General features: G+C 49.0%; 2 protein-coding genes and 2 long non-coding RNA genes across 11 annotated transcripts; 2 read left to right on the top strand and 2 right to left on the bottom strand.

The window, feature by feature from the left end:
• Positions 1 to 2,102: 2,102 nt before the first annotated feature.
• On the bottom strand, positions 2,103 to 8,968 carry LOC127030182 (uncharacterized). The gene is made up of 2 exons (XR_007768325.1): positions 8,624 to 8,968; positions 2,103 to 4,296 (listed from the first exon to the last, which is right to left on the bottom strand). It is a non-coding gene; the product is annotated as an uncharacterized LOC127030182 (long non-coding RNA).
• Positions 8,969 to 23,903: 14,935 nt separating this feature from the next.
• On the top strand, positions 23,904 to 64,738 carry LOC127030137 (zinc finger protein 883-like). Of its 8 annotated transcripts, XR_007768301.1 has the most exons (7): positions 23,904 to 24,008; positions 25,275 to 25,361; positions 26,048 to 26,174; positions 31,576 to 31,689; positions 32,031 to 35,478; positions 61,966 to 62,030; positions 64,654 to 64,726. XR_007768301.1 is itself a non-coding variant. In XM_050916167.1 (5 exons), exons 2-5 carry the CDS (start codon positions 25,320 to 25,322, stop codon positions 33,497 to 33,499), a joined length of 1,752 nt encoding a protein of 583 aa, XP_050772124.1. In that variant the 5' UTR covers positions 23,904 to 24,008; positions 25,275 to 25,319; the 3' UTR covers positions 33,500 to 42,313. The 8 variants fall into 8 exon arrangements, 1 of the variants encoding a protein (XP_050772124.1); XR_007768304.1 differs by lacking the exon at positions 61,966 to 62,030 and having other exon boundaries at positions 64,654 to 64,738; XR_007768299.1 differs by lacking the exon at positions 64,654 to 64,726 and having other exon boundaries at positions 61,966 to 64,183.
• Positions 64,739 to 65,137: 399 nt separating this feature from the next.
• Positions 65,138 to 109,237, bottom strand: LOC127030179 (butyrophilin subfamily 1 member A1-like). Its single transcript, XM_050916243.1, has 18 exons — positions 108,844 to 109,237; positions 107,858 to 107,968; positions 99,953 to 100,063; positions 96,160 to 96,507; positions 94,573 to 94,851; positions 86,668 to 86,772; positions 84,249 to 84,269; positions 82,163 to 82,183; positions 79,847 to 79,867; positions 77,428 to 77,448; positions 76,136 to 76,156; positions 74,050 to 74,070; positions 73,782 to 73,802; positions 72,009 to 72,029; positions 70,789 to 70,809; positions 70,066 to 70,086; positions 69,920 to 69,946; positions 65,138 to 66,462 (listed from the first exon to the last, which is right to left on the bottom strand). Exons 2-18 carry the CDS (start codon positions 107,874 to 107,876, stop codon positions 65,951 to 65,953), a joined length of 1,611 nt encoding a protein of 536 aa, XP_050772200.1. The 5' UTR covers positions 107,877 to 107,968; positions 108,844 to 109,237; the 3' UTR covers positions 65,138 to 65,950.
• On the top strand, positions 69,103 to 81,359 carry LOC127030186 (uncharacterized). Its single transcript, XR_007768329.1, has 3 exons — positions 69,103 to 69,971; positions 79,959 to 80,223; positions 80,777 to 81,359. It is a non-coding gene; the product is annotated as an uncharacterized LOC127030186 (long non-coding RNA).
• Positions 109,238 to 141,246: the final 32,009 nt, after the last annotated feature.

Genomic DNA, 141,246 nt, shown 5'->3' with positions numbered 1-141,246 from the left:
AAACCCATTGGACATGAATTTTCATGTTCATATCAAGTGTTATTTTTAAGTTATGCTTTTAAAAAACCCACAGAAATTCAGTTCGGATACACTCAGTGAAAGGCCTTATCCTGCATCCATTGCAGTTAAGGGCACAACTCACTGAATTCAATGGCCCTAAATCACTGCCCAGTGGTATTGTCTCAGTTCAAACATTGTCACAGCATTACTGTTTAGCAAGTGATGCTGAGTTTAGAGGGGCAAATAAATCCATAACTAACTTGGATTACACACTTAGAATTATATTTTTGGAGTCATGTACAGACTATTGTAGTGCAATGCTATTGTATTATACTAAATTTTATGCAATACTAGCCTGTTGTAATATAACTAATTTAATTTGCCTCATCTGCAATTCCATCTGTATTAAAGAGTTGAAGTTTTAGAGTAAAATGTAGTTTTCAAGCAGAAAGAAACTGCAATAAAAGTACTTGGACTGCAAGTTCTTCCAATGATTAACAGCAAGACTTGCTTGGCAATTAGTCTTTGATCTCCTCTGTTTAATTGTAGCCCTAGGTGAAACAGGGTTTTGATTTGCAGAAAAAGGAGAATTTGCTACAGAAAGTTTTAAATTTCAGTAACAATAAAATTTCCCGCAATAATCATTTCATATTATTTTAGTTCAGAAGTGCTACAGGTTGATTTGTGTATGTGTGGGGAAAAACTACAGCAGTCAAGTTACACATTTAAAACTGGAGAAAAAAATTCTAATACATTTCCTGCTTTTGACTAGGATAAAAAGTTGATTTTCTTCTTATAAAGAATATAGCAAACCCACCCCCCCACACACACAAATAATGTGCATACTGATTAATTTTAAACCATTTACAAGTTTCACAAAACTACTTCCTTTGTGACTACTTCTGACAATCGGTAACTAGAAAACTATAATAGCATAAATTTGAACAATGGTGGAAAAAATAGTAGAAGCTACAGGAAAAACAGCATCCTGAAAATATGGCTTGAAAATTTGTTTCAACAGCTTTTCATGGGCTATTTTCAGCTGGACATAGAGAATGCCACCGACTGTATGTTACTGGGGAGTTAATAATTAAGGCCTGTTCTTAAACACCTCTGAGAGCTTTGCTTGGTTGGGCCCTTTTCAGATTGTGTCTCCTTGGGAGGCGGAGAGAAACCTCTGAGATGGGGGAATCTCTCTTCCCTCCTGTGTGCGATTGAGCTTCTGTAGTAGGAAGGGGGAAGATGAATGCATGTGTGTGGGCAGTAGGAATGTGTATGTATGCAGGAGGAGGGTGAATGTGTGTGTGTGTGTCTCTGTTCAGGCAGGAGGGGTGCGTGTGTGTAGAGGCAGGGGGAGGATGTGCGTGTGTGTCTGTGTGTAGGCGGGGGAGAAGGAATATGTGTGTGTGTGCAGGGGGAGGAGGTGTGTGTGTGTTTGTGTGCGTGCAGGGGGAGAATGAATGTGCGTGTAGGCAGGAGGGTGTGTGTGTGTGCAGGAGGAGGGTGAGTGTTTGTGTGTAGGCAGGGGGAGGAAGACAAGCACTACTCACTGACCAGGGCACACCGCTTACCCCATGTCTGGGACCAGTGGCTACCCATCCCCTGGTTGTGTCCCTTACATGGGAGATCCCCCACCATGTCTCCCCCCCAGACCCTGCCATCCCTCCGCCTCATCCCTCCATGCTCTGCCTCATCTCCCAGACCCTGCCCTCACTCGCCCTGATCCCTCCATGCTCTACTTCTCCCCCCAGGACCTGCCCTCACTCCGCCTCATCCCTCCACCGCTCTGCCTCCTCCCCCAGGACCTGCCCTCACTCTGCCTAACGCCTCCACCGCTTTGCCTCTCCCCCAGGCCCTGCCCTCATTCCACCTCATCTCTCCACCGCTCTGCCTCTCCCCCTAGGCCCTGCCCTCACTCTGCCTCATCCCTCCACCGCTCTGCCTCTCCCCCAGACCCTGCCCTCACTCCACCTCATCCTTCCACCGCTCTGCCTCTCCCCCAGACCCTGCCCTCATTCCACCTCATCCTTCTGTCAGGGACTCTAACCCAGACGGCAAAGTTCGTTGTCTGACCGCAAGAGAGACAGGCAACACCAGCAAGGTCCAATCAAAAGCTCTTTATTGACAAGTGCACGCATCAATAGAGAGCAGCTCGTCTCCAGAGAGAACCAGCCTGCTCTTTACATTTTAGTATAAGCCTATATAGACAGTTCCGTCGCGTCATAAATTATTCACTGGAGCAACCCACCCCCTTCTTCTAACAACTAGAAACTAGACACCTTTAGTATACATGCATGCCTAAAGTTAGAAATGTAGGGGAGTTAAAAACAAACAAAGAACAAAACCAGGGAGCGAAAACAAGGAGGCTGGGAAACTAGGACTCTTATCAGTTCTTCGAAGGAGCTGCCCGAACACAGCACATCTGGTACTATGCCAGGAATGCAGCTTCTCTCTTATCTCACTTTTTCCCAGCGCTTGTGAGACATGCTGCTGCTTCTCAGTGTTTTCCACTCAGGGATTACCCACAAACCTCTGTTAGCCTGACTTTGGTCAGGTTGGCATACCTGGTTTTGTCTGCTATATCTTTATTCAGGCCTAACAATCCCCCCTTTGTCCCTAGAGGACCATAATGGGACTCTTGGGACACATATCCATTTAACAATTGTACGGGGGAGGCTAGTAAACCATGACCCAAGGTCTGAGTAGAGGTTCTTAAAACTAAAAGTGTGATCAAGAGATATAGCATGGAAAACAACAGCAACATTTTTAATAGCTTGTAAATCTTTGTCAATTAAGCCAGAGTGATTAACAGCAAAGCAACATTTTTCCCCAATGCGAGCACAAGCCCCTCCTTAATTCAGCATTCATGGCATTTAGCACACGTCTATTTTGCAAAGTTACTTCTGCTACTTCATCAGTCTTTCGATGCAACTTTTGGAAAGCGTTTATTAATGCATTAGCTGTTTTTTTTTCAAGCTCTGCAGAAATATTTACAACTGCTCTCTTGAGCTTAGCCACCCACAATCCAGGAATGAGTGCACGGACAAAAGAGTGGAATCCTGTTTGTCTGACAACTAAGGGATTGGGGCACTGACTATAAATCAGTTAGGTATACCAAGTGGTTTAATTTCCCAGATGTTTCGGTGAATAATTCAGTCCCATGTGCATCCTCCCCATGGACCCGTCAGGATTCGGTATGTGGAAGCCCACACCCCCCAGTTCAAATGCTTGGAAGGAGCACTGTAAATGTTTACACTTTCACCCAGAAAGTCTTTAGTATATCTCCATGACCACAGATTAGATGGTACTCCTGATGTGTCTGTAAGGGCAGTGGGCCAAGTCTGGTACTCAAGATCACTCCAAATGGCCATCAGCTGGTCATTCAGGAAATTCTGAATCTCCAAACATACTAGATCCCACTGCAATGCCTTCCCAGCCTCAGTGATATTTAATACCATCTTTACTTGGTGTAGTACTATATTACATTTGTTATTTAACTATTTTCAGGTACTTTTAAAAGGCATTGACATTAATAGCATAGGAGGGGGTTACATTATTAGTCACTGGAATGGTTTCAATACAGGTAAAATTTCCAGTGGCAGAACAAACTCTTCGGGTACTTGTTATTTAAAATCCAATTAGAGAGAGCAATACATGCTGAAGAATTTATCCAGAACACAGGGCACAGCCTGTAGAATAAACCCCAAAATCCAATTAATACCACATTCCCAAGCATGGGTTCCACAAATTTTTTCTGCCAGTGTACAATTCTTTGTTTCTTCACCAGGGTCAGTTTTTAATGTTCTTTTTAGTCAGGAATTCCTGGACTTTAGCAATTTCAGTGGAGTGAGTGTTTCTTCTTCTTTCCCAAAACAGTCGTGGTGCCGCATCATATAGGGGAGAGGTTACTAGCATATCACCCTGTAATGGTTTTGCTTTTTCTAGAAAAATTCAAAGGCACAGTAGATCTGTCAGTGGATAAGGGAGAGGTTACTAGCATTTCACCTTGTACTTTTTCCCTACTGTCCAGAAGGCACAGTGGAGCTAGAAGGTGAAATAGGCTAATCATCAGTAGGAGAATTCTCCCAATGTGGAGGGGTCTTTTTGCAGTGAGAATCTTGGGTCCAAGCAGTCAGTCTTTGGCACTTCACAACGGTGTTGGTAGTCATCAGGACTTAAGGGCCTTTCCAGCATGGAGCCAAGGCAGTTTTTTGTTGGTGGACCTTTACATCAATCCCGTCTCCTGGTTTCAAGGAGTGGCAGGGCTGCTAGGGTCTTTGGGTAGCGCTTCCTTACCTGTGAGAAAAAAAACTTAACACATTTCATTAGTGCCTGGCAGTGTTTTTCAGATCTCATAGCTGCATGGGCAAATTCAAGCCCTCCTTTTCCTGGTTGTTAACCAAGTCTTAACAGTGAGCAGTGTCCTTGAATGGAGTCAGTGTCTTATCTATAGCCTGAGCTTGCTATTTTATTTTATTTTATTTTTTTAGTTAATTCATTCTGTTCTTTGTGCTTCTTCCCTTCTTGGCTTCTTTTAACCTGCAAAGGAAACTTTCACTTTTTACTTATACACCTTTTTCCCAACAATGAACACCAACACATTGTTATTATACAGTACATTAGTTTTATTATTCAATATATACCACACACCCCTTTTACTAAAATAACCTTATTACAGAGCTTTCGAGCAACAAGCCAGGACAAGCACACCCACTTTGAGGAGTTCACTTAATACAACCTTTAGTCCAATAGCCTTCCACCATCCCCAGCCCTCTGGCTAGAAATTTGAGGTAGCCAGAAAGATCCCATGTACAATATGGGGAGTGGGTTAACTTTTCATGTCCTTGCTTTCAAAGACTGTTGGTATGCAAATTTTAACAACAATTTTTGCAATTAACAATTTGACCAATAAAGTTTCTTTTCCTTACTTAAGGAAATGCATTAGACTTTAGTATATCACATTCTCCTGATTTATTTAAACACTTTGTATTCCAAGTTGAACAAAACAAGTATCTGCATTTTAATTTAACCTTTTTGTTTGATTTTAAACTAGATTATTTTATAAAAATATTAAACACAAAAATTCCGGCCACAAGACAAACACCACAAGACAGAACATAGAACACAAAACATAATTTTTATTGTGCCAGTAAATGCATGTTACGTTGAATGCTGTTTAGCTGGCATCAGTTTTCTTTGATTATCTGAAAGACAAAAAAACAGAGGTCTACCCCTTCTGGGCAGACAATCATTGCTTAAAATAGACAAATTCCCTTGTTGATTTCAGGAAAAACAGAGGAATTATCCCATATTTTATGTGTTTCATAGGCAGCCCAGGTTTCAGTGGCTCCTACCTTATCAGTTAGATAATTTGCATGAATACAGATGCTTTTTGTTTTGCTTTTTACTTTTAACTCCTGCTTTCAAACACTGAAAGAAAACATCACTACTTATAGTGCCCTTACAGCCTAATAAAATTTTAATTACATAGCACTATATACATTCTTCAGCTAATTTAACTAAATTTTAAATGATTGCACTTAACAATTTTTTTGCCTCAATTTATTTACAAACATTTCAAAGACACCAAGAACTTTCCTCTTTAGCATTTTTACAAAGTTCAACTGCTGTTTCCTCCAGCAACTACAGAGTTAACTTTTCACTTTTCCTTAAATTACTTGCTTGTTTCCCAACAGCCACTTTTATTAACTCAAATCACCATTCCAAGTAAGTTCTGGGTATTTGAAATTCCCATGCTTACACTTACTTACTCCTTCCTTCCACTACACCCTTAAAGTTTTTCAACCTGTTTTCCAATCTCTTTGTCTGTTGCCTGCCCGCCTGGGCCCGATCCTGCTTTTCTCACTGAACCGTCCCTTCCATAGGCACCAACTTATTCCACTACCAGTTTAGCTAGGAGGGTGGGCTTCTCAACTAGCCTCCCACCCCTCCTGGTCTTTTCCCTTAAACATTCTTACTCACAAGACTACCCGAGTCCTCCTTCATGAGGCTTGCCACCTAGACGAAAACACATGGCCCATTGGGCAAAGGCCATTTACTTAACATATAATTTGAAGGACTATTCTTAGAGGGTTTACCCAGAGACTCATTTATCTGTTTGACACTTAAACAGAAAAGAGAATTACACAGAGAGCAGAGGGAATTACAGTCTAAGCCAGACTTTCCCACTTCTATACACTGACCGCTACAGGGGACAGGACAGAAGGATCTCAATTTAACCTTAGAGCTGTCTTGCACACATGGCTTCCACTCCGAGGAATTACGAACAAGAGGTTCAGTTCCACCCACACTCCTAACACCCAAATGAACAGAGAAAAAAAACAACAACAGTAACTGGTTAAACAGAACAGAACCAGAACCAAATAGTGTTTCCTTATCCTATTAGGACTCACTTTTACTTATGCAGTTCTCAGCATATAACACCAACAGTACCAAGCAAAGCAAACACAAAATAACAAGGATAAAACAAATAGATGGTGTAAATTCTGCAGGGCTCCCCCCTTCTTTATTGCTCACCAAACTGTGACAAATTTCTGTTACCAATCTATCCCTCATGTCAGATGATCAGGCTGACACTACAGGATCGTTGGGGGAAGATAAAGAAAACACACCATATAACTGAATTTTAAAGCTTCATTTATAAAATAATAAAACAACAACGGAGAGTGTTGGGAACGCTCTCACATCACTCAGGAAAATATTAATGCCCCAAGCCCGAAGCTCCTTTCATACTTACACACGTACGTCCAGACTGGCCACTTCTGTGTATAATGTTCAGAGGAGGGGGAGAGGTGGAAGGGAGATTATCCTGTATACAGCTTGTCCAGAATTTCCAACATGCTTCTGCTCTTGGGAGGGCTGTTCTTTTACACCCTGGAATCTCCTGCGGCGTCTCTTTCAGAGATTTCAGTTCAGGTTGGCTGCCTGTGGCTTCTTTGGTATCACCAAGCCACACCGACTCCAGGGTCACAAAGGCACACTGTTGGATCTTACTGGACAGTTAAGCTTTGCAAATGTAATTTCAGTTCTGTAACTTGTATTTCCTTTGCTTCGCCTCTGTTTATATTTTTTCCTTTACAGCCAGCTGGGGCCGAAAGCAGCCCCTCCCTGCACCAAGCACAGTTCGCGCCGATTCCTGACCCTGAACGCAGAGCACCCCCCTCCTTCCATCCCGGGGCCGAGATGATTTTTAAATTAACCCGTTCCTTATGTCTTTTTCTTTCTTTTTTTTTTTTCCCATTAAACATTCTAGTAGCAATGCTAACTACTTCAGACAAACTTTTCCCTTGCGTACCATCTGGATGCTTTCTAAATCATTTTGCAATATCCTTTGCACATTGTGACATGAAAACCATTTTAACCATCTCCTTTCCATGATCAGTTTCAGGATTTAAATTCCCATGCTTTTTAACTTCACAAATCAGTCGAGCACAAAAGTCAGAGAGGTGCTTATCTGGATGCTGAACACAAGCAGTCACCTTGCTCCAATTTGGAGTAGCCTCCCCTGCATCTCTAATACCATTCAAAACAGCTTTTAAAAATCCATCCAACTTTGTCTTTTGAGCTGGATTATTGGGATTCCAGTTAGGGTCAGTAATTAGCCAAGGTGCATTCAAATGAGCTGCAGATTTTTCTTTTACTTTTTGTTTTTCATCTTCTGTCATGAGAGTATCTAATAACTGATTTACATTTGCCCAAGTGGGCACATGAGTGAAAAAGATTGTGCAGAACATTCTTTCCACTGCCTCAGGATTGTCTCATAAGTGAGGCATAGTGCACTGCCAGTTAAACAAATATGAAGTTTCAAACAGGGTATGGGTAAAACCATCTCATGTTCCCCAGCAACCAGTAGAACCAGATAAGTTCTCAATGAGGCTTGTAATATCAGAGGTGTCTCAGAAACATTCTCCCTCATGGAGTTAAGTAACCTAGTGGGGGTCCAGAAGAGCAAGGACAAGGGCTGCTGTAATATTGGGGGTGTTTGAAAAGCAGTCCCTGACCAAGTTTGCAAAAGGCTGGCTGGAGGCTGCACAGAGGGGGTGAGGCTGCCTGATTCTTCTGAAGATGAGGGAACATCACTCTGAGCTCCCCCTTGATTCTCCTCTGTCCCTGAACTGTCCCTAACCTGCTTTTGAATCCTTGCACTCCACCAGACGGGGAAGAACAGGAACAAAATTGTCCTCCTCCCGGTGCGGCTCTGGTGCATATGGTGGGTGATTTTTTTACAAGAGCTCTCCATACAAACAGCTTTAAAAGCTACCCATCCCTCCATGGGTTTATAATTATACCATACAAACAAGTAATTCATTTGTCCCGGCCTAAGATCAACCAAAATATCCCTTAAGGAGTTCATCCTATCTGTGGAAAAGGTTTCACCCACCGGCCAGTCTCTAGTTGGGGACAAATGAAAGGTAAATGATGGCCATTGGATCCAACACAGATTTCTCATTTTAAATTTAACTAGATCAGCTGTCTCAAAAATCTCTTTCCAATCTCTAAGTATCAGAGACAACGGGGCATCCCCCGGGCACTTGCTGCCAACTTGTCTCATTTTAATGAAGGGACTCTAACCCCCACCTCCCCGCGTCGAGCACTCGCTTACCTCTCCAGGGACTTGAACACCTGGACTGGGACTCAAACCCAGGCTGGGACTCTAACCCAGACAACTTGGATCCTGCGCAAACCTGGACTGGGACTTTAACCCAGACCTAAGTAGTCAGGGACTCTAACCCCGACAACCTGGACCCTACTCAACGGGTAGGTGGACGTTGCTGGATTTCTACGAGTTTCAGCTGGTTCACAGAACACGCCTTATTGCCAACGCAGAGATCAGATCACCAGGCAAGGCTCCTCTAAACTGGAGGATGCGCGCTGCGTTGCCTCAGGGTCCGATCCCCCACTGGAGAGTCAGACGGGTCCCGGCGGAGTCGCCAAAGATGTCAGGGACTCTAACCCAGACGGCAAAGTTCGTTGTCTGACCGCAAGAGAGACAGGCAACACCAGCAAGGTCCAATCAAAAGCTCTTTATTGACAAGTGCACGCATCAATAGAGAGCAGCTCGTCTCCAGAGAGAACCAGCCTGCTCTTTACATCTTAGTATAAGCCTATATAGACAGTTCCGTCGCGTCATAAATTATTCACTGGAGCAACCCACCCCCTTCTTCTAACAACTAGAAACTAGACACCTTTAGTATACATGCATGCCTAAAGTTAGAAATGTAGGGGAGTTAAAAACAAACAAAGAACAAAACCAGGGAGCGAAAACAAGGAGGCTGGGAAACTAGGACTCTTATCAGTTCTTCGAAGAAGCTGCCCGAACACAGCACATCTGGTACTATGCCAGGAATGCAGCTTCTCTCTTATCTCACTTTTTCCCAGCGCTTGTGAGACATGCTGCTGCTTCTCAGTGTTTTCCACTCAGGGATTACCCACAAACCTCTGTTAGCCTGACTTTGGTCAGGTTGGCATACCTGGTTTTGTCTGCTATATCTTTATTCAGGCCTAACACTTCCACCGCTCTGCCTCTCCCCCCAGAACCTGCCCTCACTCCGCCTCATCCCTCCACCGCTCTGCCTCTTCCCCCTGACCCTGCCCTCACTCCACCTCATCCTTCCACCGCTCTGCCTCTCCCCCAGACCCTGCCCTCATTCCACCTCATCCTTCCACCGCTCTGCCTCTCCCCCCAGAACCTGCCCTCACTCCACCTCATTCCTCCACCGCTCTGCCTCTCCCCCAGACCCTGCCCTCACTCCGCCTTATCCCTCCACCGCTCTGCCTCTCCCCCAGGCCCTGCCCTCACTCCGCCTTATCCCTCCACCGCTCTGCCTCTCCCCCAGACCCTGCCCTCACTCCGCCTTATCCCTCCACCGCTCTGCCTCTCCCCCAGACCCTGCCCTCACTCCGCCTCATCCCTCCACCGCTCTGCCTCTCCCCCAGGCCCTGCCCTCACTCCGCCTAATCCCTCCACCGCTCTGCCTCTCCCCCAGGCCCTGCCCTCACTCCGCCTAATCCCTCCACCGCTCTGCCTCTCCCCCCAGGCCCTGCCCTCACTCCACCTCATCCCTCCACCGCTCTGCCTCTCCCCCCAGGCCCTGCCCTCACTGCGCCTGAGGCTCCACTCTCACTCCACCTGCCCCTTAGCATGTGCCACCCCAGGCATGTGCTTCCTCTGCTGGTGCCTGGAGCTGGCCCAGCCCCCTCCGCACGGAACTCAGAGTTGCCTGCCTGGCTAAGAGTTCCCGGCACCTGCATGTAAGTCCTGCGGCTGTGGTGCATGGCTGGTGGTGGTGGTGCCCCTGCACCAGGGCCAGGGGGTGGAGGCCTGGAAGGGGCAGTGGGAACACAGACTGGGTGGGTGGCTGCAGCGCACCCGAGAGGGACCCCAGAGTGTGTGTGTGGGGCAATGGAAGCAGAATGAGGGGTTCCTGCCCCCTGGAAAATGTGGTGGGGAAAATCGGGGGGGGCAAGGATGCTGTTTTGGAGGGAGAGTCTGAAATGGGGCGGGGGGGACAGAATCTTGATCTAATGAAGACTGGGGTGTGTGGGAGCCTGGGGGGGGGAACTGGACAGTACAGAGCACTTGGGGGACTACTTCGGAGGGGTCTATCTGGGCATTGGGAGTCTGGGGGGAGGTGCATGGTGGCCCTGGTAGGGGTGGTGGAGGGCATGTATGGGGGCCTGCCTGGGGGGAGTGCATGGGGTCCTGGCTGGGGCAGTCGCTGTGGGAAGCCTATGTTCCTTGCAAGATCCTGCTGCTGGGGACCCCGAAGCCCGGTCTGCAGCCGTGAGTGGGGAATCTCCAGCCGGGCCTGTCCCACTTCTCCCCCTTCCCAGTCCCTGCTCCCAGGGAGGGCCCCACTTGAGGAGAAGGGAAAAGAGATCCCCCCCCCAAGATGGATTAACATTTATTCGGACCCATCTCCCCACACCCCTTTCTTCTCCTCTTTCCCCAAGGTCACAACCGCTGGCCTGACTGACCGTGGTAAGAGCTGTTCAGGGAGACCAGGACACCGTGCGGAGCCCTGGCCCCTTCATCTGCTCTGAGTGGCGCACCCTGGGGGGCAGGGATATGGGGCAGCAGCTGCTCTCAGGCACCCCAGTCCCCCACCCAGAACAGGTGGAGGCCCATGGGCTCCCCACAGCTGCCTGGGCTCCCTGGGTGGCTTTTACCACAGTCTAGGGCAGTGATCCCCAAACTGTGGGGTGCCCTAGCTGCACCTCTGGCTCCATACGGGGGGGTGGAGGAAGGGAGGGGGGCTCGGCCGGCTCCGCGCAAGGGGTGGGGGGGAAGGAGAGGGGGCTGCGCACGGGGGGGGGTTGGAGAAGGGAAGGGGGGCTCGGCCGGCTCCGCACGGGGGGTGGGGCGGAGGGGGCTCTGCATGGGGGGGGGGGGGAGGAGGGCTCGGCCGGCTCTGCGCAGGAGGTGGGGGCGAAAGGGGACTGTGCACAGGGGTCCTGGGGGGAGGGAGCGGGGGCTCGGCCGGCTCCGCGCAGGGGGTGGGAGGGAGAGAGAGGGGGTTCTGCACGGGGGGCTCAGCCAGTGCTGCATGGGGGCTGGGGGGAGAGGGGGCTCTGCGCTGGGCGCTCGGCCGGTGCTGCTTGGGGGGTGGGGGGGAAAGGGAGCTCTGTACTGGGGGGAAGGGAGAGGGGCTCGGCCAGCTCCACGCAGGGGGTGGGAGGAGAGGGACAGGGGGCTCCGCACGGGGGGATGGGAGAAGGGAGAGAGGGGGCTCGGCTGGTGCTGTGGGGGGGGGGAGAGGGGGCTCTGCACTGGGGTGGAGAGAGGGGCTCCGCGTGGGGGGGTGGGGGGAGGGCAGCCCAGCCCCTCTGCGGCCCAGCCCAGCCTGTATCCCACATGGAGGAGGGGTGCTCAGGCCCCCGCTGCCAAGCACACGCTGCCCCCAATGGAGAATGGGGCAGTGGCAGAGGGGACAAGCCAGCCTGGGCCTAGGGACCAGGTGTCTGACCCCAAAATATGCCCCCAAGCCACCCAATCACATCTTACCACCCAAAACCATCCAACCCGCACACCTCCAGCAGGACCCAGCCCTCCATACACTCACCTCACACCCACCCACACCCCATACGTCCTCACCAGGACCCAGCCCTCCACACACCCCCACTCACACCCTATACACCCCAAGGGCACACCCACCAGAACCCAGAGCTCTATGTAGCCCCACAGTAACTCCACACCTCTGTGTAACTCCCATCCCCACAAGAACCCCAGTTCCATTCACACCCCTTGGCACTCCAGCCCCCCTGGCACCCCACGCCCCTTCATCAATTCATCCACTCCCTGTTCCCTCCCCTCTGCCCCGAACAGAACCCTGCACATCCCAGCCCATGGGCCCCCATAGACACCCAGCCTACCCCCCCTGCACACGCACCCACCAACTCACACAGCTTCTACAGCCCCTGGGACCCCCCATAACTCCCCCCCCAACACCTGTCAGGGCAGGTATCTCTAGCCGTGGCCCTGAGAGCTGAGCCAAAGCCTGCTCAAAGGTGTCCTGGCAGGTGGGGACGCCCCCCCCCCACACACCTTCATGGAGACTCACTGCTCCAAAGAGAACCCCTGAGCCCCTCTCCACTGCCTGCTTGGGGCTCTCACTTGCCTATCACACCTCCCAGGCTCTGACTGGTGAGCCAGGGAATCCCGCCTCTCCCTATTGCACTTGGGAAGGTTGTTTAAATGGGCACCTGCCGTCTCTGATTGGCCTGTGCAGAGAGTACCTGGGGCTGTGGTTGGAGGCTGGACCAGGAGCTCCCGTCCCTGCTAGGCTGTGCCAAGGTCTCAGGAGCTCCCCAGCCCCGGGGTGTGGGGGGGTGTTGAAGTAGGTGGTACGTTCCAGCCCCATACCCACCGCCCGCAGCCCCCGCTCTCCACTCTGCCTTCAGAGCTGGGGCGCCGGAAAGCAGCGGCTGTTTTGACCTTTGTGTTTAGAGGTGTCGCTGAGTGCTGAAGCCTGGAATGTCCTCGCCTTAGTAACGCTGCCAGGAACGGCTCAGTCAGTGGAGGGGACTGTCCACTGCCCCCTCGGCTCAACAAAGAATTAAGGCAAAGTGCCCCGACATTTATATGCTGAAACAAACAACTAGGATACACAACTACCACCCCACCGTACGTATGTGTCCTGACGGCCGTGTGTTACCTCCCCTTCTGCCTGATATCTTGGACTGAACATCCCTCTCCAATGATTTGTCAAACCAGCTTGTACTAGACTGGGCAGTATCTGTGTGACATAGAGTTATGTAAGGCTCTAGTGCCTGGTACACTGGCAACAACTTTGCCAAGTTCATGTACTGGGCAGTGAACTTGTGAGCATCTGCTTCAATACATGGCTTGGCTTGGTTTCACAGCCTCTGGCTCAGGCCTCAGATCTGGCACCAAGCTCACTGCTCCAGGCTTTTTCTCTCAAATACCCCAATCTATGGTAATTGCTCAGGGCAGCAGTTCTCCTCCCAAATTGAGGGACTCTTACATTAGTCAGTAATTAGAGACAGAACAAATCTGTGAACACAGAGGAAAGTTTATAGCCATACTTGATAATTAAGAGAAAGTGAGGAAAAATCTGAGATTTACACAAACTGGCAAAGCAGACAGGAAAAAAGCAAAATCTGAAAGGTTTCATAGCAAGCGGGTGTTTAAAGCAAAACCACACAATCTTTATGCAGAGATTATATCAGTAACCCATCCAGCGAAGGAAAGTGATCAGCGGGGGGGGAGGGGGGAAATAAGTGAAGAAAGGGGGGAATCTGGGCAGCAATATTTGATGATTAGAGAGAAAAGCAGCAAGATTGGAGGGTAGAATATCTGCATATTAAATCATTCTGAGGTGGAGCAGGAAAAGTGGAGGGGGGTATGTCAACTTTACCCTCAAAATATTACAGTAAAAGCCTGTTCTCAGCGGCGCACAGTTGAGCAGTCCCAGTTACCATTGCCAGAATCAAGGATGTCTGGGCCCGGTTAACTCAGCCCCCATGCGTCTGAGCCTTACTGTATAATCTCCAGTGACAGGATCACACGCTGCAGCGCTCATTAACACAGGACCCTGCCTCATTCAGGGTACATCTACCCTGCAGAGCCCCCCAGAACAACACAAAAACCACTGCAGCGAGTCTCGGGGCCTGGGGCAGCCGACTCAGGGTTATGGGGCTCCGGCGGCAGGGCTAAAATAGCAGTGTCAAGGCTTGGGCTGGAGCTAAGATCTGAGATCCTCCCCCCTTGCCAAGTTTCAAAGCCCAGGGTCCCACCTGAACCCAAACTCCCACATTGCTATTTTAGCTCCAACACCAAGTCAAATGGCCTGTGCTCTGAGATCCCTGACTCGGGTCTTTATTTGCAATGTAGACGAACCCTCAGAATTTTAAGCTCTGAAGTCTCTGAGGGAGCAAACATGTCTCTGGAATTCAGTGGCTCCCCTTGACATGCCCCAGGGCTGTAATGGGGCTGTGTGTGTAAAAGGCAAATCACCCCCAAACAAACACTCTTCCCTCTCTCTGTCTCACCCTCTCTGCTCTGTCTTAATTACTCTGGGCAAAACACCCTGATTCCCTCCGACAATCTGTGTGTGGGGTTAGTTACATTGTCTCTCTCTGTGCCCCAAATTGTTCCTTTTCCTTCCCCGTTTGTGGTGCTGGAAACTTTCAAACTGAAATCCATGTTCTGGGGCTTCCTTGCAGCCTTGTCTGGTGTCACGGACTTACAGATTGTGTCCACTCGTGGCCCTGTGCGGTCCGTGGGGGGTGCCCCTTTCAGTGAGACAGCCCTTCTCGGAGGTCCACTCTCTCTCGGGGTCAGGCCCCTCCACCTCCTGGAGCCACACCTCTCTGAGCCTTAGCACACCTGTTTCTCGCCGTGGGCCTCTCAGGGAGTCCACAAACTCTGGACCCCCCGGACCTCCACCTCCAAAGGGGTTGATGCCCCCCCCCCGCCCCGCCCTGTTCTCTAGACCGGAGTGACTCTCAGCCAGCATAAAACAGGAGGGTTTATTGAGAGTTGAACACAGCACAGGAACTCTCAGGGCCTCAGGCCTGGCCTCTCTCAGCCCAGCACATCCCAGTCTCCCTGCATCCAGGTGGGCTCTGCCTGCTCCCCCTCTCCAGCCCAGACCCCCCTGCTTCCCATGTGGGCCTCCGATATCCCGACCCCAAGCCCCCTCTGTCCATTATCTTCTCTACCGGTAACCAGGGTCGTAACCAGGGTCACCTGGGTTTCCTCTCCTCTGGCTGGAACCAGCTGGTCAGGTCATGCGGGTCCTCTCTTCACAGCCCATTGTCCTTCCAGTGGCCAGAACCGGCTGTGACCGCAGAGCTGGGTCTCCAGGTCACCAGTCACTGGGGTCTCCATCCTCCAGGCCATTGGCTGGGGTCCCAAGTTCCCTCTCCGGTCTTCTGTACCAAGAACTCCCTCTCCCTTCACCTCGTTAAACCAGTAACACCCAGGGACACCGAGTCCCACCCCCTTTGCATGCAACCCACTGGAAAACACGGAAAAACCAAGAAACCCCCTACTTCGTCACATCAGGGCTGAGCTGTGACCTGCAGACCTGGAAATAATAACACTGAGATGTCCCATGAAAGATAAAATCCTTCTTCAGTTCAAGGCTCTGCCACATCCTGGGTAAAGTCCAGACTGGGCAGAGCAGACATGCCAGCTGTCGTGAACTGATCCCAAGAGTCACAATTTCTGAGTTAAATTAAGCCTCCCTCAAAGATCTCCTGGTAGAACTCTCAAATGGCAGGATTTGTTTTCCACCTGAGGCACATTCTTCAAATGGGTTTCCAGGCAAACAGGAGAGACCTGCCCTACACAAAGGAATGTGCTTCCTCCATGAGGCAGTTCCTGCACAGCATTTGGAAAGACAATGAGAAACCTCTTACAAGGCAGGGAAACAAAGCTAAGGGCGGGGGGCTTCAGCCGAGAGAGAGAGAAGGGGGAGGGGCCAATCCTCAAACAAACAATTTAATCTACTGCAAAAAAAATCCTGACAGTGCAGAGTTCTAAAAGTGAGGCTTAAATGTTACTTTGCAATCCTGTCAGTTGCCCCAGATGAGACAAGGCTCCAGCTGCCAGGCCCAGGTGGCTGGTCTCCTGCTGTCCTGGGTCAAGGAAAAGGGGACCCCAGTGCAGCCCCCCCCCACCTTCCTGGGAAGAGTGAAGAACTCTAAGGAGCAGAGATGAGGCTGGGGGCTACAGGGGGCTGAAGTGAGGCAGGTGGGGGCTGATGGGGCGGGATGGGGGGGCTGCATTGATGGTGGGTTCTGAGCAGATGGGGTGAGTGCTGGGAGGGTGCACTGACTGCGGTGGGGGACTGGAATGATGAGGTGGTGGTGATGGCGACTGGGGGATTGAACTGGGGGGATGAATTCAGGGGTTGGGTGGGGACAGAATTGATGGGTTGGGGCAACAGGATTAATTGCTGGGCAGAAGACAGGCACTTGTGGGGCCGAGAGCTCCCACAGCAGGGACCAAAATCACCTTATCTAGTATGTGAGGGAGTGGGCGACACTAATTCTCACATCGCACACCCTGAACTCTGATGGGCAGAGGAGGGGAGTTCAAACAAGACTGACCTACAAACTCAGTATAAACTTTTATTAAAGTCTCATGATTTCTGGGCCAATCTCATGATTTTTGAGGGTTTGACTCATGATTTTTGGTCTCCCCAAATTGGCAACACTGCACTGATGGGCAGAGAGAGGTAGCAAATTATGACAGGACACAGTTGCCTGATTTTAGGAGGTTAATATTATGAGTTAGATAATATGGGTTATAGGTTTGCCAATTGATCAGAACAGAGGATAAGAAGTTTCTTGTCCCAGAATCAGGCTACACAGAGTTTGTGAAGACCCAGGGCCGTCCTTAGGCATAGGCAGAATAGGCAGCCGCGTAGGGCCTCACTCTCCCTGGGGGCACCACTCTGCAGGCAGCCCAGACAGTGTAGAAGCAGGGCTGCTGGGTCCTAGAGAGAGCCGAATGCAGCATAGTCTGAGGAATGGGATTGGCTGCTGGGGTCTCTGGAAAGGGGCGGGGGTAGGGGTTGGGAAAGGAGCTCACCTGTGAGTGTGACTCTTTCCCCCCAGCTGAGGTGAGGCGAGGCAGGCTCTGTGGCACCCCTCTCTCCCTCCTCCCTCAGGGCTGGGTTGAGTGAGGTGCTGGGGGGGAGAGGAGGCTGCCTGCCTGCTTGCTGAGGAATGAAAGTGAAAGTAACTCACTTCCTCGGCAGGCAGCCAGAATTGGAATGTCACACAGGGCTGGGTTAGGATTAGCCGGATGTGTGAAAAATCAGGATAGGGGATTGGGGTACAGTGAGCAGATATCCCTATTTTATAGGGACAGTCCCAATTTGGGGGTCTTTTTCTTATATAGGCTCCTTTTACCCCCCCACCCCCACCCATCCCTGTCCTGATTTTACACACTTTCTGTCTGGTCACTCTAAGTGGGGGTAATTGGTGCCTATATAAGACAAAGCCCCAAATATCGGGACTGGCCCTATAAAATCAGGACATCTGGATCTGGCCACTCTAGCTGGGGAGTGCCTCTCCCCCAGGTTGGCAGCTGCCAGCGAACCATCTCATCCGGGGGGAGCTGCAAAGGGCAGGATGAGCTGCTGTGGCTCCATGGGTGCCCCGTCCCTGAGATCAGATGCTATGCTAACTTCACCATGGTCTGTTGGACTGGCGGCGGTGCCCATTGGCGTGTGATTGGACCTGAGGGTTTGCTGCTGCTGTTGCCACTCTGCACCCCAAGAGGTGGATTTTGGGGTCCTGCAGTTTTCCACCTATCTCCTCCTCTGCTGCAGCTGTTGGACCAGCAGGCTGGGGGGTGAGCCAAGCATGAAAGCAGTACTGTGTTGCCATTTAGATTGTCATTTAACAACTTTGTTTGCCAAAAATTCTTGCTAACAATCCTGAATCCAATTTCAATATTTTTTTTAAAAAATCAATATCTTAGCCAAAAACAGAAAATTAAGTTGTTGACAATTATTAGTGACAGGTTTGGTTTGAGACAGGGAGTGGGTCAGTTTTCATCAGAGAAACAAAAAATGTTGACTGACTTTCCTATAGCCTGTTACTCCTGATAAGAGCCCTCCAACAACTGTAATATGCTCATCTCCTTACTAGTGTATAAAGCAGGGGTCGGCAACCTACGGCACACCTGTCAAAGGTGGCAGGTGAGCTGATTTTTGATGGTATGCAGCAGCAGGCTGAGCGGCTCAGCCCATCACTGCTCTGGGGTTCCAGCTGCTGCCCTATTGCCAGCTGGGATACCAGCCATCAGCCCCACTCAGCACCTGCTGCTGGCCTGGGGACCCCCAGGAACCCCAGGCTGGCAGTGGTCTGAGCAGGCCAGCTGAACCACTTAACCTGCTGTCAGCCTGGGGTTCCATTCACTCAGCCGGCAGCGGGCTGAGTGGGCTGGTGGCGGGCTGAGCGGGCTGGTGGCGGGCTGAGCAGGGCCGGCGGGGGGTTGAGTGGCTCAGTCTGCTGCCAGTCTGGGGTGCCAGCAGCACTCAGCCTACTGCTACTCTGGGGTTCTGGCTGCCGGCCCCTTGCCAGTCAGGAGCTCAGCCGCCAGCCCCACTCTTCCTCCTGCCAGCCTGGGTGAGCAGAATCCCAGGCTGGTAGCGGGCTGAGGGGGGGTTGGCAGCCGGGATCCTGGCTGGCAGGAGTTGGTGGTCAGAACCCCAGACCAGCAGCGGGCTGAGCAGGGCCTGGGATCCTTGTCTAGGGTTCCAGCCACCAGCCCGCTGCCGGTTTGGGGTTTCATTTACTCAGCTGGCAGTGGCCTGAGCAGGACCGGTGGCCAAGACCTCAGATAATAACAATAGTTTATTTATATAATATAGACATAGAGAGAAACCTTCTACAAACATTAAAATGTATTACTGGCACGAGAAACCTTAAATTACAGTGAACTTGGCACACCACTTCTGAAAGGTTGCCGACCCCTGGTATAGAGTGACCATATGTTGTACTAAGATTCTCCTGCTCTTTTTTTCCCTTGTGAGTCAGTATAACTTTTGCCAGCCCAGAAGTTGGGCAGCCAATGTTTTACGTTTTCACAATGTTTTCTCCAACTTTCATAAAGTAAATACATAGTTAATATGAGTTTAAAAGGCCAGGGACACTTCTTTGTGAAGAATCTGTACAGCAGATCATGCCCATAGACGATCCAGAAAAGAAATTTGAGGTTGATTTTTTTAATGTTGTGATGGATAAACCAGTATCTGCTGTTGATGAAAGGTTTAATACCTTGCAAGTACACCATGAACAGTTTGGATTTTTGTATGACATAACTAAATTCAACGAAATAGGAAAACAAGAGCAACTAATGACAAAGTGCAAGAATCTAGAGAGCCTCCTGAAGCATGGTGATAGTTTTGATTTAAATGGACTTGAACTGTACGAAGAATTGAGTACACTGTCATCAATGTTGCCACATGCAAAATCGGTGATGGACATTGTACAGTTTATTCATACCCGCAAACTTGTTGACATATATCCTAATGTGTACATTGCCACTCGTATTCTACTGACAATTCCTGTAACAGTAGCATCAGGAGAACGGAGGTTCTCAAAACTAAAGCTCATTAAAAACTATCTCCGCTCTACAATGAGTCAGGAACGCTTGACTGGTCTTGCGTTCTTGCAATCGAACAAGACACGACTTTGTCTTTGTCATACGATGACATTATTACTGATTTAGCAGCCAAAAAAGCCAGAAAGATTGCTTTTAATTAAAAACAAATCTTTGTTTCAATACCTCTTCATATAAATTTCCAATAAAATTTTGATAAATTAAAAAATAGATATTATTTGCATCATTCTGTCATATCAGAATTTTTTCTATAGTGCTGCTTCTTTAGTGCTAGTCCATCAGCATTACAGTTTGCTTAATTAAGTTTAACTGGTTTTAATAACGTGAATGTGGCAAGTTTTCCAATACTATAAGCTTATGTTTGTGTTGCTAAGAGCAGATCAGGCACAGGGGCACCAGTTTAATAATCTCGCCTAGGGCACCATAAATCCTAAGGCCGGCCCTGTGAGGACCCTCAGGATGTACGACAAGGACACTCACACTGAGACAAATGTAGCCTTAAAGACTTCTCCAGAGATCAATGGAATAGTAACCAAACAGCAACCAAGTGATAAAATGATCAGAGTTACAAAGGCAACAATGTTGGTCTAGAGAGATAAGTGATATTATGCACTATCATGCTTTTGATTAATATACTCACAGTCTTGCACTATAACTAGGGCTGCTGACAGAATTGCCGGGCCCCTGGACAAAGTGGGGGATGGCTTTTGGCCCCCAGAAGGGGCGGGGCCTCAGGTAGAAGGGGCGGGGCTGCAGGGACTAGCCTGTAGCCCCCCTTTTGCCCCCCTCCCCCTATCAGCAGTGCTGAGTGCCCCATACGGCTGCTGGCCTGGCCAGCGATTTAAAAGCATCCAGGAGCCTCGGGCTGCCAGGGGCACAGCTACTGTTCTTTAAAAGCAGCAGGGAGCCCCCAGCTGCTGCTACCCTGGCAGCCCCGGGCTCTTCTAAGTCACCCAGGCCCCTGGGCAATTGCCCCCCTTTACCCCACCCCCAGCAGCCCTGGTTATAACCTGGAGGTCAGAGACCAAGGACCAGCCTTGCCTCTAGCACGCCAAGAGAGTCCAGGTCCCTCAGCTCTCGAGTGGGAAGGACAGAGTTTAGGAGATGCGAGAACGCTGAGAGCTGGAGAAGACTGATCAAGATAACTTCAGAATTTTACTGAACTGACTGACTTAAAACTTACAATTCAGAACTAACAGACTAATGAACCAAAGGGCAATAAACAAAAAAGTAAGAAGCCTCTTAGGCATGGTGGGTCCCTCTTGCCACAGGGCATGAACACCTGAGCGCTCCTTCTATGTCCAAACTTCATTTCCTCTCCCACAGAAATGCTGGGGTGCCCTCACTCCATGGGCTGGTGTGTCTGATAACATATACCCACATATTAATGGCATTAGCTCATTCTCTGATTTCTGCCCTACCTGGTCATTTCGGTTCCTCTCCAAGTTGAGGCGAACCTGGTCAGTTGAAAGAGGGTATGCACTGAGGTAGCCCCCCAGACCACTCTGCTTCAACACATCCTTTATCTAGCTCTGTTAAAGGTTGCAACCATATATGGACCTTATGCTTTTACTCATCACCACCTATCTAGGTGAAAGGCCCTAAACACATGTACACTAACTTTGCCTTAGAACAACATACAGGATGTAGCTTGTAGGTCCCTTGCGTTGTGGCCAAAAACACTCTAATATAAATCTCTAAACATATTATAACCTGTTATAATAAAACAAATAGTCAAACCCATGAGAAAAGATATATACACAAGTAAGCAGGCTAGCCCTATACCCCCAATCTATCTTCAATATCCCCAATCTATCACAACTCTCTACCCCTGGTCTAGGAGATAGGGGAAGGCAGAGAACGGGGAAAGGTCATTGTGCCGGGAATGTCCCCAGCCATCAGAATTTACCAGCCCTGGACCAAAGGATGGCGAGAGGCGGAGGTGGGAAAACGATGCTAGACAAACCCCATCCACCACAGTCTGTAACCCCGCCGGGAGCAGAAAGCGGGGAAAGGTGAGAGGTACCAAACGGTGGCGGGAATATCTCCACCCATCACAACTTACTGCCCTGGGGTTGTAGGGTGGGGAAAGGCAGAAGCAGCAAATTGTGACAGAGCTGCAAAGGAGGGACACACAATGGTAATAACAGCTATCAGAGCAAATTGCGCAGGCAAAGTGACACTGGCAGGGGGAGCAGCAGGGAGCCCTGCGGGGAAGAGGAAGAACTGGAGGGCTTTTCCTACAGCCAGTGGCGGGTTGATTTAACCCTACAGCTAACACCAGAGGAACCTGGAGGCAGAGCACTGGCCGCTCCATGGCCTGAACTAGGGGAGCGACCCCTGCAGTTCAGCCCAGGGCTCAGACAGTGATGTGCTGTGGGGAAAAGAGACCCAGGGACTCCAGCTCGCCAGGGCCCCAGAGGTGCTGGGCAGAGCAAGCCCGGGGCCCAGCCCGGCAGGAGGGCTGAACTAAGGGTGCTGCCTCGCCAGCCCCCTGGGTCTTGGCTGCTGCCACTGGGGCCCCCTGAGCCCTGGCTGCGGGTGGGGAGGCACATTGCCTCTGCCCCCACCCGAGAGACTCTCCTCAGGCAGAGACCCCAGCCCAGTCCCTCAGCAGTGCCCCACATGGGGAGAAGGGGAGACCTGCTCCCCCCAGGAGCTGTTCCCGGTGCAGCCTGTGAGGGGGCCCCATGCTGCTCCCAGTGGGGTGGGCTGCGAGTCCCGGCCTTGGGCAGAAGGAAGCTGCTACAGCTCCCAGGGTTTGCAGGGGGTGGGGCAGCGAAGTGTGGAGAGTGGGCGGGGGTGGGGGAGTCAGAAAGGGGCAGAAGAGGGGCTGAGCAGGGGTGGCCGAGGCAGTGGGCATTGGGGGGTGACCAGGGATGTGGGAGGGGGCAGGAGGTGGAACAGGGATGTGGGAGGAGGAGGGTGAATGGGATGTGGAAGGGGGCAGGAGGGGGAAGGGGGATGTGGGAGGGGGCAGGAATTGGGGAACAGGGATGCAGGGGGCAGGAGAGGGCCAGGGGGATGTGGGGCGCTGGAGGGAGGCTGGGGGAACACACAGGTATCGGGGCAGGGGGAGAATTCTGGGGCTCAGGGGAGCAGAGCTGGACTAGAGGGAAACTCTGAGTGTCTGATAAAGGGAAGAAAAGGGGGGATGTGAGCGAGGGGCTATGGGGGGGGGCTGGAGGGAGAATATGGAGCAAGCAGAGACTGGCTGGGGAGGGCAGAGCCAGGGGGCAGGCGGCAGGAGGGGGATGGGGAGAGATACAATGGCAGCTCCCCCCAGCCCATGGGGTGGAAGGGGGCTCCCAATGCAATATTACTGTCTTCCTTTTAAACAAATTAAAAAGAATGGCAATGGCTGTTGAAAATAGCAATTCCAGTCCTAGTTCGCAGTAGGGAGACACCAGCATTTGTTGCTCAGTTTTATCCTACTTTTCCTACAGCATGTTACAGTGTCTCAGCATATGTAATTTGGGAGAAATGAAGTAACAGCAGCTCAAAGTGAGCTTGAGCACTGCTGAATTTTGAGTGTTCAATTCCGGAACGCAGGTGCTGGATTCCTGAATATTAGCTAAATCTGGAAAGGACAAGCCAACTTCTGCTTCCACAGCTCAGACGTGGAAATCCTCCTACGAGCCTGGTACTGCACCTAAAGCCACCCAGGTCCAGTAGAGCCTCCCCTCCCAGACTTTTCATTCTAACTTCTAGTGGGAGCCACATACCTCCCACATGCATCCCACGAAGTGGGTGTTCACCCACAAAAGCTCATGCTCCAAAACGTCTGTTAGTCTATAAGGTACCACAGGATTCTTTGCTGCTTTTACAGATCCAGACTAACCTGGCCACCCCTCTGATACACGACACCCCCCTTGCTAGGCTTCAGCTAGAGACGCTGCTGGGGGGGGCTGCCATGCGAGGTCACAGCAGCATCCCTAAGCCAGTCTGGGAAGAGCTCTGGCGGTACTAGCAGGGCCAAAGCCGCCTGCTTCTTGGCCACACTTATTGCCGTCTCACGCTGCCACCCACTTCAGACCCAGCTCCCCACCCACAGCAAGCTGCAGCGCGTGGAGACTCAGCTTCCCCCTCCCTGCGCCTAGCGGCCACGGGAATGCTGGGAAATGTAGTTCCTTCCCTGCGCCAGGGCCGGGTCTGGAGGCAGGGAGCTGGCCAAGGAACTACAGCTCCCAGAGCCCTGTGGGGTCTCGGCTCCCAGGTGGATTCCTGCTCCTAGCGAGAGGGGAGGGAGCGGGTGTGCTGCCCCCACCCTGAGCTGGGCCCGGCGCTGTGGGATCTCGGGGGACCCGGGCCTGGCACGGACCAGACGCTGCTGCCGCCTCCGCTGTGAGCCGAGATCCGGCCGGGAAGCTGCTGCTCCCGGGTGTGTGCGGGGAGAGGCCGGCACTAGCCCCCCCCGTGCCCGGCCGGGGGGGGGTGGTTCTCCGGCCAGGCCCCGCCCGAGGGAGCGAGAGACCCGGGGAGCGGGACGCTGCAAAGGGGGCCTGGGAGCGGCCCCGGCACAGCTGGGAGCCCGGGGGGGGGCAGTGAACGTGTTAGCAGCCAGGAGGTGGGAATGGGGCAGGGAGCGGTGAGTCCCGCCCCCGGCCGGAGATCTGGGCCCTGCCCCCCTGTCCGGGACGCTCCGTCTCCCCCCGGCGATCCCGGGGCAGGCGCTGGCTGCAGCGCGGCCGGTGTCTGCAGAACACACAGAAAGGGGCCGGCCTGGCTCGCGAGCGGTGGGGCGGGAACTGGGCGAACAGACCCAGAGATCGGACACGGGGTGACCCGTGGGGCCGGGGGAGACCCCGGGGAAAGTGACTGCAGAGAGCCCTGGGAGCGGCCCCGGCACAGCTGGGAGCCGAGACCGTGGCCCGGGGGGTGCGTCCCCTGTGGGGCAGGGAAGGTGGGGGGAGGTCAGTGAGGCAGGTGGGGGTTGAACTGTCCGCGCAGTCGAGGGGAGAAGCGTCTGTGGGGGGAGTTAATTTCATCCTTCGCCTGTCCGTGCCCCTTCCCCCTCACATCCTGGTACAAATTCTCGCTGGTGCTTCTCCTTTTCTCGCTTGCTGTCGGGGCTGGATATAACGTCCAAGGAGAGTCCCCTGTTTGTCCTAAAATTAACTCTCTGGTCTCTGATTTTCACTCTATTGTTTCCAAAGGTCTCAAATGGCCATTTAAAGTCTCTGCTTTGGGGAGTTTCCCACCATATTATCAGCAGCGATTTGTCCTTGTTTGGGTGGGAAATTATTGCCCCGAGTCATTCCCCAGAAGGGATCAGGGGGTCACTGGGGACTGTTGGAGGAGCCTGAGATGGGGCTGCCTCGGGGATGGGGTGGCCATTGCCTGCTAGCAACAGGGCACAGGAGGGGAAGGACAGAACAAGTCCCCGTGGAGTCTGCCCAGCCCCGTTGTTCTGCTGTCCTCTAGCATATTGTTCGGAGACTTTGTTACTGGGAGACTTTAAAATGTCTCTGTGGGCTCAGCCTGGTGGGAGGGGCCAGGTCTATGCTGGAATAAAGAGATCAAACATTTTCCCACCATGGCAGAATCTAGGATGTCTGTCTGCTGGGAAAGAACTGGGGGAATTGTGGTGTGAAATTAACTAAAGCCTGTTCTGAAACCTCCCCCATTTCCCTTCTTGCCCTGCCAGGCTGCAGAAAACTCCACATTTCACTCCAGCTCATCCCGTCCTTCCATGGCACAGGGCAGAGGAATGGCTGCAGCGGAGCCAGTTCAGGTAGGGATTATTGGGGGGTGGCTGGTGGGTTCCTTCAGGTGGGAGGAGGCAGCAATACACAGGTGGTGGGAAGGTTTGGGTCTGATTTGGAGGTTCGAACAGGCAGGAAATTCACAGGGTGGAGAAAGGGAGGAGGCCAGGGGGTGGCAAACCTGCTGGGACTTGTTTAATATGTGGCTTAGAGTCTAGGATCAGAGCCATGAGGTCTGGAGGTGAAATGCCCTAATTTATAGAAGAGGACACGACCCACCAAGGTGAGGCTAGGAAAATGGGCCAGGCTCCCGGTGCTGGAGCCTGACCCAGCTAACCAGTGGCTGCTGTGAGAGATGAAGGTGAGGCTCAGCAGCGAGGCTTAGGGGAGATGACGTGGCCCTTCGTATCCAGCTCCTCACAATGAGGATTGTGTTGGGCTCCCTACCAGGGAGCTCTCCCTGGACCTTGCTAGGGCTCACCTCCTGTGTCAGTCTCTGGCTAGTAGGTGTGTGATGGAACTGCTGAGAGAGACAAGGGGCTCTCTCTTCGTCTCCTCACCCTGGTGTCTCTTGGATGCTCTGAGTGGGGTGGGGGTGGGACCGTAGTGACTGTGAGCTACTCAGAGCTTCCATTTAATTGGCTCCTCTCCCCCATGAATAGTGGGGCTGTGGCAGGGGCAGCAGGCGCTGAGTGGGGGGCTCTTGCTCTTTCAGGGGCTGGTGAGCTTCGAGGAGGTGGCCGTGTATTTCACTGCAGGGCAGGGGGCTCTGCTGGATCCTGCTCAGAGAGCCCTCTACAGAGACGTCATGCAGGAGAACTATGAAAACGTGAGCTCGCTGGGTAAGGATTCCTGTCCCCTCGCTTCTAAGAAGGGGAAATATGCAGAGTTTAGATTCACATCATACCCAGAATGCAATTTCTATCTGCCCTGTTTCAGCATTACCTGACTTGGTTTTGCCAGCTGGTGCCACAGCCTGGTCCCATCCCTTCCCCTAAGGCCCCAACACTGAGCCCCCACCCCAACTCCATTTCTCTCTGCTCCCCCCTCCTGGTGGCTCTGTCTAGCACCCACCCACACCCACGCACTCAAAGCGGCCCAGAAGGTTTTCCTGCCTCAGGGTAGGAAGGGTGTCCTAGTGCTTAAGGCACAGGCATAAGGCTCAGATGTTCTGGTTTTGATTCTCTGCTTTGCCACAGATTCCCTGCTTAGCCTTGAGAAAGTCACTTCACCTCTGGGTGCCCTACATCCCACCTTCCCAATGGGGCTCATGCTGACCCTGCCTCCTAGGCTAAATCCATTCATGCCTGTGTAGTGATACAGGCAATGGAGGTATCCAGGTTTTGGCATTCACAGCACCCCCTGACAAGGAGTTCCACAGGCTGACTGTACGTTGTGTGTAGCAATACTTCCTTTTGTTTGTTTCCCATCAGCTCTAAGACACCTGAAAGTGTATTTCCAGAATATAAAAATGTTATCACCTTTCTCCAATGGCAGTGCCGCCTTTCCCTATTAATTACTCAGGAAGTAGAAATCAACTCTTAAACACGGCAATCTATTTATACACTGCATTTGATATTTCACCAGCACAAATGAAAACACACTTCAGTTCAAGGTATAGTAAAGATTCAAAACATAAAAACACATTTAAAAAATTGAACTTATATTTACAAATGACTGATCTAAAAGCCTGTTTTAGCCTCTGGAAACTGTTCAGTTTTATAATGTGATATAGAAATCCTGAGTATGTATCTACAGTGACCCAACTGGATGAGTCTTAACCGTGCCTCAATGAAACTACAATATGACACGATACATCTTAAATGTTAAGAAGATTTGCCCTCTGAACAATGTCATTTCAAGGCACACTCAAATATTATGGAAGCTAGTAAAGTGATCTGTTCTAATTCTGTAAAAACAGATAGAACTAAGAGCACTCCAGGAATAGTTTAAAAAAATCCAGAATCCATAGACCAATTGAAGAAAGCAAACATTGTTATTTGGGGATTGCGAAGCAGAGCTCTGTACAATAACTTCCTCTGATTTCCATTGGGAACAACTGAAATAACTATTTCACCAAAATATGACTGAATTAGGCTATTATAGACTAAATAGAACTGAAATAAACTCTTTCACTGAAAATAAAACTGACCAGCTTTGTGGGAGAGACTTAAGGAGATCAGCATCATCAGGTCCCTTCTCTTGGCCAAGGCTTGCCAGAACCTGCTCCCCCTGACTCATCCTGTCAGCTGGGTGACAAGGAACTATTTCCCACAGACGATGCTTTGAGTGTCCCTCTGGTCCCCAGGCTGCTAGCACGGCTGCTGGCTGCGGCAGCTGGCAGGGGGATTTTGAAGTGGCACAGGCTCTCAGGCTCTCAGCCGGAGGGGGTGTTTGAGAACCTCATTAAAGACCTTCTGTGTGCAAAGGAGTGAGAGTGGACAGAATGATATAGCTCTGCCCTCCGGTTCCCTGCCACGGAGCAGCAGAGCTGGCACAAGGGGGAATTTACATTTCCCAGCTGCTGATTTCTGGAACAGCCCTATCAGCCAAAGCAAATTCTAGCTCTGCTCGCAGCTAAGGGCTTCTGGATCCTCCAGTGACAGAAGGGTGGGGAGCAGCAGTTCATTTTCCGACTGTGCTAGGAAACTCAGGGAGGAGCAGAAGCCCCTCTGCCCTGCCCAAATGGCGCCCTGGAAAGGGACCACCTTTACCTGCAGTAGGAGCCGGGCTAGGAATTACAGCCACACACTGCTGGCTCCATGGGTGGTGGGTGAACAGCTGGTGTGGGCAGGCTCACTTCCCCCACCCCTTCCACACCCACCAAATGGATTGGTTGGAAACTGTTAATGCTAGGACAGGCTGAGGGGGCCCTGCATTCGCAAGGGCTGATTTGTGGCTGCCACAGCTGATTATCCCGGTGGGTGCTGAGCACCCACTCGTTTTCCCACGATTGCTCCAGCCCCGGCACGCCCACGGAGTCAGCTCCTATGAACAACACCCCAACACACCCGTGACACACGCTGGCGCTCTGCCCTCCCCTGCCACCACTCTGGGAACAGCGCACAGGGGCAGCACAGCGCGATGTCTGACATCTTCTCTTTGCTAAGGGAAAGCCTGGATTTGGGTTCTGCATAATGACCCCTGGCCATCACTCAAACACTGAGCCTGCTCCATACAAACCAGCTCAGACGTGCAAGGTAATCCCACTCTGTAATCCTGCGGGGCCAGCCCTCTGGGTCCAGCCCTCAGGGAGGCCACACAAAGCCCTTAGCACTGCATTCAATTAGTGGGGAAATGAGCTGTCTTTAGAGCTCAGTCTGCTGGCTCTGGCTGGGCAAGAGTGAGTCTGTGAACCCGGCCTGCAGGCAGGGCAGGGCACCAACAGTTAGGGGCAGACTCTGCACACACTGCAACCCTTGTGGGTCAGCACCTCCCTCCCACCCGCCAGCGATCAGCTGTTCTGTGGCGGGCAGGAGGCGAGACAGAGGTGCGAAGAGGCAGGGGTGGAACAGGGGCTGGGCCTGAGGCAGAGTGGGGGTCAAGCACCCCCTGACAACTTGGTAAATGGGCGCCTATGGTCAGGGCAGAGTAACATAGTCTGGAAGCCCAGACCCTTAGTCAGGGCAGGGCATCAGGCAGTTAGGTGCTCTGGCAGGGGTGGGCTGGCAGGAGATAGGGGGACCCGAGCCAACCCTACTCCACCAGGGCCATGACAGTGGTGGAGTGGTCCACCACAGGATCAGCAGGGATCTGCCTGTCACACACCAGCATAGTATCCGGCCAAGGCCCAACCAGACTCATCTGGTTTCCATGGGCTACTTGCTACCTTCTCTGGGTTTGAGACCTCTGTGCTGTACGTGTCCTCGTGCCCCTGGGATCGGTGGTGAGCCATAGCCCCAGGCCGCTCCTGAGCACCTTGGCCAGCCGGTGGCTCTGGAAGCTCAGGCCGGTCCTCAGGCAGCAGAGCTGGGAGCTCCTCCATGGTCTCGTGCTCTGGCAGCGGCGGGGGAAGCATCCATCTTCCTCGGCAGCTCCTGTGCACGTAAACTGAGGATGCTTCTGGCGGAAGGGGGGCGTGGGTTTCCTGTTCTGCAGCCCAAGGGGTGGGCTGTGGTCCTCCCAGGACTAGGGCTGAGGCAGGCCACGCCTCCATGCTACATACTCCCTTCCCCTTCCCCTGAGTGTTCCTTCTGCGTCACTGTCTTCACTTTGTCTTTGATCAACCCTGGAGTCTACTAGCATGTGCGCCACCAGGCTGCTGACAGTCTCCATGACAACAGCACACTCTTGTGCACCTTCAGTGACACAACCAACAACACCCAGCACTGAGATGAGGCAGATTAGGTGTACATGCATCCAATGAAGTGAGTATTCACCCACGAAAGCTCATGCTCCAAAACATCTGTTAGTCTATAAGGTGCCACAGGACTCTTTGCTGCTTTTACAGATCCAGACTAACATGGCTACCCCTCTGATACTAGATGTTGATAGGCACTTTTCTTCCTACCACAGTCACAGCTCTACCGAGCTGCTCCAATTGATCCTCATGCCGTTCGGACACAGCTGGGAGGCATGCAGATACATGCTGGTTTTCCCATCTGTGGAACACAACAGAAACAGTGACATGTTCTCTCAGTCCTTCCTCGTGTCTATTGTAGAGTCATAGATTTTGTGGCCAGAAAGGACTATTCATCCATCCTGTATAAGACAGGCTATAGAATTTCATCCAGCTACTGCTGTATTGAGCTGAACACCTTGTGTTTGAACAAACCATCTTCCAGAAAGGCAGCCAGTCTTGACCTGGAGACTTCCTGAGATGGAGAAGATACCACCTACGTTCATAGTTTGTAAACCTTTACACCAGCCTTACTGAACTATTTCCCATGCTCAAGGTTTAAGGAAGGGCAGAGTTAAGATTGTGTTGCAGGTGTATTTAAACTTATAATTTCCTGATTTTCAAAGGTTTAAGTTTAGCTCCCATCCACATCCTGGGAGACATGAGGCAGCACTGAGCAGTGTTAATGGCATGAATGTAGTTCATGGGTATTTATTTACCTTGATTTTTAGTGGATTTTTTGCCAGTATAACTGTATCTACCTTAGAGCTTTTCCTGACCTAGCTATGATAGTTAGCGGTGTGATTTTTCATGCCCCCATCTGACAGAGCTATGCTAGCAAAACTTTTAAGTGTAGACCGGGAAGCCTGTGTGTGGATTTTAGACCACTTTAAAATGTGACTCTGAACCCAAATATTTTGTAATCAGCGGGCAAAACTTCCAAGGTGAACTTCTGCTGAATGCAAGAAAAAAGGACAACATGCGTTGTCTGAAAGGTAGCAGATATGGGGCTCAATCTCACATTCATGGGTGTAGCTCAGGTTCAATGACAACAGCCAACCCAAAGAAACAAGGGGGGGCACCTACTAACTGAGATCAATGCCAAGTGACTGAGCTCAGTCGGGGGGAAATCAGAACCATAGTTTCAGTCCCAGCTGTGTGCAAGCAAATGTTACCAGATCAAGATGATTTTGTAAAAAGCTACCTTATGTGTGGGGGCTGTATCTTAGGATCCTCTTTAACAAATCACCCCATATTTGGACCACAGACTCTTCCCTGAATGCCCATGAAAAATTTGTCCAGCAAATTTGAAGACATTCCGAAAAAACCTGTGGAATTTAGGGTAGTTAGAATAGTTGGTCTTTAACCAAAAAATATTTCTGTTGACCTAGCCATTGCCTCTGGGGGAGGTGGATGACCTGCACTGGCAGGAAAGCCCAGTGTCTACACCAGCTCCCTACAGCAGTAGAGTTGCAGTGTCTCAAGTGTAGACAAGCCCTGAGATACGACATTAAATGACACCCCTGTCCCACCTATTCCTCATTGCGCTGAATCCCACCAGCCCATGCTCACTGGTCCCGGGTCTCCTACAACTCTCCCGTTCTCTCCAGGTTTCTCTCTGGGATGACAAAGCAGGTCCAGTGTAACTTCCCCTCTGGCTGGAGCCTTAACTTCCTGGAACACGGAGTTCCTGTCTCTTTGTTTGAGGAGCCCCTTTGCTGAGCTGTGTCTGGCTGTGTGTGTTCCCAGCAGAGGTGGGGATAGTTAAATCCCTCATATGGAGAGTCTCCTGCATCTGAGGAGCTGCCCCCAGGATTTCACTGCTGTAAAATGGGCTGGGCTTAAACTGATAGAAATGTCCCATGAATTCCCCTGATCTCCCTTGTTTTCTTTCCCCTGAGCAGGGTGTCCAGTTTCCAAACCTGATGTGATCTCCCAGCTGGAACGAGGGGAGGAGCCGTGGGTCCCGGATCTCCAGGGCTGTGAGGAAGGGGAGATGCCGAGAGGTGCCTGTGTAGGTGAGGGATCATTAAACCAACTCAAAGCTCATAGTGCCTAAAGGAAACAGCTGGGAGTCCTTGAAAGCCTTGTGAGCTCTCGGGGTTCAGGAGCATCCCCAGGCGGCCTTGTATCCTCAGGGCAGCTGTTGCTCATGGCTTCCTGCACATCCTGACTGACACCTGGCAGAGCTCCCTCCCTGAGGGGATGTGGAGGCAGAATTGTTCCCCTCCTCTCTTCCCTATGGGGAAGAGTTTTGGAGAATTCAGCTACTAGGTTTCTTTTCTGTCTCTCCAGCTCTGATTTTGGCTTGTTTCCCCCTTTTCCATCCCTGTGTCTGAGGTTTCTCTCTCTGTCCCAGCAGGTGCTGGGATGGTGAGTGAGGAGAAGAAGCAGAATACTCAGCAGGAAAATTCTGAGCAAGTGGCATCACATGGGGGATTATCGCATGGCTCCAGAGGGAATGTGTCCAGGCATCGTGTGCAGGGGAAAGTCTGTGAGAGTCAGCACAGGCCAGAGAGAGGGCAGAGAAACCAGCCAGCGGAGAAAGTGGGTAACTCCATTAATTGTCAGGGAACTCACCAGGACCTCCTGGAAACCACAGCTCAGCCAAGAATACCTACAGGAGAGAGAAAAAACACATGTGCTGAGTGTGGAAAACATTTCACTAGCCACTCAGGCCTTTTAAAACATAAGAGAATCCACACTGGAGAGAGGCCCTATGGATGCAGTGTGTGTGGGAAAACCTTCAGTCAGAGCATTCACCTTATTCGACATCACAGGATCCACACAGGAGAGAAACCCCATGAATGCAGTGAGTGCGGGAAAACCTTCACTCTGAGCTCCACCCTTATTAACCATCAGAGGATCCACACAGGAGAACGACCGTATACATGTAGTGAGTGTGGGAAAAAGTTCACTCAGAGCTCAGGTCTCGTTAAACATCAGAGGATCCACACAGGAGAGAAACCTTATGAATGCTGTGAGTGTGGGAAAAGCTTTACCGACAGGTCAGACCTTATTAATCATCAGAGGATCCACACAGGAGAGCGACCGTATACATGTAGTGAGTGTGGGAAAAAGTTCACTCGGAGCTCAGGTCTTCTTATACATCAGAAGATCCACACAGGAGAGAAACCCTACAAATGCTGTGAGTGCGGGAAAAGCTTCATTCAGAGCTCAGCCCTTAATAAACATCAGAGGATCCACACAGGGGAGAGAACCTACGAGTGCTGTGAGTGTGGGAAAAGCTTCAGTCAGAGCTTTCACCTTATTCGACATCACAGATTGCACACAGGAGAGAAACCCTACAAATGCTGTGAGTGCGGGAAAAGCTTCACTCAGAGCTCAGCCCTTAATAAACATCAGAGGATCCACACAGGTGAGAGACCCTACGAATGTTGTGAGTGTGGGGAAAGCTTCTCTGTAAAGTCAGACCTTATTGAACATCAGAATATCCACATGGGAAAGATACCTCATCAGTGCTCTGATTGTGGAAAAACTTTCACACAGAGTTCATCCCTTAATGCACATCAGAGGATCCACACGGGAGAGCGCCCCTATGAGTGCTGTGAGTGTGGGAAACTGTTCAGACAGAAATCAACTCTAATTACACATCAGGCAAGGCATACAGGAGAGAGACCCTATCAATGCTGTGATTGCGGGAAAGGCTTCAGTGTGAGCTCAGACCTCATTGTGCATCAGAGAATTCACACGGGAGAGAGACCTTATAGATGCTCTGAGTGCGGGAAAAGTTTCACCCGGAGCTCACCCCTTAAAAGACATCAGAGTGTTCACAGGAGAGAGAGACAGCATAGAAACTCTGTGTAGGGCGGAGAAAAAAATTAAAAAAAACAAAACACATTTGCTAATTCCCACATAGTGACCTTTTGGTTTGTTTGCACCATGTGTGTCACTCTGTTCTCTCAGACCCCTCGTGTGTTGAACACTCGTGTCTTTTACAGGTCGCCCTTCTCTAGGTGAATCCCGTGGTCCTTTCTCATGTGAGTCACTGGAGTGTGTGTCCTTCCAGCAAGGAGTTTCCATCAGCCCGAGGTGGGGGAAATTGGGGTGACCACAAGTAGTCTCACTGAGTGAAAGGGGACTAGGTTTTTGTCTTCTACTCTAAGATTTCCCTTGGAGTCGACGTGCTCGAGGTAGCTATCCTGATGTAAACACACCATTCTGTTTGCAGTGCTGACATCGCCCAGGCACGGGTTGGGGTTAGCTGTCATCCTCCCCTTTGGCCTGTCCTCATGGACACCCATTTTCCTGGTCTGGACAATCCCTAAGCATCACGTTTATACTGTCACCCCAGTAGCAGAGCGATTGTTGTTCACCAAGTTCCCTCTTTGCTGACAAAATGTCTCCTTCCCAGTTGTGCTCACGCTGGTACAGGTTGTGCTGGGCAGCAGGTATTTTTACTTTTATCAGTTTCCTTATTGACAGTACATTTCAAGAGAGCAAAGAGGAGAAGCCGGAGTAGGACAAATGTTTCATTTCAGCCTCTGCAATGCCGGAAGGAAATGGGGTGAGTCGGAGGGATTTCCTCCTTCCCCATCACCATGCCCTCTCACTCCAGCAGTGCTGTCATCTGTGTGAGGCACAATGGAATTTTTCCACCTCTGTTCTACCCCTCCAGCTCCCAGAGAGTCTCTGCAATTAGTATCAATTTGATCCTAAATCTGACTCATTAGAGCTGGCAATGAAAATGTCCCAAACATGGTGAGGAATTCCAGTGGATCCCAAACACTGTGACATCTTTCTGAGTTTAAATCCCAGTTGCTGTCTATTGACGAAGCCACTTCTGGATTTGGGATTCTTTGCAGATGAGAAGGTTGGAATTTTTCCCTATTACGATGATGCTTCCCCCCGCCCCTCCCAATAACAACTCCATAATAACAAAGTGCTGTTGCTGAAGCAGGTTTGAATGGATCAGAGGCGAAAGCAATGGGTGAATCTTCTTTCCTGATTTCTGAGTCATCAGATATAACCTGATCTGGAATTTCATTTTTCATGGAAGAGAAAGTGACCTACACCGCTCCGTGTTTCTCTCTGTCTCCTGAAGACCATTTGGTCACATAATCGAATATCAGTTGTGTTCTCCAGGATGTAGCTCAGATTTATCAAGGACTTTCGGAGAAATGACTGTTGGCTAAAAGAGTCCTTCCTTAATTTATTGTTGTCTTTCCCCCCACCGCTGCATGATGACATTGCAGAAGCTCTAGTGCAGTTCACGCACCAGGAGAGGCTGCTCCAAGCCATTGGGCCCGCTGCCAAGAAAACAGGAGCGGGCTTAGGCCTCCATCCACTCTGAAATGGTAACAGCAGCAAACCCCTGATTGCAACTAACTGAAGTAACTGGGTGTGTGTGGGCTTTTTGGGAAACGCTTTCCCTGTCTGAGCTGACGTGAGAAAACAAGTACATGTGTGAACTTGCCCGTGATAGATGCTCAAATGTGGACTGAAATGAACTCTGTGTTGAAAGTGAGATAACTGCAGAATATCTATTTTTAATAAGTTTTCCCTCCTTTGGTGGCTTACAGGGATTCTGAGGCAGGAGTGTTTCTAGTCCCTAACTTACACCCTGTGCCACCAGATTAAAGAAACAAATTGGGCATGTTTGGAGAAGCCATTCCTCACTAACTCAGCTCAGATGTTGGGTGGTTTGGTAAAGGACTGTGTTCTGGAGGAATGGAAATGTACTGTGACCAAGGCCAAGGATTTGGAAGAACTCAGGCTGATATAGCAGACACCCACTACTTGATTGTTTGCCCCAGAGAAGGAAGCTGTGGTGATCTACAGTCCAGGTAAAATTGTTTGTTTCTAACACCACTCCCTAGTTCAGTGTCACTGATTACAGTCCCAGTGGATGCCAGGGCTGCACTGGAAAGTCCTTCACTATTTGGATCCAGAGTTCCATGATGCAAAGTGAATAATAGTTGATGCCTTTAGAGGGGACTTTCCTTCCCCAGCCTGATTGAGCACCAAGGACTTCCATTCTGTTAGAATGACAGTAACGGAGAAGGGACTGCATGTGTCAGGCTCCAGTTTCAGACAGCTGAAAGTACAAATGTTGAGTCCTGATTCTCTGCTTGCTCTTGTCACTTTGTTTTGCTCGTGTCTGTTGTAGTTGTACCACTCCGCCTCCACTTCCTGCTACTATGAACGATTGGCAGGAGAGAATATAGAGCCGAGGTCCTTTTTCTCATGATGCAAACCTTCCCACAGAGCGTGAGCCCCCTTCCACCAACACTTCTTTCAGAAGAACCAGAGATCAATGAACTCACAGATGTGGAAAGCTCCTAGGCTGGTATAGCCAACATTTACACAGTGCTCACTTGTTGGAAATGGGGCTTAAAATGAAACAAACATGATAAGATTTTATAATCTTTGACTATGTTCTCGTTCCCAGTGAAAATGGAATTAAACATGAAGTTCATTATTGCTTAAAGCCTAACTTAGTGATTTCCTGAATTATATTGGAACCCCGCGACTTCCATTGGTTCACTTTTTTTTTGTTAGTACTATACGAACTGATGGCCAATCCTGACAAGTTTTTTTGATGTCACATATCCCCTTTGGACTGGGGAGTTCTGACATAAAACATCACTCCAAGGCTGAGGTGGCGGAATGTCTAGGAGTAATAGCGTATAGGAGAACACAGACCCAGTCTAGAAGACAGTTATTTCTATTTCAAATGGAATTTTTTCTGACAAGCTCTAAAGTAAAATTAATAAGGCGACAAGTTGTGTAACCTTTTACCCAATTAGACAGTATGGGTCACTGAGTTCCTCTCGTCTCTGCAAGTGAAGATGTATGATGTCTGTCAGGAGATGTCCGTGATTCTTTTTATGAATGGCAATGGATGCATGAGGCAATAGGTAGTTTGTTCAGGTTTTTTTGTTTGTTTTGGCTATCCATTATATTTATGGCAACTGAGACCCTTTTTCCTTTTTTAAGGAAGTCCACTGTCACAGTTCAGCCTTTTAACCCTCAGGTAAGGCTAATGTAACTTCTAAACGGTCCTTGGATTTCTTTCATTTTGGAGATCTTTGGGGTTCAAACCTCCACAATGCTTGTGGTTCTCAACAGCCGATATTTTAAGAATATTGGTGGCGTTAATGGGACTTTTCCAAACTGATGATAACCCAAAGTTTGCCTCGCTTGAAATGGATCAGGTACCAATGTTTGTAAACAAAGCGTCCTTCGCTCCTCATATGCCCGGAGACTTCAGGGGAATGACTGTAATGTGGGGTGAGCTGGAATCCTCAACCATAAAGACCAGGGTAAAGGCCAGAAGCCCTTTTGCACCAGCAACCTGTCAAATAAAGATGGACATTCCAGGACACTGTGACTGATCCCCTCTGGGGAAGGAAGACATAATAGCAGCAGCAGGCTGTGCCAGCCTTGAGCTCTCTCCCCATACCTGAGAGAGCTTATGAATGTGGAGTACTGAGCCTGTGACCCCGTCACCTAGACCGCCGCTTTACCTCCTGCTCCATGGGAGTCCAAAAAGCTGCTGAGTTTCCATCACATGTCAATTTCAAGGTCTTATTGTTTGATTCTTACAAACTGGGTGTCATCCCAGCCTTTCTATTGTACTGCAGTGGGGCTCTGCACGTACCTCTGTGTGTGAACCCTGTCACATCCACGCAGGGAAGGAGCTAGAAAAAAATTCCCAAATCAAAATAACTCTAAATATTGCCCATCAAAACAATTGAATATGTGCTCCTCATTCTGTGAAAGTGTTCAAAGAACCTCAGCTGTCAGATAGATGATATCAAAATTCTGTGTATTAAGGTCTGTCTCTATTAATTCTGAGTAGTAAGGTCTGTCTCTACTAAGTTTTTTATCTTTGGAAGCCAGCAGGAGAAGGTTAGCCACATACTGATGAATTCGAAGAGGGAAGCTCTAAGGTTGTGGCTTAAATGTGAACAATCAATTGGTGTTAGTATTGAAATATTCGAGCGGCTCAGTGCGGATCAACTGCCTGAGTGAAATTCAGTAGCTGAGATGAATAACTAAATGCACAGCTGCCTCCTTGGTTTCTGTTTCAGGATTTTGAAGGGTTGATTTTCTGCTGTATTATTCTGATGATCTGGTTGAACGGATGACTTGGTTCCAAAGCAGGATCCTTGTTGACTGACTCATTTCCTGATCTGACCTGTACTGTGTACCCAAGAGCGAGCTGATGGTGCTGGTAGTAGTTTAGGTTCTTCATTTTGTGTGTTTTATATATTTCATCAAAATGAACAAAGATAGCAAGTCGTTTTCCAGTAAGCTCTCTTGGTCAGAACTGTTGAGAATCGGGGTGGTGATCAGCCAGTCCAACTTGGAGCCTCATTAGCTTCCTCTCTATTAACCCTTAGGTTCTCATATGGGAGAAGCTGGGCACCCATCTATGGTCTAACTGCATCCTAGGGGACTCAGAGCATTGCAAGGGAAAATGAGCTCCCCTACACAGGCTTTCAGGAGTGGGGAATGGGTGGAAAGGAGGTGGGCCAGGGGCAGTTTGTCTACCTGATGAGGGGATGGTTGAAGGGGGTATCTCTCAGTAGGATTGAGGGTGATGGTGGAGTTCTCTGCTATCACTGTCAGAGCCAGGTCCAGCTGGCACCCCCATCCGGCTTGCCCTGGGGTTGTCTGGTCAGGCCCAGCTGAGTTTGGGGGTCTGTTTTGAAAGGTTATAAACCAAGGTGAAAGGGACCAAACAATCCAGAAATGTGCTGAAGGGGGGTGGTTCTGGTATGCTTGGCTCTGTCCTCAGCATCGAGGCCTAGGCGGGGAGCGGAGGGGGCGGGCTGCAACTGCCCCCTCCCCAGACAGGTTCTCTCAGGCAGCTGCTGCATGACTCCAAATGGCCACCCTCAACCAGCATGAGAACCGGAAGCAGGGTCCCTCTGCTCAGCCCATGGTAGGAACACTGCCCATGCCCCTCCCCCTGCTGTGGTGCCTGTGGGGGGCCGGAGCTCTGAGCAGACACTGCAGTGCTCAGAGTCTCCCTGGACTGAGCCCGGCCCAGAGGCATGTGATCCCCACTCCTGTGGCCTCAACCCCCCAGGAACCAGCAGTGATGTTCCCTCTAACTTTTCCCATCCATCTGCGGAATGTATTTTGTTATGTGCACCAATATGATGTGTGGCGGGGCTGGGGCCAAGCGATTTGGAGTGTGGGAGGGGGCTCAGGGCTGGGGCAGCACATCGGAGTGCAGGGATGAGGGGCTCGGCTGTGGGGTGGGGCTGGGGATGAAAGGTTTGGGGTACAGGTTTCCTTTGGGCTGCAGCAGGGAGAGGCCTTCCCTTCCCTCAGCCCTCACCCCCCCCCCCCACACACACACCCTCGCTGCAGCATCTGGGATGCGGGAGGGGTGCCTCTTCGTGCCGCAGCAGCTCTGGGACTGGGAAGAGAGGCATGTCTCCTCACCGCACCACTGTGCCGGGGATGGGAGATTCGCTGCAGCCCTGCATGCCCAAGCTCTCCCATCACCTCTCCCCACTTCACCCATCCGCCTTCACCCATCCCCCACCTCACCCCACTGCCATCTTCCAGGCCCTCCTGTGGCCACACCCCTGAGTGCAGGGTGCACACCAGCACGGCTCTCCCAATTAGGTGCATGGCCCTTGGTGGTCTCCTACATGGCCGTGGAGGTGCGCACCTTAGAGGGAACGTAGGCGCATGTGATTGCCTGCTGGGGCTGGAAGTTTCCACCCGGAGGCGACACGGGGCGGTCACATCCCCATCCCCACATTGTACCCCTCCTGTATCAGCAGGTGTGAGTCATTTCTGCTGGGAGGGTTAGCTTGTCCCCTGCTGTAACCTTACCGGGGGGGGGGACACTGACTCCATGGCAGATGACCCCTCCCCCTTCCCATGGTGGGAGGGAAAATCCTTTACCCCCTTCTCCAGCTTTCTTCATTCTTCAGCTGCAAGAGGTTTCTAGGTTGTGTTAAATACACGGGTTGGCAGTCCCAGCCAGCTGGTGCTTGGAGCTGGCCGTGCTGAAGTGCAGGCTGCAGGGCCCTGCTGTAAGAACTTCACTGTCACCATTCAGGGCAATTGCACCTGGATCCCCCCTCCGTGGCCCACCAGCAACACCCACTCTTAGACTTCCAGCCTTCACCTCTGTTGGGGGGAGACACATCTCCCCCTCTCCTGAACAGGGTATTTCCAGGGTGCACTGGTCCCGTTTACATCCTGCACAGGCAACGTGGCACCAACGTCCCTCAGATGGGCAACCGGTGCAATGTCGTGATCACCCACACCTTCCGCCTCCTGATGTGCCCGGACCCGATGGTGAGGAGTATCGCCGAGATTGGGAGAGAGTGGGAGACCTATCCTCGCTCTGGTTTCGCACCCACAATGCCTCACAACAGCTAGGGAAGAGGATTGGCTGTTGCTGGATGTGGTGTGAGGAGCACCAGGAACTGGGACTCCTGGTACCGTGCATAAAGAGCTCAGACCAGCATAAAGAGCATCATCACCCTGACCACCAGAATGATGCTGGAGAGGACCCCGAAGGATGCCATCTGCTGTCACTATGCCGACAACTTAAAGCAGAAGCCAGACCAGGGCAAGGTTTTCCAGGTAACCAGCAAATGGGATGCCAGCAACCACTTCCTACCCAGGGGTAGCTTCACCTGGTTCGCTGACTGGTGGTTCATCCACAGGGCCCGGCTCAACTGCGTTCCCCTGAATGGAGCCATCCGCCATGGGAACTGACACAAGCGTTGCAGGAAGTGTGGCTACTCCAACGAGACCCTGCCCCACGTCATGTGTGGCTGCCAGCCCCACACCAAAGCCTGGCAGTAATGACACACTGCAATCCAGGACCGACTAGTCAAAGCCATCCCAACAACCCTGGGGGAGATCATCAAATGTGCCATCCCCGGAACGAACAGCCAGCTACGCCCAGATATCGTTGTGACCAGCGAAGAGCAGAGGAGAGTCATCATGGTGGCTGTCACAGTGCCCTTCGAGAATAAGACCTCAGCCTTCCACGGGACCCGATCTCAGAAGGTGGAGAAGTATACCCCACTGGCCTACACTGAGAGCCCAGGACTACAAGGTCCAAATCCATGCCCTGATCATTGGAGCCCTGGGCACATGGGACCCAACAGTCAGCTTGTGCTGAGAGCGTGCGGAGTCGGTCAGTGCTGCGTCCGGTTAATGGACCATCTGACGCCATCAGATGATCCAGGGACATGTACACCGAACATATCACAGGACATCGACAATACCAGAACGCGTGAACGAGAAAGCCAACAAGGGACACAGTGAGGGAAATAACCCATTTCCTTCCCCGACAGACTGTATCCATCCATAGAAGACCCACCAGATGCCGACAGATTGAGGGACAAACTCCGCCCATGTCCATATCCACTTTTCCGCTACTGACTCTGACTCTGTACGCTCTATGGGTGGTGTACCCAAGATCACTTATTCCCTACCACTTTTAAAAACTTAGATGCCTTAATCTGGAACAATTCTTGTTATGTACCCTATGTATCTCATCATCTTATAACCAAGACTTTTAATTTTTCATAACCCTATCCCCACAGTCCTCATCTGTCCTGGCTCTGAGCAGGGTCAGATGTCCCTGTGCCAGCAGCCAGTCCATATCACACGCTAACACCATGGCTGCACCTGTGGGCTGTTGGGTCTATTAGATTGTAATGGACTCTTGATAGCAGGGCTGGTTGCTCACTATTGGTGTGTGCAGTGCCTAGCACAATGGGGTCCCCATCTCGGGGCATTTAGACCCTACTGTAGAATGGACATATTGAGGAAAACAAGCCAGTGTGCAGAGATGCTGGAACAGTTTTTATAGTGGGGCTGCAGAGCTATTGAACCAAACTGTAAACCGTGTATGTAATGGAAACCACCTCTCTCCCACCCCTAGTTCCAGCACCTATGCCAGCGTGGTATGAATGGCCACTGATTGCTGTGGGAAAAAGTGGCTCCACTGCCTGACCACACCTGTCCCACGTGAGGGCTCTCTGGGGTCTCCCAATGAGCAGATGAGTCCCTGGCGATTTTACATGTTGGTGGCCCACCCCGATTGGCTTGATCCTCGATGCAAATGTCAGGGATGAATTCTGAGCAGGGTCACCCTGGGTCTGTACCCCCTGGGACCTGTAACATTTAAACCTCTCTCAGGGTATGTCATGAACATACAGCTAAGGGTAGCATAAAATCCCTCCTTTACCTGTAAAGGGTTAAGAAGCTCAAATAACCTGGTTGGCAGCTGACCAAAAGGACCAATAAGGGGAGAAGATACTTTCAAATCTGTGGGGGAAGGTTTTTGTTTTGTCTCTCTCTGTGTAGTCTCCCCAGGTCAGCGAGAAATCAAGACAGGGAAAATACATCTCCCAAAGTCATACCTGAACTAAGCATCTAAGATTACAAACTGTAAGTAATAGGAAGGAAATGCATTAGATTATCTTTTGTTTTAGCTTGTGAATTGTCCCTATGCTAAGAGGAACCATTATTCCCTTTTTTTTTTGAAACTTTAAAGTTTTGCCTAGAGGGGAATCCTCTGTGTTTTGAATCTTATTACCCTGTAAAATTACTTTCCATCCTGATTTTACAGAGGTGCTTCTTTTACCTTTTTTTCTTTATAATAAAGTTCTGTTTTTTAAAGAATCTAATTGGTTTTTTAATGTCCTAAAAACCCAAGGGTCTGGCCTGTGCTCACCTTGTTAACCTATTTGATTGGCATATTATTCTCAAGCATCCCCAGGAAGAGGGGTGAAGGGGTTTGGGGGAATATTTTAGGGAAACAGGAACTCCAAGAGGTCCTTTTCCTGAATCTTTGTCTACTCAGTTGTGGCAGTAGTACACATCCAAGGACAAGGAAGGATTTGTGCCTTGGGGAAGTTTATAACCTAAGCTGGTGGAATATACGATTAGAGGGTCTTTCATGCATGTCCCCACATCTGTACCCCAGAGTTCAGAAGGGAGGGAACTCTGACGGTACGTCTGCACTGCTGGTGGGAGCGAGCTTTGCCGTGGGTGTAGACAGACACAGGATAGCTCTGCTTGAGCTAGTTCACTAAAACTAGTGGTGTAGCTGGGGTAACCCAGGCAGCAGCTCGGGTTACCTGCCTGAGAATAAACCTGCCTGGACCCCCTGGCTACTTACTTGGGCAGCTAGCTTGAGCCACTGCCCACGCTACCCCCTACTACACTGCTGTTTTTATTGCACTAGTGTTAGTCACTCAGGGCACGCTGCACCCAGCCGTGCGGCTCCTGCCAGGCCGTGCAGTGGTCAGTGTGAACCAGACTGTGCCTGTGACTCTCCCTAGCCTGGGACAGCGGCCAGCACTGGCCAGGAAGGGAGCCAGACCAAGGCTCCAGGGCACAGACTCACAACCTCCCCAGCACCCTGCACTGTGATTCCTGTTGACAGAGCTCTGGATGGAGGTGAAGCACCCACTGCCCTGTAAGACTATGAAGTGTAGGAAGACTAGAGAACAGGAATTAGAAACCCTGCAGGCCCTGGGTCTGAGTTAGTGATGAAGCCAGTTACAAGACATTGCTGCCTCCATTGTGATCTACGATCCTGGGCTGAGCAGCTGCTGCTCTCACCGGTGTGGTTTGTGCCAAGGAAAGGCCTTCATTAAAGCCCCTTCTGTGCCCAGCCTGGTAGGGAGGAGGGTTCCTGTGACTGGAACTAGCCCCCTAGGGCAGCCCCAGGTGCTGTTGACACCAATCCCTGAGCTAGAGGCTTTAGGTAATGAGGGAGACCTGGGGGGAAGTGCTGGGCCGGGCTGGAAGGTGACTGCACAAAGGGCCCTGAGAGCCTTAGATCTCACTACCCCAGGGAATGTGTCCCCTTATTGTTCATGCACCTGAGGAAATTTGCTGAGCTGTGCGAACATCATGAAGCTGCTGCCCTCACCGAGGTCTCAGCTCTGGCCAGGATCAGCCCAGGGGGAGCTACAGGGAGACCCAGGGAAGAGGAGGCCTAGGGAAGAGGAGGCCTGGAGGGAGCTGCCTACAGAAAGCAGGTCTCTGCCAGAAGGGATCAGAAAAAGTCCCAGGCAGGAGGTACCCGGAAGGCTTGGAGGCAGGAGGCAGGAGGTGATTTAAACACAGTCCCTGACTGCATCACTCAGGCTCCCTGGGCTGGGGACCACAGGAGAGGGTGGGCCTGGATCCCCCTACCACCCCGGGATGGATATGGGTAGAGAATGCTGAGAACCCTGACCGAGAGGGAACAGGAACAGGAATAGTAGACTTTGCCTTTGTGTTCCTGCTGTAACTTACTTTATTTCTACTCTGCTGAAGTAAGAAGACAAGAAACCTGTACAGGGGGGAGCAATGGAAAAGGGGGCAGGAGAGACCCTGAGACAAAGGCCTAAATCCCTGGGACAAAGGCCCCCCTAAAGGGGCCAGCAGCACTATGGGTGGGGCCAGACTCCTCTCAGACCCGAAAGTGAAGAGACTAAGTCAGCTGGAGGACTGGAGCTACAGACAAAGACTGACAGATCTAGGTTCCATCCCTGAACCAACAAAGGGAAACCGAGGCAGGGACAGACACAGTTCAGCTGAGCACTGACAGGGTTCCTACAGCACTAAAGTCCCTCAGTTATAGGTGCCTGTTGATACAGATACAATTAATGGTTATTAGTCATTTAGACATTTTGAAACTCCTACGAGGCATCTACCTGCATCTTTAGGTGCCTACCTACTCTTAAATGGTGGCCTTACATGACATGACTGAGAGGGGAAGTTAGTTTCATTCTGTCAGTTCAAACAGATTTTATTTCTGCTTATTCAACTGCAAAACACCTGGGAGAAAAGATCTGCTTGTTCCAGATTCAGCCCCTCCATCTCAAATGAGAAACCTTCTGATATATGTGGAGATCTCCAACCAGCCCCAGAAGCAGCGGAGAAGACCAGGCTCCACTGCCTGGAGGCTGCTGGAGAGAAACAGACAAACGACAGAACAGTTCTTTTCAGGATGGAAAAGCTCCAGGATCTTGTCAGGCCTCGCCTATGCCCCAAGAGACGCATAATGGGGCTCAGCCCCCTAGTTATTCTCCCCTCTTTGGATCAGCTTCAGGAAGGGCCAGTTTATAAATTACTGGACATGAGTCGTCACCTAGAGTTTTTGCCATTTTTTTTCATTCGCACATTTGATAATAAAATCACCTCAGGTTTTGTCACAAATACTAACAATAAAGATATCTCCAGTTTTGCCCCTTTTTGTCTCTAATTATCAAATATGGTGATTAAAGTCCCCTCAGATTTCCCTTTGCTCACAAACTGTTGAATATTTATCTGTCACCCCCCACCCCCAGGTTCTGCCCCATTTCCCCTAACTCTCAAATATCCCCAAATGAAACTGTCCTGCCCCAGGCCCCCCGTCCCAGTTGCTGCCCCCTCCCAGCCCAGCTCCCCTCCCCCAACCAAATGCCAGTTACCTGCCCCTCCCCCACTGCTGCCCCTCCCCCACTGCCATGCAAAGCCCAGCTCCATGTACCCTGGGCTCCATCATAGATCTCAGATTCAGCCCTGGCCAGGCCCCAGTAAGCATCACAGCCCCCTTTATGGTCAGGGGTTACAGCCCCCCCGCCCTGATAATGCGGCGTCGCCCCGGGCTCCCTGCTGCCCACACCAATGGCAGGGCCTATGGACCCAGCAAGTCTCAGGTAGTGACTTGAGTGTGGATGGAAAGTTCCCTTGGATTTCGCCCTTTTCTTTCTGATAACCCATCAATGACCACCACCCCTCCAGATTTCCCATTGAATGCCCAAATTAGATGTAAAACACCCTTCAGCTAGGCCCCGTCTCTCTTGTTACTGGCAACTGATATAAAAGCTCCTCAGATTGTGTCACTTTCTGTCTAATTCTCAAATACTGATGGAAAACCCTCTGCGGCTTTGGGCTCCCCAGTCCGTCTGCTGCCACGTCTTGCTCTGGAGGGAAACTGTTGCCCCAAGTCATTACCCCAGTGCGGGGGAGGGGAACTAAACCCCCAAAGGATCAACTTTCCCCTCAGGTCTGAGCATCAGATTGTTTCCCCCTGTAAATCTCACTCATAACTGAACACTGAGGGCAAATCTCCGGGTTTGCTCTTTCTCACATAATTACCCGTTACTGACAGAAACTCCTCTCCAGTTGGGATTTTTCCCTCACATGTTTTAAGTGCAGCAACGTCTCCTTTTTTGGAGGGAGGCTGTTGCCCTGTATCATTCTCCATGTCAGGGTGTTGCAGGGGGAAGGGATCAAACCCCGCCCCAGTGATCAACTTTCCCCTCATGTCTCTGATTCAAATAGTTTCTCCCTTTACACCAAATAAAACCGACATGTTGCTGAAGAACGTGACTCTCCCCGTAGTTAATGAACATCAGAGCGAGGAGCCTCCCCCAGCTGCTAAGGCAGAGCTGGCCAGTCCCTGAAAAGCTGTTTTACTGCCCCACATGAGGTGGAGAAGGGGGGTGTTAAGGGGCCCACCCCCACCCCAGGGGGCTGCTCTCTGCTTCACTGCCCCTGTTCGCCTGGGCAGGACCCAGAGTGGCCACAGACTCCTGCCTCGGCCCCTCACATTCCCCTTCCCTCTGTCACCACAAGCTCAGGACAAACGGCCTTGGGTGGGTGGGTGAGGGGCATTTCCCCCAGGGCTCAGACAAAACCCCTGCGTGAGGGGAACGTGGGGGTTGTTCTGTGCCAACAACGGGGCATGGCTGGGTCACTGGAGGGGAACGGAAGAGCCAAGTCCCCTCTGAGACTGCCCGGCCCCAGTTTGCCCAGTCCCAGCTGCTGATCCTCCCCCACTGCTGCCCCCCAACCACCATGGGACCTTCTGGCTCCATCCCCCTCCCTGCCCCTGTTCATGCAGTGTCCGTGTCCCCCATGGCTCCTGTGACGGGTTGCCACCTGATGTGCTGAGACTACCTTGGATCCCGTTTTCCCTGGCAGCTTGGGACTTCACTACCCTGCCTGGTTGTGCCAGACACGCTAACCTGCTACAAACACAGACCCAGGTCTGAACCACGTCCCCCAAAAGCTGCAGGCTTAACTGAAAACAGCTTAAGAAGTGCTCCTGTCTTCAACACCCAGATACCCAGTTCCCAATGGGATCCAAACCCTAAATAAATCTGTTTTACTCTGTCTAAATCTTATACGGGTAAAACTCATAAATTGTTCGCCCTCTATAACACTGATAGACAGATGTGCACAGCTGTTCCCCTCTCCCTCCAGATATTACTACTTGCTCTGGGTTAATTAATAAGTAAAAAGTGATTTTATTAAATATAAAAAGTAGGATTTAAGTGGTTCCAAGTAATAACAGACAGAAAGTAAATTACCAAGCAAAATAAAACAAGGTAAATAAAACAAGATAAAACAATAAAACAGGTAAATCTCACCCTCAGAGATGTTCCAATCCAGTAAGATTTTACAGACTAGACTTTCTCCTAGTCAGGGTCCAGCAATCACTCACCTCCTGTGGTTACTGTCCTTTGTTCCAGTTTCTTTCAGGCATCCTTTAAGGTGGACAGGCTATCTCTTGAGCCAGCTGAAGACCAAAATAGAGTGGTTTCCCAGGGCCTTATATAGTCTTTTTCTTGTGGGTGGAAACCCCTTGTGTTTTCCTGTGCAGAATCACAGCTACAAGGTGAAGTTTTGAAGTCACATGGGCAAGTCACATGTCCATGCATGACTCAGTTCTTTACAGGCAGACACCATTGTTTACATGTTGGTTTCAATGTTGCCAGGAAAGCTCAGATGTGGACTAGTGTCTCTCAAAGTCCATTGTTAACCAATCACTCCCAATTACTCGAATAACCCCTTCACACTATGTTGACCAAATCTGCCTTATAGATTTTAGGACTGGAAAGGATCTCGAGCGGTCATTAAGTCCAGTCCCCTGCCCTCATGGCAGGACCAAATACTGTCTAGACCATCCCTGATAGACATTTATGTAATCTACTCTTAAATATCTCCAGAGATGGAGATTCCACAACCTCCCTAGGAATTTTTTTCCAATGTTTAACCACCCTGACAGTTAGGAACTTTTTCCTAATGTCCAGCCTAAACCTCCTTTGCTGCAGTTTAAGCCCGTTACTTCTTGTTTTATCCTTAGAGGCTAAGGTGAACAAGTTTTCCGCCTCCTCCTTATGACACCCTTTTAGATACTGGAAAACTGCTATCATGTCCCATCTCAGTTTTCTCTTTTCCAAACTAAACAAACCCAATTCTTTCAGGCTTCCTTCATAGGTCATGTTCTCAAGACCTTTAATCATTCTTGTTGCTCTTCTCTGGACCCTCTCCAATTTCTTTACATCTTTCTTGAAATGCAGTGCCTAGAACTGGACACAATACTCCAGTTGAGGCCTAACCAGCACAGAGTAGAGTAGAAGAATGACTTCTCGTGTCTTGCTCACAACATACCTGTTAATGCATCCCAGAATCATGTTTGCTTTTTTTGCAACAGCATCACACTGTTGACTCATATTTAGCTCATGGTCCGCAATAAACATTTGATCCCATTCTGCCATACTCCTTCCTAGACAGTATCTTCCCATTCTGTATGTGTTAAACTGATTGCTCCTTCCTAAGTGGAGCACTTTGCATTTGTCTTTGTTAAACTTCATCCTGTTTACTGCAGACCATTTCTCCAAATTTTCCTACAGCAAACACTTTAAATACAAACATAAAGCCATAACTTCAGATATGACAGAGTGCTGTGAAATCCCTTTGAGTTGTCCCTCCCCCGAATCATTAGAACAACAGCAACTCCTCCCTGTTTTGGAGGGAAACAGTTGCCCTGGCCTTAGATTTTGCATTTCTCCATTTAATTATTAAATATTAACATAAAACCTCCTCAGATTTTGCCAATGACATGCTCAGTAGGGAGCACTGGGCAATGGCATGTTAAGAGAGGCAGGAACAGGGATAGAGTTAGAAGGTCCCTTGTTCAGCTGGGGGGGGAGCAGTGGGGAAGGGGCAGGTGATTGACAGTTGGTGCTTGAGATACCTGCGTTGGGTTCATTATTTGATAATTTGGGGAAATAGGGCACAGTCTGCAGAGGATTTTATATCAGTATTTAATATTGATATAAGCAGTTGGAAGTTTAAACTGGTCAGTCGGTGTCTGGCCAACTGCCCCGTTAGCAGCCGGGTGTTGCTGCTCCTCCATGTTCTGTTCTGGTCAGTCTGTAACCCTTCTGCCAGTTGAAGTGGGCAGCGAGAAGGGCAGGTTCAATACCTAGGGGGTTCCTTTTCAACAGTGCAACCAGAACCAGCTCAAGCCCCCACCCAGGAACCTGGAGAAATGTCACTGTACCGGCTGTAAGCAGGGTCTGAATGAATGCTTCCCTGACAGCTACTTGGGAGAGGGAAAGACTTGGGTGTGTTTATGGAAATACAGTTTGCTCCTACTCTGCTTACATATTCAACAGATAGAGCTGTGTCAAAGTGATCAGCTTTGGCTGGCGTTGGGTTACAAATCACCTTAGTATTGAATGCAGGGGTAGTGAAACATGGTTACCAGTGTTGTAATTATTGTGGGAATACACAGAAGCAGGAGCTGCTGGGTACAAAGCAGCGCAAGGAGGGGTCCGGTGTGTGGCTGTACAGGAAGGTGCCCAGGCAAAGGACATGGAGCTGAGGAGGAGCCGTGTGGTCAGATGAACATGTGGTGAGAACCAGAGCCAAGCTGCCCGGGCCCCTTCCCATGCATGGGTGCCATTTATTCATCCTGGGCCCCTCGCTCACACAGCCCTGGGACTGGGCTCTCACTTCCCTTCCTCTGGCCCAGCTACCAACTCCTTATCCCCAGCTCTCCTCACACCCTACCCCTCCCTCCACAGCACTGGCACCAGTGCCCCCCACATGGCTGAGTTTCCAACCCATCACAGATCCCTTTGAACTTCTTCAAAGTCCTCTCTAGGCCTGACTAACTTACATAATTTTGTGTCATCTGCCAATATCCACCTCACTGTTCAGCACTAGTTCCAAAGAGTTGATAAGCATCTGTTGTATATACCATAGCAGGATAAAGAGGTCTTGTATATTGATTCCGGTTCCCTAGTTGAATGCAGAACATGACACGAGATTTCCAAGCTTCTGCAACCATTTGTAATGTCTATTGAGGATGTACCACGTGGTCCTGTCAGATTTCAAAGGCACTTCCTGAAAAGCTGAAAGAAAGAGAAAATGGGTTGAAAACCCCATGGCGCTGATGTGACTGGTGCCTAGGAAACCTCCCCTTCAGATGGTCATTGCCACATGCTATTAGCTACCCAAGAGTCTGGGGGTACAACAACTCAGCTACTCCCAAATAGCCCTGGACAGAGAGGAGACCCCGTTCTTGAGTAACTTCCCCCTCCGCTGGCATACACACAGACAGTTGGGGGCTCTTGTTCTTTGGGTGGAACAGGAAAGTGACAGCAGCAGCGGTGTTAAACTATCAAACATTTAGGCTCCTAACATCTACTGAAATCCTTTGTGGTCATGTGCCTTCATTCCTTAAGAGCTCACAGGGAAAAGTGTTTCCCATGTGCACTTATGGGATTTCCTATGAGCAGATAAACAATTTCTCAGTGAATTTCCTTGGCCTTCAATCACTCCATTACAGGGAGGGCAGGTGATGAATCTTTCCCTACAGAGGGTAATTGTCATCATCATCACCCTTAATAATAACAACAGCCCTTTTCAATTCTGTCAGGCCTTCCTTTGGAGACATTGTGACCTTTATGACAACAGTCTCTCCACACAGCTCTAAGGCTACATCTATTCTAGGAGCTAGGGATGGAATTCCCCTGCTCCCGTACACATATTGTGGCACCTCAATGAAAGCTCGCGTGACCATCCTTCTTCCTTAAACACTGTCCTTAGACAGAGAGGGACACATTCAAACCTGTGTTCAGGCCCTGTGCTGCACCCCTGAACTTCCCACAGAGGTCCTAACATACAGAGGTATTTCCTTACCTTCATACAGGTGGGAGATGCCATCTTCATTCACTGTTTCAGACAACAAGTCGCAGTAATGGTGGATAGTATTTCCTAGACAGACAATTAATCTCATTACTTTTCAAATCCTTTACTGAAAACTGCTAAAGATGCAGCCATTCCCCTAAGACAGCCCTTGGGAAATTAAATACATTCCTTACATCTGTTCACAAAGCACATTAGATAAAGCATCAGAAGCCTAGAAGTCACTGAGAGACTGATTTCCAAAGGAAACTGAATTCACATCATGCTGGTTTCCCCTAGGCGCAGCCAAAGAGTTGTTGTGGGCAGGGGAAGTTGGTGTAGTCGATAAGCTAAGGGCATGGCTACACTTGCAGATGTGCAGCACTGTGAATTAAACCAGCCCTCAAAGACCGCAGCAGGGAAAGCACTGCAGCGTGTTCACATTGTCAGCTGCAAGTGCACTGGTGTGGCCACATTTGTGGCACTTGTAGTGGCATTGGGAGCGGTGCATTATGGGCGGTTGTCCCCCAGAGCACCTCTTCTCATGCTTGTGCTGTGGCTTTGGGGGTGGGGGCAGGGCATTCTGGGTCCTGTTCCAATGCCCCATGATTCATCGGTTCATATCCCAGCAATCCCTGTGCTTCTGTCAACATTTGGTGCCATCTTTCATCGTTTATGGTACTGCGCGCTCTGTCTTCTCTTTCAGTCTGCAGGAATGGAGCCCAAAGTGCTGAGGAATATGCTGATGGGTCTCGCCAGCACGTCATGAATGGCAGTCGAGTTACTCCTTAAGCTACAAACTGACAGTGAGGGGTCCAACGATGATGTCGACTCGCATAATGTTTACGACACGAGATTGCTTGCAGCATTCACGGACATGCTCACCACAGTGGAACGCCGCTTTTGGGCTCGGGAAACAAGCACTGAATGGTGGAATCACATCATCTTGTAAGTCTGGGATGATGAGCAGTGGCTACAGAACGTTCCCATGAGAAAAGCCATTTTCATGGGACTGTGTGCTGAGCTCACCCCCACCCTACAGCACAAGGACATGAGATTGAGAGCTGCCCTGCCGGTGGAGAAGTGGGTGACTATTGGAATCTGGAAGCTGGCAACTCCAGACAGCTACCAATTGGTTACTAACCAGTTTGGAGTGGGAAAGTTGACTGTCGGAATCATGTTGATGCAAGTTTGCAGGGCCATTAATTGCATCCTTCTCAGAAGAACCATGACCCTGGGCAATGTGCGTTAGATTGTGGTGGGCTTTGCACAAATGGGTTTCCCTAACTGCAGAGGGGCAATAGATGGGACGCATATTCCAATTCTGGCACCAGACCACCAACCCTCCGAGTACATTAATCGGAAGGGGTATTTCTCTATGGTTCTCCAGGCGCTTGTGGATCACCATGGGCGTTTCACTGACATTAACAAAGGCTGGCTGGAAAGGTGCATGACGCACGAATCTTTCGGAACACTGGCCTGTTCAGGAAGCTGCAAGCCGAGACTTTCTTCCCAGACCAGAAGATCACCGTAGGAGAAGTCAAAATGTCCACTGTGATCCTTGGAGCCTCGCTTACCCTTTAATGCTGTGGCCTACACAGGGAGCCTTGACAGCAGCAAGTAGCAGTTCAACAACAGACTGAGTCAGTGCAGAATGACTGTGGAGTGTGCTTTTTGGCTGTTTAAAGGGCCGCTGGTGCTGTCTGCATGGGAAGCTGGACCTGGCCGATGACAGCATCTCCATGGCTATAGCCGCGTGCTGTACCCTCCATAACATTTGTGAAGGGAAGGGTGAAAGCTTCACTCAGGCATGGACCTTGGAGGTTCAATACCCGGAGGCTGAATTTGAACAGCCAGAGAGCAGAGATACTGTTGCTGGAGCCCCCAGGGTCTCCAGTGGTGATTTAAAGGGCCCAGGGCTATGGGCACTGCCGAGCTTACTTTCACTTCTGCAGGGAGCGAACTGGAGAAAATACAGGAAGAATTTCTAGCAAGGGCGACGTGTAACTAAACAGAATGAAGAATATTCTCTGCCCACCTCGTCTAACTCTGGCTGACTCTCTCCCATGCTGAGGCCTCTTTCCCTGTCTCTGGCCATGTCTGGGGGCTTTATGCCCTGGTAGAGCCCTGAAGGTAAAGGTGTTATGTAGCCTCAGCCCCGACAAGACTCAGGCCCATGTCACTTTCATCCTGGGTTTCAGATGAGTGACCCCTAGAAGTTGGGGGGCCACTGGTGCCTAGACCATGGCCCTGCCACAGAGGCTCTGCCCCTGCTCATCCTCTTCCCCCAAGGCCCTGCCCACTCACTGTTCACTGCCCTCCACCCCCTCTCTCAGGCTCCCCTACCTGCCCCTCACTCTTCCCCCAAGACTCCACTCACCTGCTGCTTGCTCCTTTCTGCCCCTTTCCCCTAAGAGGGGCTACAGGGGGCCATGGGGCCAGACATCCATCACTTTTTCCTACCTTAGGTGAGAGGGGTGTGGGGAGGGCCTTGGGGAAGGAGGCCAAGCAAGGACAGAGAGGGAGAGAGAGAGAGGGAGGGAGGGGACTCGGGGGAAAAGGCTGAGTGGGGGTGGGGCACAGGCCTTGGGGGAAGAGGCGGAGGGGGGATGGGAAGAGGCAGAGCAAGAACAGGGCATTGGGTTAAGAGGCAGAGCGGAACGTGGTGCAGGCTCTCAAGTGAGCTACAGACCAACAATGGTTCATAGTAATTATTCAGCAAGTCTTTTAGAAGACCTAGAACATTAGAGGAAATCCTGACCTGCCAAGAGACAATTAATGGAGAGAAGCAGCAAGATTAATCCCCTACAGTGGATTGATTGTGATTTATTTGCCTGATCTGAAAAGAGACCAAAAGGATCTGAGTCTCCTCACTGTCAATAGCCCCCTGCTTGGCCAATCAGCACTGAGACTTTGAGGGGAGGGAGGCTGAGGGGTCTCATCAGATGTTCCAAAGGACAGCCCAGGTCACCATCACAGGGGACCACTCTCAGATCCAGCCCCATCTCTTGGTGAGGACCTCCCGCAATGAGAGCAACCCCACTCCCCTGCCCACACTCCACACACCCCTCCTTGGTAGAGGGAGGGAAGCAGGGGAAAGGGGAAAAAGAAGCAAGAGAAGAGCAGAAAGGAGGGAGGAAAGAGGAAAAGGGAAACCAAAAAGGACAAACCCCAATGTCCCCAGGGATTCCAACCATCAAATCCTAGGTAGCAAATCAAATTCTGTCACCTGAAGCCAGTGTTTTCTGGGCCTAGAATGCTGCCTGCGCCAGGTGGATCAGACTGAACAGGTTCCAAACCTCTCTCAGCCTCTTACTTTGTCAAAGGGAAGTTTGTTTTCGGCACAGTCAGTGGTTCCTCCTCATGCTCACATCCATGAATCCTAATGCTCTCTCAGCCCTTGAGGAGAGACCTTGCGAAGGAGACTTGGGGCAGCAAAGCCAGGGCGGGGCGGGTCTCAGAAACTGGCCTGGCCCTGCACCTCTGTCCTGCCCGGCTGATATCGGGGTCTCTCTGTGAGGTCATCCCCTCCCCACCACCTCTGCCCAATAGGCCTAGTTCCTGCAAAAGGCCTTTGTGATGTCACTGCCACACCCACCCCTCCCCTCAAAGCTGATGTCCTGCCCCTGGCCAGCTTCATTGGGTGTTTGAGTTGTTTCCCCTGGATCACTGCACTCAATGACTGTTGAATCTGTGGATGGAGCTGCTACACAATAAAACATCAGTTTTTCATAAATTAGTAGACTTAAGGCCAGAAGGGACCATTAGAGCATCTAATCTGACTCCCTGCATATCCCAGCCCTTCTGTGTAACACAATAGCTTCTTTTTGACTAAAACATCTTCGCAAAAGGCATCTAGTCTTCACTGGAAGACATCAAGAGATGCAGAATCCATCGCTTCCCTTGTCCACTTGTTCCAGTGATGAATCACCCTCTCTCTTATAAATCTCTGCCTTGTTCCAATGATAATTTTTCTGATTTCTGCTTCCAGCCATTGGTTCCTGTTATGCCTTTCTTTGCAAGACTAAAGAGCCCTTTAAATACTTCGTGTTTTCTCTCGCGAAGGCACTTGCACACTGCAATCAGCTCACCTCTAAACAGATTGAGCTTTTCAATGCCTCCTTATAAGACATCTTCTCCATCCCTCAAATATGGCTCTTTTCTGCATCCTCTCCAGTTTTTAAAATGTTATTTTTGAAATGTGGACACCAGAACGGGATGCAGTGTTCCAGTATCAGTCTCACCACTGCTGAATCACCTTCCTTTCCAGCCTCTGTTTATCTATCCATGGATGGTGTCACTGACTCCCAGGACTTGTGCTGTCTCTCTGCCCCGTACAGTCCTTGGGAGGAATCCCCTTCCGTGTGACAGCCCTTCTTGGAGATTCACTCTCTCTCGAGGGTAAAGGCCCCTTTGCCTCTGTGAAAGGCACTTCTCTGAGCCTTTAGCATGCCTGTCTGCCATGGGGCCCCTCAGGGAGTCCCCTCCCTCTGGTTCTTGGGGCCTCTACTCCCAGAGGGAAGAATGCAACCCTGATTTCTAGACTGCAGTGATGCTCAGCCAGTGTAAAAGAGAGGGGTTTATTGAGCATCTGAACACAGCACAGGAAATTCTCAGGGCCTCAGGCCTAACCTCCTTCTGCACAGTCCAGCTAGGTCTCTCCTGCATCCAGATGGGCTCTGGCTGTTTTCTTTCCCTAGTCCAGAAGCCCCCTCTTTCCAGCTAAGCATCCAATAGCACCTTCCCACAAGTCTTTGTCCTTTGTCTTCTATCCCAGAGAAATTGGCTGCCTGGGTCTCCTCTATCTCATTAGCGCGAGGGGAGGGGGAGAGCTGAGATTTCAGGCTGTTGTGTTCTGGAGGGATTGCTGCCATATTTGACAGAACCTGATAATTCTATGGAACAAACAGCAGAACGGGGCAGAGATACAGCATCAGGGAGTGAACTGGAGAAAATACAGGAAGAATTTCTAGCAAGGGCTACGTGTAACTAAACAGAATGAAGAATATTCTCTGCCCACCTCGTCTAACTCTGGCTGACTCTCTCCCATGCTGAGGCCTCTTTCCCTGTCTCTGGCCATGTTTGGGGGCTTTATGGCCCGGTAGAGCCCCGAAGGTAAAGGTGTTATGTAGCCTCAGCCCTGACAAGACTCTGGCCCATGTCACCTTCATCCTGGGTTTCAGATGAGTGACCCCTAGAAGTTGGGGGGCCACCGCTCCCTAGACCATGGCCCTGCCACAGAGGCCCCGCCCCTGCTCATCCTCTTCCCCCAAGGCCCCGCCCACCCACTGTTCACTTGCCTCTGCCCTCTCCACCAGGCCCCCCTACCTGCCCCTCACTCTTCCCCCAAGAGGATAACTCAGTGGTTTGAGCATTGGCCTACTAAACCCACAGTTGTGAGTTCAATCCTTGAGGAGGTCATTTAGGTAAGTGGGGTAAAAATCTGTTTTGGGATTGGTCCTGCTTTGAGCAGGGGATTGGATTAGCTGACCTCCTGAGGTCCCTTCCAATTCTATGATCTAAGACTCCACTCACCTTCTGCTTGCTCCTCTGTGCCCATTTCCCCTAAGGTGGGCTACCATGGGGCCAAGCACCCATCACTTTTTCCTGCCTTTGGTGAGCAGGGAGTGAGGGGAGTCCTAAGGGAAGGAGGCAGAGCAAGGGCAGGAAGAGGCAGAGAGAGGAAAGGGGCTCGTGGGAAAAGGCTGAGCGGGAGTGGTGTGCAGGCCTTGGGGGAAGAGGTGGAGGGGGGATGGGAGGAGGCAGAGCAGGGCATTGGGTTAAGAGGCAGAACAGAAAGGGGTGCAGGTGGGGTCCCCACTTCTCTGGAGCTTCGCTTCCAGCACTCGAAAGATGACAATGGGCCCACAGAGGGGTGACCTGCCCCACATCCTCAGCGTTTCCCCCCTGCATGGATGGCCTTTTGGGGGAGGCTCAGCCATCCCTGGCCTCTTAGATGGGCTGTGGCTAAAACACAGACCTCGCTGTGAGCAGAGTTTGAACCTTCCCAGGGAAACCCTATTGGATTATGAGGCCAATGCCTTAACCACTCAGCCAGCACAGCTGTAAGTAATGCAAGCCCCTAAGGCAAGAGAAACGCCCAGGCCTGACATCATCTGAACTGCAGAATTCAAACAGCAAACCTGGCTCCCAAAGCACCTGGCTCTTTCCTTCGCCGTGTGGTTAAGCACCAAACAAGCACCCTCCTGTGCGGTCTGTCATTGTTCCTCTCCACACTGTAACGATAGAGATAGGGAGAGGTTCCCAGAGATGACCAAGGTCAGACAGTGAGGTAGAATCCAGCTCTGCCCCCCACCAACTCCCGTCTCTAGCCTCCAATGGACTGACTTTCTCCCTGGATTAAACTCTTTGTACTGGACTCTTTTCTCCATTTATAAACAGGACTAAGCCATGACTGGACTTTCTGACAGGAGAATGGGACACGGCTCCCTTCTCCTGGACTTCTCACCACTTCAGAGAAACTTGTTAGTGGAAAAAATCAATCACATTCAAATGACTACAGATTATGAACTATTTGCTGTTGCCTTGGAACTGTTATACCAATTATATTAGACCAGTAAAAACCAGCAGGATCTTATTAAAGGGGACAAGACAAAGATGCCACATTTATTATGATAACAATTTGATTTATGACTAATAACCAATATCTTAATTCTTATACACACACACACACACACACACACCAGGTGTTCTGCAGCTGCTGCATAGTTACCAGTCCTGAAGATAGCTTAAGTTCATGGCTTGATTTTGCAGCTTGGGTTCTTAGCTTGTGGCGGCTAACTGGCCAGGAAAGCCGGGCACAAGGATAAGCTGGATCTCTGTTGGGCAGGCACTGATGTCCTTCCATGTTGGCAGCAGTATGTTACCCAGAGTCTCTCATCTCACCCTTATTTTTTATAGGCTTTTAGTTTGGATTCAAAGTCTATAGGTCTTACTGTGTCACACTGCCTCTGGGTTTAGATTGATCACCCATCAATTGCAGGCGTGACTTTCAGCCTTGAACCTGGCTTTGATCTTCCTTCTGTTGTCCTTTTCTTTTTAGGGTGGATGCTTCTTACTTTGTTTAGGGCTGTTGTCTAGGTCTTCAGCCATTGGTATTTGAACTTTATCTCACCAGGACAGGCTGGGGCTGGAGGTTGATTCCGTCATTCATACATACCTCATTCACACATCTAAACTAAACTAATAAGATTACAGCAAGGTTTGCAAAAATGAAGGTTGGAGGAAGCTTTTACAAAATGGAGTGAGTGTTTTAAAATGGGGTTTGAATTACAATATGGAACAGAAATTACAGTGTAGGCAAGTGTAGTGAATGGTGAACAGAAGTTACATTAATAAAGTGAACAATTAAAAACAATTTCATTTATCAATTCTACAGAACATGGCCCCACCCAGCCTTTTTCCCTGAGTCAAGAATGATAATTTATTGGTTCACTGTGATTTGTTTCAATTTTATGTTAGCATCTATTGCAACTAATTGGTCAGAGACTGTCACTTCCGGAAGTCCCAGACGTGTGTCTCAGTTTCCCCACCTAGCTCCCTTCTCGGTACCTTTGATTTTCCTCAGAGTCTCCTTCAGAGCAATGGTTTTCTTGGCACCAATGACCAAGACTGATTTCTAGGTCAGGAGACGTGTCCTCCAGCTGCTGGAACTTCCCTGTTTCACACCTAGAAAGAAACAGGTTTCCCCCCCCCCAATAATCATTATCATATTTTATTGTCGTATTTTACTCTGAATTTCTTGCCCATGAGAAATGCTGAATTGAGGGATTGGAGAATGAGTCTTTATGTATCCAGCCACAGAACAGCTGCAGCCCCAGCAATGGCTGTGCAAGCTTCCCCGAGGTGTCCTGTCAATGTGCTTCACCTCGATTTACTGAGAGCAGCTCTGGGGACTGGATGAGTTCAGTCCCATGGGCAATTCACTCCTCAGCCTCCAATGTTCCTGCTGGTCTTTGTTCTGTGGCCATCTGCCCACCTGCCACTGGACCAAGATCAGCTCCTCACACCAGCTCATTCCTCACCGGTCTGGGAATGGTCACCACGTCATACAGACGTTTGTTCACTCCTGCCCTGGGCAGAAGAGAACCCAGTGCCCTGGAGGCGACAGACCCATACTCTGTCCCCAGTCATGGGCATCGTCCCTGCCCTGAGGCAGTGGCTGCTCTGGGGAGCTTACACCTGCACCGATGCAGCGGCCTCGCCATTAGTTCCCTTGTGTAGCTGCTAGAAGCCAATGGCAGAGACTCCCCACCCCCAGCAAGAGCTGTAGCCATGTTGGCAGGAGAAGCTCTTCCAGCGACATAGCCCTGTCCACACTGGTGCTTGGGTCAGTGTAACTGTGTCACTTGGGGGGTGGCTCATTCACACCTCTGAGCGACATACATTCTACCAACACAAGGGGGCATAGACGCAGCCTGAGCAGAGAAGCAATTTAGAAAACAGATTTAGTTTTGTAGGAAATGCAGAAACTCGGGTTTGTAATAAACCAAAGGAGATTCCGATCCTACGTGTCACCTTGGCAGTTGTGCCCTGGGATAGTTGTTTTGTCTCAGCCTGTGGCCAGACTAATGGCATGTGCAGGGGAAAGAGCCACGCCGCGTCTATGGGGCTTCTGACATCCTAGAGGGGAGAAAGGAGAAAAGATGCTCAGTCCCCCATGCCACTCACACAGGGGGTGGGAACTTCTGTGGTCATTTAAACAGACTCAAGGGGCCCCAAAAGAGTGAAAGGTGTTAACGTGACCCTGTCACCGTCCAACACTGAATGAGTGAAACAAGGTTCGCGATTTGGTAAAGAGAGACTTCAGCCTGCTTAGTCCCATGGCAAACATACCTCTCGAATCCCTGCTAGTGTGTTACTGAAATAGAGAGAGAAAAAGAGACAGAGTTAAAGCAATGGAAATGTAAAGTAGTTAGTAAGGCTTGCTTTAACAACATCCCCTGTGCTCTCTCCCTTTAACTGGGAGAGTTTTCAGAAGGAAAATTCCTTCTGGTGACATCTCTTGGATGGTTTTGAAGATGGTAACAGCTGTCCTGGGGAAATCAGAGAGATTAGCTGAGATGGGCTAGAGCTGTCATCGTTGTGGTGTCTCTTGTTAAAGTCCAATCCCATTTCCTAGGTGGCAAGATAAGGCAAACGCACACAAAGGGGAAAGAAGAGAACAGCAAAAATAGAAGATGTAGCTTCTGGCTGTGCTGTTGACTTTGTCTTGCAGCTTCACTGTCATTAGTAGTAGGCAGAGGAGCAAAAGCCATCTCTCACTGTGCTTTAGTGGGTCACAACTGAGAGTACCAAATTCAGGACAAAGTGATGAGAAATGGGGCAGACATACCCCATAAATGGTGATTTTCCTCCCATAAGAGCAACAAAAGTAAACTTCTGTTTCACCACGCTGGCTAACGAGAAGTCAGAAAAGCAGCCTCCTTAGTCATGCCAGATTCTACATCGCCACCAAAACCACTGAAATTACTGATGAATGGTTATTGGAACCCAATTTCATCAACCAAAAGGGTTCTTCTGATCTTAAAGGACCAGCCACATACCACGTCAATAATATACAACTCAGATCTTAGCCCAGTAATCATGCTGTTGCCAACCCTTTAGTATCTAAAACATAAAGGTTTATTTCTAGAAAGGAAGGAAGGTGAGAGTTAAAATTTGTTAAAGGAATCAAATACATACAAGAATTGCAAAGTTCTTGGATCAGGCTTGTAGCAGTGATGGAATAAACTGTTGGCTTTTTAAGTCTCCGGTTGCTTCTGAATCATTGGAAGGTCCTCAGTCCTTTGGTTAGAACGCTCCCATTAGTATAAGGTCATCATCAAGAGGTCTAAGCAAGAAAGAGGCCAAATGGAGATGTGTCCAGGGCCTTTTACAGCTTGTGGATGGAAACCCCCATTGTTTCAAAAAAATCCCTCAGTGGAGAGAGTGGAAAATGACAGGTAACAAGATGGTGTTTGGAGTCACATGGGCACGTCCCACGTCCATGCCTGATTTCACTTAGTCACAGCAGAATCCATGACCTAGACTCCAGATGGAACGTTCCCAGGCAAGTCCATTGAGAGCAGATAGGGGTGTGACCTTATCTAATTGAACTATGACCGTACAGACCATTATTGCAACCACTGTCACATACTTGCAACAAATCTTGTACAAAAATGGTGCAGTGAGGTGTCTATGAAAAGGTTGTCATTTGCTGGTTATGCTTGTGCTGTCTGTATGTGTGTATTATTCTTGTATTTGAAGTTATGAATATTGGCTATGTACTTGTATTTCACCGTTTGCTTCTGAGTTGCACCAGTGAAGCATTTGGTCAGCTTATTGAGAAAGGATTAAGCTTTTCACTTCAGAGAAAAAAAATGCATGAAGACAGTTTTATAAACGAGTAGGTAAAGACACAAACCAAACCAGCACAGACTGTGACACCCCCCACCTGCCCAAGAAATAGAAATGCAAACACTAAATGCTAAGGAGAACCTGCACTGATGGGCTCAATGTGCAGCTTCCCCTGGGTTTATATCTGGTGCCTCCCTCCTCTCACTCCCCTCTGCACAATGTCAGGTTCCTCCTCTCTAACCCTTCGAGGAGCAGCCCCAGGAGGGAGATGCTGCACAGAAGGGGGAAGACAGGCAGTTTCTGCAGCTCCCATAGCAGGTCCCAGCAGCTGGGACAGGAGCTGCCAGGGCATCTCTGCTGGGTCCCAGGCACTCAGGGCAGAGAAGCAGCTCCCCAGGCTGACCAGGTGCTCTCATCTCTGTGACCCTTTTCCTCTCCAGACCATAGGAGCCAAATTCCCCCAGTGCCGGTGGGTGCTCACGCCCTCCAGCCCTGCCCGGACTCCATCCTTTCCCCACCCCCGCCCCACCCCCATTCCAACCCCTTCCTCAAAGTCTCAGCCCCCTCCCTGCCCCTATTGGACCCCTTCTCTAAATCCCCAGCCCAGCCCCCCCTCTTCCCCAAGCATGCTGCATTCCCTCTCCTGCCCCCTCCCTCCCAGCCGAGCGAAACAGGGGCAAGCGCTGGGAGCTAGTGTGGGAAGTGGGCACGCGGTGTGCTCAGGGGAGGAGGTGGAGCGGAGGTGGAGGTGAGCTGGGCGGGGAACTGCCCAACTTTTCAGAGCACCCACGGAGTGGGCACCTATGCTCCAGACTCTCTGCCATCTGAGCTACAGCCCGCTGTGAACAGGGAGCTGCAGCCTCTGTAACTAAATGTGAACGTACAAAAGTGGGTCCCATTGCCCAGGCTGAGAACTGCAGCGACGTCTCTGCTGGGGAGTGAGAGAAATGGTCCCAGCCTCCCCCACGGCTGAGCTCTGCCCCTAACTCTCTGATTCTCTCTGTCCCCAGTGACTGTGACCCAGGATCCAGACACGGCTCATCCTCAGCTCACCCTGTCTGAGGATTGGAAACATGTGAGATGGGGACACACTCAGCGGGATCTGCCCGACAATCCTGAGCGATTTGACACTGAGCTCTGTGTGCTGGGCTGTGAGGGATTCACCCTGGGGAGACATTCCTGGGAGATGGAGCTGGGGATTGGGAAACACTGGGCTGTGGGGGGTGGCCAGAGAGTCTGTGAGGAGGAAAGGCTGGATCAGTCATAAACTTGACGGGGGGATCTGGGCTGTGCAGTGGTGGAGGCATCAGTTCCAGGCTCTCACCTTCCCTGAGATCCCCCTGCCCCTGAGCCGGGTCCCCAGAAGAATCCAGCTTTCTCTGGACTGTGAATGGGGTCAGGTGGCATTTTTTGATGCTGATAACGAGGCCCCGATCTTCACTTTCCCACCAGACTCTTTCACCGGGCAGCGAATCCGTCCCTGGTTCTGGGTCTGGACAGGATCCCAGCTCAGACAGTGTTGCTGAGACATGGGGGGGGGGATATGGGCCTGGAAACCCTGAAATCAACCTCTCTAGTCTCACACACCCTTGTCTTTGTAACATTGGAAGTTTCTTGTCTTCCTTCAGGCTTTCTGCCATGCAATCCCCATGACCCTGGAGGCCCTGCTAGGTGTCTGCCCTGCCAAAGTATGGAAAACGGGGTGGCTTCTCTACCTCCTCCAATCTCATCCACCCAAGGCTTTTGCCGCTGTATGTCACTGTCCTCTGGCACAGGAGGACTCTGGAAATTCTGGCTCAGACAGAGCTACTGAGACATGGTGGGAATAGTTCAATGGGCATGAAAAAAATGGGTGTCTTTAATCACAGTCATCCTAGTCTGTGATACTGGAGGACTCATCTACTTAGGCCCTGGCTCATCTTTATGACCTTGGAGGACACCTGTCTACCCAATCTCAATATCTAATCTCTATGACACTCCCCCTCCCTTCCTGCAGCCCCAGGGATGGGAAGGGGTGGGGGTGTGAATAACTCCTGGAGATGCAGCAGGTGCATAGGGGCCCTGAGGGGCACGTGTGGGGGCTGCAGGATGAGAACTGATGGAGGGTCAGGGATGGAGGTGATGTGGGGGTTGGGGCTGTAACTGTGAGGTGGGCTGGGGGACAGGCAGCTGTGGGGGTGGCAAGGACACATTAATTGAGATTTGGGAGGTGTGGGGAGAATGGAGATACTCTGCACCAGCAGGGAGCCTGGGAAATAGAGACCCAGTCCCAGGGAGTGCCAGGTGTGACCTCCAGGCCCCTGGGGAAGGGATGCTGGGGGGGGGCAGGCGGGGGAGGAGATATCATTTGGATGAAGGTGAACTGGCTGTGGGGAGGGGAGAGGCAGGTACAGAGCAGGTTTCATCAGAAGAGAAAGAAGAAATTAAGGGGGGGCAGGGAAAAAAAGTAAAACAAGAGTAAATCAAGCAACCTGGGGAAAGGTGAGGGGGGTAGCAAACTAATGTGAAAAAAAAAAAGAGTGAAAGCAAAACAATCCTGAAAATGGAGACACTCGGGGCAGAGGGAGAGGAAGGGGAGAGATCTGGGAACCTGAGCTGGAATGATCTGTGATAGGGAATAAAAGAGATTTGGGGCAGACAGAGAAATAAATGGATGGAAAACAAGCTCTAGCTAAAATGATGTGCAGAACTGGATGAAATAAAAGAAAAGAAAACATGAGAGGGAGAGCGATTAAATCTTTGATGTGTGACTAACTCAGTAACGGGTGAAAGCAAGCAGAGGGACTTACTGGTACCCCAGGTCCCTCCTGGGCAAGGTGCAGGGTGGCTCTGGCCATTGGAAGGGGCGGGGCCTCGGGTGAAAGGGGCAGGACTGGGGACCAGGAACCCTGGTGCTGCAGCAGCAGTAGCCAGGAGTCCCAGGACGGTGGCAGTGATTTGAAGGGTCCCCCCAGAGCTGCTGCCCCTTTTGCTACCCACATCAGGGGCCCTGCCAGGAGAAAAAGGGGGCAGCGACGTTACAGCAACTCAGCAGCACTTTAACATCGGCTGTGTGCGGGCCGGTAGCGGTGGCCAGTTTTCATCGGTACCCTGTACCAGCCTGCACCAGCCCATTTTCACCTCTACTCATTAATTCCACCCTAGAGTGCATTTGCAATATTTCCACTTTAATGCCTTTCAGAACAGTACTTCAGGTTTTTTGGATGTTTTCACTACATGGTCTGGTTATGAAAGTTCCCTCCCAGTTCCCTTTAAGCCTGTCTTTTACTTTATGTAAATAAAGCATATAAAAGTGTTTCCTTGTTTATTTCCCTTTCACTTTCCAGCTGAGGTTTTTTAAGATAGTCATGGAATTTTTTTTTCTCCTGAACTGGTTGTGTCACCAAACTCTAATGAGGATATGCATGTATGTCACTCTGGGTTTGTCTGCACTGCAATGTAAGCCCAAGGTTTTTCAGTCTGGAGTCAGCTGGCCTATGTTGCAGAACCCTGGGCTTAGGTATCTACACTGTTTCTTAATCCTACATTAAGACATTTCTAACCTAGGCTCAAATCTGGGGTCCACACTGCAGCATGTAGAACTGAGTCCAACCAACCTTATCCCAGATTCCCCAACACCAACCTGAAATGTGGCCACTGTGGCCCTTTGACCATGTTACAGTGTAGCAAAACTTTTCTGTCCACTCTTCTTGTTACAGGAAGTTTGAACAGCCCGCTAACACAGACTGCCGAGGAGTGATTTTGGTCTGAGTGCGCCAAGCTACCAGAGGCAGCAACATGGAGAAGGCACCTTTTGAAAAAATCCTCTTGCTTGCACTTTCACTCCTGCATCAGAAAAAGGACAGAGCTTCCTTGAAGTGCTGGTGGACATCTGAGAGGAATTTTCTGCCCCACCAAAGGTACCTGATGGACTGTATGATGGAGCAGGAGGAGGAGTACCCTGGCATGGCAGACTCACACTGGCATATGCTGCTCAGTATAACTGGCATAGCTGCTGGTATTCCCTACGTAGACTGGCACAGGGTCACAAGCACAGACTGGTGAGATCACATCATCCTGCAGACCTGGGATGCCCAGCACACAGTCCAGAGCTTATGCAGGAAAAAAAGGTACTGCTCTTTTAAAAAAAAGAACACAGTTTGAAAGAAAAAAGAGAAAAGAAAATACCAAGCAGAAACAGCATTTAAAATACATGCTATATTTACAGTCAGGAAATGTGAGAATTACAAACAATTCAATGATAGTGTAATAATCAGAACACAGAGAAGAGTGTGTCCAAAATCTGCAAGAATAATTTAAGGCCTCAAAATAGTTTTTTTCATGAACAAAAGGGATTGATTTAAGAAAACACAGTCACTTTCCATAATACTGAACAGTTTTATTCCCTCTCTCTCGACTTTCCTTACCCCCTTTGCCTTTCTTTCACCCTTCATTTCCTTCCAGCATCTCCTACCCCAGAAAAGCCTGACGTTCCCTTTCCAGTCTTCAGCTTCTCCTCCCCTTACCATAGGCACCGCCTTCTACTGGTGCCAGTGGGTGCTCAACCCCCTCGGTCCCTGCCCCTAGTCCAACTCCTTCCCCAAATCTCCACCCCAGCCCCGCCGCTGCCTCTTCCCCCCTCCCTGCTGGAGCTTGCTACAGCTGTTTGGCAGCAGCAAGCACTGGGAGGTAGGCAGAGAAGTGAGAACACGGCGTGCTCAGGGCAGGAGGAGAAGGTGAGTTGAGTGGGGGGTGAAGGGAGCTTGGCTTCCAGTGGGTGCAGAGCACCCACTAATTTTTCCCTGTTGGTGCTCAAGCCCTGCAGCACCCACAGAGTCGGTGCCTATGCTCCCTACAACCCCTCATCTTCTCTGTCTCCCCAGTACCCCTCTCTAGAACCACAGCAGTGCGTTTTAAACCATCTGAGCTGTCCCCAGGACAACTAGTTCAGTCTATTTCTGGTCCACAACCAGAGTGAACCCCAATGGGATATTGCTACCTCCCCATCTCCAAGCCTCAGGGGCAGACTCTGAGCAGGACTCCAATCCCCACCCAGAAGAAGGGAAGGATTGTCTCCCCAGTGAAAGACGCTGACATGAAAGTAAAGATCAGGGTCTCATTACCAGTATCATAAAATGCCACCCACTCCGCTTCATAGTCCAGATAAACCCCAATCTTCTTAGGTCTCTCACTCAGGGGCATGGGAGTTTCCGGGGAGGTGAGAGCCCGGTACTGATCCCCACACCGCTCTACAGCCCAGATCCCCTGCTCAGGGTTAAATCTGATCCCTCCCTTCCTCCTCATAGACTCTCTGGCAACACCCACAGCCCAAAATCCTCCATCTCCCACCTCCACCTCCCAGTAATGTCTCCCTGAGGTGAATCTTTCACAGCCCAGCAAACAGAAAGAATGGAATCGCTCTGGATTGTCCGGCACCTCCTGCCGTGCAATTCCACGCCTCACGCTTTTCCGATCCTCAGACACGATGAGCTGGGCATTTGCTGTGTTTGGATCCAAGGTCACATTCGCTGCAGTGGAAAGAGAGAATCATGATGCTAAAGACAGAGCCAGAGGTGCAGGAATGAGGAAATGGCCCTCCCACTCCCCATGGGCCTTGCCCCCTGCCCCTTCTCCTCCCCCAAAGGCCTGCCTCCTGGCCAGGCCAGAAGCTGGAGCCTGACCGGGGAACCTGTGCAGCTGTAGGGAGCTGCGGACCCTCCACCTCCTGGGGTGGGGTGGGGGGCGAGAGCAGCCTCGGCCCATGTCCCTGCCCCCTAGATGACCCCCCATCCAGGGCTGATGGAAGGTCTGTGGCTCTCCACAGCAGCTGCCCGGCTGTCTCTTACCATGGCCTGGTTGCAGCTCTTTGGCCCCCGAGGCCCTGTCCCCAGGCCAGGCTGGAAGTTGTATCTGGGTCAGGGTAAGAGCCATAAGGGCAGCTGTGGGGAGCTGCAGACCCTCCCCCTGCCTTGGTGGGGACCCAGGGGATGAGGACATGGGCCAGGGGTAGGGTGACCAGTTGTCCTGATTTTATAGGAACAGTCAGGATTTTTGGGTCTCTCTCTCTTATACAGGCTCCTATTACCCCCACCCCGATTTTTCACATTTGCTGTCTGGTCACCCTAGCCAGGGGCTGCGCTCAACCCTCCCCCATCCCAGGCAGAATGGGCTCCAGCTTCTGGCTTGGCCAAGGGAGCAGGACTTCTGGAGGAAGAGAAGAGGCAGGGGCAGGGCCATGGAGCGGGATGGGGCCTCGTGCCCCCCTTCCCCCAGTTTTAAGAGGAGGAATCCATCACCCCTGGGCAGAGCTCATCTCTGGGGGAAGGTCCGATCTGCTCCGATTTACCCAGCTCTGAATGGGGAGGAGCTCCAAGATTCATAGACTTAAGGTCAGAAGGAACCATTAGGGTCATCTAGTCTGACCTCCTGCACAATGCAGGCCATAGAATCTCACCCACTCAGTCCTGTAATAAACCCCTAACCTATGTCTGAGTTACTGAATTCCTCAAATTGTGGCTTGAAGACCTCAAGCTGCAGAGAATCCTCCAGCAAGTGACCCCTGCCCCATGCTGCAGAGGAAGGCGAAAAACCTCCAGGGCTTCTGTTAACCTTCCCTGGAGGAAAATTCCTTCCTGACCCCAATTATGGCAATCAGTTAAACTGTGAGCATGTGGGCAAGACTCACCAGCCAGCACCCAAGTAAGAATTCTCTGTAGTAACTCAGATCTCATCCATCTAACATCCCATCACAGACCATTGGGCATATTTACCTGCTAATAATCCCAAAGATCAATTAATTGCCAAAATTAGGCTATCCCATCATACCATCCCCTCCATAAACTTATCAAGCTTAGTCTTAAAGCCAGATATGTCTTTTGCCCCCACTACTCCCCTTGGAAGGCTGTTCCAGAACTTCACTCCTCTAATGGTTAGAGACCTTCATCTAATTTCAAGTCTAAACTTCCTAGTGTCTAGTTTATATCCATTTGTTCTTGTGTCCACATTGGTACTAAGCTTAAATAATTCCATCTCCCTCCTTGATATTTATCCCTCTGATATATTTATAAAGAGCAATCATATCTCCCCTCAGCAGAGTGGAGGACAGAGTCACAAACCCAAGCAGGAACAGGTCAGTAACATGAGCGAAAGTTCATCTGAGCCAGGTCTGAGATGCAGAATCTTTCTTCTCCTGCAGATGCCTCTCCCCAGAGAGGGGATCAGAGACCCAGGAATGCTGGGGAGCCCCAGCAGATTTTATTCCCATTTCTTTTTCATGAACAGAACCCCTGCTGTGCTCCTCCTTCCTAATATTTAAAGTCAGATCACACCATAGCATGATTTAAGTTCCATGGGGAATAATGAAGGCCAGGTAGAAAGGGCTTTCAGCTAAGAGGCCATCTCTCTAGAGTGAGGCGAGCCACCAGGAAAGGGCATTAGGACAGTCTGAAGAAGCAGAGAGAGATTTTAGCACAAACAGTGGCTAAAGTGGAACACCACACAATGGGTCGCTCCCACAACTAGAGTTGGTGACGTTGTTAGGCCAAAACTTTTGTTGGTGAAAAATACAGATTCAACACCACAAACATTTTCCAAATCCATGTCAATTTTGCCAAATTATTTGTTTAAGACAAATAAAAATATTCAAAAAAATCAGAATATTTGTTTTGACATTTTAAAAATGAAATATTTTGATTTTTTTGGTTGGGAACAATTTTTCATTTCAAAATTTCCCTTAATTTTAATTTTTAAAAAAGCAAAAAAAAAAGTTTAATGCTCAAAATAAAACATTTTGTTTAAATCATTTTTTTAACTTTCTAAAAATTTTCATTTCTAGTCTGACCCAAAACAAATTTGTCTTCATTTTTTTGAAATTGCCAATGAACTGAAATATCCATTTTTCACCCAGGTCTCCTCATGACATTGTCTAAGGAGGAAGGAGAAGATCATCTTCTGTTTTCAGCAGAGGAGAGGAAACTGCTATAGAATCAAACTTTAACAAAAACTGACAAAGTAGTCTTTTCCCCTGAAGACAAAGCTCCCAGTATAGCCTGATCACTAGGATAGCAGACAATAAAAATTCCTATCAAATCGTACATCAGGAATAAGGAGGTCTGTGTGGGGAAGGGGATGTGTTCAGTGCTTAAATTTGTGCCAGGGCATGCCAGCATTGAGCCCCGGCATCTCTAGGCTTGGCAGGTTGTAGCCCTGGTACCTCTGGGCTTGCTTCATCAATTATGAATGTAGAAAGAACTGCTGGAGCCCCGGATCCTCTTTCATTACACATTAAGCACTGGACGTATATATGAGCAGACCCATTGAGCATCAGGTGAAACCAGTGTGGGAAGTTTTATGCATCTTTGTCTTCTTCTCCCAGAACTGTGCAAATAACCGATTTTTAGGTTTACACCAAAATAAAATAATTTTGGGTCAACCAAAAATCTTAAAATGTGTTTGTTATGGGTTGAATGGCATATATTGTTTGACCCAGTATCCTGTTTTCTGACAATGCCAGGTGCTCCAGAGGGAATGAACAGAACGGGCAATCATCAAGTGACCCATCCTCTGTCACCCATTCCCAGCTTCTGGCAAAAAAGAAACTAAGTGAGTTGCCCAATGTCACACAGGAGAAGGGATCTGAACTGAGGCCTTCAGAATTCTAGGCTAACACACTAGCCACTGGGCTGTCCTTCCCCTGTGAATGTGCACAGAACAACACCAGGACAGCATCCCATTCAAGTACTACCTAAGCATGTATTATCCAGAAAATTATTAATTCACTCCTCTCCGTGTTCCCAAAGGAAGATTCCCCAGCAATACAGCTCACTTAGGGAACCACCTTCACCATTCAAATTTCAACCAGAGAAACTATTGCATTATTTCCTGTTTGTGTTTTGTGTTGTTTTAAACTATTTCTACAAAGAAAGGGAGCAAGGATCTCTCCAGAAAGCGAAATTTGGACATTAACTAAATACAAATTTTACTTACTTGGACAAACTAGGGCTTTTCTCCATTCTGAAACCAAGCAAATCAAACAAAGGTGAGCACTCGTGAATAAGTTCATTGTTAAGCTGAATCGGATTAATAAAAAAAGGATGCATTACAGAAAAAGGGAGGGGGAGGGAAACGCTTACCAAGTTCTCTTTGAAGTCGACCTAAGTAAAAATAGTAATAATAATTAAAAAGTCAGAAATAAAGATGTTATGGAAGAGCTTTTCTCCCAAGATTAAATTAAGCCCAACCCCTTCATCAAAACCATCTCATGCCAAGAGACTTTTTAATCAGTCTTTGGGGAACAGTTCACTTCCAAACCATGGATAAGGCACCTCTGAAATCTTCCAGTATCAATTATTCTAACCCTACGTGGGGTTAAAGGCCACATCCTATACACAACCACTACACAGGGTGGGACGGGGTTATAAGCAGTGAATTTACATAATGTGATGATCACTGTAGACGAACTCCTTACCAACAGATAGTGTTGTATCTTTATCTTACTGTTAAATTGTTGTCCTGTATGTTACTATATTGTTGTATCTGATCTGGGACCCTAGTACAAAGTCAAGGCCTGCGTGTGTGTGTTGGAGTTGTTACTTGCAGTGTTCCAATACATTTCTGTGATTCCATAGGAAGTACTACAATACTCCAGACTAGAGCTTGTCAAAACTCAGAACATCTGTCACACTGTTTCATTAGGTGGCTGAGAATGTGAACCAGCCTATCTCACAATCTTTCTTGGTGACAAATCATTTGTTGTGTGTTTGAATTCAGCCTGCAGTTCCTGTCTGGGGAGAAAAGTAGATGGACAATGTCATGAGAAGATGCAATCCACACAGAAATGAGAAAATATAACTTACTAATTTTTTCATTCAGTTCACCTTAAATAAAAAGAAAAGGAAAAGGCAGTTAATAATTCTCTTAGCATATATGGAAATGTATAGATCACTTTTCATTATAGTCATTCAGCTCACGTACATAGGCCTTGATTTATTTCAGTGGAAGTAATCACATACTTAAAGTTAACCATATGCAAGTGTGATGGCCACCATCTTGGCTGATGCACCTGGGATTTAAGTGGGACTTCCAGAGCTAAAAAAAAAAAAGACCATATTGCTGTAGATTTAGCAAGGGTCTGTAGCAGACTCATACTGTATGTAGAGCAGTATGCAGGCAGGCCAGTAACACATTCACCAGTGGGTTGTATAATGCAGAAGGATCATGGCTATTCATTACTATTAACGTGTACCTTCCTGGTGGTATTCTAAAGGTCTGAAATCTACACTGAAATCAGTGGGGCTGAATTCAACAGTTCATTCGCATGGCTCCAAACGCAGGATCAGGAGCTAAGATTACAGGTCAAAAATGCATTATAAACACCCAATCTGATCAACACTCAGGCACGTGAATAAAGTTACTCATGCATGTAAACACTTGCAGGCTTGGACTCAAAGCCACTGGTGATACAAAGAGTGATGCTTTTACGCAATGTTAAGCATGTGAGTACTCCCATTGACTTCAACAAGACCATCTGTGTGCTGAAAATGAAGCATAAGTTTAAGAATGTGTCGGCTCAGGGCTCCGATATAATTTTTTTAAGATTTACAGTTTTGCAGAGCCAGGTGTCTTTAGGTCTGATTATTAATTGTTAGAGCAAGTGAGAAAATAGTTTGTGTTTGGTAGGGGAGGGCATGCGACAATTTGGTTGACATTTTCCCTGCCCATTTTTGGTCATTGGAAATAAAAATGAAGAAAAACCAAAATTCAGAATACTTTGATTACTATTCCTCCCGGCCCATCACCCTTTGATTGCACTGAGAGTGGCATGTGTGCAAGAAATGATAATGTTATGGTCTGTCCTTTCAAAGTCTGTTTTTATTCTGACATACCATTTTATAGACAATGATTTATTACAAAGACCCCAATCGTGCAAATGACTGAGCTGCTGTGCCTTCTGAATAGTGGCCAAAGTTTGTGCATTTGATTTTCAAATTGACATTATTCCTTTAATTAAAAAACAACAATTTAACTGTGTACAACTTCAACTGAGAGGTTAGATGGGGAAAAAAATTGAACTTACTAATATTTTCAAGATGTGCCCCTAAAATAAAGCAAACAGAAATAAATACAAACTATTTAAGAGTTTTTTCAATGAACAAAGATTTATATTCTCCATTTTATATTGTCTAGATAATCGTTAATTACATTTCTGTCCATATTGTGGATTTTCTGGTTACAAATGAAAATACAAATTCAAAGGTTTACAGGTTTGAACTGTTTCTAGAAGTGGGGCCCCGCTCTGCTTCTGGGAGTCTGAGGTGTGCAGAGATGGCAAGAGTAGGTCCTAGAATGGTAACCACTAACACCACTTGAACAGTTAATATTCATTCGGTTCTATAGCTCAGTCTTTAGTCTTTCTACTTTCCTTATCCTTAATATGGATTGGTTTAACTTTCTTCTAAACTGGGACATCTCTCCATTTTACCCTTTCCCCTCCTTCTGTCTCTAGTGTTGCCTCTCTCTCTTCCAAGTTGTAGCCACTTCTGCTATCACTGAGAACAGCCGAACTCCATCCTCTTTGGAACCCCCTTTCAGGTAGTTGAAAGCTGCCATCAAATCCCCCCTCACTTTTCTCTTCTGCAGACTAAATAAGCCCAGTTCCCTCAGTCTCTCCTCATAAGTCATGCGTCTCCAGCCGCCTGATCATTTTCATTGCCCTCCGCTGGACTCTTTCTAATTTGTCCACATCCTTTCTATAGTGGGTCAGGGCAAAACTGGACACAGTACTCCAAATAACAATATCATAGCATCTGGAGGCTAATGCTGATATGGTTGAGGTAGGGGAGACATTTGTCATGCAGTCTAAAGCCTTCATGTCATGTGAGTTGTTCAAAAGAGCCGGGAAGCAGCTGATGTCTTCCCCAGCACAGGCAAGTCCCTAGCAGGATTTGAACTAGCATGGCCAGCTTCTGCACAACCACTCTGCAGCCCATCGCAATGGGACCATGCAACAAATAAGGAGTGGGTGTGGCTAGAAAGCACCGCCTGCTGGTAACCTCTGGCTGGTGGACAAGATTTATAGTAGCTGCAGCCAGGTGGTATGGATTAGAATAGCCCATAGGCTGCTGTAATCTGAAGCTGGGTGAATAATAGGTTTTTCAATTATCAGCAATTCCAAATAATTGGCGGGGAGTGGTGCATTTCAGGTTGAACCACAAAGATTTTTTATTTCGTTACTCTCAGTGAATAAAAAGGTCAGTAAAAAAATTAGTTCCAGGTTGATCAAAATATTTTGTTTGACCTGAAATGAAATATTTTGTTCTGATTTCAAGCATCTTCTTAAAAAAATAAGGAATTTTCAAAACAAAGAGTCACTTTGAATCAAAAACTCAATGTTCCATTTTGAAAATGTGAAAACAAAACGTTTCAATTTCTTCAGATTTTACACACCCAAACAATTTGGCAAATTCAACATGAATTCTCAAAACATTTTAATGTCACTGAATTTCCTTTTTTCTCCCCTAAAAATAAAATTGGTTGGAAAATTCCACCCCTCTACTCTACTCTACTGAGAAACTGGGGTCTGTAGAACTGGCCAGGGAGCAATTACTGATTCCTCTCCAACTTCTCTGCCCAGGCGCTGCTGCAACTCTCAGTCAGCATTCTGAGTCAGTCCCCCTGACTTCTAGTCACTGAAACATTCTCACATTGCCTCTTTACATCAAATCATTCACTGTATGTCTAATCTAAAGCTGCAGGAGTTTGAGGGTAGAAAAATAAAATTATGTTATAATGGAAAGTAACACCCTCCAAAAAAAAAAAAAAGTGTAGACTGGGGGAAATATAAACTTACTAATTTCTTCATGGAGTTCACCTAAAAAGAGAGAGAAAGAAATCCACATAAATAATTAGACGCTTGTAATATTTTATCCGAGTGCATCCAGATTTAGGCCTGATCCTGCAAACACTTATTCATGTGCAGTAGTCTCACTGAATTGCGTAAAGTTACATATTGGCTTAAGTCTTTGCAATATCTGGGTTCAATTGTTATTACATGGGATTTTTCTTTACTGCCTAAAACTTCACGTAAGATGTTTCATTAGAAGAAAAATAGAACTTACTGATATTGTCAAGGTGTTTCCCTAAAATAAAACAAACATACAAATCATATCATTAATTTATATTTTCATTTAAATTATTTAAGAACTTTAAGTGAATAACAATGAAAAAAAATCCTTGAAATTTTTAAATTAATTCCCAGTATCAAGATCAGTACTAACATTTTCTTTCATGTTGCATTACCCTTAAGGATTCACTACCCATACAGATCAATCCTTTCAAAGGTTTACAGCTCTGAATTATTTGTAGGATTCAGGCCAATCCTGCTTCACAGACCTTAATCTCCTGTTGGTTTCACTGGTAATCGAGAGTGCAAAGACTGCAGGATCAAATCCTAAAATGCGAATAGTTTGTTGATAAGACTTGAGCCTTCAATATTTATTTGCTTCTCTAGCCAGGGAGGTTGTGAAATCTCCCTCACTGGAGGTTTTTAAGAACAGGTCAGACAAACGCTGTCCGGGACGGTCTAGGTATGCTTCACCCACATGTACCAAGGCAGGATTGGGGGGGAAGTGGCAGGACTAGAAGACCTCTTGAGGTCCCTTCCAGTTCTGCATTTCTACAATTCTCTGGGTCTTTATTAGTGCTGTTGCTTTTACTATAAAGATTGCTAGCAGTATTTTCCTAGCTCTGTTCCCACTGAAGTTAGTGGGAGTTTCACCACTGACTTCAGTAAGAGCAAATTTAGGCCAGTCCTGGGTGCTTTTGATAATGCCACTCTAATAGGTTTAGACTGTCCCTTGTATGCCACAACTCGATTACGTTATGGCCCCAATTCAGGCAAGCACTTACATAAGAACAGCCGTACTGGGTCAGACCAAAGGTCCATCTAGCCCAGTATCTGTCTACTGACAGAGGCCAATGCCAGGTGCCCTAGAGGGAGTGAACCTAACAGGCAATGATCAAGTGATCTCTCTCCTGCCATCCATCTCCATCCTCTGACAAACAGAGGCTAGGGACACCATTCCTTACCCATCCTGGCTAATAGCCATTAATGGACTTAACCTCCATGAATTTATCCAGTTCTCTTTTAAACGCTGTTATAGTCCCAGCCTTTACAACCTCCTCAGGTAAGGAGTCCCACAGGTTGACTGTGCACTGCGTGAAGAAGAACTTCCTTTTATTTGTTTTAAACTTGCTGCCTATTAATGTCATTTGGTGACCCCCTAGTTCTTATATTATAGGAATAAGTAAATAACTTTTCCTTATCCACTTTCTCCACATCACTCATGATTTTATATACCTCTATCATATCCCCCCTTAGTCTCCTCTTTTCCAAGATGAAGAGGCCTAGCCTCTTCAATCTTTCCTCATATGGGACCCTCTCCAAACCCCTAATCATTTTAGTTGCCCTTTTCTGAACCTTTTCTAATGCCAGTATATCCTTTTTGAGATGAGGCGACCACATCTGTACACAGTATTCGAGATGTGGGCGTACCATGGATTTATATGAGGGCAATAATATATTCTCAGTCTTATTCTCTATCCCCTTTTTAATGATTCCTAACATCCTGTTTGCTTTTTTGATTGCCTCTGCGCACTGCGTGGACATCTTCAGAGAACTATCCACGATGACTCCAAGATCTTTTTCCTGACTCGTTGTAGCTAAATTAGCCCCCATCATATTGTATGTATAGTTGGGGTTATTTTCTCCAATGTGCATTACTTTACATTTATGCACATTAAATTTCATTTGCCATTTTGTTGCCCAATCATTTAGTTTTGTGAGATCTTTTTGAAGTTCTTCACAATCTGCTTTGGTCTTAACTATCTTGAGCAGTTTAAGAAGCTTAAACACACTTAAGCAAGTTTGTAACTCTAGTCTTGAAACACATGCTTAGGTGCTATGCTGAATTGGGGCCTCGGCCTATAATCACTTGGATGCTATAGCAAACAATAAAACAGCATCAGAGTTTCTATTGGAAGCTTTATTTCTGTTCCCTTTCATGTTTCTTCCATTGCCTTTTGGTGACCTTAGTGCATACTGAGCCTTGGGGAGGGAAGGGGACTGCGCTGGAGAACAGAGTTAAAATTCTTAATATGAGATGACTATTTACAAAAGGGAAAATGAGGAAAAAGCTAACTTACCAATTTCTGCCTGCAATCTCCCTAAGGAAAGAAGAAAAAGCAAAACAGATACAAATAAATATAATGTCCTGCTCCTTTCCAGGTGCCTACAGATATAGTTTTCATTGTAAGCACAAATTTATTCACTCGTATTATTGTATATGTTTCCCAGTATTGTATATGTTTCCCCTAAGGTTACATGTCAGAAATGTGTTAGATATGCCCAATTTTGCAAATCTTTACGCACAGGAAGAGCATTATTCATGTGTAATCCTGTGTAGGGTTGGGCTCTTAAAATTATTTTAAAAGCATTACTATTTTGATGGGTGGAATATGTTTGTCTACTCACTTGTTACTGAATTATTTTCCATTTTTATGTGCATTCCAAACTCCTATTAAGTAATCTGGGAGTTATACACGTGGAAGGAACGAAAAACTAGACCTTAAAATCACTAATACTTTACTAACAATTTGAGGATATGGCTTGTTTTTCTATTTTTCCTTGTTAACAGAATAAGAGCTGGTTGCAGCTGTGTAACTCAGTGAACTGTTGATTTTTCTGTTCAGTGGCCAGACCGACCATTGCCCCCTCCCCCCCTCAAGGTTTGTTGTTTCAGTTTTTTTTCCTTCACAAAATGAGGAATGAAAAAAAACAACACAGTTTGGTTGAACAAAATGGTTTGAATATCAATTTGAATTGCTATTTTGAAACAAAATATCAATTCAGATTGACACTTTTGAAATGAAACATTGATTTGAATTCACAAATCACACCGGACCTGGTGTACTCAACTTCTCAACATTGTGCTAGGTGCTCTGATCTAAGCTTAGATTTTCCAGGTTTTAAGGGACCCAAGTTTCATTGGCATTCAGGGGCAAGTGAGTGCCTAACTGCCTTAGGTGCTTTTGAAAATCCTAGACTTTAAATTTATTCACAAATCCTGGGGTGTCCTGTTATATCCCCACAGGTGAATTAAGCCTACAGTACTCACTAGGGCTTTGTCTACACTACGCAGCTTTTAGCGACGTGATTGTCAGCAAAGCCCTGTCGCTAAAAGTTGGGCAGTGTAGCTGCTGTTTGGTAGCTCTTTGGCTGACAAAATATTTCCACTCCCAATGAGCAGCGTTCGCTCTCTCCTGCCAACAACGTGCTGTTCGCAGTGGCACTTGTTGTGGCAAAACTTGTGTCTTTTGGAGGGAAAGAGGGTTAACACCTCTGAATGACAAGAGTTTTGTTGTTCAATCACCAGAGTAGACACAGCCTAGCATGCAACTCCACACAAACCATTGCATTCGAGGAGGTCATAACTTACTAATTTCTTCCTGGAGTTCACCTTGAAAACAAAGGGAAAGAACTAGATAAGTAAATGAAAGCCTATCAAGAGCTTTGCTTCATTGCATACGGCTCTCAAGGTCAGTGTTCATTATAAGCCTTCTAATTAATTACTTTGATACCAATCCCTAATGGGCAGTTTACTGTAACCCTGCTGAGCGCCACTGACTTCAACGGGACAACACCTTGAGAAAAAAGGTCAGTATGTGCCCAAGTCTCTGTACCCTGGGCACCGGAATTACTGTTGATTTCCAGGGGACAACGCACAGCAGTGCAGATAGGTGTCTGCAGGGTCAGGGCCTCTGGTCATATTTTCTTTGTAGAACAGTAAGAGCAGATCTACGCCACGGACACCTGTTGGCATAGCTATGTCAGCCAGGAGCGTGGGGAGACAGGCGCCGACTTCCCAAATTCCCTGGGTTGCTCGACCCCTGCTTTGTCCCAGGCTCCCCCTCTGCCCCAAATCCCCACTCCTGCTCTGCCTTGTCCCACCCCCACTCCACCCCACCCCATTCCGCCCCCTCCCCCTGCCTCTTCCTGTCCCTGCTCCACCCCCCTGCCCCAGCACCTCCTGCATGCCCCTGAACAGCTGATTGCAGCAAGGGGAGGAGGTGATTGGTAGAGCTGCCGGTGGGTGCTGAGCACCCACTGTTTTTTCCCCACAGGTGCTCCAGCCCCGGAGCACCCATGGAGTTGGCACCTATGTGAGGAGGTGGGGGCGGTAAGTGACTCCCACATTTGGGAAGGCTAAGCCTGAGCACTGGAAACTCCTACAAGTGGGAGGTGCCACCGGTGCCTGGACTGTGGCTACGATCCCTGCCCCACCTGAGGCCAGCCCTGCTCAGCCTCCTCCCGCTGAGGCCCTGCCTATACTCCACCCTGACTCCACCCCAGGCCCTGCTCCTGCTCAGCCCCCTCCCCCAAGGGGTCCCACCACCCACACCTCTCCACCTGAGGGGCTCTGCCACCCCTGCCGCTCTGTCCCCTCACCCAAGGGCCCCCGTCCTGTCACCAGTGCCTCCCTGTGTGGGGGGGAAATCAGGGGAAAGGGGAGGAGAAGTGTGTGACTGCGGGGGAAGGGGCAGAGACATGTGAGAGACAGGTGTGGGGGTGCAGGGGAAAGGGGTGCAGAAGTGTGGGGGTGCTGGGGAAGGGACAGAGAAGCATGAGAGGCAGGTGGGGGATGTGGGGGAAGTGGTGAAGAGTCACAAAAGGCAGGTCATGGGGCCACAGGAGAAAGGGGTGGAGAAGCGTGAGAGGCAGCAGGCGTAGGGGCGGAGAAGTATGAGTGGTGGGTGGAGTGGTGGGCCATGGGGTAAGAGGCAGGGAAGGAAGAGGAGCAGCATGGGTTGTGGGGTCATGGGGGAATGCAGGAGTGGGGGTCTCAGGATGAAGTGTGGGCAGGGCCATGAGCCGAGCGCCCTTTCAGGGGCAATGCTCCAAAGGCAGCAAGCCAGCCAGACAGCTCCAAAAAGGGGTGCCCTGCATCCTGTTTGGGAAGGCTTAGTCTCCCTGGCCCATTATACTCACTGCCCGTGTGGGGAGGTGTGAGCCCTGACTGACACGACTGTGCTGTGGAGATCCACTTATAATGGCAAAACAGTGCTATTACCAGGGCCACTTCTTTCGCTTGGGGCGAGGGGGGTGGCTTTACTATATCAGTACAAAGAGCAGCTTTGCTGGCACAAGCTCCCTCTGCACTAGGAATGCTTTCCACTACAATATACCGGTAATCCTATACCAGTAAAGTGCTCCTGGTGTAGACACAACTTCAGGATGCAGGTGAAAAGTGCATTATAGTTTCCCTGGCCTGAAAACGCTTAGGCATGTAAGAAAAATGTCTCATGAACACAAGTGTCAAAGGACTGGAGCATTACTTCCAAAGGGTTACAGTTTGGAATGGTCTGGTCACTAATTACTAGAGAAGCAGTATGGCCTAGCAAACAGCACTGGAATTCAGGTGACATGAGTTCTAATCATGGTTCTGCCACTGGCCTGCTGGGAGACCTAGGCATGTTAGTTGTCCCTTCTGTGCCTCAGTTTCATGATCATGAACTAAAGTGCTTTGACATCTACTGATGAAATCTCTTTACATAAGAGTTAGGTACAATTATTGCTTACTAGTCTTTTGTAAACCTTCACTCTTTGGGAACCTCCTGCTCCCTTCAGTTTCATTGGGAGTATGAGCTATACAGGAGTAAGTGAAAGGTCAGTCCTTCAAAGTATTTTAAAATCCTGGTTGCACTATGACTTCCCATAGCATAGCATGCAGATTATTGTTAATAAGTTATTGACGTTACCTGTGGTTTTCCAGTTGACGTTGTCCCTTAAATAAAAAAAACTTAACAGCACACAACTTCACATAAGAGGTGATATTGGGGGAGAGGAATGAAACTTACTGATATTTTCAAGAAGTTTCCCTAAAATAAAACAAATGGATAAAGACATTACTTTAATATTTCTATTCAGTGAAAAAATCTTAAGAGTTTTCTATTTTATTTTGATTTACAGTTTCAAGAAAACCAGTAACCAAATTAGAACTTCCACCACCGCAACAAGCTACCAAGGGAAGTGATGGATTCTCCACCTCTTGATGTCTTCAGACCAAGACTGCATGTCTTTCTGAAAGATCTGCCGAACAGAGCATTGGACTCAATACCAGGGTAATGGGTGAAATACTCCGGCTTGTGTTATGCAGGAGGTCAGACTAGATGATCTGATGGTCCCTTCCAGCCTTAAATCTGTGAATGAATTACATTTGGATTCATGATACAAGGTGGGTGAGGTAATATCTTTTATTGGCTCAACCTCTGTGGGTGAGAGAGAGACAAGATTTTGAGCCACACAGACCACTTCTTCAGGTCTGGGAAAGGGACTCTGAGCTCATAGCTAAAAGGAAGGTGGAACAGATTAATTAGCATATATTGTAAGGGACCATTCAAGGTAGTGTCCCATTAACACCTGCAGTCACAGGAGAAAAAGAAAGGGTTAGTGAGTTACAGATTGTCGTCATAGGCCAAAATCCAGTGTGTCTAGCCATCAGGCAGTGCAGCAGAGGATTCCAACAGGGTGGAGGCACCCACATGACAGATTTACATCTAGACCAGCCAGCTGTGGTTGACGAGTCATTAAGGAGAATCAACTCTTTCAGTGGGCATCTCCAGAGGATGGTGCACAATGGAGGCCCAGTGACTCAGTGGGGCATGTAAGACATGTGATCCATGACTCCATGTTTGTGCCAGTAACTTTCCATGCACTCAGGTTGAGGGTATAAAAGTAGAGACAGTGACAATTTCTTTGCCTCTTCCCTGTTCCACATTTCTGGACAGGGGCGGCTCCAGGCACCAGCACGCCAAGCGCGTGCTTGGGGTGGCAAAATGCCTAGAGCTGCCCCTGTTTCTGGACTACAGTTTCTAACAAAGAAGGCCTTTGAACAATGGACTGAGGACCCCAGTATTTGGGATGAACCAGAGACTTGTTGCAAGCTAGCAGATTTAACATCACTACTATTATCCTGATCTACGACTCTGAAACGAACTGCAATGTACCTCAGCTCTCTTCCTTTTGAAAATTATTAATAAAGCTTTAGTTTTTAGTTACTGAAGAATTGGCTATCAGTGGGAATTGGGAGGAAGATCTGGAAGAACCTAATATGTGATTTCTGGTTTTAATAATCATGTATCACAGAAGTCTGGTTTGTCTGGGTGGTGCATGAGGGGCTAGAGGGCCTGAAGGGGACTGTGTGTGGCTTCATAAGAACTAGTATACTAATTTGGGAGCACATATTTGTTACTGGCCTGGTATATTCTTTTCACCAGGAGTTAGGGGCACATGCCCTGTTTTCTGGTAGTCTGACCTGAGACTGGAGTTCTTGCTGTGTCCCATATCAAGCAGTGTGACACAGACTATTGCAGACCAAGGAGGGGGGCTAGTTCCAGAGCTCACAGAGAATGTGCTGCCAGTTGCCTTCTCCCCAACCCTATTGGTGTCTAAATCCCCTAGGCACCCAAGCTTCTGCCTTTGGGCATGCACACAACAGAAGTGCTCAGTGCCTTAGTTCAGACCTAAGGCTTGGGGAGATATTCTGGCTAGGCATTCCCCTGTCTAGCCTGATCCAGTAGGCTTGCCCAGACCACACATTACACACAAAAATGGTGTGAGCCACCAGATCAGGAAGATTGAGTGAAAGTGAGTGTCAGTGAATCTGTCCCAGAATACCCAGTTGCTAGGGCACTCACCTAGGGTGTGGGAGACCCAAGTTCAAGTCCCCACTCCTAATCAGGCCGAACAGGGATTTGAAAACAGCTCTCCCACATCCCAGGTGACTGCTTTAACCACTGAGCTCCAAGTGGCTGAAGCAAATTGAAGGGGAGAGGACTGCTGACCAGACGAGTTGGAGGAAATTTATATTTCCTGCAGCCCCAGAGAAGCCCTCTCTCATCTGTACTGGGCTGGCAGCACCCATCCACCTGGAAAAAGGACAGGGTTTCTTCATGACATGGTGTGAGCACTATGGCTCTAGTGAGGAGGGGGGCTCTCTCTCTCTGTCTGGAGTTAGGAATTGTAATTCTTAAGTCTCTTTTAGGACCTAGCCCTTGGTGAGTAGATTAAAACAAATCTAAAGGATACAAAATGAGCATAGAAGATTATACTAGATGACCTCCTGAGGTCCCTTCCAATCCTGATATTCTATGACTAAGAAGAATGTAACTTACATTTTTCAGCCTGGATCTTCCCTAAGGAAAGAAGATAGAGAAAACAGAGTAAAAAAGAAATATCACAACACTTAGCTTCTGTTTGAGTGCAGACCGAGAGAAAGGACCATTTTTATTCTAAGCATTCTAATAACTTACATGGCTATTATGCTTGGCAGAATTCAATTTTTTAAAATCTTGATGGATATTTATTTTAAGCTTTTTATATTTTTATCTATTTTATGTTTATGTGAATTCCTACAGTCGAGGGAAATTGGGGTGGTGGTGGTGTTAGACAATTTGAGGACACTAGACATGAGATTGAGAAAGGTCAGTTTTTATAACCATTAAAACCCCAATTCCCAGTGACTATTTGTCAATGTGGCCAATCCTGAGATTGTATATGGGAGTGAAGTTATTCACCTGCTTGAGGGCCGACCAACACACAATCGTAGAACTGGATGGGAAACATTTTTCTTGCCCCTCAAAATGTCTCAAGAACTACCGACTTGTCAGCAGTTTCATGAGACCACTCCCAAATGTATTTGAGCAGACTGTATGACAGTTATTGTTCACATGCAACTGGCTAACCCTCCTGCCCTCACTTACCGTAGTCTTATAATTAAAACTATGAATAATTAAAAAAAAAAAAAGTGTTTTCAAGAGTCAACTTTTCTTCCCAGCTCAAATCAAGACAAAAAGTCAGGGGATTTTTTGAACTTCCACAAACTGAAAAACAGAACTTTATTTCAGTTCATGTCAATCAATGTTCTGTTTCAATAATTTCACCATGACCTGCTAACTCTTGTTAAAAATACAACCTACTTTGTCTTCATCAGGGATTTTACCTCTGGTTAGCTAACACATATAAGTCCAACGTTGGCATCTTGTTTTCCTAGTGAAAATGCACGCATAGGCATCTTAGAAAATCTCACTCTGTGAACACTGACCCAGCAAATGTTTACATACATGCATAAGTGCATGCATAAGAGTTTGCAGGACAGGGGCGTAAGGTATTTAAATATGTCTGACTGCAGAGATGCTGAGCGCAAAGCTCAGTGGGAGTCTCTCCGAGCGATGGGTGAACATTGAGGCATTCCTCTCTCTATGGATTTAGGTATCTAACTTCAGGCTACTATGGGTACTTCTACATTGCACACTCCTTACAGAAGCATGCAGAGTACAAGCACTGCATGCCCTCCTCGCATGGGAACAAATAGCTGTGTAGATGGTGAGGCATTGCTTATGTGCATAGAGTACAGACATGCCTGAACCTGAGGGCTATGCACTCTACACACCCAAACAATTCTTCCCCCATTACACTGCTGGTTTTTAGCACTGTAGTGTCCTGCTGTCACCCTGCTTCTGGAGCCTTTCCTCCCTGCCAGAGCCTTTCACTGACTCAGACCACACTGCAGTGTGGGCACTATGGCCTTGTCTACACTACCAAGGTAAATTGACCTGTTACACTACTCTAGCTATGTGAATAACATAGCTGGAGTCCATGTAGCTTAGGATGACTTACTGCAGTGTCTGTACCACCCTGCGTTGACAGGAAATGCTCTCCCATTGACTTACATTAATCTTCTCATTCCGGTGGATTACTGGAGTCGACCAGAGAACAAATCTGCAGTTGATTTAGTGGGTCTTTACCCACTAAATCGAACCCCACTGCATTGATTGCAGCAGCAGCATCGATCCCTGGTAAGTGTAGACATTGCCTATTATATGTAGCTACATACACCCTACATTTCACTTCAAGTAGTGTGATGTCTACACAGCCTATATGTGATTCATCAATCCTTATTTGCTCTGATGCATCTCTACCCTGTGGCATTGGGATTGTGATAAGTGTACCCCCTCTGCAAATCAAGCCAGTCCAGGGGATTTCAAGTTTGGCATCCAAAAACTAAGGTATCCAAAGTCACTACTTGTAGTCACATTTGAAAATGTAGGGCAACATTTCCATTCACTTTAGGCCATGAAATGATGTCTGCCTGGACTTGCAAACATTTCATTATTTAAAAATAATTATATGAAATAATCAAATTAAAACACTGTCAGACACACACAGGTATGAGGGAGTGAAGAAGAGGGAATAACTTACCGATTTTTGCTTGAAGGTTTCCTAAAACAAAACAAACCAGTGTAAGTGAGTATAGATTACTTAGGTTCTTTGGTTTCAGTAAATACATCTAAAGAAAAGTCTTCATAGCCTCATGATATAGTTTCATTCTATTTTTATGCTATTAAACATTCTTAATGATTCCACTGTGTCTGTAAAATGGCATAAAGAAGCTACGATAATAGAATAACATTTTACACACATTTTGCATTCACTTTCAGCATCAAGGCGAATCCAATCATGAAGTAACCTTGAAAATCAAGAATGCTTCATAAATCATTCCAGAGAAAGATGTGCGAGCCTCAAAGAATAAAAACAAATATCTGGAGAACATGATGTGCATTTAGAGCCAGACATTTAAAGGTATTTAGACGCCAAACTCCTATTGATTTTCATGGGATTCAGGCACCTAAATGCTTCCAAATATCTGATCCTTAGTGTTTCTTTCATAATAACTGCATCTTGTCAGCAGTTCTCCATCTGTTTAACACTTCCTGAACTCCAAAAGGGGTCAGTTTCCCCTTCCTATCTTTGCATTACACCAGTTTACAGATGCAGAAATCAGGGCTGAAAAGTGTATCTATACATAATTTCTCAGGTTGTCTTTTGTCATGAACTATCTCATGCTTGGTATCCGCCCCCACACAATATTGTTGTTGTAGAAAGTTTAAAGAATACTTCAAACATTTTGTTTTCTATTACAATTTTTTTCACAAAAGTAGGTATTTAATCAGTCAAATAGCCCTTGTGTATAACACACCACACACATGGTGTATCACCATTATCAACTCCAAGTTTTCAAATAGCCTGACTCAGGCCTTGACTCATGGGATTGGATTAAAAAGTGAGATTTAAATAGATGTTTTCTTACTCATCTTCTGGTGTTTGAGCTGCTAGTAACCATGTTAATGTGGGGGGCTGAAGAACCCCCATCGTTATAGGTTTTTAAAAAACGGTTAGACAAACAAACACTCGGGGATGCTCTTATTTAATCTTACCACAGAGTGGAGGGATGAACTAAGTGACGTCTCAAAGCCCCTTCCAGTCTTACATTTCTATCATTCTATGGCTTTGACCTTTTCTCCTCAACCATAAGTATCGGTATCAGATTTTTTTTTTTAAAAAAGGTTGAGATTCTCTCAAATAAATTTTTCCAATTGCTGCAGCTTTGAGTGGAGGAAAATGAGTGAGACTTGTACAAAAATTGTGAGAACTAGCAACCCCATTAGCGTGGCGTTCAGTGATCACTCAGGGCCAGATGCACAATGAGACTTGTGCCTGAAAGCCTCTCGTCCCCCTGTCCATTGTGTGTGGCGTTGGGCCTGCTCCGCCATTGTATTTGTGAGAAATAGCTCAGCTGCCTGAGTGCAGGAGAGGGGCTCAGAGAGAGACACCTCTCTCCAGCTCAACTGAGGTGCCAAGCTCGGAGATGGGGCAGGACTCAGACTACACCCTTCTGCCATTGGCTAGTTTAGATGGCCCCTGCCTGGCGTTCTGGCTTTTGTGGCTCTCATTCTTAGGTGCCTTTCTCTGCGTAGTCATTGTACAGGGAGCCTAACTCGGGCTTTGTGAATTGCAGTGCTGTGCTAGTGATTTTCTGGGTGCCAGAACATTAGCCATCGTAATGCTCAGCATTTTAACACTCCAGTCTTTTTGTGGCTCCAGGTCTTGGTGTCTCAGCAGAACAAGAGGGAGGATGGGAGGAAGTACAGCATTTATAAATCTGTTCTCCAGTCTGTTCCCTTTGCCAGAGCAGGTTACAGAGTTACAGTCTGTCCTGAATTCTACAAATCACCAGGAGCGCCAATCTATACAGGGCTCTATGTTAAGTAAACGGTGAAGCATCAGGTATGATGAGAGCCAGCCAGGAACTGGAAGAGGGGTATGGAAAGGTGAACAAATTGTACTATAGGCTCTCTTCGGAGGGGAAGGAGGAGGATTTGGGCTAATTTGGATAACAAACGAGGATTGTCCATGTCATTATTAGGACCAGCCCTCAAATAAATTAGTGGCACAATTGACTAACCACTTTCCATGCACAGCTACTGTGATAGCACATGCACAACTGCTCAGACTGTGTTTATCAGGATAACCACATGTTCATACTAAATGTAAAATGCTGCACCATGGTTATAGCCCTGACTCTGCAAACACTTTATACACATGATTAAGCACGTGCTGATCACATCCCTATTCAGCTGAGCCTGGTCCTATAATCATTATTATTTTCCCTTCTCCTTTCCTCATCTGCCGCATTTTCAGTGCCTGTCTCTTTCATCCTTTCTATGCTGTTCTGGCCTAGTCAGTTCTGTCTTGTCCATTTACCAAGCATCTTTTCTAAAGAGGAAATCTTTTCCCCCCTCTTACCACATTGTATTCGCCTCCCTTTTTAGGCCTTTACCTCTTAACTTGAAGAGAAAAGCAGCAACGCCTATCAAAACAAAGGCAATAACCAGGAGGACGCACAGAGCCACCATCCAGGGAGACACCCTTGGGAAAAAAGGACCTGAAAAACAAAACCCCAGAGAGGTGTGGGAGTTTGGGAGAATAAAATACTTGTATCTCTCAAAAATACATCCCGGCAAGATTTATGAGATAAGGCTGTAAATGCTCTTGTTTGAGCAACAAAAAATGCCAGAAACTGATTCTAAACACTGTTTCAGCTACATAATTTGGACAGAGTAGGGAAGGATGGAACTGCATCAAACAAAGGGAAGTGAGGATCCCAGATTTCTAATGTGGAAACCAGTCAGAAGAAAGAGTGAGGGAGGGGAATATGAAAGTGTCACAAAGCAGAAGTGAAAGGGCGGGAGGGGTGGGGATGTGTGTGTTTGTTTCTCAACATACTTTCAAAATAATGCCTGCATGTGGAAAAAAAAAAATCAGCACTCCCTGAAGTAATAGCTAAATTTAGGCCATATATAAGTTAATGATCAGAATGCAGTGGTGACTGTAATACTGTGAAACATCACACACACACAGTCATTTAAAAAATATTAAGGACAGCAAAGATATGAATGGAATAGGAGCTATTTCTGTATCCATCAGCCAAACCCAGGTTCCAACTTTGAGAAAAGTTGAGGAAGGGGGAACTGTAGCTCATTTCATTTCTCCATTAAAGTATTGGTTTAATTAATACACATAAGAAGAGAACTGATATTGGGCTTATCAAATTCACCCCCTCCCCCAATTTTTTAAACTTTATGTCAATGAAGTTGGTAACATTCAAGTTCACTCATATAATTAGACCTGTACAAATGACAGATTTTTCAGTTTGCTATCAGTTCTGAAAAAATAATAATTTGGGTCAATCTGAAAATGATTTACAAAAATTCTGATGAACTAAAAAATAAAATTTTTTAAATTGTTGCAATTTTTAAAAATAAAATTGGAGGCGATTTAAAAATGAGTCATTTCAATTTGAAAAATCAAACTATGTTTCAGAAATGTCAAAACAACGTTTTGCCTTTTGGGGGTATTTTTAGATGAACAGTTGAGTGAAACTGACATGAATTCTTAGTTTTTTTTTTCCTGAATCTGCATTTTTGCTTGGAAAAAAGTTTCAGATAAAAATGTATTAAAGTTAGGTACCGTTTTTCATTTTGGGTTTGGTCCTGCCAGATATTAAGCAGTACGACGCTGAATAGTATGTAAGTATAACCCCATTGACTTCCTGGACCCAGTCAATCTTTGTTTTGTATAAAGAATCCAACCTTAATTACAGTCTTAGCAAGATGAGCAAATATTGAGGGTTGAAATAAGTGCCCAGGTTAGGTATTCAGCGTGTTACGTTTGGGGGGTGCGCATGTCATTGTGAACAGAATTTGCATTATAATGGGGGGAGATCCATGGGTTGTGCCCAGTGTGTTTATCTGTTGCAGGCAGAAATTCCTTGCAACAATGTCTGTCACTGTCAATAGAATTATGATTCATGGACACAACTTGTGTTTCTTTCTGTCCCTTCCACCCTCTGTTTGTGGGCTGGAGACTTACCCTATCACTGGCAGTCACTCTGCCAATTTAGGTCAGAGTTCCTCACCATCCAGACACAGACAACATATTGACATGTAACCACCAATCCACTCTACTCTAGCTGAATGGGCTGCAGATTTCTGTGCACCTCAGTGAACAAGATGCAATGGCTGGCAGTTGAAGGTAGATAAATTCAGACTAGAAATGAGGCACATTTTTAACAGTGAGGATTATTAACCATTGGCACAACTTACCAAGGGTGGAGGCTGGATTCTGTATCACTGGAAATCAAGATTGAATGGCTTCGCCCTCCTCCCCCCAAAGATATGCTCTAGTTCAAACAGGAATTAAGTCAGGGAAATCCTGTGGCCTGTGTTACACTGGAGTCAGACAAGATGATCACAAAACTTGGCAATGGGCAGACTGCTAGTGTGCTGAGACGACACCCTATCATGCTAACCAATGGTCTCATTGTTTATTCATACTCCCATGCCTGTCTATAGCCATCTGTTGTCTAAGCAGAGGCCCATTAAGATTTACTAGGGCCCTGGGCACAAAACATTTGAATCCCCCATGCCTAGGGGGCCCAGGGACACCAGAAGTGGGGGACCTAGTGGGGCTATGGCCCCCTACTTTTAAAAGTGGGAGGGCCATGTCCCCCCACTTTTTAACATTGGCTTAGTAGCCTTGGGCAGGCATGGAGTAGCAGTGGCAGGGGCTATGCTTCATGGTGGGGGAGATGATCCTCCTGTTCCCCTCGAGGCCCTACCCCCTGGCCAGGCTGGAAGCCAGAGCTGGGCCCTGGTAAGAGCCATCCAGGGAGCCTGGGCCACTATAAGCAGCCCTTCCACCTGCCCTGGGGGGGCAGAGACATGGGCCAGGAGGTCCTCTCAGGCACCCCAGCCTCCCTCCCAGGGCAGGTGGCGGGTCCAGGCTCCCCAGGCTGTTCTTACCACGGCCTGGCTACAGCTTCCAGCCTGGCCAGGAGGCAGAGCCCAGGGAGAAGAGGAGCAGTGGCAGGCTGCTGGGGAGAAGATGGGGAGCAGGAGTTACACTGTTCTGGCACTAGAGACTCCCCCACACATACACACTTCTACACAGAGTCTGGTGCTCCTGTGAAGACCTCAGGGATCTTTTTGCGCTAACCCCAGGTGCTTTTGTTTTGCTTGTAACCTTTAAGCTGGACCCAAAGAAAGTCATTTTTGGTGTTTAATCCCTAAACATCCTGTTTTTTTTCAGATGTGGTTCCTATTTTGTTCTTATTATAATATTTACCTTTTTTTAAAAGAATCCTTTGATTCCAGCATCCTTAGACAAAAGATTGGTGAGTGCTCAGGCAACTGGCTAGTATTTTATTCTCAAGCCTCCCCAGTAAGGGAGTGAAGAGGCCTGGGGGGATATTTTGGGGAGATAGGGATTCCAAGTGACCCTTCCGTGAATAGTTTGTGTAAATCACTTGGTGTTGGCAGCAATACCTGTCCAAGGCAGAGCACTCTGAGCCTTGGAGGAGTTTTAACCTATGTTGGTAGAAGATAAGCTTAGAGTGTCGTTCGTGCAGGCCCCCATCTTCTGCACTTGAAATGGCAGAGTGGGGAATTTTAGGCTTGGCAGGGACCCAACAGATTGTCATACTGATCTTCCTAATGATTATGAGATGTATGTACAGATGATACTTAAGGTGTGTGTATGTACTGAAAATATGATCTACAAACTGTGTCCCAGACAGAATGGACAGACAGGTTTCTTCCAGACAGGAGATAAGATGAAAATTCAGCATTGTACGTCCATACAATGGGAGCCTCAGTTGAACCTGGAGTAAACAGAAATATTTGAAGAAAGCTTGCAGCCAGCATCCAGGGGAGTCATACAGAGTTTGAGGACAAAAGTGATAGATTCTGGGGTCTAAGAGGAAGACAAGTAAAGACATTTCTGTTATTCATCAGAACACTTTTTGCATCCATGAGTGGTGGGTCCTAGCCATGTGGGCTGGTGATGCTGGGAAGGACTGTTTTAGACGAGAAACTACTTTAAACAAGGATTTTAGTCTCTTCAAGTTAAGTTTAGCCTCTAATAAGCATGTTTACTTTTGTTTTATGTGTAACCATGTTTAAGTTTTGAGTGAGAGAGAGAGAGAGAGAATGAATGTAATCTTTGTCAATAAACTTAGGATTGTTTTCACTATAATTATACCTCAGTACATGGTTGTTATAAAGGACCTGATCCTGAGTTGTATACTAATCAAGCTGTGTGTATACTGTTCCCTTGGGAAGAGTAAACCTGGTAGTTACTGGGACTGTTAAGTGGACAGGGGCTGGACACTACAGGGGGATGCTTCGGAGGAGCTCGGGGCCTGGGATGCCCCTAGTGTTAAGCTGCAAGGCAAGGCCAGGGCTGGCAGATTGTTTGGGGGGTGGGGAGTGACAGGCTGGTGGTGCCAGGAAGCTGACACCATGTCATAAACAGATAGCTAAGGGTTAATGTCTCTTTCACCTGAAGCACCTGACCAGAGGACCAATCAGGAAACCGGATTTTTTCAACTTTGGGTGGAGGGAATTGTGTCTCTGTGTCTTTGTTTTCCGTCTGCCTGCCTCTCTGAGCTTTGGAGAAGTAGCTCTACTTTCTAGTCTTCTGTTTCTAAGTGTAAGGACAAAGAGATCAGATAGTAAGTTCTATGGTTTTCTTTTCTTTGGTATTTGCATGAATATAAGTGCTGGAGTGCTTTGATTTGTATTCTTTTGGAATAAGGCTGTTTATTCAATATTCTTTTAAGCAATTGCCCTGTGTTGTATCATCTATACAGAGAGAACATTTGTACTTATTTTTCTTTCTTTTTATAGAAAGCTTTCTTTTAAGACCTGTTGGAGTTTTTCTTTACTTCAGGGAAATTGAGTCTGTACTCACCAGGGAATTGGTGGGAGGAAGGAATCGGGGAGATTTGTGTGTTGGATTGCTAGCCTGACTTTGCATTCCCTCTCGGGGAACAGGAAAGTACTTTTTGTTTCCAGGATTGGGAACAGAGAGGGAGATTCACTCTGTTTAAATTCACAGAGCTTGTGTCTGTGTATCTCTCCAGGAGCACCTGGAGGGGGGAAGGGAAAAAGGATTATTTCCCTTTGTTGTGAGACTCAAGGGATTTGGGTCTTGGGGTCCCCAGGGAAGGTTTTTCAGAGGGACCAGAGTGCCCCAAAACACTAATTTTTTGGGTGGTGGCAGCAGGTACCAGGTCCAAGCTGGTAACTAAGCTTGGAGGTCTTCATGCTAACCCCCATATTTTGGACGCTAAGGTCCAAATCTGGGACTAAGGTTATTACATGGTGTGCAGCTGGTGGGACTAGAATCCAGAAGCCAGTAGGAATATTATATTTTTCTTTTCTCTGCTAAGGGCTTTTTAGCAGAGAGAAACAGTTTGGTTTTAAAAGGGAACCAGAGAGAAATTTTTTTTTTTGCTCTCTCTGGCAGTTTGTGGCTTGCATGTTAAGCAGAAGTCGTTAAGGACTATTAACAGTCTTTTGTCACACAATAGCACTCCCATTGAGAGTCGTACCAGCACTTATAGGCATGCAAATAAAGTGGTTTTTCTGGTTTCCTTTCATTGAACATTAGCTAGAGAGAGAAAAGGAAAAAAGCACTGTTGCTAGGCAGACTTCAGGAGGCAACAGAACCTGCAGTTCAGAAGATAAACACCGGAGGGCACCCCAACACAAGAAAACAGGAACCATGACTTCTAAGGCAAAAATTAAGGCCGAAGAGCAATTCAAAGAAGCTGAACACAGGCGACAAATGGAGATGAAAGAAAGAAGAACAAATCAAAGAGGCAGCACACAAAAGAAAAATAGAAGAAGAAGAGGTGGCCCATAGAAGGAAGCAAGCAGAAGAAGAGGCAGCCCACAGGAGACAGATAGAACTCCAAAGGGAAGCCCACCAACAGGCCATGGAATTAGAAAAGGCTAAGCAACAGACTCCAGCCAACCCTAACAACCCGGCGCCCATTATTGCTCCACAGCACAGGAAATTTCCCACCTACAAGGCAGGTGATGACACCGAGGCCTTCTTGGAAATTTTTGAAAGAGCCTGTCTTGGGTACAGCATTCCCGAAGACCAGTACATGGTAGAATTGAGGTCACAGCTCAGTGGACCTTTAGCAGAGGTGGCAGCTGAAATGCCTAAGCACCAAATGAATGACTATAAACTTTTTCTAACCAAGGCCAGATACAGGATGGGGATAACCCCAGATCATGCCCGTCGGCGCTTCAGAACCCAAAAGTGGAAACCAGAGGAGTCATTTCCCAAACACGCCTACTACATTGCAAAAAACTATGAGGCCTGGCTAACAGGAAACAACATTCAAACCTTGGAAGAACTGAACCTCCTCATACAAATGGAGCAGTTCTTGGATGGTGTTCCTGAAGACATCACGCGGTACATACAAGATGGAAACCCCAAGAATATCGCTGAGGCGGGGGAGATTGGAGCCAAATGGATGGAACTGGCAGAAAGCAAGAAAGCTACTGTCAAGGGGAACGATTACCCCAGGGGGCACACAGACCATAAACCCTACAACCGAGGACAGCCAAAGACCCCATATACCACCCAAGTAAAGCCACAGATACCCTACCCTTCAACCTCACCAGTCTCCAGTAACTCACCTCGGCCCAGTGACCCATCAGATGGAAGATGCTTTAAGTGTAATGAACTGGGACATATCAAGGCCAAGTGTCCCAAGAACACCATGCGAGTGCACTTCATTACACCACCATCACACCCAAGATCCCCAGGCCCGGATGCCTCTCAAATACCCTTGGAGCGAAGGGAAAATTTGAGAGTGGGCGGAAAGAAGGTTACTGCGTGGAGAGACACGGGGGCACAAGTGTCAGCTATCCACCAATCCTTCGTTGACCCCAAATTCATCAACCCAAAGGCCAAAGTTACAATTTACCCCTTCATGTCACAAGCTGTAGACTTGCCTACAGCTCAACTGCCTGTCCAGTACAAAGGCTGGTCAGGAATGTGGACTTTTGCAGTTTATGACAATTATCCTATCCCCATGCTACTGGGGGAAGACTTGGCCAACCAGGTGAGGCGGGCCAAGAGAGTGGGAATGGTTACACGTAGCCAAACCAGGCAAGCTTCCAGACCCATTCCTGTTCCTGAGCCGTCCACAGAGGCCCCGTCTGTGTTACCAGAGACCCAGACAGAGGTAGTGGACCCGGATTCCATGCCTACCACTGAAACAGCCACAGCATCTCCAGTCCCAGGCCCGGAACTGGAATAGCAACCAGCACCAGCGATTGCAATCCCCTCTTCAAACTCAACGCCAGAGGGCACCAGCGAGCCAGAACTGGCAGAAGCAACAGACAGCCATACCCAAAAGGCTCAGCCAGAGCCTGAAATACCCTCAGGTGCACCAGCGGAGAGCGGTTCACCAGCAACGGAAACAACCCCATCACCTACATCGCTTCCAGAGGGACCAAGCCCAAGTCCACAGTCTGAGGAAGAACTGGTGACCCCAGCCTCAAGGGAACAGTTCCAGACTGAGCAGGAAGCAGATGACAGCCTTCAGAAAGCTTGGGCGGCGGCACGGAGCACCCCACCGCCTCTCAGCTCTTCTAATCGATCCCGGTTTGTTATAGACCAAGGACTTTTGTACAAGGAAATTCTTTCTGGTGGACACCGGGAAGAATGGCAGCCGCAAAAACAGTTGGTGGTTCCAACTAAGTACCGGGCGAAGCTCTTAAGCTTAGCCCATGATCATCCCAGTGGCCATGCTGGGGTGAACAGAACCAAGGACCGGTTGGGGAAGTCCTTCCACTGGGAGGGGATGGGCAAGGACGTTGCCAAGTATGTCCGGTCTTGTGAGGTATGCCAAAGAGTGGGAAAGCCTCAAGACCAGGTCAAAGCCCCTCTCCAGCCACTCCCCATAATTGAGGTCCCATTTCAGCAGTGCCCCTAGTGTTAAGCTGCAAGGCAAGGCCAGGGCTGGCAGATTGTTTGGGGGGCGGGGAGTGACAGGCTGGTGGTGCCAGGAAGCTGACACCAGCTTAGCACTCTCTCACTGAGACAGGCGGTACCATGGTGACTCACAGTCTTGGGAACCCCTAAGGAAGTGTCACGTTACTTATTCACCCTGGACAAGAGAAGACGAAGTGTCTGACATTTAACATTTTTGAAGACATTAACAGTAAATGAAAAGGATGAGCACTCATGAGACCGTTAACGGTAGCTGTCTTTGGTGCAAATACTTTCATATTAATCAGTCAATTTATTTCACCAATTTTTATTTTATGTACTTATTAATTATTGGTGACCACTATGTGTTGTTTGGATAGTAACTGACCTGCTATATAAACTGTCGACTCCTTTTCTTGGTTGAGGAGGGTGTTCCTGATATGACATGACAGGCTCTGGTTAGAAGTCTCTGACATAATGATAGAACTCTGCGTCTCAAACAGGCCATTAGCCCTGCGGGGTTTTGTTTCTGACAGTGATGTTAAAGGCTGTCCACTGGGATCTCTCCACAGCACCTCAGGCTCTGGGTACCACCCAGCTGATCGACACACCATTCGAATCCCACCATCCTGATAACCCTCAGAGATGAGAGGAGCAGAGCCCAGACCTGAAGGAAAGTAGGATAAACTGCTTAAATTCTCGATGCTAACTTATGAATATTCAGTAAAAAATATAAATACTTAAATCTCTAATAAAAAGGAATGAATGGATTTCCCCTCCGAATTCCTAGTACTCATCATCCAGGAAACTATGGCCCGGCTCCAGCAAAACACTTAACACATTCTTAATTTTCTTTTCAAACATATCTTTCAGTGAGATGCCCCACATTCCCTGATCACCTCCAGTTTGATCTTAAGCCCCATGAAGTTTGAGTTCTGTGAAATTCAGGGGCCAGCTCTCTGCTCATGCTTCTTATCACAACACTTCAGATCTCTTGAACTTCAGTTCTGATGTTTTGCCTGGGTGGTTGAGGAAAAATATTCTCTGAGAAGGACTCTAAAGTAAGGAACTAACTTAAGAGTTAGTTGAAGTGTTTGGTTTGAAACTTTTTCTGGGGAGGGTGTGGGAGGTCCATGAAAACTGGAAAACTCTGAAGGAAAAATTTCAGTTAAAATGAACTCTTATTTGTGTAGAAATGTTTCTGGGAGCACAGTCCCATTTCTTAGCCAGCTCTAACTGCCCCCATTTCCTTGGCCTTGTAGACCCTTAATCTGATGAATTTTAGAGTGTTGCAAAGCTCATCTATTCTCACTTTTTTTTAATGGGATGTGTTGAATGAGGCTGGGTGGAAGGAAATGGGAAGGGTTCAATTCATTGCTGGGAAGATTTTCTGTTGACAATAACTCGACTTGACAATCAAAAAGAGTTTAGGCATCTGCTGACTATTGCGCTGTACTCAGATTACATTTCCCCCCCCCACCCCCCAAAGCAAAACAATGTTGAGAGAAGCAGACTGGAGCAAGATGCCTCCTTTTCATTGAATAAACACTGTCTTAGCGTTCAACAGTGGCTGGGATTTGAAAGTGGGTGAATGTGGAACACTGAAGTAAATCTAATGGGCCAGAGGAAGGATCTGAAGGAAGAGGGAATTACTGTATATGCACCTTCAACAAGGGGATGGGGGTGGATCCATCTGTTTCAATATGGTTCGGTTCCTTTCCTGTCTCTGGGATTCCCACTATGGGACCAACAGCAGCTCTCTCATATGTGACTACATGGCCACCTGGGAAGCTGTCACCTTTTAATCTAAAGAGGTCTGGGGTGAGGAGAGGAGGGACAACCTGAAATGCAGAGACATATGTTGAACATATCAAACAATTTTTCAGGGCTGCTGAAAGTATAAATATTGTCATGATAATATACAAATGGGGGGGGGGAAATGTATCAAAAGGAAACACCAGCCCAAGCTACTGACCTGCTACTTTCAGTTCCAACAGGGATTCTTCATGAAAAACACTTGATCGAAAAAAGCACCTGTACTGTCCTTCATCAGAGGGCCTGACATGGCGTATTCTCAAGGCAATGCTTCCATTGGCAATGTCATCTCTCAGGAATTCTGTCCTTCCCTGGTATTCTGGCATCTGCCTTTCATTCTGATTGTCCCCATCACGATAAAGGTGCACAAGTGAATAGAACTGGGACCGGTACCATCTCACCTCCATGTTCTCAGCGCTTACCCTGGGGCTGAGGTGACAGGGTAACACAATGTCCTCACTGGCAGTGGCCATGACAGGGTGATCAGGTCCAATCACTTTAAATTGAGCTGTGAAATGTAGCAAAGAGACAAAGAAAATAAATATTAAAAAGTGAACTTTGGATTAAAATATAATTACAAGCAATATGTTATCGCATTACAGCTGATCTAACGCTACTCACCTCAGCTATGAGGAGGAAATAAGACATTGTTTTGCTAACATTAAAATAAAATCTTAGAACTGTTGCAGCCAATCCAGGACCCCATATTTGGAGCACAGACATGAAATTTGGCAGGTATATAGTGCTGGAAATCAGAGAGGTGACTCTTGTTGGCCCTATGAAAATCTACCCATATTTGGTCAAGTTATAATTCTCTGAAAACCACCATTTGTGCATGTGCACTAGAGATGATTTGTTTATTTCTCGTTTGGGTCTGTGTGTCTGTATGGGGGGGGGGGGAAGGTTAGACTCATACTTTAAGGTCAGAAGGGACCACCATGATCATCTAGTCTGACCTCCTGCACAAAGCAGGCCACACAGTCTCACCCATCCATTTCTATAACAAAACCCCCAACCTATGTCTGAGTTATTGAAGTCCTCAAATTGTGGTTTGAAGACCTCAAGCTGCAAAGAATCCTTCAGCAAGTGGCCTGTGCCCCATGCTGCAGAGGAAAGTGAAACAGATTGCCTGTTAGGATCTCCAAAAGTTCCATCTTCTTTGATCATGCTCCAGCCTTACTGTCTGTTCACTGCATGGACTGTGCTCCGGCACCAAGGCCCTTCCTTCTACAATGAAAGTGATCCCAGGCTCCACTGTGTGGTATTGGACATGACTGTCAAGATGCACATGCACAAGGGGTCTGAATTCTAGCATGTCCTAACTTTCAGTGCTTGACTTTACAACCTTAACATTCGTGTAATTGTGTATGCAAATGTAGGGGGAGCGGGCAGTGACTGCTCTATTTTGGTTGCATAACACACTTTGTTCTTCATTTTCTGGATGTCAAACTTCAGAAGTGATGAGCACTCAGAGCTTCAATGGAAGTGTCTATTCGATCATTACAGCAGTAAGGAGTTTAGGCATTAAAAGAGGCTGAGTTTCAATCCTGCCTCAGATCCTGAGTCACTGTGGGGTGCTGCACTTTACTTTTCAGTTTCTTCATCTGAAAATTACCTACCCAACTACTTCCCTTGAGTGTCAGAGATTAATTAGCTGTCCATAGAGTGCTCAGAACATATAAAAACGTGACCTATTCTGAAAGAAATGATACCTCAGATGTCTCACATTGGGGCCTACATTTAATGGTGATCTTTGCAAATTTTGGCCTTAATAACTCCGTGCCTCAGTTTCCCACCCCTAAAATAGTAAGAACAACACAGAACACTTCCATTTACTCAAATGGCCTGAGGGACATCTGAAACTTTTGAATGAGCGGGTGTTCGGATAAAGGGAAGTGCTATTTTGAAGTGTGTTGTGGGGCCCCCTGATGAAAGAGGAGGAGACCTGGCTAGTTGCACAGATAGCAGTTTGATCTGGACACAATGTTGCAGCCATGGAACCCCATTGTGAGTGGATACTTTGTTGCACTTGTGTAGCACGAATGGGACTCACTGCTGTAAATTGCTCTCCTTGTTATCTGAACCCCCAGTGTTTAGAGAGGGGAACACACTGGATTTTCAGACAAAGGGAATTTGAATAATGAGCCGTGTCCTCTACTCTGCTGTCTCACACCGGAAATGAGAAGATCAAACATTCATGTTTCTGAGGCACTCAGGACACTTCTAGGACATCCATCACTGAAAAGTCCACAAGGTTGTTCATTTCCTATTCAGTGCAATGAGGCACAGCTCCCTCCTTCCCTGAGCACCATCCATCCTGTCCCTTGGATACATGAAGGAGACTGATGGGAAATCAATGTGTGACTGTATATAGGAGGGAGCTGAATAATGTTGCACCTGCAATCTTAAACCTGGCATTTCCTAATCTTTGAGTGTTAGACTTTGTACCCTAAATATATACTACACCCCTCACACAAAACAAAGCAAACTCCCTCCTTTTAACAGAAAAACATTGCAACCCTTACTTCAAAGGGCCAATGACAGAGCTCTCCACTTTTCCCCAGATGTATCTGAGGATTTATACTAGCACTGATAGATACCAAAGCCTCTGTGCACTTTCACCTGATCATTTATGTGGGGTAACAGGCTCCTTTTCATCATAATGCTGGCAGTCTCCGTATCCCTACATGCTGAATCTATCTTGCCTTCCTCCTTGCCACTGCCCAAAATCCCATCGATCAGTATAGTATTTCAGGAACAGAGAATATGTCTGCATTATTCCATCCTGCTTTAAATCTTGACAAACTCTTATCTTTTGTACAGGAATTTAGTAAATCAGGAACAGAGCTGTCAGGATTTGTGGGTAGGGAAGAGTAACTATTTGTGTTACATTGTTTAACACACTTGCTGAGAAACCTCAATGCCAGAGGTAAGTGGAGAGACTCCAGTGCCTTTAGCTAATGGTTCCAAGGCCATATTGAATAGAAGAGGTGGATGCTTGACACATGCCTCAATTCAGAGTGAATGGCTCAGAGATAAGCCTATTGGTAACATTCAGGGCTATAGATTAGGGAATATGTATATCCCTATAGTCACCTGTTTGCTACAGCATCCCAGGGGAATGGGACAGCCCCAAGGAAGAGGGACGCTCCCCACTTCCTAAAGCATAAAAGATACCTACCCTCCAGACATGCACAAAACGAATGAGGTTCCCTGTTTGGCAGCACAATACAGTATTAGAGGAAAAGGCAAAGGTTGCTAGACAGTGCTAGGACACAAGAGGCAGAGGCAGGAAACTGAAACAAGGTATTTCCTTTATGTTTACTTATTTTTTTCCTGACCCACCACTCCAGCTGCACCAGGCAGCAGTTTGGTCTGTCCACATTAGATGTTGCTGAATGTGGCAGAGCACTCGTTCATCTCCCAGGGAGCCTCTCACCTCAGCTCTGTGATCTGCTCAGGCACCCCAGTGCAATTCAGGTGGTTTTGATCTAAATCCTACAGAGTCTGGTGCTTGATTACATAAGAGATTGTACTGCTTCTCTAGTCATGCCATGGCAGATGGTATCAGCTGGGCTGCCTGAGATAACAGCTCTGATTTAAATAGAGTGCCAGGGAACTGTCAGTGAAAGGTCCCTGATGTGTCAGCTTTTTTTGCTCCTTGGTCTGGCTGACTCCAGATCTGTTGATCTTTAGTCCAGACTACCAGCCTAGACCTAACTATTCCCCTTGATTTGGGGAAAGGACAAACTGAATCAAGAATGACTGGGTTTAGATGGAGTGGGAAGATTTCTTTTCTAGATACTAGAGCAGATTGCAGTTATAGTTTATGTTTGGTTATGTATAAATTTAACTGTATATGTTCCTAAAGGTTGGAATTGACACATATCCATATGCTAAAGATATTCTATCACAAGCGCAGAAAGCACACTGAAGCCGTGGGAATTTCTTACCTGAGTCCCCTTTGTGAACGGACAGAATAATGAAGAACATGATGTAGCCAGGCAGAGAGGAACTCTTTACAGGGCCATGATGGAAGGAGGAAACCTTCATTTTCCTTATAACTATATCAGGACAGCAAGAGAGAAAAATGAGCATAATGCAGAGATTGTAACAAGAGAAAAATTGGAGACTGGAGTATGAATAGATTAATACTTTAGGCAAAAAATCTGTACTTTTTCATGATCTTTTGCTATTTTTTGACCAGCTTACAAGAGCTGATCATTTTTTTCCAATGACATCTCAAAGTGTATTGACCAACTCTAAGAGGACATGGCCTCAAAGAGCACAATGGTAAGTAACTGTTTTGATCACCATTGTAAGATTTTACAAAAAAAGCTGTCTATAAACTGAAAATCTTATTGCCTTACCTCTTCTTTAAAGCTGTGTAAATTGGTGGTAGTTCCAATAATAATAATAATAAATAGTCATATTTATGTCATTTTTTTTTAAAGTTAAAGAATTCAAGTTGACTCAAAATTTTTTTTAAATAAATTTCAGCAAATCAAGAAGTAAATCTGTATAACATTTCACATTTCATTTGACCCAGAATCAATCACAGAAATGTGGGGCTACATGGCCCTCCAGAAAGCCACGCGTCCATCATCCCAGGCGGAGACAGGATTAAGTATACTTGAAATGAAACATTTAACTTCCTTTGTTTTTTAAAGCTTTGTAATTTAAAAAAAATAAAATTGAAATAAAATTCTAAATGAAAAGTCATTTTAAATAAAAAATTGAAGCAATTTAAAAAATAAATACTGAAATGAAACTTCATTTTTTCTGATTTTTTTACCAAAACAATTCAGTGAAACCAACACAAAGTAACTCTGAGCGCTTCCCATCGAGTGTCCCACAATGGCATGTAGCTGATCTGCAAGTGGCTGGTGATGGGACAATCATACCATCCTCTCCATAAACTTACCAAGCTCAGTTGTGGAGTCAGTTAGGGTTTTTGCCCTCACTACTCCCCTTGGGAGGCTGCTCCAGAACTTCACTCCTCTCATGGTTAGAAACGTTCCTCTTATTTTAAACCTAAACTTGTTGATTGTCAGTTTACATCCATTTGTTCTTGTGTCCACACTGGCACTTAACTTAAATGACTCCTTTCCCTCCCTGGTATTTACCCCTCTGGTGTAGTTAGAGAGAGCAATCATATCTCCCCTCAGCATTCTTTCAGTTAGTTAGGCTGGACAAGCCAAATTCTTTAGTGTCCTCTCATAAGGTAGGATTTCCATTCCTTGGATCACCCTAGTAGCTCCTCTCTGTACCTGTTCCAGTTTGAATTCATCCTTCTTAAACATGGCAGACCAGAACTGCACATAGTATTCCAGGTGAGGTCTCACCGGTGCCTTGTATAACAGTACTAACACTTCCCTGTATCTACTGGAAGTACCTCAGCGGATGCACCCCAGGATCACGTTAGCCTTTTTCATAGCTGCATCACATTGACAGCTCATAGTCATTCTGTGATCAACCAATACACCCAGATCTTTCTCCTGTTATTTCAACTGATATGTCTCCAGCTTATAGGAAAAAAATTCTTGTTGTTAGTCCCTAAATGCATGACCTTTCAGTTTGCACTATTAAATATCATCCCATGTCTATTATTTCAGTTTACAAGGTCGTCCAGATCATCTTAATTATATTCTGGTCCTCTTCCATATTGGCAATGCCTCCCAAATTCTTTGTATTATCGGCAAATGTTATTAGCACATTCCCACTTTTTGTGCCAAGGTTAACAACGAATATGTTAAATAAGTTTGGTCCCAATACTGATCTCTGAGGAACTCCATTAGTAACCTCCCTCTAGTTCACCTTGTTGTAGTCTCCACTTTAACCAGTTCCTTGTCCATCTTTCAATTTTCAAACTGATCCCCAACTTCACCAATTTAACTAATAATTTCCCATGTGGAACTGTATCAAATGCCTTACTGACATCCAGGTAGATTAGATATATTGCATTTCCTTTGCCTAGAAAATCAGTTATTATATCAAAGAAGGAGATCAGGTTGGTCTGGTACAATCTACATTTTGTAAAACGATGTTGTATTTTATCCCAATTACCATTTGCCTCTACGTCCTTAAATACTTTCTTTCAAAATTTGTTCCAAGACCTTGCCTACAGCTGAGGTCAAAACTTACAGGCCTGTAATATCCTGGATCACCTTTTTCCCCCTTTGTAAAAAATAGGAACTATATTAGCAATTCTCCAGCCATAGGGTACAATTCCCTAGTTTACAGATTCATTAAGAATTCTTGCTAATGGGCTTGCAATGTCATGTGCCAGTTCCTTTATCTTTAATTCCCTTCACACTCAAGATAGTTACATTATAATTAGCTTGGCTATGTCTATGTGAGCTGCAGTCAGACCTTTTGTCTTCACTATAAAAAGTTTGAGCAGTTAAACAATATAGCCAACATTTATTTCAGTAATAAACTGACATGGAGTTATGTCTCCTTGTCTCTCCCTCCTCTGTCATTTGGGTTTCTTCCATTTGCTGAAGTTTAAGTGCTTTCTATATTCTTGCCATGATCCATTTTGTGGAGCTTTTTCTGAAATTTACATTTTTGGTATCCTTCAGTGGGTTTCAAAATTGTTGAGACCTTGGTGTGTGTGTGTAAGTGTGTGTGTGTAAGAGTGTGTGTGTGTGTGTGTGTAAGTAACACGATGATATTTTGCTTCCAGATATTGGAGAACTGGCTATGTTTCTCCTGACACAGCTTGGGAGACCAGAACTCCAGACAGCTGCGGCAGCACAGGAGCCAGCAAACAGAGCTGTAAACAGGGGAGTTTCAGTGGGAGTTTCCAGGGGGAGGTTGCAGGGGAGACTAAGACAGAGGAACAGACAAGCAAGTCAAGGGATAGGGTGGTGGTCTGGTGCCTGCTGGGGGCTTGTGTTGTGTTGACTATCAGGCGGCAGGTGGGAAGGCCATGACTGATACAGAGGCAGCAGTGAAAGACACAATGAGGATGACTGGATGTGGAAGCTGCGGCATGTGCATGATCCTGGAGGGGGTGCCTGAAAAGAGCTTTGTCTGCATGAAGTGCCGCCTGATAGAGCTGATGGAAGAGAAGATTCGAGGACTGGAGATGCAGGTGCAAACTCTGGTCGAGTTCAGAAGGGGGTTTGAGCAGACAATGGAGCACAGACACGAGGGGGCTGAAGGGATAAGCTCAGATGTGCAGATGGAAGCAGGACCAAAGAATTCAGAGGAGAGACTGCTGGGGGAGGAAAGTGGATGGTGGAAGCATGTGACTAAGAACCAGGCAGAGGAAAAGACGGGCCAGTGAAGGAGAAATAGAACTCAGGAACAGGTTTGCAGAGTTGGAAAATGAAGGGGCACAGCAGGTGGTCGCTAAAGGAGAGAGGGCAAGGAAAAAGAGAAGAGCTCATAGTCCTGCAAGAGGAGGGGAGGACTCAATGGAGGCAACACCATATATGAGCCCCAAGAGGATTGCGAGGGGGAATAGGAATCAAGAGGACTTGCAGCCGGTGGGTGCGGGAGATAGACCGGAGAAGCGCACTGTCACCAGGAAAAGGCAGGTCTATGCGATTGGAGACTCCTTAGTGAGAAGGACAGACAGCCCTGTAACTAGAGCTGATCGGAAGAACAGAAGGGTGTGCTGTATGCCGGGTGCTAAGATACAGGATGTGGACCTGAGGCTGAAAAGGATCCTAGCGGGAGTGGGGAAGAATCCGTTGATTGTCCTTCATGTGGGAACGAATGATACGGCTAGATACTCTCTGGAATGTATCAAGGGAGACTGTGCCAGACTGGGGAAGATGCTTAAGGAAATCGAGGCTCAGGAGATCTTCAGTGGGATTCTGCCGGTTCCCAGAGAAGGGCGACAAAGGTGTGACAAGATTATGGCAATCAACAGACGGCTCAGACAGTGGTGCTATAAGGAGGGCTTTGGGATGTACGGCCATTGGGAAGCATTTACAGACAGAAGACTGTTCTTTCAGGATGGACTTCACCTGAGCAAGGAGGGAAATAGACTTCTAGGATGGAGGCTCGCCGACCTGATTAAGAGAGCTTTAAACTAGAAATTTGGGGGAGATGGTTGGGAGATCTCCACGCCGGAATTTAACCTTGAGAGGGAAGTAAACAAAGTAACAGGGGATACAGCCGTGGACAGAAGAATTGGCATAAGGAGGAAGGGTAGTGTAGATAATAGGCACAGACGTTCTACCACCAACATCACCTAACAGGGTACAGAATGTGAGTGAAGCCAAATGGCAAAAATTAAGATGTCTGTACACTAATGCGAGGAGCCTAGGGAACAAAATGGAGGAACTAGAGCTACTGGTGCAGGAAGTGAAACTAGATATTATAGGGATAACAAAAATGTGGTGGAATAGTAGTCATGACTGGAGTACAGGTATTGAAGGCTATGTGCTGTTTAGGAAAGACAGAAATAAAGGCAAAGGTGGTGGAGTAGCATTGTACATCAATGAGGAGGTTAACTGTAAAGAAATAAGAAGTGATGGAATGGACAAGACAGAGTCTGTCTGGGCAAAAATCACACTGGCTGGGAAAGAAAGCTACTAGAGCGTCCCCTGAGATAGTGCTTAGGGTGTGCTACAGACCGCCGGGATCTGATTTGGATATGGATAGAGACCCCTAATGTTTTTAGAGAAGTAAATGCTAATGGGAAATGTGTGATCATGGGAGACTAACTTCCCAGATATAGACTGGAGTACAAGTGCTTGCAAGAATAGTAGGGCTCAGATTTTTCTGGATGTGATAGCTGATGGATTCCTTCACCAAGGAGTTGAAGAACTGACAAGAGGGGATGCCATTTTAGATTTGGTTTTGGTGAGCAGTGAGGACCTCATAGAAGAAATGGTTGTAGGGGACAACCTTGGTTCGAGTGATCATGAGCTAATTCAGTTCAAACTAGATGGAAGGATAAACAAAAATAGATCTGGGACTAGGGTTTATTTCAAAAGGGCTAACTTTAAAGTATTAAGGAAATTAGTTAGGGAAGTGGACTGGACTGAAAACTTGTGGATCTAAATGCGGAGGAGGCCTGGATTACTTTAAGTCGCAGCTGCAGAAATTATCAGAAGCCTGCATCCCAAGAAAGGGGAAAAAAACCATAGGCAAGAGTTGTAGACCAAGGTGGATGAGCAAACATCTCAGAGAGGTGATTAAGAAAAAGCAGAAAGCCTACAATGAGTGGAAGAAGGGTGGGATTAGCAAGGAAAGCTACCTTAGTGAGGTCAAAACATGTAGGGATAAATTGAGAAAGGCTAAAAGCCAAGTAGAGTTGAACCTTGCAAAGGGAATTAAAACCAATAGTAAAAGGTTCTGTAGCCATATAAATAAGAAGAAAACAAAGAAGAAGTGGGACCGCTAAACACTGAGGATGGAAAGGAGGTTAAGGATAATCTAGGCATGGCCCAATATCTAAATAAGTACTTTGCCTCAGTCTTTAATAAGGCTAATGAGGAGCTTAAGGGTAATGGAAGGATGACAAACGGGAATGAGGATATAGAGGTGGATATTACCACATCTGAGGTAGAAGCCAAACTCAAACAGCTAATGGGACAAAATCGGAGGGCCCAGACAATCTTCATCTGAGAATATTAAAGGAACTGGCACATGAAATTGCAAGCTCGTTAGCGAGAATTTTTAATGAATCAGTAAACTCAGGGGTTGTACCGTACAACTGGAGAATTGCTAATGTAGTTCCTATCTTTAAGAAAGGGAGAAAGTGATCCGAGTAACTATAGGCCTGTTAGTTTGACATCTGTAGTATGTAAGGACTTGGAAAAAATTTTGAAGGAGAAAGTAGTTAAGGATATTGAGGTCAACGGTAATTGGGACAAAGTACAACGTGGTTTTACTAAAGGTAGATCGTGCCAAACCAACCTGATCTCCTTCTTTGAGAAGGAGACAGACTATTTAGACAAAGGAAATGTGGTAGACCTAATTTACCTTGATTTCAGTAAGGCATTTGACACAGTTCCACATGCGGAATTATTAGTCAAATTGGAAAAGATGGGGATCAATATGAGAATTGAAAGGTGGATAAGGAACTGGTTAAAGAGGAGACTCCAACGGGTAGTACTGAAGGGTGAACTGTCAGGCTGGAAGGAGGTTACTAGTGTAGTTCCTCAAGAATCGGTTCTGGGACCAATCTTATTTAACCTTTTTATTACTGACCTTGGCACAAAAAGCAGGAATGTGCTAATAAAGTTTGCGGATGACACAAAGCTGGGGGGTATTGCTAACACGGAGAAGGACCGGGATATCATACAGGAAGATCTGGACAACCTTGTAAACTGGAGTAATAGTAATAGGATGAAATTTAATACTGAAAAGTGCAAGGTCATACACTTAGGGATTAATAACAAGAACTTTAGATATAGATTGGGGATGCATCAGTTGGAAGCAACTGAGGAAGAGAAGGACCTTGGGGTATTGGTAGATCACAGGATGACTGAGCCACCAATGTGATATGGCCATGAAAATAGCTAATGTGGTTTTAGGATGCATCAGGCAAGGTATTTCCAGCAAAGATAAGGAGGTGTTAGTATTGTTATACAAGGCGCTGGTGAGACCCCACCTGGAATACTCTGCAGTTCTGGTCTCCCATGTTTAAGAAGGATGAATTCAAACTGGAACAGGTTCAGAGACGGGCTACTAGGATGATCCGAGGAATGGAAAACCTGTCTTATGAAAGGAGACTCAAAGAACTTGGCTTATTTAGTCTAGCCAAAAGAAGGCTGAGGGGGGATATGCTTGCTCTTTATAAATATATCAGAGGGATTAATATTAGGGAGGGAGAGGAATTATTTAAGCTTAGTACCAATGTAGATACAAGAACGAATGGGTATAAACTGGACACTAGGAAGTTTAGACTTGAAATTAGACGAAGGTTTCTAACAATTAGAGGAGTGAAGTTCTGGAACAGCCTTCCAAGGGGAGTAGTGGGGGCAAAAGACATATCTGGCTTTAAGATTAAGCTTGATAAGTTTATGGAAGGGATGGTATGATGGGATAGCCTAATTTTGGCAATTGATCTTTGATTATTGCCAGATAAGTATGCCCAGTGGTTGGTGATAGGATAGGATCTGAGTTACTGCAGAGAATTCTTTCCTGGGTGCTGGCTGGTGAGTCTTGCCCACATGCTCAGGGTTTAGCTGATTGCCATATTTGAGGTCGGGAGGGAATTTTCCTCCAGGGCAGATTGGCAGAGGCCCTGGAGATTTTTCGCCTTCCCCAGCAGCGTGGAGCATGGGTCACTTGCTGGTGGATTCTCTGCAGCTTGAGGTCTTCAGACCACAATTTGAAGACTTCAATAACTCAGGCATAGGTTAGGGGTTTGTTATTGAAGTGGATGGGTAGGTTCTGTGGCCTGCTTTGTGCAGGGGGTCAGACTAGATGATCACATTGGTCCCTTCTGACCCTAGAATCTATGAATCTATTGTCTATTTTGTAGTTTGTTAAACGTACAAGTCTGACAATTCATGATCCAGTGTTTGGAATGTGTAAAAATATTTTCAACAAGGTCACGGGAATGACTCCTCTAGGGACATTAGCGTATTTCAGAACCTTCTCACAAATAGGCAATGTTGATCTAAAGCCACATCTTCCTATTTTCTTAGCAATTTACAACTTCACAGGACTGAAGAACTCACTCGCTGCCATTCTCTGTTGCAGCAGGTGAGTGAATGTTAATAACCCGCTTTTGGCAGGCACAGAAACTGAGACACAAAATTTGATCCTTCACTCAAGACAGTGGTGATGTCAATGCAGGCAGGGTCAGGCCCAAGAACAGGGGGAGGGAGGGGAGTTATTTCTCTGAGGTTTTTATTTGTTTATTATAAAGAAATTTATTTCACTATGTGACTCTCCAGCCATCAGACTATGCAGCTGAAGAGCAGGATTTGGGGGAGGGGGAATCCTCCTCCATCAGGGGGCTGGGTCCTAGAAATCCAGTATAGCTTAACTCTCTCTACGGAAAAGGATAAATGGACACAAATCAGATATTAGGAATGGCAATATACAAAAACCTGTAGGAGAACACTTCAATCTCCCCGGACACACAATAGCAGATTTAAAGGTGGCCATCCTGCAGCAAAAAAACTTCAGGACCAGACTTCAAAGAGAAACTGCTGAGCTTCAGTTCATCTGCAAATTTGACACCATCAGCTCAGGATTAAACAAAGACTGTGAATGGCTTGCCAACTACAAAAGCAGTTTCTCCTCTCTTGGTTTTCACACCTCAGCTGCGAGAAAAGGGCCTCATCCTCCCTGACTGAACTACCTCATTATCTCTAGCTTGCCTGCATATATATACCTGCCCCTGGAAATTTCCACTACATGCATCTGACGAGATGGGTATTCACCCAGGAAAGCTCACGCTCCAAAACATCTGTCTATAAGGTGCCACAGGACTCTTTGCTGCTTTCACAGATCCAGATTAACATGGCTCCCCCTCTGATCCCTAACTCTCACAGTCAGTTCTCCAGCCTAATTTGGGACTGAGGCGCACCCTGTAGTGGAGAGATCCCTCTTTCCCTTCCCCATGCACCCCAGAGGTGCTGAAGTAATGTTGCTCAGGGCTCTGTGCTGCCCCTTTACATCACAGATCGCTTTCTCACACGAGAAGGATGTGGCTTCCCCCTAGTGATAACATCTGGTCCCCTGATTACCCCTGAAGTATAAAGAGACAGGACCACCATTCACTACAGGGGCAGAGCTGAAGCTAATTATCAGATATTCCTGGCCCCTTATGCCTGTACTTAAAGCTGGAACATGCTGCTGTCTGAATTACAGCAATAAACACATGTAAATACAGCTAAGAGGTGGTGTGTTTGTGTTTCACCTACCTGTTTAAACTGGCAGAAACTTCTCAGCAGAGTCAGTCTGTGGGGAGTTCCCAGCTTCTCCCTCCTCAGAGTCAAACCAAAAGGCCTTTTGTTTGCTTGTTTTTCATTACACATTTCCAGTTTTGTTTCAGGGTATTAAAGCTTTTCCCCAGCTCCTTGATGTTCCTCTGATCTTACAGACTTTAATTCTGAATGATTTTTAATCAGCATTTCATACGCCCCTCTACTGCAGTGAGGCTGAAGGTGAAACTGAAAGCACACAGGAGGAATTCAGAAAAGTCACATGGTTTTGTGATATTTAAAAAAAAAAAGACAGCTCTTTTTAAAGAGAAACACACAATTGTGACAATCCACATGGGGTCTCAGTCCCTGTTCTTGGCTTGGCTACTGTGATGCTGGAAGATCAGGTGCCAGCTTGTGCCAAAGCCCCAGGCCAGTTCACTTGTGCATTAGTATAGATCAAAATGGTTGTAAAGTTATTTGGTGTTTAAACTTCATGAAAACCGCGAGATGTCACATGCATTGTTTTCACTTATCTGTATCCTGCATACAGTCTATTAGACTGTAATAGAAAACATTCACATTCGTTATTTAGTTACTAGGATAGAACAAACAAGAAATCATCATGTAATGCAAATGAAGCACTTTAGCAGGAAAGTGCTAATTCATGCTCATTTGAAGGCCAGCGGTCATTGCATGTGATGATCAGAGATCAAAGACTCGAAATGGGCTCCTCTCTCCCCTCCAGAGAAAGAAAAAGCCCATGTGATGGTGACATTGTCAGCTTGGTTCCTGTGAAAGGAAGCTATAAGTATGTGCAACCCTTCTGCCAGGTGGAGTCGGCAGCAACCAGGGCCAGGTTCAATATCTAGATGTTCCTCTTCAACAGTACAACACAGAACCAGCTCAAGCGCCCACCCAATAACCTGGAAAAATTACACACCACTCCTGGGTGCCTCTGAGAGGCAAAACTTCCCCACTCACAAGCACAGAGTCTGAGTATAGGAAAGGAACTTTTAACGAAAGGAAGGAAGTCACCTGACATTAATTAGGGGAAATGTTGCAAATAGGATTTAACATAAACATAAACCTGTGAGCAAGACACCCACACCCACTGAATGGGGCAGTGTCTTCTGCCTCGGGTTCTACACCAAAAGATCCTTTATTGTGGCCCCCTCTGCTCCCTCACCACACCCACTCACAGTGGTTGTCCTTGGTCAGTAGGACCCAAGGTTCTGAGGTGCATCTGTGTGAGTTCACCTCCCACCTGGGGAAGAAAGCACCTGGCTTGCTCTGCCCAGGACCGGCGCTAGTGTTTTTAGCGCCCTAGGCGCACAGCCATTTCGCTGACCCACGCGCTGGCCTGTGGAGAGGGTCCGCTGGTCCGCAGCTCCGGTGGAGCTGCTGCAGCCGTGCCTGCGGGATGTCCACTGGAGCCACGGGAGCAGCAAACCGTCCACAGGCACGACTGCAGCAGGTCCACTGGAGCCACCTGCAGCCCCCCCCCAGCAAAATGCCACCCCCCAATAATCCTGGCGCTCTAGGCAATTGCCTAGGCCACCTAAATGGAAGCGCCGGCCCTGGCTCTGTCATCTGAGCACTGACTATCCTCCTTGCCAGCCACTGTTCCTCGGTGCCTGGCCCTCCCACTGACCACCTGCTTGCCACTCCCACCAGCCAAGATGCAGGGGCCTGCACCAGTAGCAGGGATGCCTTGCAGGGAACCCTCACCCAGGGCCGCCTCTAGACATTTCGCCACCCCAAGCACAGCGGCATGCCAAAGGGGGCACTCTGCCGCTCACCGGTCCAGCGGCTCCTGTGACCTCCCGCAGGCAGAGCCGCGGGACCAGCAGACCTTCCGCAGGGACGCCTGCGGGATGTCCACCGGAGCCGCCTGCCGCCCTCCCAGCAACCAGCAGAGCACCTCCTGCTGCATGCCACCTCAAGCACGCGCTTGGAGTGCTGGGGCCTGGAGCTGGCCCTGCCCTTACCACCCCTAGCTCAAGAAGAAGTTCCCCCTATCCCTGCCATGCCCACTCACTCAATAGGTGTGACAGAGTTATAAGGCCAGAAAACAAGCTAACTTATGAAAACTCATGCAGTTTGTAACATCCGGAGTGGGCTTTGCTGCGATGACAAATTCTCGGCCGTAGAGGGGGAGGATGTGAGCAGAGTCTGAATGAGCTCTCCCTGGACAGCTAGCTGGGAGGGGGAGAGACTTCAGGAGCAAACTGTATTTACATGAACACACCACACCCACTCTGCGTAGATATCCAGCACATAGAGCAGTGTGGCTCAAAATGACCAGCCTTGGCTGGCGCTGGGTTACAAATCACTTGAGTACTGAATGAAATGTTGCTGACTTTTCTGTTTGAGTAGAAGGGAGCAGAACTCTGCTTAGCCCATCCCAAATGAGTGGGTCACCCTCAGCTGAAAGGACTTGTTAAGCCAGGGGTTGAATACCAGCCTCCTATGAAAGGGAGAGGGGGTAGGGACATGACTAGGTTCTAATCTTCTGTAAGAGTAAAACTCTGTCTTATTAAAGAAGAAGCATTTCACCTGGGTTATGCACTAAATGCTAAGCTCATATTGTGGAGTGACAGAAGGGCTGGTATCCATCAACACAGCCACCATTTATTTAGGAAGGTGCAAAAAGGTGGCATCTTCAACTGCTGAACTCCATGTTTCTATGTAACCAGCTGAGTACTCAGCATCCTGCAGTCAGAGCACATACATTACAAGATACAATACATGTGGCTTTTTGTTTGTTTACCTTAGCTCTGCTCCAGTGGGGCCAGGGCATTCACATTCATCTGAAAAACAGCAGCGAGCTCCTTCCCCATGAAGAAATTCTTCAGCCAACAGCATCCAGGGAACAGCAGGGCTGAGGGAAGTCAAAGCAGCGTCTCTGCTTTCCTCAGCTCAGATGCTGCAATACCTCTATTAACTGTGTTGCCAAATTGTTGCATCACTGCACCCAGGAACTAGCCACATCCCCAGCAGCATCTGTAGTGATCACGGCTTCCCCAGCACAACTGAATTTCTGCTGTTAGTCCCAGGTGGCCTCTTCCAGGTCCTCACAATGGGTCGCCAGAGGATCCTCCTCAGCCAGACAGGGCAAGAGCCCCAGCACCCACTCACACAGGCTGCCCGCTGCCACGGGGCTCAGTGCCAGCGAGTCCTTGGCTTCCCTCCTAAGGCTCATGACAAAGGGTGCAGGGCAGATGTCACTGGTTACATTTGTGTGTGACAGGGACACCTGCCACACCTGGAACCAGGCTGAGACCCCAGGCCCTTCCACCAGGCCCCTGAGCAGCCACATAGGCACTTTCAGCCACTGCCCAGGTCAGTGGGGTCTATGCTATTAAACTGGCACAGACCAACGAGGGAAGGGAGGAGCTTTACTTGCTCACAGGTCTGTTAGTCTGTGGTTTTTTTGTTTACTTTAATTCTCCACAAGCTAAGAAGCAGGGACTTATAGGGCCAGATTAACCTTTGTGGGCCCAGCTCCAAACATTCGTGAGCACCCAGGAGTGCCTGAACCTCTCAGACTCATAAAAGAATCATAGAATATCAGGGTTGGAAGAGACCTCAGGAGGTCATCTAGTCCAACCCCCTGCTCAAAGCAGGACCAACCCCAACTAAATCATCCCAGCCAGGGCTTTGTCAAGCCTCACCTTAAAAACCTCTAAGGAAGGAGATTCCACCACCTCCCTAGGGAACCCTTCCAGTGCTTCACCTCCCTCCTAGTGAAATGATGTTTCCTAATAGCCAACCTAGACCTCCCCCACTGCAACTTGAGACCATTACTCCTTGTTCTGTCATCTGCCACCACCGAGAACAGTCTAGATACATCCTCTTTAGACCCCCCCCCCCTTCAGGTATGAAGGCTGCTATCAAATCCCCCCTCATTCTTCTCTTCTGCAGACTAAATAAGCCCAGTTCCTTTAGCCTCTCCTTGTAAGTCATGTGCTCCAGTCCCTAATCATTTTTATTGCCCTCCGCTGGACTTTCCAATTTGTCCACATCCCTTCTGTGCCAAAACTAGACACAATACGGCCTCACCAGTGCCAAATAGAGGGGAATAATCACTTCCCTTCATGTGCTGGCATTGCTCCTACTAATGCAGCTCAATATGCTGTTTGCCTTCTTGGCTGACTCATATCCAGCTTCTCATCCACTGTAATTCCTAGACCCTTTTCTGCAGAACTGCCGCTTAGCCAGTTGGTCCCCAGCCTGTAGCGGTACATGGGATTCTTCTGTCGTAAGTGCAGGACTATGCACTTGTCCTTTTTGAACCTCAGATTTCTTTTGGCCCAATCCTCCAATTTGTCTAGGTCACTCTGGACTCTATCTACCTCTCCCTCCAGTTTAGTGTCATCTGTAAACTTGCTGAGGGTGCAGTCCACACCATCGTCCAGATCATTAATGAAGATGTTGAAAAAAAATGCCCCAGGATCCCACTCCTCTTGATACTGGCTGCCAACTAGACATTGAGCCATTGATCACTACCCGTTGAGCCAGCTTTCTATCCACCTTATAGCCCATTCATCCAGTCCATACTACTTTAACTTGCTGGCAAGAATACTGTGGGAGACCATATCAAAAGTTTTGCTAAAGTTAAGGAATAACACATCCACTGCTGTCCCCTCCTCCACAGAGGGAGTTATCTGCTCATAGAAGGCAATCAGGTTGGTCAGGCATGACTTGCCCTTGGTGAATCCATGCTGACTGTTCCTGATCACTTTCCTCTCCTTTAAGTGCTTCAGAATTGATTCCTTGAGGATCTGATCCATGATTTTACTGGGAACTGAGGTGAGGCTGACTGGTCTGTAGTTCCCCAGATTCTCCTTCCCTTTTTTAAAGATGGGCACTATATTTGCCTTTTTGCAGTCGTCCGGGACCTCCCCTGATTGTCACATGTTTTCAAAGATCATGGCCAATGGCTCTGCAATCACATCAGCCAAGTCCCACAGCACCCTCAAACATTAGATCTGGATGCATGGACTTGTGCATGTCCAGACTTTCTAAATACTGCTTAACCTTTTCTTTCACCACTGAAACATTCAGCAACATTCAGAAATTGCCATAATAGTATTTCTTTTTCAGGAAGGAGGGGAATGAATTTCCCCAAAATATTTGGATGAATCATAATTGCAGGGGATCTGAAAAACTGACCCCAAAGATTTGCATGAGTTTGGAAACAGAAGCAAAAGTTACATGTTTATTGCTGTGATGGGGTGGATAAGAGGTCTGTGGTAGGGCTAAGGGGAGCCAGAGAATCCAATTAGCCCATTCTGTGGCACTCCGATGGAAGACAGGTAAATAAAGATTAGCCCTAGCTGGGGAGAACCAGATGGGGTGGCTGCTATAAAAGTAGTATCGCAGAGGCAATAGGAGAGGACAGGCAGGACTGGGCTATGCTGGATGGTGGAGGGGCAGAGGAGAGCTGGCTGAAATGGAAGATTTTATGACCCCCCCCCACCACTTACACACACAAAAAGTAGTTCTGTACAATGAAGAGCAGCTTAATAGAGAGGGGGAATGGATACAGTTGGGGAAGAAAAGAATAGAAGCAGACTGAGATGATTACCTAGGCAAAAAGCAAAGCTGAAAAAAGAAACAATCCAATATGTTGTAGTGGTCAAGGACATAAGAATAGTTAACATTAACCCTGGGACTGTAGATGACTGGATTTTAAAAAAGACAAAAAAGCCCCACAATACAGAACAACCCACACAGGGGATATAGTAAAAGCCAGAAGGTTGTAAGATGAGGATCATTTAATTGAATAGAAAAATAAAGTACAGCTGATAAATGGCTAAAAACTCAAACTTTAATATTAAAATAAGTTGCCAGCTACTACAATATTTGACCAACAGAAAGGGGGTAATAGGTGGGTACCATGGGAACTGACTGATGAGATAATCAAAAGCACAGGAGAAGCTGGAGTGTTAGTAAGCAAGTGGCTAATTAGTAAAAGAGGAGGAGAAAGATGCCATCCACAGCCACGTTGACTACATTTAAGGGAGGGCTGTACCTGAGAAAGTAATGTCAGATATCTAGCACCAAGCCATATATCCCCACTCCCTTAAAGTGGAGCAAGTGCCAAAGGTATGGGCATGTAGCAGCTGTGTGCTAAGGGAAAATGAGATGCAGTAACTGGGGCCCTGAGGATTCTTATTCAGATTGTACAGAAGGAGCAGTGGTAAAGTGTAGTAACTCTGGTGGGAATCACAGTCCAGAATATAGAAGCAAGACAAACTAAAGAGATGCAGGCGACATTGTTAGCATCCACATAACATATGTTGTTATCTGGAGACTCTGAAAACACCAGATGGAAAAGTCAGAGAAAATCAGCACAGGACAAGGGCGAAGTGCAGATCCAGCCTCACTGCATAAAGCGTGATAAAGACTGCAGAAGAAATAGGCATGATGGGTTGGATCACAGAACCCACCTTGGGAACTGCCAACTGGTGTGCCAAGACTACTTCTGCCTCTGCTTTCCCTGCCAGCTCGGGGCCTCAGCACCCTGTCTTGCTGAGCCAGACACACCCCTCTGCTCCAACACAGACCCAGGGTCTGAACCATGTGCCCCAAAGCTGCAGGCTTAACTGAAAGCTGCTTACAGAAGTGTTCCTGTCTTTAACACTCAGATGCCCAACTCCCAATGGGGTTTAAACCCAAATAAATCCATTTTACCCTGTATAAAGCTTATACAGGGTAAATTCATAAATTGTTCGCCCTCTGTAACACTGATAGAGAAATGCACAGCTGTTTGTCCTCCCCACCCCCAGGTATTAACACATACTCTGAGCTAATTAGTAAGTAAAAGGTGATTTTATTAAATACAGAAAGTAGGATTTAAGTGGTTCCAAGTAGTAACAGACAGAATAAAATGAATTACCAAGCAAAATAAAATAGAACACACAAGTCCATGTCCAAGAAAATTGAATACAGATAAAAACCTCACCAGTTCCAGTAAGCTTCCTTGTACAGACTAATCTCCTTCTAGTCTCAGTCCAGCAATCACTCACACCCCCTGTGATTACTGTCCTTTGTTCCACAGGCTTAAATAGACTCCCTCTTGTGGGGGGAGACCACCTCTTCTCTCCTATGCAAAGTCCAGCTCCAAGATGGAGTTTTGGAGTCACCTGTCCATGCATGACTGAGTTTCTTACCAACTAGGCCACATTCCTGGGATAGCCCAGATGTGGATTGGTGTCTCCAAGTTCATTGTTGGCTTAAGTGGTTCTTAATTGGGCACTTAATTTGCACATTCCTTTCTCAATAGAAATCAAGCAAGTACACAGCCAGTATTCCTAACTTCAAGTACAAAAATGACACATGCCTACTGTACACAAGTGGAGCCGGGGCTTGACCCTCTCCAGGGGGAAGAGGGGAGCCACACTGGCTCACTACACACTGGAGGGTCCGGGAAAATAGCCCAGCAATCCTCAAGGCAATCGCCAGCCCTGTGGGGCAAGGGGCTCAGGTCCTTTGGCAGGGCTGAGCCGTACTAACTGTTATGAGCCTGGCCCTAGGTCAAGGCTGGGCAATGAATACTGAGTCAGGAAGCTCAGGGCGGGGCTGAGCAACAATAACCAGCTTCAGCTTCCTTAGGCCAGTGAGAGGGGGAGTCTGCCACCCCAGAGTGGGGTGGCACGGGGGACACAGACCCTCCCACTCTACTGCATCCCAGCCCAGGGCCCTAGCAGGGGCTGACAATCCACTGCTCAGTCAGTGGGGATCCTGGCCATAACACACTGACATAGGATCCGGCAAGGCTGCAGCCAGACTGGGGTCAGCTGCCCCCAGGCTACTTCTGTACTCCCCCTCGGGGCCTACCAGGGTCCTGACATCGGCCTCTGCAGGGTCCAGGAGCAAGGGCTCATCACGGCCAGGGCTGGGTGGTAGCTCCGGCGGCTCCTCCGGATAGTCAGCCCAGGGGAGCCCCAGCCAGGGTGGGTGGGTGGCTGCCTGCCCTGGGTCACAGGAGTTTCCCAGTCTCAAGCTCCCTGAGGGACATCTGCTCACTCCAGCTGCTGGGGCCTGACTGAGCTCTGAGGGCCGGCTTTTATAGTTCCAGGTCGGTGCCTGACCTCTGAGGGGCGGGCTCAGAGCTCCTTAGCTCCGCCCACTCTGGTCTCTGGCTGGGCTCTTCCTCCTCTGGGCTGGAGGGGAGCCACATCGCCACACTACACCTACAAATAGGAGGAATGTATTCAGTAGATCACAACCTTCACAGAAATATATTACATGGCATGTGTAGCATAAAACATGTTCCAATTATATCATACATACATTCATAAGCATATTCCCATGAAGCCTTATGGGGTGCAAACATCACCACACCATCACAACAGGCAGTGATATATTAGTAGTGAAACAAGAGAGGTTCCTTGCATTTATGATAAAAGTTATAAATTGCACATCACAACCAGGGAAAAAACAGAAAAAAATGAAAATTATAGCAAAGACAGCAGAAAACTATATGTATATTTACAATCTGTCAATTGATCATATTCATGCAGTCTTGAGTGAGGGTGAGAGTGAAATATGACTAATATGGGAATCACAATCTTTTGTTGGAATGTTCGTCTATTTCATAACACATGGTCAAGAATTAAAAGAAAATGTACGGAACTAAACCAGCCACCATCTGAGTCTAGGAAACATGCTTGGATGAAAAGCTTGCTTTTAAAATTCCAGGATATATTTAGGCAAGACTGAAAACTAGGTAGAAGAGGAAGTGTTTGTACTTTCGTAAAGGAAATACTAAACTACACAGAAGGAGAGAATGAAAAAGTAAACCTCAAATGTAATTCTGTTGCAATCCCAATGCAGAAGAGAGAATGGCATTGTGTAAAACATGAAGATACTGTACAGAATGAAAGGTTTGATATGCTGGAACTTGAGAAAGCCATTGATATAAGCCAAAATGTTTCCCTAAGTAAAGATTATATATGCAATATAATGTTTAGATGTCTTCCTGAAAGCAGTTTGAGGATTCTTTGGAATTATATGGTATGATATGGGAATGAGGAGTGATATCAATAAGGAGGAAACATGCAGCAGTAATTCCAGTAAAAAAAACCATGCAAACTATCTGCACAAGTACATGCCTACAGATCAGGGGTGGGCAAACTTTTTTGCCTGAGGGCCACATCTTGGTATAGTAATTGTATGGAGGACCATGAATGCTCACAAAATTGGAGGTTGGGGTGCAGGAGAAGGTGAGGGCTCTGGATGGGGGTGCAGGCTCTGGGCTGCAGCCACAATTGAGGAGTTACATGGGATGCATTTATTACAACATCCAGATGTGCTACAGATGCTGCTAATGAACTGCCAATTAACTATGACAGAAACTACTGGGCCTGACTTTATGGGACAGAGTTAATGGGAATTGCAGTGATGAAAGTAACAAGTCTATGAGTTGCTGAGCATTCAGTAGAACACAATGTTAGAACTCCACATGCTGTTCAAGTTAAAATGTGGATACGGGAGTTGAAAGAAAAGGAAAACCAAAATGAAGTCAAAACTTTTAGGGTTAGGGTTAGGGTAGCTATGAATTAGCTATGAATGGAAAGCCACAAGTCCAAATGTGGATTTGGACTTTATTTTATAAACTTAATAGTTAACAATAAATGTTGGAGTCTTTTAATTGCCTTCTAGTCTCTCAGACTTTTAGACTCTCAGGTCACATTTTCAAGTTTTTCTGTCCAGCCATAAGTTCCAGAAACTTCTTTTCTTTAGAAAACAAAAGCCAAGAGCCTCACCTCATCACCTCATGCCAGGATCTGGGGCTTTAGGAAACACATGAAATATCATGAGACAAAGGATGAACTCTTGAGAGCTGGTGACACTGGGCCCCCTTAGGGCTTCTCGACAGCTAACCCACTAGAGTGACATAGCAGCATTTCAGTGCAGACACGACCTGTACCAACAGGAGGTGCTAGCGAGGGCAAGAGAAAACATTCTTCCATCAGCCTAGCTCCGTCTGCACAAGGACTTAGGTCACATTAACTACGGCGTTTCCATACCCCGAGTGATGGAGTTGTGACCATCTCATTTTCTACAGCAGACCCAGCCTTAGTGCAAATCAGACTCAGGCCTTTGAAACACTGATTCCACCTGACTAGATTTTAGCTTCTGACTTCACTATCGCTCCTTAGACAAACACACCCTGCTCCTGCAAGGTCGTCACCACCGGTGGGCACTGATGCCCAAGGAAAGCCCCAGGGCCCACCAGCTCAGGGGCCTGATTGCAGGATCGGAGCCTTATTGGAACATTTCCCACAAAAACCTCCAGCACTTGAATGCCAACAATTGGATCTTTCTAGCTCAGCAAACAACAGGAGTCACTTCCAGGAAGGGAAACACGCAGTTACCGGCATATTTCTGAGCTCAGACGCACCAGTGTCTAGTGACCCTCCATGTCAATGGGGTCAGGGGGGGTCGAGGCACCAGCAAAGCAAGCACCTGCTTGGGGCAGCCCATTTGCAGGGGCGGCAGGGATCCAGTATGGGAGCTGAGAACCAACAGGGGGCCCTGGGAGCTGTAGTTCCTTGGTTAGCTCCCTGCCTATAGAGCCAGCCCTGGAGCAGGGAAAGAACTACATTTCCCAGCCCAGCACTCCCTTGGCCACTACCAACTGGAAAGGAATGGGGGGGGAACACGTGCTGCAGCATGCTGTGAGTGGAGAGCTGCACCGTGCAGGGTAGAGGGGCCATATTTTAACATTCAAAAAACAGGACACTCCGGGGGGGGAGTGGCCCCACCCTGCCCCCATCCACTCCCTCCCTGTCCCCTTATCACCCCCTCCCAGGACCCCACCCCCTATCTAAGTGCCACTGCTCCTTGTCCCCTGATCGCCCCCCCGACCCCTGCCCCTAACTGCCCCCCAGGACCCCACCCCCTATCTAAGTGCCGCTGCTCCTTGTCCCCTGATCGCCCCCCCCGGGACCCCTGCCCCTAACTGCCCCCCAGAACCCCACCCCCTATCTAAGCGCTGCTGCTCCTTGCCCCCTGATTGCCCCCTCCTGGGACCCCTGCCCCTAACTGCCCCCCAGGACCCCACCCCCTATCTAAGCGCTGCTGCTCCTTGTCCCCAACTGCCCCCTCCCAGGACCCCTGCCCCTAACTGCCCCCCAGGACCCCACCCCATATCTAAGCGCTGCTGCTCCTTGTCCCCTGATCGCCCCCTCCTGGGACTCCTGCCCCTAACTGCCCCCCAGAACTCCGCCCCCTATCTAAGTGCCGCTGCTCCTTATCCCCTGATTGCCCCCTCCTGGGACCCCTGCCCCTAACTGCCCCCCAGCATCCCACCCCTTATTAAGCGCTGCTGCTCCTTGTCCCCAACTGCCCCCTCCCAGGATCCCTGCCCCTAACTGCCCCCCAGGACCCCACCCCTTATCTAAGCGCTGCTGCTCCTTGTCCCCAGATTGCTCCCTCCTGGGACCCCTGCGCCTAACTGCCCCCCAGGACCTCACACCCTATCGAAGTGCCACTGGTCCTTATCTCCTGATTGCCCCCTCCCAGGACCCCTGCCCCTAGCTGCCCCCCAGGACCCCACCCCCTATCTAAGTGCTGCTGCTCCTTATCCCCTGATTGCCCCCTCCTGGGACCCCTGCCCCTAACTGCCCCCCAGGACCCCACCCCCTATCTAAGCGCTGCTGCTCCTAGTCCCCAACTGCCCCCTCCCAGGACCCCTGCCCCTAACTGCCCCCCAGGACCCCATCCCCTATCTAAGCGCTGCTGCTCCTTGTCCCCTGATCAGCCCCTCCTGGGACCCCTGCCCCTAACTGCCCCCCAGGACCCCACCCCCTATCTAAGCACCACTACTCCTTGTCCCCAACTAGCCCCTCCCGGGACCCCATCCCCTATCTAAGCCTCCCTTCTCCTTGTCCCCAACTGCCCCCTCCTGAGACCCCCCCCAGCTTCTCGCCTAGGAGCCCACCCCCTACCTGTCCCCTGACAAATCCCTGGGACTCCCATGCCTATCCTACTGCTGCCTGTCCCCTGACTGCCCCCCGAACCTCTGACCCATTTTCCCCCCCTTCTCCCTGCCCCTGACTGCCCCCCTTACCCCTTCTCCACCCCCCAGCTCCCTTACCGTGCCACTGAGAGCAGCTTGTCTGGCTCCACGCAGCACCAGACACGCTGCTGCATGCGTGCTGCTGTGCTCCCCCGCGGAGCCCACAGCCCCACCCAGCACCTGCCTTCCAGATTTGAACACCTCACAATTCAGCAGTGCTCAGGCTCAGTTTGGGCAGCTGGTACTTCATTCCTCCCAAATCAAATATACTGATCCACTGTAACTGGCTGAGAAAAAGTAGGATAACATTGAGCAAGAAATGCTTCCCAGTGGTTATTAGGACTGGGATTGCTATTTTCAACAGCCAGTGCCTTTGTCTGTTTGTTTGTTTAAAAGGAAGACAGTGACATTGCACTGACAAATTCCCCATAGAAAGAAAGAGTGGAACAAAAGAATAATAAAGGCACCTCAACTTTTCCTCATTCATGTAGGACAGTCTGATAATCTGCATCCAGAGATCCTCCAACCACACCAGCTGAAAATTGTTCCACTTTGTTGCAGCTCTGTAACCATATGGGAACCAATCCTGTATGTGTTCTGTGCACACCCAAAATTCCTGCTGAATGACCTGCCCTGGAGCGAGTTACCAGGGACCAAGGGCTGTGGCAGAAGGAGGGTGCAGGTGGGGGGGGGGAAGAGGAGAGCCCAGGGCTGGGGTAGCAGGGAGGTGGGAGGAGGGCACTGGTGGGGGGGAAGGGGGAGCCCAGGGCTGGGGCGGCAGGGTGGTGGAGGGAGGGCACTGGTGGGGGGAAAGGGGGAGCCCAGGGCTGAGGCGGAAGGAGGGTGCAGGTGGGGGGGGGGAAGAGGAGAGCCCAGGGCTGGGGCGATAGGGGGGTGGAGGGAGGGCACTGGTGGGGGGGAAAAGGGGGTAGCTCAGCACTGGGGTGGCAGGCGGTGTGAGTGGGTGGGGGAGAGCCCAGGGCTGGGGCAGCAGGGGAGTGCAAGGGGGGAGCCCAGGGCTGGGACGGGGGGCAGATGCTTGGGGCGGCAAATAACCTAGAGTCGGCCCTGAACGGGGTCTCAGGTCTGGACTGCCAAACCACAGGCATCAAGGAGTGACAAAGAAGGTGAAGCCAATCTCATTGCCCCAGGGATGGTGCAGTCTCCTGTATGGGCCAGGCAGACTCTGGGGATCCTGGCTCAGACCCTGTCAAAGAGACATGGGGGGACTAAACCCTGGAGAATGAAAAAATGGGCTTCTTCAGCACCAGTCATCCTACTATCCGTGATCCTGGAGGAGTCAGACTCCCATCTACCTAATCTCCGTGACCGTGGAGGATTTCTCCCTACCCAACCCCCAATATGTCACTTCTATGGTCACCTCCTCCTCTCCCTCTCTGCATTAGGGGTGGGAGGGGAGGGTGAAGAATCCTAGGAGGGGCGGAGTGGGGAGTCCTGAGGGGCAGAGGCAGATACGTGAGGTTGCAAGGTCAGAACTGATGTACGGCCTGGGCTCAGAAGTGATGTGTGGGCTGGGGAGGGCGGAAGGAAGAGCTTGCTGGGAGACCAGCCGAAGTGGAAGCAGCAGTGAGACAGAGGGCTGGTCTAACTAAAGCCGTACATCGACCTAGAGCAGGGGTCTCAAACCATGAGGGCCATATGAGGACTAGTACATTGGCCCAAGGGCCGCATCGCTGACACCTGCCCCGCGCTGCCCCCCACTCCACCCCTTCTATGAGGCCCTGCCCCCTGTCCTGCCTCTTCCCACCCCTTTCCTGAAGTCCCCTCCCCAACTCTGCCCCCTCCCTGCCCCCAGAGGGTGCATGAAGAGTGTGGCAGGGGGCTCAGGGTAGGGAGTTGAGGTGAAGCAGGGGGTTGGGGTGCAGGCAGGAGGCTCAGGGTGCAGAAGGGGTGTGGAGTGCAGGCAGGAGGCCCAGGGCAGGGGATTGGGGTATAAAAGGGGCTGGGGTGCAGCAGGGGGGCTCAGGGCACAGGGTTGGGGTGCAAAAGGGGTGTGGGATGCAGCAGGGGTCTCAGGGCAGGGGGTTGAGGTGCAGGCAGGGGGCTCAGGGCAGGGAGCTGGGGTGTAGAGGGGGTTGGGGTGCAGCCAGGGGGCTCAGGGTGCAGAAGGGGTGTGGGATGCAGCAGGGGGTTGGAGTGAAGGCAGGGGGATCAGGGCAGGAAGTTGGGGTGTGGAGTGCAGCAGGGGGTTGAGGTTCAGGAAGGGGGCTCAGGGCAGGGGGTTGAGGTACAAGCAGGCAGATCAGGGCAGGAAGTTGGTGTGTGGGGTGTAGCAGGTGACTCAGGGCAGGAGGTTAAGATACAAGCAGGGGGCTCAGGGTGTAGAAAGGGTGTGGGATGCAGCAGGGGGCTCAGGGCACAGGGTTGGGGTGCAGAAGGGGTGTGGGATGCAGCAGGGGGCTCAGTGCAGGGGGTTGGGGTGCAGGCAGGGGGCTCAGGGCATGGTGCATCAGGGGTCTCAGGGCAGGGGGTTGAGGTGCAGGCAGGGGGCTCAGGACAGGGAGTTGGGGTGTAGAAAGGGGTTGGGGTGCAGGCAGGGGGCTCAGGGTGCAGAAAGGGTGTGGGATGCAGCAGGGGTCTCAGTGCAGGGGGTTGGGATGCAGCAGGGGGCTCAGTGCAGGGGGTTGAGGTGCAGGCAGGGGGATCAGGGCAGGGAGTTGGGGTGCAGGCAGGGGGATCAGGGCAGGGAGTTGGGGTGTAGAAAGGGGTTGGGGTGCAGGCAGGGGGCTCAGGGTGCAGAAAGGGTGTGGGATGCAGCAGGGGCCTCAGGGCAGGGGGTTGGGGTGTGGGATGCAGCAGGGGGCTCAGGGCAGGGGGTTGAGGTGCAGGCAGGGGGGTCAGGGCAGGAAGTTGGGGTGTGGGGTGCAGCAGGGGGCTCAGGGCAGGGGGTTGAGGTGCAGGCAGGGGGCTCAGGGCAGGGGGTTGGGGTGGAGAAAGGGGTTGGGGTGCAGGCAGGGGGCTCAGGGTGCAGAAGGGATTTGGGATGCAGCAGGGGTCTCAGGGCAGGGAGTTGGGGTGCAGGCAGGGGGCTCAGGGTGCAGAAAGGGTGTGGGATGCAGCAGGGGTCTCAGGGCAGGGGGTTGGGGTGCAGGCAGGGGGCTCAGGGTGCAGAAGGGGTGTGGGATGCAGCAGGGGTCTCAGGGCAGGGGGTTGGGGTGCAGGCAGGGGGCTCAGGGTGCAGAAAGGGTGTGGGATGCAGCAGGGGGCTCAGTGCAGGGGGCTGGGGTGCAGGCAGGGGGCTCAGGGCAGGGGGTTGGGGTGCAGGCAGGGGGATCAGGGCAGGAAGTTGGGGTGTGGGGTGCAGCAGGGGGCTCAGGACAGGGAGCTGGGATGTAGAAAGGGGTTGGGGTGCAGGCAGGGGGCTCAGGGCAGGGAGTTGAGGTGCAGGCAGGGGGATCAGGGCAGGGAGTTGTGGGGCGGGGTGCAGGAGGGCTTCGGGCTCTGGGGTGGCCCCGCTCCGTGAAGAAGCTGGAACCATGTCCCTGCGGCCCCTGGGGGAGGGGGGATGCAGGGCTTGCCGTGCCTCCAGGTACCTCCCCCCAAAGCTCCCATTGGCTGCGGTTCCCCATTCCTGGCCAATGGGACCTGCGGGGGGTGGGGACACGGTGCCTAGAAGCCAGGGCAACACATGGATGGAGCCCTCTGCTTCTCCCCTCCCCCTCGCCGCAGGGGGCGGCATGGGGCTGGAGGGGGGCAGTCCCGTGGCTGTAGTATGCCCAGCCCTGGCCTGGAGGCAGGCCGGGGGGCTGGGCGCGGGCCGCTTGGCAGGCCGTGTGTTTGAGACCCCTGACCTAGAGCATGCGACCTGACTATGTAACTGAAGCTGATGTAACTTAGGTAGAATTACAGTGATGTCGCTGGGAGATGCTCTCCTGCTGACTTCCCTTCCACCTCTCGGGGAGCTGGAGTACAGGCTTCCCCCTCAACTTAGTGGGTTTTCACACGATGTGCTAAATCCACACGGCTGCATCAATCGCAGCAGTGCCAAAGTAGCTGGAAGTACAGACCAAATCTAGAATTAATGAATTGGGATTTGGGGCCTTGGGCAGAAGCTGGAGGCTCTGCACCACCAAGGAGTCTGGGAGATAGAGACCCAGGGACTGGCAAGTGTGACCTCCTCTCATGGTATAATTCCCCACTCTGAACCTTAGTGTCCAAAAGATGGGGTACCAGCATGAATTCCTCTAAGCTCAATTACCAGCTTAGTACTTGTAGCGCTGCCACCAACCAGCAATTCCAGTGCCTGGTACACTCAGGTCCCCCCAAAACCTGGCCCAGGGACCCCCAAGACCCAGACCCTCTGGATTTTAACACAAGGAAAGTAAACCCTTTCCCTCACCGTTGCCTCTCCCAGGCTTCCCCTCCCTGGGTTACCCTGGAAGATCACTGTGTGATTCAAACTCCTTGAATCACAAAACAGAGGAAAATCCACCTTCATCTCTCCTTCTCTCTCTCCCTCCCAGACTCTCCCTGAGAGAGAAAGTAATCCTAACACAGAGAGAAAATTAACCTCTCTCTCCCCCTTCCCTCCTTTCTCCCCACCAATTCCCTGGTGGATCCAGACCCAGTCCCCTGGGGTCTCACCAGAATAAAAAAAACAATCAGGTTCTTAAACAAGAAAAGCTTTTAATTAAAGAAAGAAAAAACAGTAAAAATTATCTTTGTAAATTTGAGATGGAATATGTTACAGGGTCTTTCAGCTATAGACACTGGGAATACCCTCCCAGCCTAAGTATACAAGTACAAAGTAAAATCCTTTCAACAAAATACAAATTTGAACTCCTCTCAGCCAAATACATATTTGCAAATAAAGAAAACAAACATAAGCCTAACTCACTTTATCTACCTAGTACTTACTATTTTGAATCTATAAGAACCTGTATCAGGGAGATTGGAGAGAAACCTGGTTGCACGTCTGGTCCCTCTGAGCCCCCAGAGCGAACAACCACCAAACACTAACAGCACACACAAAAACTTCCCTCCCTCAAGATTTGAAAGTATCCTATCCCCTCACTGGTCCTCTGGTCAGCTGACAGCCAGGCTCACTGAACTTGTTAACCCTTTACAGGCAAAAGAGATATGAAGTACTTCGGCTCTATTAACTCTTACTTATCTGTTTATGACAGTTGGCTATTAGGAAACACTATTTCACTAGGAGGGTGGTGAAGCACTGGAATGGGTTCCCTAGGGAGGTGGTGGAATCTCCTCCTTAGAGGTTTTTAAGGTCAGGCTTGATAAAACCCTGGCCGGGATGATTTATTTGGTGTTGCTCCTGCCATGGACTGGATGACCTCCTGAGGTCCCTCCCAACCCTCATCTTCTATGAGTCTTTCAGTCCTTTGTCCATCCCCTCACGAGGCACCAACTTCCCCTCTGGCCAGTGGTGCTTAACTCCCGCTCTGCCCTGGTCCCTCCCCCACTCCGTCTCTTCCCCAAAGCACCGCCCCACCTTTTCCCTGGTCTGCCCTGCCGCACCCACAAATCAACCCCTTCCTCTAAACCCCGCCCCCTCTTTTCCTAACCCTGTTCCACCTCCGCCTGGCTTCTATCCCACCCCTTCCCATAAACCCCCACCCCGCCTCTTCCCCATCTCCTCCCCCAAGTATACCATGTCCCCACTCCACCGCACCCTCCCGGAGCATCCTGAATTCCATGAAAGAGCTGTTTTGTGGTGGGCAGGAAGTGCTGGGAGGGAGCAGGAGGAGTTGCTCAATGGGGCCACTTGCATGCAAGACACACTGCACGCAGGGCAGAGCTTGGCTGCCAGTGGGTGTTAAGCACCCACTCATTTTTCCTTGTGGGTGCCCCATGCCCGGACCCCCATGCAATTGGCATCAATAATCCTCCTTCCCAAAATCAAAATTCCTAGAGATTTTGAGTGAGTGTCTCAGTCTTGTTAATGCTTTGAACTCTTCTGGGTGCATGTCTCTCTGGGTGCGTGTCCAGGGGTGTTTATGTTTAAATTTGTTGTGATGTCACGTATCCCAACAGCAAAGAATGTTCTGCTTCAGCATTCTTGCCCTGCCTGCAGTCTGCCAACTGGCTTGGTTGACAACGGTTGGTGACCCAAGGAGCTGCTGATAGAAGCGTACTAGCCACCTCTCAACAACTTCTTCAATCAGCTATTTCCACAGGATTTCGAAAGAAGATGAGTTTTTACAGAAGGTAATTCCCAGATCCTGTTCCTGCTCCTTAGATCCCACATGACAGGTTGGTGCCTCCTTCTCCTAGCCCAGGGGTGGCCAACCTGTTGCTCTGGAGCCGCATGGGGCTCTTCAGAGGTTACTCCGTGGCTCCTTGCATAGGCGCTGACTCCGAGGCTGGAGCTACAGATGCTGACTTTCCAATATGCTATGGGGTGCTCACTGCTCAACCCCCTGCTCTGCCCCAGCTCCTGCCACCACCCCACCCCTTCCCCCAAAGCCCCTGCCCCTTCCCCTGAGCCTGCCATGCCCTTGATCCTCCCCATCCCCACCACAGCCCCCTGCGCACTGCAAAACAGCTGATGGCAGCGGCTGGGAGGAGTGGGGAGGGAGGGGGAGGCACTGATTGGCAGGGTTGCCAGTGGGCGGGAGGTGCTGGGGGCTCGGGGGTAGCGGATGGGGGGCTGCTGACACATTACTGTGGCTCTTTGGCAATGTTCAGTGGTAAATTCTGGCTCCTTCTCAGGCTCAGGTCGGCCCCCCGCGTCTTAGGGACTGGTGGGGGCCAGTGTTGCAACAGTCAGTTCTCAACGTTCCGTTTTGATTTGAATGTCGGCATCTTTCAGCTCCCTCCTGCGCCAGCCTTTCACCTTCTCTGGAGGCAGATTTCCACTGTTTTATCCTTCAGCAGACGAGTGGGGGTGAATTTCCATGGCTATCACCTAAAGGGAAGAGAACAAAACTGGTGCAGAATTTAGATTGATATCTCCATAAATAGTATTTCCTCTGGACTTGCCCCAACGCACTCCTTGCCTTCCACTTGTGAATAGAAACCTTTTGTCTCATGTAAAGATTGTCTAATCTATGTGTATTGTTCATTCCCTCTCGGGCACTGTCAATTGTCTGAAGACAGGATACTGGGCTAGATGGATCTTTGGTTTGACTCAGGATGGGCGCTCTTGTGTTGCTTATCTTCTCGGTTGTATGAACCTATCCTGGCTATTAGAATAGCAGATGGCTTCAAAAGACCGGTCTCCTGGACCTGTGAATCCTGGGCAAACAAATTCCCTTCCTTTAGAGAATGACAGAAAAACCCATTTCCTCCTTCTTTCTATTCCAGGCTTCGTTTCTTTTTCCAAAGACTCAACTCTAGGGAGCACAGAAAGAACCATGTGCACAAAGTGCTTGTCCAACCTGCAGCAATGGAGGCATGCTCTGACTTCACCCAGCAGATCAGGCCTTGCCAGAGAAGCCCCACAGGAGGAAATGTTCATGGTCCATCCTATCAGGCATGAAAAGACTCTGTGTCTGTAGCCAGTCTGACACCTCGTTGGCAGATAAGGATGAGGAGAGAACAATTTCCTCACAAAGAAGATGGACGCACTTATCCCGGAAGAAGATAGCAGCTGAGAACCAGGTGGAGTCAGAGGAGGTGAAGCTGCAGGATGATACAGGTGAGGATTCAATCCTCATGGTTAGCGAGGAGCATGTGAGGAATACTCACACCAGTTACCCTACAAGCCTTATACATCAGGGCCTTCTCACGGGACAGTGAGTCTGGAATCCATTTATGCCAGAACCTCTTGGCGAGGGTGGCCAAGGTCCATTGCTGAGGTGAGGAGAGCTGGGTGTGTCAGGTCACACACCTCTGGGGGTCTGGCACTGTGGGGTGGGGAGTACTAACATTGATTCAGGCTGTAAGGAGAACAGAGAGGCTGGACGTTGTAGGAAATCGTTTCTTGTCTCCTGGATTACGTCCGTTTCATCAGTAAAATGCTCCAGAGGTCTCAGCAGGTCACAGCTGGGAACCGTACCAGAGCTGAGCCATTACTTCTTGGGGGTTAAATGCCAATGAGGCCCGTTGCCCATCACTGACAGGGAAGCTGTGCAAGGGGAAGGGACGAGTAGAATACACCATGGCAAAGAAACTGGCCCCTAGGTCCGAGGAAGCCTCGTGTGGTAAAAGCACCCAGGTAAGAGTCAGGAGATCCGAGTTCTCTGCTTAGCTCTGCCAACAACCTTCACTCTGACCCTGGGCAAGTGGCTTAAGGGCTCTGGGCCCGACTCCATCCTCTGTAAACCAGGGATACTACATGGAAAAGGGAAATGTTACAAATGTTTCTTTCTGCTCCAGGGACGAAGAAGGAGGCGTCTTAGTTGAAGGGGAAGTGGGAAAAAGGGAGCCCAGAAGAGCAGGAAGAAGAGCGCACTCCCACCCCCTCATTACCAAGCAGCTCCCATATGACCATGGTAATGGCGCTTTGTGATTGTGCTATTGGAAAGCATCCCCTGCTGTGTGTATTAATATCTCCCGGAGCTGGGATCTCGGACAGGAGACCTACCTGCCCCTTGCTCAGGGAGCTGAAAAAAACACTCTTCACGTGCGATCGGCTCCAGCCAGGCTTTACGGGTTTCTCTGGGTTGCTTGAACGAGGCCCAGCTTGACAAAGGGGTTCAGGCACCTCAAGATGTTCAGAGGTGCCTAGTGGGATTCACAGAAGTGCCTGATTCTGATGCACTCTCCATGGGACACAGGCAGAGCGGAAAATCCTACCAGGCCCCTCCCTGCACTTGGAGGGGTAACCCACACACCTGCTGGGTGTGGTGTTCTGGCCCGTCTAGTGGCACCAGGACCACTTAGAGACAGAGATGAAAGGAGTCTGCTCTAGACCCTTAGCTAACAGCCGGTTGGGTTTTAGCTCCTCCGGGAGAGGCTCCCGTACTAAGCTCACAAGGTCCCAGGTTGGATCCCACCTGCCAACATCTGCCAGGCATCTAGACGCCTTCGTAACTCTTATGATTAGTGACAGAGCACCCTGCAGCACATACAACACTCTGCAATTCTGGGAGCTTGTTACGCGCCAGGGGGCTGGGGTATCTATAGGAGTGTGTCACTCTGGTGTGCTCCACTGCGTCCTCAGCTGCTGGCACCCAGGACAGACGGTGCTAATCCAGACACGTAGGCCAGCTGCAGTAACACTCAGGAGGTGCCTGAGACACCAGGGCAAAGGCCTCCAGCACCCCAGGCCATGGCTTTACGTGACCCTGGAACTAGGCCCCCTGCAGTAACATTGTGCCCACTGAGTCCTGACCCACGGGGGTCTGGCCCCAGACGCCCACGGTTTGGGATTCTCCCCAGCCAGGCAGACTTGCTCCTTCAGTCAAAGCTACTTTCTGTCCTGCCGGCGATTCCTGCCTGTTCTGTGGCAGCACCACATGCTGCGGGGTGGGGAAGGAAGAGGCATTTCCGCTTGGGCCCTGTTCTCAGTCCTTTCCTCACAGACACTGTGGGCTGCTAGAGTTGCTGAGCCAATCTGCTCAGGCGCTCGGGGTGGGATGGGACAAGGGGCAGGTTCTGCAGTGACCCCTAGGCTGCACTCAACAAGCAACTTGAATGGGCTTTGCAGGCCAATGAGGCTTTCTCAGCAAAAGCTGGGCTTCCTGGGAGGAGGGGCTAGAGAGGGAGGAAATGGGGTGGCCCTTGGGGTCTCAGCGCTGGCTGAGAGGCTCCCATCTCTTCTCAGGCAGAGGGGGAGGGGGGCGCATATGAATGACTGAGGAAACCTCAGCACCTGTTGAGGTTTGTTAAGAAAAGGGCTCAGCTGCAATCTCCATGCTCACTGGGTGCTGCCAGCCTTCCGTGGGGAGAGACTGTTCCCTGGCAGCTGAGCAATGGAAAAACTCAGTCCCAACGGGCTTTGTCCCTGCTCATTGCAGACCCCCAGGGAGCAGCATCCCTCAGCCCAGCTCCAAGCCCCGCTGATGAGAGCCGTGAAGGGTCTGACAACACCCACCCTGGAGCAATTTCAATCTGCCGAGGAAGAGCTGAGGACCATCATATCTCTACACGCAGACAAGATGGAGAGAGTAAGAGACTCCTGCCGTGGGGAGGGGGATGCTGCGTAGAGAGGGGGATGGGAGAATTTCCTCTCCTAGGAAACCGTTCCGGGGACACATGGACATGGTGCTGTGAAGGTTGGCTCAGCCCCTTTCCATTCATTGCCTGGCCACGGAGATCCACGGCCTCAAGTGTTTAACGTGTTCTCTGCCCGCTGGAGCTCTGACACGTCCCTGAGGACATCCCAGCCCCACTGAAGGGGAGTGATAGCCCCAGCCCTGGCAGCGCAGCCCATGGGTCTCCTCATTCGGCTCGGGGAGCAGACATGGTTTCCTCAGACATGCTGTGGGGCCTTGTTTTTCCAGCTGAAGGATCAGGAGGAATTTGGCTTTGCACTTTTCTCTCTGTCTCTCCCAAGCTCAAATCCTGTTGCCCATCCCCACAGCTTCTGAGTGCCTCCTCCGTCAATTAGACTGGCCTAGGGAGGTTTCTAGCAGACTTCATTTCTACATCCCCTGGGTAGGAGGCTCTCAGAGTCATTATTCCCCCTGATTAATGAAGCTCCACCGCCTTCCTAGGAGGAAGGAATTCAACCCATTGGACATGTGGGGAAACTGAAGCCCAGAGAGCTCCTTGACTTGCCCAAGTCTGCGCGGGTGGGGTGATCGAGAAAGGAATCAGGGTTCACATTCTCTACAGTCCTTTAAACGTTGCCTTCAATCGCTCGGCCTGGAAATAGGTGACATTCCTGCCCTTCCCGAGGTACTGCCTGCCCATGGCGCGTAAGTGCAGACTTTTTCCCCTCCTGGGCTTTGGCTTTCCTGGAAACTCGGAGACTCATAAACAAACAGAACCCTCAGCCTGAGCTTCCTCCCCAAACCTGCCTGTTCCTGGGGTTTCCTGCAGGTCGTCCCTGTCTCTGGCCGGTTCCCTGTTTCCAGCAGGTCCCTCAATCAGCAGATTAATTTGTGCAGGGCTCTAACTCCTGCTAGCAGAACAGGGCAACAGAATCCAGCCATGCGGGTTGGAGCTCCTGCTCCTTGTTCGAGAGAGGAAAGAGCAATGACCAATTCCTCATGGAAGAGCCCGAGGGGGCGGCTTGTCCCTTTCGGGTCTGTCTACCCTGTGCTGCAAACTCTGCAGCAGGAGCCGTAAAGCCTGGCCCAATGGACTTGGGCTCCCAGGGCTGGCACTGTGGGGCCAAACGGCAATGCAGCCTCTTCTGGGCTTGGGCTGGAACTTGAGCTCTGAAGTCTGGGGAGGAGAGGGCTTCAGAGCCCAGGCTCCAGCCCAAGTCAGCATGTCTGCAGCGTAGAGGTTCTCCTTAAGGCTGGGGCCTGCAGCTGGCTAGGACCGTCCAACTAGCCCTGCCTGCCATCTCTAGGGTGGGCTCTGGGGTACGTCAGTAGAACCAGCTGGGTCTGGAGCAAAACTTCTCTGCCTGGGACATCCTCAGGGCCAAACAGCTGGTATTGCATGTGCCCCACACAACACATATGGGGCCCACAATGGAAACTGGGTGGAGAAGCACGGGCCTGGAGGAACTGATTGTGCTAGAAAGATCAACAGGAAGTTGCAGAGATGGAGGAAAGGCTCCTGCAGGGAAGCCCTTGAGAGCAGGGCTGAGAGCAGTTTGCTAAGGCAGGGAAGGCCCTGGGACATCAGGGGAGTTTGGGCTGTGCCCACGGTAAGGTTTGGGGAAGGCTTTTGTGTGTGTTTCTGAGCTTTAAGGTGCTAAACCAGACCTCAGGAAGGCTGGGGTTCCTGGACTTGTCAAAGCCTCTTTCTTGAGATTTTGGAGGAGCCAAGATGGGCAACCGAGGTGAGAGGCGGCTGGCAGGGCTGCCAGGAGGGGTTACCTGTGACGAGGCCACTCACTGATAAATCTCTCTCTCAACTTTCTGGCATTCTTCCAGGTTGGAGACGTCGTGGGACATATCTTAATCTGGCTGGACAACATCTGTGATCCCAGAGCCAGACAAACAGCGCTGAAAGCCACGGCCTTGCTGGCTCGTTCCCACCCCCGGGACGTGGTTGTGAGCTGTGTGGCGCACACGCTGTCATCGGACAGGTAGAGAGCTGCTCTCTTATCACCTCAGGCCATTATTTCTCTTCCTGCTCCTACTGACAGGCCACAGTCTGGGAAGGGTCCATCGGGCTCACACAGGTAGAAAGAGATTCGTGCTGTGCAGAGAGCTGTATATGCTCACTAAGAGGGGATGCCCAGGCCCAGCCACTGAAGACCCAACCCTCCTCCTGCATTCCCCAGGATGGAGATGTGCCAGTTTTCTGGAGAATTCCAGCATTGTCCTGATTTCTATGGGTCACCCCACCTCCTCTCCCATCCAGTACAGGGCCAATAAATGACTTTGGGGCTCAATCCACATCCCTGGGTCAGGAAGTCTGGCTGCTCCCTATTGTGTGAGAGAAGGCAGAGATGGAAAAGACCTATCTGTCTGTCCCCTGGGGACCAGTGCAGGATTGTTACCTGTAGTCAGATCCCTAGTTATTCCATGGCTGAGGAAGTGCTGAAAAAACGCACTCATCCTTATGGAACTGCGCAGCAGAGGTAAATCTCTTCAGACAGAAAGTTCCAGCCCTTATTTTTGCCAAAAAAAACCCAAAAACAAAGGAAAACAAAAAAATTGTAGTGCAGCCTGCCTGAGTCTGCAGTCAGCAGGCAATAACAGCTATGAGAGGGCTGAGTGCCTCTTCTCATCTCAATGTGCTGTGAACCCTGAGTCCTGCTGGTTATTGCCAATCACTTTGCAGAGTCATTCAGCTGAGGTGTTTATAAACACAATCCCCATGTGCCTAGGGGCTGTAAAACCCAGCTGGATCCTAGCCAGAGGTCAAACCTCCGGCTTTCCTCGGCATCCTCTGCAATGCAGTTCTGCACTGACCATAGACAAATCTGTGTCACGCTGGAGAACAAATTGAAGAGCAGCTTGAAAGAAACTGAATTTCTTACCCAGTTCAGTTGCCAGAGGAATACGGTGTTGGCTTTCACATTGATTTGAGTGTTTGATTTGTAAACCTTTCAGGTTTGAATTCCTTGAAGCAGCCCCAGTGCTTTCCAGGGTCTGTGCTCAGAAGCTATAGTAACTCGGCACTTTTGGCACAGAATTTCAGTCAAGCTTCCTGAAGACCTTAAATCCAGGCCATTTGCTCTTGATCTGTCCAACCTAATTCTCTGTGTCCCCAGAGCTTGATCACGATGTCCGACCTTCCTCACTAAACTTGGAAGTCAAATGACTGGAAGCCTTTTGGATCCGTCTGCACTCTTCCTCTCCATATGCCTGGGGGGACCAGCAGCGCTTAGATCAGCAAGAATGAAGAGAAGAGAGGAGGGGGATTTCAGTACTAGTTTCCTTCCATCTCTGTCACACTGGGCAGTACAGTCTTCCCTTCCGAGCTCCTGAGCCCTCTCCTATCAGGGCATGTTCTGATTCAGTGTCTCACCCCGTCCACCACACTGCAGTAGCATTGAGCTGCTGAGAGACATTTGGCCAAACGCTGGGTCTCAGTTACACCCTCCAATAGCCAGAGTAACTCCAATGAGGTCAGGCAAGTTCCTCAGGACTGACCCTAGCATAACAGAGCAGAACGTTGCGCAGTCTGGTGGTCACACTGTGGTGGTCACTCTGTGATCAGTACATGGTCACTCTCCTGGAAACAGTGGTGCTAGCTTCAGGAACAATAACCCATTAGGGGAAAGGAATAAATACAACCTTCTCTGACGGGACTTGCCCTGCCTCAGCCTCCCTGCACCAGTCACTGTCTCTTCTGAGAGACACCTTTCCTGCCCGCTTTCCAAGCCTCTCCCTGGGGAGGGCAAGAGGGGCCAAGCAGGGAAGGTCTGACTTCTCTTTCTCAATCTGCAGATGTGCCACTGAGCTGTGGAAGGCCTTGGGTGAAGAACCACAGCTCCCCAGGGAGGTGCTGCAGCAGCTGCTGGACAAGCTCCAGCAGAGACGCCGGAAGGAGAAGGGCGGCAATGTGTCTCTGGCTGTAAGTGAGATTTGAGAGGTCACTTTGAGAACCCACCTCCACAGGGAGGATGGTGCATCTGTGTGTGTGTGGGAGCTTCACCCCTTCTTAGCTTCAGACCACGGCTCCACTACATAATGAAGCCCATCTGCATTACCTCGGCACACAGACTCCACAGCAATTCCATCCCTTGTGAGTGTCTGCACTTTGCTGCTTGTGTCGGCAGTGCACGTCCTCACCAGAAGCGCTTGTCTCGATTGTATGGTCAGGGTGGGGCATTGTGGGAAGGCTCCTGAAAGCCAGTTGACCAACGCGATGTTGTGTCTACACTGACAGTGTATCGACCTAACTGCATCGACCTAGACTCTCTGCCACTTGTGTTGGTGGACTTATCAATTTGGCACCAAGGGGCAGTTCTGCCGATGGGAAGGAAATTCCACAGTTAGGGTGATGCAGGGTGAGGGGCCTTGCGTTGACCTAACTCTGCAGTGCAGACCACGCCTTGGTGTGTCCTGGCCACTTCCAATCAAACCAAAGAGGTGTTCAAAACGTCTCCCCGAGGTAAAAGTTACGGATCTGAAGTGGTTTATCTGCTAGTACCCTGGCTCTGTTGTCTTCTGCTCTAGGTGGCCCTTTAGTGAGCAGGTGCAGTTCGGGTGTCTCTTGGCAGTATCCAGGTCTCTGGCTCTGTAAATGGTGACTAGAAATCTTCCCAGCACAGGATCATGAGATGTCCGCCACTTTTGACTGGGCCAGAAACACTGGGGCTAGGAGAAGGGATCTCCTCAGGATGCTTTCAGCCCGTCCAGTCACGGCTGGAAATCCAAAGCACAGGGTCTGCACCACTATGAGAAATAATGGGGAATAACGTCATCCAGACTCTTCTGCCCTTTCCGTAGGGCTCCATCCTGCTTCTGTTCCAGGAATGGGTGAAGGTTCAGGAGCCTCCAAATGTCTCCTCCCCTCTCAGGAGCCAATCCTGTTTTGGAATAGGCTGGGCAGGAAATGAGACATGACAAAAGGACAATAGTGAGTGGCAATGGGGGCAGGTGGCAGACTGGGATAGCTGAGTGAAATTCTGTCCCCACTCCAGGCAATGAGGACCATTTACGAGGTCCTTTTCCTATGGGGATACCGAGAAGCCATCCTGGAAATGTATCCCCAGATGCTCATCCTCTGCGTCAGGCAAGTGCAGTATGTGATGGATCTGCACTTGCCAGGGACCTACATGACCAGCACGACATCCAGCCCCAAGGAGGGATCCAGCTGCCTCAATCTCCTAAGGTAAAGACTGAAAGGAAAAGGAAGAACAGATTTCTTCTGCTAAATACATGTGGTCTGTTCATGGCCATCATTTGTTCGGGTGCTGTAGTTAGCCCAGGCTCAGTTCGGTGCAGGTCTCTCTTGAGGGAAAACGCTGAGAGCCGTGTGTTCTCGTGAGTCACACTCGCTCATCTGACTCCGTCCACAGGCCGGCAGCTGGCACTACGCAGTTAGGTAGCAGTCATGTTTGTGCAGCCGTCCACATGTACCACCTGCCAAAGCGTCAGTGCTTTTATCAGGGCCTGCTGAGCAAATCTGTGGGCCTCCGTCCCAGAACGCGGACAGAGCCACACCAGCACCACATGGGGCCAGGCACGCAGGATGTCAGTGTCACAGGTAGACAGGAGGAAGGGGGACTAGTTCAACTGGTTCTGTGGGCACAGTTAGGGGTCTCCATCTACATGGGAAAAAGAGAGCACCAGAAGACACAGCTTTGCTCGCCTACACCAAGAAAGGATCTGGCCCCACATGCCTGCTTGAGTCCTGTTACCTGCCACAGTAAAGAATCAAGTATTCAACCGCATTGAGGGATGACACCAGCCAGCTTAGAAAGCTGCAGTGTTACTAACTGGTTAGAAACTCAATGAACCTGCAATGTCAACAGGGCCCATTGTGCAGGAAAGCACCATGAGATCACACTGGATCTATCCTCAGGGAGGCTAGCTCCTGCTGACCATGCTGTGTGTGCCAGGGCTTGTGCAGATTTGGCATGCTTGGGGCTGATCTCCTGGTCTAACACTGGGATTTTTTGTCATTAGTACGTCAGTGGAGGCTGTGAAGGCTCTTTTCTCCATGCCCGGATACTGGAAGGAATTTGCCAGTATCCAGTTTCAACAGGGTTGGGACATGATAGCCTCCCGCAATTACTACTCACACGGTGTTGGCATGATTGCAAGGTAGGAGCCCAAAGTTTCCGTATGAAATACTCCTCTGTTCCAGGCTGTCATCTCAGCCCAGCAACTAGAGAGGAACTCTCTCTCCTCTTTGATAACCACAAGGGACTTTCTGTTCCATGTTCCAGAGCCATGATCGAGTTTGAGAACCCTCAGCTCCCTGCAGTTTTCAGAGAGGCCGTCACCATTCTCCAGAGTGAGAAGGAGGAGGAGCAGAGAAATATTGCCATAACTTTCTGCACTGAGGTGAGATTCAGTAGTTGACAGGCCCAAGTGGACTTTCTGGAGAGCAGCTCAGGCCAGTAAGCTCTGGGCACATTGTCAGCAGCTCAGCAGCCTTACAGCCAGCTAGCTCCTCTCCGCACATGGATGGTCGTGGGGCATGGCACAGAGACGGAGGGAGAGACAGGGTGAGATCGCTCCTGGCTGGGTGTGCCCAGATGGGATCATGTGACAAGAAGAGATGTTTCTCCGGTGCCCCAAGGCCATGCTTCTCTCCTCACCTTTTCCTGGGATTCTGCTTTTCTTCTGCCCCAGGGATCGCTCCATGGCACTCAGTGGGGCCTGGAGATTCCCCTTTCCCGGGGGTTTTATTTGTGACTTGTGCATGAGTCTAAGTTCTGGGAACGAACCAACTGAAAAAGCAGCACCTGGCTCCCTACACGCCAGAGACTTTATATGGGAATAAGTGGTCATTTGGTAAAGATGACTGTCCAGGGAACAGACCCCACAGGAAGACCTCTGCTCCTCAACCCGATGCTGATTTGGCTCTTTCTAGTTGCTCCAGAGTCCTTCCATTGAGACGATACTGACAAAATCAGAGCTCCAGGCACAGCTCATGGAATGGACCCAAGACAAAAGTCCCATCGTACGTCAGCTCAGTCAGCGAGGCCTTGGCAGTGTTGTGCTCCAGCCAGGAAAGGTAAGAGGCATGGATTGTCCGGGGGACTGAGGAAGCCGATGTCTATCGCATAGCTCAGAAGGGAGAGCGAGATCCCCACACAAGCCTTCTTGTTTAACACACACAGCACTCAAATGTTGGAGGTGCTTTACTGAGCAAATCAAGGCACGATGTGGTCCCTGCTCCCGGGAGCTGACCCGTGACTGCAGATGTGATGCAGTGGGGGAGGCGGGTGAGCAAAGACAAAGGTTACAGTGAGCAGCTGGCACAGAGTGACAGGAGAATGACCTTGTGCCCTGCTGGGGGGGCTGTGCCAGCTGTGGTTTCTCATAGGTGGGAGTGGGATGGGGCAGCATATGTCCCAGGCTGTCGCCCAGCATAGTAATGAGCTGCCTTCTTCATTGCTGCAGGTGCAATCGTTACGGGCCCAGCTGCCAGCGATCATGGACATGTTCTGTGACAGGGATGGATGGCGTGTCATAGGGGCCATGCATCAAGCGGGAGACATCATCTACCTCCTGGATGGGGAGGGGCTTGGCTCCATCTCCCAGGACATTGCAGTCTGCCTTCGCTCCTTCATTGACGACGTAAGGCTGGGAAACACAGGAGAACCCCATTCGTCCCCTCCGCCTGTCTCTGGTGCCCTTGTCTCTCCCTCCCCATTCCCCTGCCTCCCACCCCTCAGCCCTGCCATGGAGCCTCCAAGGGGTGCCCCTGCCACGGGGGGGGGAATCTCCTGCTCAGCCACCTCCCTGTCACAGCTTCTCTCCACAAACCTCAGCCTCACCGCCATGCTCCCAGCCCCTGCTGCCGCCTGGCCTGGGAGAGAGAGGCCTGGCACTGGGCAGACGACCAGCTGTCTGGAGAACACCAGCTCCCAAAGAGGTGGAGATTCCCAGCAGGAAAGAGGTGGGTTGGGAATGGCCCGGCTCTCAGGGGCACCGAAGAGCAAAAGAACTGCTGTGTTCTGTAGCAGCACCTCCCTGAAAGGCTCCAGCAGCTGCTCCTCCCCTTCCCCAGACCCGTCTCCAGCAGCTTTCCCTCCCTCTCCCCTAAGCTTCTAGGGATCTGGGATTCTGTGCTCTCCAGACAGACATTGTGTCTAGGACACCATGGGGCTGCACTGCCCTGCTCAGTATCTCAGGCCCTGTTCTGCACAAGATGTCTATGGCGCTGGCCTGGTGGCCTCACTGCTCCAGCCAGCCAAGTCAGTTAACACGGGGGAACGGAAGCAGCGTGCGGATTCGGACTGTCGCGTTATGCTCTGATCCTGCCTGGCTTTAACCAGGCGTCCCCCCTCCCTGGGTGTCATTTGCCAGGAGAGGGGCAGTGTGCGCGCCGCTGCCATTTCACTGCTTGGCAACGTGGTGAGCAGCGTGAAGGACCTGGAAAAACCCATCGTGCAGCAGGAAATGATCCACTGCCTGCTCCCGCTGCTGCTGCACCTTGAAGACCAGGATGAGAGTGTGACACTGGTAAGTGCCACGGTCATTATTTCCTTAAGCGCAAAGAGCCAGAAACCCTGGAACCCCACTCCATTAATGGCCAGAGCCCCTTGCCCAAGCACAGTCTTCTCCTCTCTGCTTCCCTCCATGCTGGAGCCTAGTGCCTCCCCCATTCTCACAGCACACAGCACAGTTGGGAAGAAAAGCCTTCTTCTGGGAAAGAGCCCTGACCCCCTCCTGCAAAGACAGGCCTCAGGCCTTTGGGCTGCTGCATCCACAGCTTCACAACAAAGGCAGCAAAAGAAAAAGGAGCATAGATCTGTAAGTGCCCTTCGGTTCAGGGAGCTGATATCTGCCCACAGCCCTCTGGAAAGTGGGTGCAGCTGCCCTGACTTCTTCCCTGGAGCTCCTGAGAGACCTTCTCCAGGTCCCAGCTTACCAGCATTCACCGGATGTTGCCCTCTCTCGTCGGGCCAACTGGGATGTGGAGGGAAGCCTGATCTGGGGCCCCTTTGGTCCAACTCTTTGGGATCCCAAAGCTGACTCACGCTCTCATGCAGTCTCTTTGCACCTAAGGACTGAGCAGTGGAGATCTCTTATGAATCTTTCCAGGACCATCCATAGAGGGGCACAGGGCCTGGGACAACACCACCTACTCTGCCCTAAGCCCCACCCCCACTCCATCCCTTCCCCCAAGACCCACCCCACCTCTTCCCACCCCTGCTCCGCCCCCTGCCCCATCTCTATTCCTCCCCTTCCCCCAAGACTCCACCCCCTCATTTCCCGAATGACGCTGGGAGCTGGTGAGGTGGGGCATAGCGTAGCGGGGCCGGGAGTACTGCTGCTGGCCCCGGCATGGACCAGGTCCTGCGTCCCCTGAAGTGCAGGGCCCTGGGGAACCGCCCCAAACCATCCAAAGACAGGACGGCTCTGGCTCTTTCCAGCCAATTCCCTCTCCTGAGCACACTCCTCTGTACAACAAATGACAGGAATCTCTACTAGCAGGAAAAGCAGGAGAACAAGGGACGGGGAAGGTTCCATGTCCCCCAGACTGTCCCTCTCTCAGTGAGAACCCTCTTGGTCTCACCTTCTCTTGCAGAGATGCAAACTGACACTCTTCCGCTGCGCAGTGTTTCTCAGGTGGGCTCATTTGAGGACGCTGTTCCGCAGCATGGCCTGGGATGGCTCCACACAGCTCCTGAAGTGTGCCTGGAAGTGCTTGGTAGGTCAATACCTTCTGCCTTGAGAGTGGTGAATGGGGACTTGAGGGAGACCTTTCTAACCCTACACTCTGAGTATCCATTCGCTTCCGTCGGGTGGCAGGACTCTATTCCGGGCTCTCTACTGGTTCATTTCTGCAGGAGTTACAATCTCTTCACATTTTTGAAATTTTTCTCCACAACTGTCAGACCTGCAAACTTTTGTCTGTTAAAATGACAGCTGAGGTTCTGGAGAACACGATAGTAACTCCAGAGAGCTGCTGCTGTGGCACATGGGCTCATACTGCCTGTTGCCATGCCCTGGCTCTTTGCTTTGGATTCTCTGGACTAGTCCCTGTGGGAAGAACATGTCATTTGTATATTGTGCGTTTCTTCCTCCTTTCTTCCTAGATGCAGAACAACAAGAGCCACATCCCCAAATTCCTGTTCCAGGCCTTAGAGTACCTGGAAAGCTCACAGACAACAATCAGACATTCTGCAGCCCTCTTTATTGGTACGCAGAGCAACTTTACTAGAGCTTTTCTGAACTGCTTCCTGCAAACCCTTTTCTAGACTACTGCTTTCTTCCCTCCGACAGCCCCAGAATAT

This window comes from Gopherus flavomarginatus, chromosome 10 (assembly GCF_025201925.1).
Source record: "Gopherus flavomarginatus isolate rGopFla2 chromosome 10, rGopFla2.mat.asm, whole genome shotgun sequence".
NCBI lineage: Eukaryota > Metazoa > Chordata > Testudines > Testudinidae > Gopherus > Gopherus flavomarginatus.
The sequence above is the reverse complement of the archived record's forward strand: the minus strand, read 5'-3'. Positions and strand labels throughout refer to the sequence as shown.

Bases quoted from the DNA above. Each gene is read 5' to 3' on its own strand.
- LOC127030137 (XM_050916167.1), top strand. From the start codon at position 25,320: ATGGCACAGGGCAGAGGAATGGCTGCAGCGGAGCCAGTTCAG. The intron at 26,175-31,575 runs GTAAGGATTCCT...TCCCCTGAGCAG, and splicing joins TGAAAACGTGAGCTCGCTGG to GGTGTCCAGTTTCCAAACCT. The intron at 31,690-32,030 runs GTGAGGGATCAT...TCTCTGTCCCAG, and splicing joins GCCGAGAGGTGCCTGTGTAG to CAGGTGCTGGGATGGTGAGT.
- LOC127030179 (XM_050916243.1), bottom strand. The intron at 77,449-79,846 runs GTAAGTTTCATT...TTTGTTTTCAAG, and splicing joins GAAACTTCTTGAAAATATCA to GTGAACTCCAGGAAGAAATT. The intron at 76,157-77,427 runs GTAAGTTATGAC...TTCTTTCCTTAG, and splicing joins TGAACTCCAGGAAGAAATTA to GGAGATTGCAGGCAGAAATT.